General features: G+C 35.0%; 10 protein-coding genes, 5 long non-coding RNA genes and 3 pseudogenes across 28 annotated transcripts; 7 read left to right on the top strand and 11 right to left on the bottom strand.

Moving 5' to 3' along the window:
* Nucleotides 1-4,018: 4,018 nt before the first annotated feature.
* On the top strand, nucleotides 4,019-5,583 carry LOC104890065 (F-box protein At1g30200). Its single transcript, XM_010675424.4, has one exon. The coding sequence runs from the start codon at nucleotides 4,182-4,184 to the stop codon at nucleotides 5,340-5,342; it is 1,161 nt and encodes a 386-aa protein (XP_010673726.2). The 5' UTR covers nucleotides 4,019-4,181; the 3' UTR covers nucleotides 5,343-5,583.
* A 4,629-nt stretch (nucleotides 5,584-10,212) lies between these two features.
* Nucleotides 10,213-17,006, bottom strand: LOC125497071 (uncharacterized). The gene is made up of 9 exons (XM_057394166.1): nucleotides 16,953-17,006; nucleotides 15,027-15,113; nucleotides 14,349-14,466; nucleotides 12,647-12,778; nucleotides 12,476-12,520; nucleotides 11,523-11,566; nucleotides 11,180-11,296; nucleotides 10,393-10,473; nucleotides 10,213-10,326 (listed from the first exon to the last, which is right to left on the bottom strand). The coding sequence occupies exons 1-9, from the start codon at nucleotides 16,980-16,982 to the stop codon at nucleotides 10,213-10,215; spliced, it is 768 nt and encodes a 255-aa protein (XP_057250149.1). The 5' UTR covers nucleotides 16,983-17,006.
* Nucleotides 17,007-24,137: 7,131 nt separating this feature from the next.
* On the top strand, nucleotides 24,138-28,159 carry LOC125497072 (probable magnesium transporter NIPA6; annotated as a pseudogene).
* A 570-nt stretch (nucleotides 28,160-28,729) lies between these two features.
* On the bottom strand, nucleotides 28,730-32,612 carry LOC125497074 (annexin D8). The gene is given in 7 exon segments (XM_057393795.1): nucleotides 28,730-28,936; nucleotides 29,052-29,141; nucleotides 29,268-29,480; nucleotides 30,738-30,883; nucleotides 30,886-30,955; nucleotides 31,324-31,469; nucleotides 32,140-32,612. Coding segments are annotated over 7 exon segments (945 nt in total). The 5' UTR covers nucleotides 32,213-32,612.
* A 1,378-nt stretch (nucleotides 32,613-33,990) lies between these two features.
* LOC125497073 (citrate synthase, mitochondrial-like) lies at nucleotides 33,991-41,138 on the bottom strand. The gene is made up of 20 exons (XM_057394527.1): nucleotides 40,956-41,138; nucleotides 40,698-40,755; nucleotides 40,463-40,525; nucleotides 39,988-40,029; nucleotides 39,605-39,670; nucleotides 39,164-39,229; nucleotides 38,951-39,064; nucleotides 38,092-38,155; nucleotides 37,632-37,714; nucleotides 37,221-37,270; nucleotides 37,053-37,133; nucleotides 36,766-36,894; nucleotides 36,645-36,687; nucleotides 36,451-36,537; nucleotides 35,697-35,798; nucleotides 35,283-35,390; nucleotides 35,152-35,202; nucleotides 34,990-35,063; nucleotides 34,859-34,910; nucleotides 33,991-34,502 (listed from the first exon to the last, which is right to left on the bottom strand). The coding sequence occupies exons 2-20, from the start codon at nucleotides 40,746-40,748 to the stop codon at nucleotides 34,410-34,412; spliced, it is 1,419 nt and encodes a 472-aa protein (XP_057250510.1). The 5' UTR covers nucleotides 40,749-40,755; nucleotides 40,956-41,138; the 3' UTR covers nucleotides 33,991-34,409.
* Nucleotides 41,139-52,852: 11,714 nt separating this feature from the next.
* Nucleotides 52,853-60,151, top strand: LOC125497075 (PH, RCC1 and FYVE domains-containing protein 1-like; annotated as a pseudogene).
* A 2,013-nt stretch (nucleotides 60,152-62,164) lies between these two features.
* LOC125491596 (beta carbonic anhydrase 5, chloroplastic-like) lies at nucleotides 62,165-74,566 on the top strand. Of its 7 annotated transcripts, none has more exons than XM_057394524.1 (6): nucleotides 62,165-62,393; nucleotides 66,487-66,579; nucleotides 66,675-66,780; nucleotides 68,106-68,210; nucleotides 70,932-71,162; nucleotides 73,992-74,566. In XM_057394524.1, exons 2-5 carry the CDS (start codon nucleotides 66,533-66,535, stop codon nucleotides 71,082-71,084), a joined length of 411 nt encoding a protein of 136 aa, XP_057250507.1. In that variant the 5' UTR covers nucleotides 62,165-62,393; nucleotides 66,487-66,532; the 3' UTR covers nucleotides 71,085-71,162; nucleotides 73,992-74,566. The 7 variants fall into 7 exon arrangements, with proteins under 7 accessions (XP_057250507.1, XP_057250505.1, XP_057250509.1 ...); XM_057394522.1 differs by having other exon boundaries at nucleotides 62,166-62,393; nucleotides 66,487-66,572; XM_057394520.1 differs by lacking the exon at nucleotides 62,165-62,393 and adding an exon at nucleotides 63,724-65,497 and having other exon boundaries at nucleotides 66,487-66,572.
* On the top strand, nucleotides 62,407-63,645 carry LOC130591313 (uncharacterized). The gene is given in 2 exon segments (XM_057394519.1): nucleotides 62,407-62,576; nucleotides 62,579-63,645. Coding segments are annotated over 2 exon segments (996 nt in total). The 5' UTR covers nucleotides 62,407-62,500; the 3' UTR covers nucleotides 63,499-63,645.
* Nucleotides 74,567-81,602: 7,036 nt separating the features above from the next.
* On the top strand, nucleotides 81,603-82,980 carry LOC125497076 (uncharacterized). Its single transcript, XM_048643690.2, has 2 exons — nucleotides 81,603-82,584; nucleotides 82,694-82,980. The coding sequence occupies exons 1-2, from the start codon at nucleotides 81,714-81,716 to the stop codon at nucleotides 82,699-82,701; spliced, it is 879 nt and encodes a 292-aa protein (XP_048499647.2). The 5' UTR covers nucleotides 81,603-81,713; the 3' UTR covers nucleotides 82,702-82,980.
* A 7,494-nt stretch (nucleotides 82,981-90,474) lies between these two features.
* Nucleotides 90,475-92,929, bottom strand: LOC125497078 (uncharacterized). Its single transcript, XR_008968892.1, has 3 exons — nucleotides 92,894-92,929; nucleotides 92,722-92,809; nucleotides 90,475-90,627 (listed from the first exon to the last, which is right to left on the bottom strand). It is a non-coding gene; the product is annotated as an uncharacterized LOC125497078 (long non-coding RNA).
* Nucleotides 92,930-99,195: 6,266 nt separating this feature from the next.
* Nucleotides 99,196-100,037, bottom strand: LOC125496796 (xanthine dehydrogenase-like). Of its 2 annotated transcripts, XM_057393794.1 has the most exons (3): nucleotides 99,968-100,037; nucleotides 99,836-99,879; nucleotides 99,196-99,706 (listed from the first exon to the last, which is right to left on the bottom strand). In XM_057393794.1, the coding sequence occupies exons 1-3, from the start codon at nucleotides 100,034-100,036 to the stop codon at nucleotides 99,583-99,585; spliced, it is 237 nt and encodes a 78-aa protein (XP_057249777.1). In that variant the 5' UTR covers nucleotide 100,037; the 3' UTR covers nucleotides 99,196-99,582. The 2 variants fall into 2 exon arrangements, with proteins under 2 accessions (XP_057249777.1, XP_057249776.1); XM_057393793.1 differs by lacking the exon at nucleotides 99,836-99,879 and having other exon boundaries at nucleotides 99,201-99,786.
* Nucleotides 100,038-100,476: 439 nt separating this feature from the next.
* Nucleotides 100,477-102,983, bottom strand: LOC125497079 (uncharacterized). The gene is made up of 2 exons (XR_008969198.1): nucleotides 100,990-102,983; nucleotides 100,477-100,877 (listed from the first exon to the last, which is right to left on the bottom strand). It is a non-coding gene; the product is annotated as an uncharacterized LOC125497079 (long non-coding RNA).
* Nucleotides 102,984-110,824: 7,841 nt separating this feature from the next.
* Nucleotides 110,825-114,598, top strand: LOC125491543 (uncharacterized). 3 transcript variants are annotated; one of them, XM_048643714.2, is made up of 7 exons: nucleotides 110,825-110,979; nucleotides 111,587-111,673; nucleotides 112,215-112,332; nucleotides 113,115-113,219; nucleotides 113,298-113,351; nucleotides 113,790-113,833; nucleotides 114,062-114,598. In XM_048643714.2, exons 2-7 carry the CDS (start codon nucleotides 111,587-111,589, stop codon nucleotides 114,311-114,313), a joined length of 660 nt encoding a protein of 219 aa, XP_048499671.1. In that variant the 5' UTR covers nucleotides 110,825-110,979; the 3' UTR covers nucleotides 114,314-114,598. The 3 variants fall into 3 exon arrangements, with proteins under 3 accessions (XP_048499671.1, XP_057250501.1, XP_048499670.1); XM_057394518.1 differs by having other exon boundaries at nucleotides 110,826-110,990; nucleotides 113,118-113,219; XM_048643713.2 differs by having other exon boundaries at nucleotides 110,827-110,990.
* On the bottom strand, nucleotides 114,359-116,470 carry LOC125497083 (uncharacterized). 2 transcript variants are annotated; one of them, XR_007273736.2, is made up of 3 exons: nucleotides 115,558-116,459; nucleotides 115,347-115,417; nucleotides 114,359-114,778 (listed from the first exon to the last, which is right to left on the bottom strand). It is a non-coding gene; the product is annotated as an uncharacterized LOC125497083 (long non-coding RNA). The 2 variants fall into 2 exon arrangements; XR_008969197.1 differs by having other exon boundaries at nucleotides 115,347-116,470.
* A 3,123-nt stretch (nucleotides 116,471-119,593) lies between these two features.
* On the bottom strand, nucleotides 119,594-122,300 carry LOC125497082 (uncharacterized). Of its 4 annotated transcripts, XR_008969190.1 has the most exons (4): nucleotides 121,513-122,300; nucleotides 120,731-121,347; nucleotides 120,085-120,132; nucleotides 119,951-119,965 (listed from the first exon to the last, which is right to left on the bottom strand). It is a non-coding gene; the product is annotated as an uncharacterized LOC125497082 (long non-coding RNA). The 4 variants fall into 4 exon arrangements; XR_008969192.1 differs by lacking the exons at nucleotides 119,951-119,965; nucleotides 120,085-120,132 and adding an exon at nucleotides 119,594-119,616; XR_008969189.1 differs by having other exon boundaries at nucleotides 119,647-120,132.
* Nucleotides 122,301-123,322: 1,022 nt separating this feature from the next.
* On the bottom strand, nucleotides 123,323-124,157 carry LOC130591218 (xanthine dehydrogenase 1-like). Its single transcript, XM_057394165.1, has 3 exons — nucleotides 124,125-124,157; nucleotides 123,756-124,070; nucleotides 123,323-123,610 (listed from the first exon to the last, which is right to left on the bottom strand). Exons 1-3 carry the CDS (start codon nucleotides 124,155-124,157, stop codon nucleotides 123,323-123,325), a joined length of 636 nt encoding a protein of 211 aa, XP_057250148.1.
* The window catches only part of LOC109133863 (xanthine dehydrogenase 1-like), a 9,795-nt pseudogene continuing 4,344 nt past the window's right edge, over nucleotides 123,395-128,845 (bottom strand).
* On the bottom strand, nucleotides 126,955-128,196 carry LOC130591312 (uncharacterized). The gene is made up of 3 exons (XR_008969196.1): nucleotides 128,153-128,196; nucleotides 128,037-128,105; nucleotides 126,955-127,004 (listed from the first exon to the last, which is right to left on the bottom strand). It is a non-coding gene; the product is annotated as an uncharacterized LOC130591312 (long non-coding RNA).

The raw sequence follows: 128,845 nt of genomic DNA, 5'->3' as shown, positions 1-128,845 counted from the left end.
TATTCACCCATAACCTTTTAAAGTTACCATTTTACTTTTTGAAGATTAGTAAAAAAAATGAATATTTTTTTTATATATTTCTTTTGTTTACTTCAATTATTACAATTTTGAAAGTATGCTGAAAAAAATAATCATGATTAGAAATTTTAGAATTAAATAAAATAATACACATATTTTTTATCTAGAAATTAAACCAACTAGCTATAAAAAAGACGCACAATATATAATTTTAAAGTTACACTATATTCTTTTAATGTACGTAGAATAGAACTTTGAAATTTCTTTTTTAAAAAAAAGCAAGAAAAATCCTAACTTTAATATAAGTGTCCACTAAAAATTAATAATAATTAACTTTAATATAAGTGTCCGTCATTTAATATAAAAGGAAACAAAAATTATTTTTCAGCAATAATATCAAACCCACCTAAGAAAGTAAGAATAATCTATCAACTCAAAAAGAAAAAAAAAAAGAATAATCCATTCATATGACAGTATACCCATTATCTCTACGGGGAGAAGTTTTAAGCATTCTTTTATGTAGATTTCTTCTTCTATATCCACTTATACTTAAAAGAGTTGATATGATCTACATATATATTTGTTTATGTTACAATTGTATGACATTATTGAAAAAGAATAATAAGATATAGCTTAAAGAAACTTTCGAAAAGGTTGGACGACGCACTATCATTTTAAAAGTTATGAAAAGTGAAATCAATTAGTGTAGGATTGTGCATTGTCTTGTAAGAGCCGTCTATTTCTTAAATTAAAATTAGGAATGATAAACCAATACTAAAAGAGAATTGCCAATAGTAACTAGGTTCATTTATTTCGATGACTTGTTTAATCCATTTAGAAACTAGGTCTACTTTTATATTAAAATTAGACCGTCTCTTTTAATAAATTTCAAAGATTGGATTACCTATGTAGATTATTATTTTTTTGAAAAATACCTATTCTTGTCGTTCAAAATATAAGACATTCACGCTTTACGAAAAGTTGCTTTGACTATAAATATTTTTTATAATATGATAAATAATAATTATAAAAATCATACTATTGGATTCGTATTAAAAATACTATAATAACATTATATTTTAAAATTTTCTTTCAACATATATTGAGAGTAATTAACTGTCAAAATTCGAGCCTGAACATCGTACATACCTTGTATTTTAAAATGGAGGGGGTATAAGTATAACCTATGCATTGTGGTTTATTTAATTTCAAAAATCTTTCATAAAGTTGGAGAATAGAAACATTCCAATGTACATGTAACCTAGCCCGTCCAATATGGCACGAGTATCTTTTCATTTATCTACAAAAAATAATAATAAATATATGGTACAATCATCTTAAGCAATTAGCATCTCATAGTTTCTTTATCAACAAGAAAAGATAAGGACAAAAGTATATGATATCTTTTTGAGTTTTGATGTGATACCTAGCGGTAAGAATCAAGTATGAAATAAATACTAGGCAAAAAAAATTATAGTTTTGGATGGTTCACGATATATCTAGATGTTTGATAATATTTCACAATAATAATTTGTATATTTATTTTTCACTGTATGTGTATTAAGAATGGACTTAAGTTGGGCTAAAACATGATGAAGAAAGTTAGGAATTAAGGATATAAAATGCCTAGAAGAATTTGAGAAATCCAAGTCGAAAATGTCAAGATATGAATTCGAATATATCAAATATAATTCAACATATAATCAAGATGTTATCCATCTTGAAAATTAACGGTATTTTATATTTAAATAATTATATTCAATTTGAGCACACAAACTAAAAAAATCACAAACCCTATATGGAGAATAAATTTATAAGATAAACCATATGATGATCGTAAGGTGAGTAGTCTATTAGCCTTATAAAGTGAGTAACTTTATGGGCATGCATGTTAGGCGCAAGTTTTTGAGGTAGCTTTTAGTGTTTTGACTCAGTCAAAACACTAATCAAGAAAAATAGGAGTGGTTGGTTAAGTAGTGGTATGAGTAGCTTTTAGTGGTAGAAGTAGTGTTTTGATAGTGTTTGTCAAAAACTATAATTTGTAGCTTTTGGAGTAGTAGTGGTCTATGAATTTTATATTAAGGTTTATTTTGAGTTTTTGACTAAGTATTTGTAAAAGCTATTTTGACAACTTGTTTTATTTGAACATCAACATGTTATACCGCTAGCTACTTTGACATCTAACAACTAAAAGCTACACATCAACCACTAACAGCTACCATCAGAGCTAACAACTACTCTCACAGCTAAAACTACCACCATAGCTACCGTTGCCGAACACGTCCTATCATCTCTTATAAATTTGGGACACGCACTCACATATGTTGTTGGGAAAGGTTATGTTTCAACAACTTCATTTATTTCTAGTTTTAATAATTCCTATACCTAAATTCTTGTTTATTTGGATGTAAATAGGAACATGCACTCAAGTAAATAGTGATTAAGTACATGTAGAGGATGACGCACCTTATTAAGTTGAGGAGAAGATGGACTGAGTTTAATTTAGATTTTAGGGAGTATGCATAATGCATTATTAAAGTAGCCGTGAAATGTGAATATGGATGCCCTTATCCACTGTCTAAAGAATAAGATGCCTCATCTAAAAAGACAAGCCGCCACGTCTATCTTCCACCAAAACACGAGTAAAATACATGAATTATGCCTTCTTCATCACTTGATATGAAAACATGGGGCCTTGGGGAATGAATTTAGAAATTAGACAACACAACTTTATAAAAAAAAAAAATTATTATTTTCGTACAAAAAAGGGCAAGGTCCACAAAATTAATGATAATAATTAATAGTAAACATTTAATTTAAAAAGATGAAAAAAAGTCGTAAATAGGTGTAGTGAAAGTTTTACTCAAAAAGTGTTGGAAGTACGAAAGTGGTGTATGTATACAGTGTACCATTGGATTATACTCATTTCCTTTCACATTTTAAAGTCAAAGTAACAAATGTTACTTTACTTGTAGAAATTATATGTTGGATATGAGGGCTCAAAGCTATAAGATTAAACAAAAAATTAGGAAAGATTATCGCATGTTTAAAAATGATAAAATTGTTGTGTCATGATAATTTACTGTTTTGAATGTAATGTATGGAGGATTTGGAATGTTTAAACATATTTATTAGGTTGTTCTTCAAATTTAGTAGGAAGACCATCGCATAAAAATACTTGTGCATAGAGGTATATATAAATGATAAAGTCGGAGTGTTACACAAACCTGTATATGTGGCTATACCAAAGTTTTATTGGAGGGAACATGTACTCGATTTATGCTCACATACCAACACGAAATGAGTTAGATGAATGGACTAATGTACTTAAAACAAAAAATAAATTACATCATCCTTTTATTTTAATTTTACTATTTTGACTTTTGGCAATATTACAAATTCTACTTTGATCATATTATATATTTCTTTTGGATTGCCCGACCACCCGGTTCACCGGAGACTTGCTCCGACTACATTCGAGTCTGGCCCGGGTAGTACACCAGGCTTTGGTGATGAGTCTCCCAACAAGAGCTCTTGCATAAGGTGAAGCTCGGACTCGAGATCTCACTTAAGCGACATCAAGCTACTTACCACTTGAGCCAACTCTCTCCAAATATACTTGGTTGTATGTTCCTATTTACGTTATCCACTACTAAAAGGTAGTGGTGATCATGAGCCTGATCGGACTTTAGCAAAGAAAAGTGGCCAGTTCGGGTTAAAATTGTAGGTCGGGCCAAAAAAATCCACGCCAAAATCCGATATTTCGATCCACAGGCTGGAAAAACGTGCTCAAAACACGCAGGCCGGGCTAATCTTGATTAGCTCTAATAAAATGTGGGAGTGGGACCATCCAAAAATTCCAATCCCATCTATACATGTAAACCCGTTGGCCTAGTATTTCAACGTGTCTAATTTTGCGTCAAACCGCGTAGCTAATCAACACGACAAAAACCTCCCACAAAAAACCACGCTCACCTCACAATAAAACCACCATTTTATACATATCCACTTGACCACTTCTATATCATCTTCTACATAATCCACAATTCTTCTTCTATCTTTCTTCACTTGCAAAACCAGAAAAAAAAAAATACCCCTTTTTTTTTGTCTCCTTAAACCAGATCACAAAACAAATCTCAATTTCAATTTCAATTTCAATTTCCATGGCAGATTTATACTACAATCAATCAATGATTGAAAATGAAATTGAAGGAATTGATTACTTTGATCTTATTCCAGACCCAATTCTTCTATTAATCATCAACAAACTTTTTGATGCAAAATCTTTATGTCGTTGTCTCCTTGTTTCAAAGAGATTTTCTTCTTTAGTCTCTGAAGTTGATTCAATTTCAATCAAAATGAACAACAATCTTCCAAAATCAAAGAAACCCATTGAAGATTCTTCAAAATCATCAACTGGGTCGAAGAGTTTTCTCAAAAATCCAATCTTTAAGTTCATCTTCAAACCAATTCATCTTATTCAACAAGCGATTTTGAGTAAAAAGATGAATTCTTTATCCAAAAATGTTGGTGGATTGGATATTTTGAAATGGGTTGTAAATACTTTGAAGAATTTCCAAGATATTCAATCAATTAATCTCGAGCTCCCCTGCTATGGCGGTGAAATTGGGATTAATAAGAACATTCCATTGTTGAAATGGGAAGCTGAATTTGGTAAAGAATTGGAAAATTGTGCAATTTTGGGTGCAACTTCAATTGTTGAGAGAAAAGAGAAAAAAGGGTTAGAAATTGATGAAGGTATTGAAAATGATGTGCAAGTTTTTTCTGATGATGAGTTAAAATTAAGGATTATATGGATAATTTCTTGCTTAATTGCATCATCATCAAGGCATAATTTGGTGAAAAAAATGGTGGGTCAATGTCCAAAATTAAGCAAAGTTGTGATTTCAGATGCAGGAAAACAAGGGAAATTAAGTATGAATTCAAAGCAAATTAAAGATTTGAGAGATTCAATCAAAATTACTAGTACAATTACAAACAACAATGATAAAATTGAAAACCCATCATTGGAATTAACACAAGAATCAACTTCAGAAGTTTCAGCAGATTCAATTTCAATGGTTTATGCTGGAAATTTGGTGATGAAATTATGGTATGTGAAAGAATTGGAATTACCAAATTCTGGGAAAATTGTGAAAGGTGCAACACTTGTTATGATTAAGCCTGAAAAGAAAGTTGGTGGTAATGTTGAGGAGAGAGAAAATGAAGTTTTTAAAGGTGAAGAAATTTTTGAAGAAGCTGCAAAAGAATTGTTCAAGAGAAAAGAAAGAAGAATGTATAGATTGGAAATGAATTCATTTTGAGGGTTTTTTAATTTACTGGTAAATTTTCCATTTGTTGCTTATAGTTTATTCAACTTTTTTTTTATTTGATGATTTTTGTAGATTGTAAATATATATTAGAAAGTTCTGTTACATTTGGTTAATTACTAAATTCATACTACTATCTTGGATAGAACTATAGAAGTAGTATGTGATAAAATCATGAAATGTAAGGTTGAATTTTGGATTTACACAATACATTAAAATTTTACATGTTGATGAATTTCGATTCTCTATGTGTACCTTGTAGTTGGAGAATGTGCGTGTATAAAAGATGTACATGATGTAGACCAAATGCAATCAATATAATTCAAAAATATAAGTCATTTGCATTTTACGAAATTTTGCTTTGACCACAAATATCTCTCAAATACGTTAAATAAAAATTATAAAAATTTTATCGTTGGATTCGTTTTGAAAAATACTATAATGATATTATTTTTTTAATTTTTTTATCAACATAAATTGAGAGTAATTAACGGTCAAAGTTCGACCTCAAATATCATGCGTACCTTATATTGCGAAACGGAGGGAGTACTAGATTTATGGTAGGAGATCATTCTCATACATCGGGTATTTATGTGAATTAGACCAAATGCAATCAATATGCTATTGTAGATTACTAGATTTATGGTAGGAGATCATTCATCATAAATCGAATACTATGTGAATTATACATCCAAGACTAGCTATTACTCATTTGTGCTAGCTTGTACTTATTTGTGTATTTGAAATTCTTATTTTTTAGTTTATTTTGTTCATTTGGATGATTTTAACGATGAATAAAGAAATAGTCTTAGAATCTTGTTCTCTTGTAGATACGTTTTAAATTAGTTGTTATATTTTGAGGGTAGGTACTATTTCTTTTGTTTATTCAACCAAAATATTATAATGAATACGCTTTCACCAATTTTTCTCCATTTTCTCTCCTAACATCATCTTTATTTATACAATATTTATTTAAATAAATAAATTTTTTTTACAATCCTTTTTAGATTCTACTCATATAAATTATTGTGAAAAAATAGAAATATGAACTATATTTTGGGACGGAGAGGGTAGTAAAGTTAAAGTTTGTACAGGTGATACATTCAAGACCTATTACTATTCATTATGCACTTGCACATCACATTAAATAGATACATGTTGAGTTATGTGGATTTTCCATTTGTATTAGTAGATGGGAAATGTGTTCACATTTGAATGGATGTGCATACTCCATAAGTCCATATGACGTGGAGAAACTGTGATGAATCTTTAAAGATTGAGATAATTACGTACCGACGTAAATAAGAATACACATAGAACTCTGTAGGTACTCAATCCGCAAGTTGTAATTGTCCGGGTAATTTTTCTTATTTTATATCGTTAGCGTTAAGTTCACAAAATATAATTCAAAGTTAAAACTATACACAGTTAGTCTTGTAAGAGACCGTCTACTTTTAATTTAAAAGTAGGCGCGGCCCAAGCCCAATATTAAGAAGAGAATAAATCATCTTTTTCAATATAGTGACTAGTTTAATCTATTTAGTGACCATTTTAATCTATTTAGTGACCAGTTTAATCTACATTAATAACATTCTTTAATTCATTTAGTGACTGATTTAATCCATTTAGTGACTAGTTTAATCCATTCTGTAAGACTGTCGGAATATTTTTAAAAAGTGTTTGTTCTAATTCGAAATTCAAAGGGAAATAAAGGAAAGAGAAGAAATTGACGACTATGATGGTGCAAGATACCTAAAAATAGTGTTAGGTTAGAGAGAAATTGAATGGGCTTATTAGGAGAATGTAGGCTTGGATTGTCTAATTTTATAATAAAATTAGACCGTCTATTATAATAATTTGTGAACTATACATGTTAATTTTTCTTATTTTATATTGTTATTGATATACTTCCTCCGTCCCAAAATATAGTTCCTATTTTCATATTTAATTCCACAATTTTCATTCAGAGGACGAAGCTTATAAAGATCGTATTGATTCTTATCAAATAAATACGGGTTTAACTGAAGCTGTTCAAACAGGTATAGGTCAACTAAACGGTATTCCTGTAGCAATTGGGGTTATGGATTTTCAGTTTATGGGAGGTAGTATGGGATCTGTAGTAGGGGAAAAAATCACCCGGGTGATTGAGTATGCTGCCAATAAATTACTACCCCTTATTATAGTATGCGCTTCCGGAGGGGCCCGCATGCAAGAAGGAAGCTTGAGCTTAATGCAAATGGCTAAAATCTCGTCTGTTTTATATGATTATCAATCAAATAAAAAGTTATTCTATGTATCAATCCTTACATCTCCTACTACTGTGGGGTGACAGCCAGCTTCGGTATAGCAATTTGTCTAGAAAAACCGTGTCCCATCATTTATTTGCTTCTTGAACTTTGTTTTTTCCTTTATTTATTCAACCAAAATGTTACAATTAATGATCTTTCACCAATTATTCTCCACTCTCTCTCCTAAAATCATCTTTTCCCATACAACATTTATTTAAATAAATAAAAAAAATTTATTATCCCTTTTATATTCGACTTGCATAAATTACCGTGAAAAAAGGGAAATGGGAACTATATTTTGGGGCGGAGGGAGTAGTATTTTGTGAACTTAATGCTAACGATAAGAGACCAAATACAAATACGATTATTTTCCTGAAATTGTAAGTAAATCAATTCTAGTTATAGCCTATAGGTCATTCTGATTGCATAATAAGTTAATTCGAAATTATATCACATATGTTAATTATGACTTGAAATCTTGTGAATGGCATAAGGCTAACTTTGAATGCACATCTCTCAATCTATAAATGATTTTGATGTGATTCAAATTGGAGGTGATAGCTTGTTCAAAGAGCTTTCCAACGATAGGTCATATGCCCAATTTCGATGGGAAACGAGAAAGTTATGACTGTTTTACGAAGAACTGACGAAGCTGTTTCGTTCCGGGCCCGACCGGGCGGATTTCGCCCTACCCGGTCGGGCGGTGCGCGGTTTTGAGCACTGAACGCGTTTTTTGATATTTTTTTCGTTTTTAAAGTTATCTTTTAGGGTTTGTACGAGGTTCCTTTGTTATAAAAGGGCTTCCTAGTGTTCATTATTATTAACACAACTTATGAAACACTTTTAGCCTCTAGATTTAGGACTCCTTGTATTATTCTCTCTGATTTTCTCCATTATAGTGAAGAAGCTCTATTCCCCCACCTGTGGATGTAGGTCAAATTTGACTGAACCACGTAAATCCTTGTGTTATTTGTTTGTTCATCTTTATTGTTTTCTCACCTTTATTATTTCTTTGATTTTCTGTTCCGCATTAATCAAACTACAACACCCTATTTCCTAACAACATAATATAATATTTGCCTGTTGAGGGCTTGACTTGAGAAATCTAGCAACATTCTTAATTGTCTTCTCTCAAGAACACCAATAGGTTGATCATGCCAATGGCCGAAGAAGGCGAGGGTGTTTGGGTGGTGTCATGAAGGTGATAGCAACTTAGGTGGTGTCGTTTGCTCTTGAGTTGGCTGGTGGCGGCGGAATCATCCAGGACAATAGAATTGTGGTCCAGAAAGTCTTTTCCACTAACCTTGGCACTTGCATACGTTAACAGTCCGTTTGGTAGTCGTTAATAAATTGCGGTAATGGGAATGAATTTTAAGTGTAATTTTATTAGGGAAGCACCCTTAAAATTTTTACGGGGAGATATATTTTCTCTATGGGCAACCAGTCTCACCCCTAAACTTGTGTTTTTGTCTCCAAAGGGAAGCAATTTTCATTACCGCATTACGATGGGAATGAACAATGATATTTTTCACAAATTTACACAAATTCATTCCCATTACCACCATTTATGACCAACTACTAAACTGGTCGTAAGTATAGATGATTATTATAGTATGCTATGGTCTAAAAGAAGCAAAAGAGATAGTTTAGAGCTTAATAGTGCAATGTACAACCTGACATGTATTCAAGTACGAGCTTGGATTGGCGCTTCATAGTGAGATGCGATTATAAAATTTTTGGTACCAAAATGAAGTCATTGTGATACAAATACCAAAGCAACTCTTACTTGTACCAAACGACTCTATTTTGATATCACTTTGACTTAGCTTTAATACCAAAATTTTAATGAAACGTCATCTTGACAGCTTACTATGAGTTACCAACACTTTCTCTTCAAGTACTAATAAACGAGGTTAATGATATAATGTGACGCTCAAAAGTTGCTGAAAAGCATACATCAGAAAGTGGGATAATAACATTATCATAGAAAAGCAAACATTATCTAGTTTATTTTGGAGCTTGCCCCTTTTTTGCAACAAAAAGAATATGATGTAAACCCTAACATACGGCTTTATATACATCTTTATTCTCTGGTGCAAGCGATGTCCAAGAAGCTGCCAGGTGAAGACTAAATAGGCCAAGTCAGTTATCTACAGTTTAAGATAAGGAAGCTGCAAGGCCTGGAGCCATATTGTAGTAGTTGCAAACTTGTCGAAAGTAATGTTACTTTTCATAATAGTGACATCTGACCAGAAACCCATTGAAAAAGAATATAACATGAAGAATTCAGCAAGTTTATGGCATAACAAGTGAGATTAGAGTGAGGAACAAAACCTCATTCACTTTCCTGACGGTATATCCACAAGTGAAAAACATGCTGTAAGCCGAGACTGGCTTCGCTGGTTTAGTGTAACTATCTTAAACTAGAGATATTAAACTAATCTAATATTACCGCATTGGCTCATTGTATTCATCTTCAGTGTGATGAATTCCTAAGACTTATTTTATCAAAACTAATCTAATAACCTAGTAAGTGTCAATTTGAACCTATACAGTGATTCCAGGTGGAAACTCCGTTAACAGTAAGCTGTGAGAAAGAGGAGAGATTCTTGACCATGCAAAAATGGAGTCGGCAGTCCTTGATACCCAGAACAAACCATATGCTGAGCCGATACTACATGGCCGCTTATCTGCATACAAACCACAATTAATAAGGCTAGAAAGTTTTAATAGAGTTTGAATTTTTGTTACATTACAGTTACAGATACATGAATTTTCTTACCATCACCGTCACTGGCGACGTTGTAGTCATCATCATCGTCATCAAAGTTTTCACCCTGCAAAGTACATCACAGCCACAAATCAAATTAATAATATGAATTCTCAGGATTTTACTCAGGCTCTTTTAACATGCTTTTGCACAAAGATAATTGAAAGTAAATACATAAATGTAAAGCAAGTTCTACAATACATTAAGCCAGCAACGCCTATTTCGACTCATATTTATTGCCTTCAGCCACAGCTGAAATACATCTCATTATCTTTTCTACTCATCTTTAACCGATCTCCTGGATCTCCTGTTTCTCCTTTGTTTACTTGAGTGGTTGCCAACCACCCTCCTTTTTCTCTCCCCCTCTTTCACTCTTGAAGAGGATATTTGACATGACTTATATGCAATAATATTCAAAACTAACGCAATTAGACAACTCAAATTTATAGCTCACAAGCAGACACCCTGGCTGTCCTATCGAGTTGCAAGTATTAGATAAGAGAGCATATTCACAAATATAAAAAAATTGAACATAAGGATCGACAAACTGAGTACCACAATGTCAACCCTTCTTTACTTTTGAATGCATGCGATGATATTTTTACTCTTAAGTCTTTATAGGTGCATCTGTCTCCATCCAAGTAAAGGCCATGACAGGGAAAAAAGAAACAGACATCTTAGATTTTTCTGGACACCAACCCATGCACAGAGTTTGCTAAGTGAATGATTAAACAAGGTATACTTAGATAGATAGAATGGACAGAGAAGTGAACCTTTCCATAGTCATCATCACTATCGACCTCATCTTCCTCTTCCTCCTCTACATCCTCATCTTCTTGTTCGTCATCTTCACCTTCTTTCTCTTTCTTGCCTTTTTTGTCTTCATTATTCTACGCATTTGAAATAATCAAGATGTACTTATCAATTAGTACAACAGAAGGGGATTTAACAGCAGTAAATTATCAGTGTGCACTTGACTTTTGAACTTCTAAAGCTCAGATATCTAAAACTACGAATACCTATAAACTATAAGCAGAACAAAATTGATTTTTCTGAGCTGTCTGCAGCTTTTCCAAAGGATGATATAGACAAAGTAGCAGTCTTTAGAAAACTTACTTGAAGCTTCTCCAGATCCTCCAAGAAATCCAGCTTTTGAAGGTCTGCCACAGAAAAATCACAATTACCAACATATATAGATCTGATAAAATGGGACTGGTAACTGGAAACCAACACAGGTCTATATCAGCTGGAACACTATGCCTTAGCAAATGACAACCAAATAATTCGTGCAGTGGATACAGCTAGGCATGGGCTGATGCAAGTAAGCAAAGCTCACCTGGCAACGTGCAATACATGTTACCCCCTGTACCTCCATCTTGAATTTTTCATCCTGTCTTGTTCAGAAGAGGGAGGAAATCAACTGATTAACAGTCTTAACTCAGCAGATAACAATGTGAAACAAAGTATCAAAGAGGCCCCAACTATTGAGAAACGAACAGCACAAGAGCCTTTCCATAGTGGCATATTGCAAAACCAGGAGGTTAGCACCTTTTAAAACATCCTTGGTGATAGTGAAAGAGAAGAATTGGCACTTTCTTGGCAATAATGAACAAAAGGGTTTAAAAAAGGGTTAAATTACTAAAACATACTAATCAGTGCCTCTCAAGTCTCAAGAGACTCCCACCAATAGCACCTGAATGAGGGTATGCCAACAATACCCTTCAACTGCATTAACAGAGTGATTTCAACTTAAACTTGATTAGAACAGTATAGACAGGCTGGTGTACGTAAAGGACTTATAGGTGTATAATCACGGGCAAGAAAGCCAGAAAAAATGATTGGGCTTTTGTGAATTGCTACTTCTTGCTACATAATAATCCAACATATAGCACAAATGGTTGAAGCAACATAGGGCTGTCAGCTCAGAGCTTGCCAAGAAACTAGTGAGCAATTGAGCAGTCAATTGCCCTAAAAGTGACCAGAAAATTAAAAACCTGACTAATGAGTATTGAGCAGTGACATCTTGACAAGAAAACAATAAGTTAGCAAAACTATCTTGAATAAAGTACCTCTTTTTGGATTCCATTGCACCTTCCTCTTCCTGCATTTTGTGCCTGTAAAGTAAATTGTCAAACAACCTTGAGAGTAATAAATAAAGAGATCGGTTATATTCGAATCTGAAGAAGCATGGACATCATAAACTAGGTTATTTTCCTTTTCAACAAAAGGTGTTCACTGACCTTGAACAAGCTCTAGAGGAAAATATCCAGGTTCAAGTTTTAGATAACCAGAATTTGTAAGCGACTCCCGTCCGAATCTACTATTACCCTTGACCTTATCAGAGTACCTCTCAATGTCCACGGTTTCTTCTTCTGAGATGACAACTCACAAAAAATAAGGATACTTAAAGTATAGCAAGTAAATCTAAACAATTCTGTTTTGGAGCTGAGGAGCTCCGGAAAAAGCAGCAGAAACAATTAGAATGTACATATATATACTGATATACATAGAGGACATATATTATGCAAACTCCAGATGATATTTCAGTATAACACCCTCCCCTGCCCAAATAAAAGGAGAATGTCTGCTTTTTCACCCATATTTGCTTGCAAAATATCGAATGACTACATATAGGCTGTGCTCAAAGTAACTATATTCTTCATCCAACAAATAGGCATAAGTGCACAATCAAATTTAATTCAAGCTTTTGTAATTGTGATCCCTTTTATTTCAAATTTTGTAATTGTGATCCCTTTTATTTCAAAATATGAAAGGTTTTCTCATTAACCAAATGAAAAAACCTCACATTGAAACCCCACTAACTAGTTGCCTCAAAAGTGATCACAATGTTTCACAAGCTTTACATCACATGAGGATCAACCATGTACTATACTGTAGAATAGCAAGGATTAATGATATATTGTTAGAATGGAACACCTGATAGATGGATGAGATTAAATACTACTGCTTAGATTAAGGATTCTTGAGGGCTAATTTTGATGACAAAGGATCTCAACAAACACTGAAGCTTCAACAACTGATTGCGTGCATGAATGAGTAACGACTACCAATATCAAGACAATTGGATGACAAAAGGAAGATATACAAACACAGAAAACCAAGTAAATTTATCTACAACTTGGCCTTGAAAGACACAGCAACCACAAACATGGTCAAACAAGGCGGAACTTCCTAAAATTCTTGGATTAATCCACTCATCCAAAGCTAGCAATTCACTCGTTCAATAATAGCAACAAGCTAAGTTAGAATTAATTATCTGAATTCATTTACATCATTCATATGTACAAACAAGCTTAAAAACTCCTTAAAGATGACGCTGAAGCCTAGAAGGTGTCCTAATGTAAAATAAATTGAACACCATTAATACTTCCATCAATTATAATCACTCTTAATATATCTGCACTAGATGACTGAACAGACCAAAACTAGTCCATTTTAGCAATCATCATGGATTCTTCAAAGTGTATATGGACTATAAAGGGGGAAAACAATGTTCTTAAAATTCTTGTATTTAACACTGATGTCTTATCATGTATGCAAGCTAGAAGTAACTATCATATTAAGTGATATTTGAAATTGTGACCATCTTTTGGAATGAAAGGAGTAAAAGATACAAAGTTTCAGTCAATGATTTTAACTTGTTATCTACCATAAAGCCCCAATAGCTCTCAAGAGACAGAATACACAAATGAAAAGAGAGCAAAGAGGGAGGATAGGAATTATGCCTGTTAACAGCAGAAGTGAAATTATCTAAATCCCCATCACAGTGTTTTGTGGTCTTATATATGTTTTCAGGTTATAGTACTCAAGTCAAAATGTGCAGATACATACTCTCATAAGCTTCGATCTCATTGAAGTTGTACATTTTAAAATTAGAAACACAAGCACCAAAGAAAAAAAATGCAGCAAACTAATTACTACCTGAGAATGTTTCGTCAAGGTTGTAGGGTGAGTTGTGAAAGTAATTCCGAAACCTATAATTAAGTACTGCTAATCTCTTCTCTTCAGGAACGTTGTTTCTATCAGGTAGCTCAATATCCTGTAGCCCAAAAGACCAAGAACATCATCTATCAAAAGGCTCCGGTGAGTAATCATATGTTGAGAGATATCAAACATTCTAACAGAACATATTAACGTTAGAAACAAGGGGGGGAGAGAAAAAGATATGAACACAGGTACATGAATCAAACAACTGACTAGAAAAAAGAAAATGCTTCTCTCGGCAGCACCCCCCTCCCAACACACACGTACAGAAAACTTAGGGGTATGTAGAATGTAGTCACGCGTATAATGAGCTTAACCAAAACCAGCAAGTTCTTTCAACCATTTAAAGCTATATGACTATACGTACACGAGCTAAATCTTATGTGAGCCATTTCTGTCGAGCAAATTCACATTACTAATTACACAAAGAGAGGGCAGTTTCAAGAAGGTTACAGCGGGCTTAAGTGATTAAATTTTTAAAGAAAAAGATTCTGCCTTTATGCAAAGAAAGCACCCGGCAGAAGTAATATCCATGAAAATCAAGATTCTGTTGTGTCAATTGTGGCATCCAAGATAAAAGAGACGGAAGATAATAAATCAGGTCAATTGACTCACAGGAAAAAGTACGAAAGGCTCTTGCTTTGCAAACTTGTAGTCACTTCCACCGAAACCTCTTCCACGACCTCGACCTCTAAATGCCATCTATCAAAGAAAAAAGCCAGGAACTATTAGGTTTTTTAACAAATAAATACAATCTCTACAAAGAGATGAAACCAATTAATTAACGAGATAGCAAAAAGGCTAAACAGATCGATAAAATACACACTAGAATCGGAGAAAAATTGAGAACGAGAGAAAAGTTGCAAATTGCAATAAGGGGGGAGGGGGTTATACACTTATAGTATGTCAAGAAAGCATATAAACCATTTTGATGGCCGCATTAAAGCTGTGAGATTGGAAAAACAGGCCACTATAATACAACTACAAGCAAAAAATTTCAAAAAGCCAAAATCAAACACTTCTAATAATAACAGTTCATGAAGCAGAGAATTTGGGCTCTAAACTATAGAAGCGAAGAATTGAAAAGGCACAGATGAATAAAAATCCTAATTTGAGTCCTTAGTTCCAGAAACGAATTAATAACCGCTAGTCAATTTGAATAATAATAAGAAAAAACAGCAAACAATTCATGAAGCAGATTAATTGGGTTCCTATAGCAATTAGAACAAGTGAAAAACAATAGATAATTATACAAGCAAAAAATCCAAAAACAAATGTTGGCAAATTCACACCAACAATTAACATTCAGGCTCCATGCTTTCCAGAACCTGAGCTTCTAATGGTGGATAAAGAGAGAAAATATAGTTTGAGTGGCTGTAGAATGAACAATTTCTGTAGACGTAAAAGGGCACAAAATAGAGTGGTGGCCACTAGTGAGGAGGAAAGAGGGGAAGAAGCGTAAACCAAAGGCCGTCACTCATTTACTGTACAAGAAAATAAAAACTTGGAAAACACTGTTCATGGAGTTAGAGGCTTTAAAAGTGTTAAAACTTAACGATCATCATGATAACCGCCACCATCAATTCTGAATAGCTTAGATGTCCTTGATCAAGAAACATAGAGTTGAATTCTTTTCAACTAGATCATGACAAAAGTTCTTACTTTTACAACCTCATAATCAAAATCTTCAAAAAAAAAAAAAAAATAGGACCTTTTCATAAGTTAGAAATTCATTAGAAGTCATGATATTCAAACCAAAACCATTATTTTCTCATTTCCTCATAAGCTAGCACCACAAACATTACATGGATGTAAAACTTATGAGATCCTACGGACAATATCTAATATGATTCAAAATACTTTAAGCTAACAAAATCAATTTAAAGTACAATCCACATTATAGGAAAATTACTTCCAATCATATTTTCACAAGTTAGGAAGGCATTAGGCATCATGATTTTCAAATTAAAATTATCACTCTCTTGTTTTCTCATCACATAGCATCACAAACATTTTTGTTCACAAAACACAAATACGCATAACGAAAGCATACGAATTAATCGAGCCTTGATAAAAATCAACAAACTTTACCATAAACAAAACCCCGTATATAATCCCTTTTCACTCTATTCTTGTCCATAAACACAAATTGGTAAAAAATTTGATAGGGGCTATAATAGTTTATAATCACCTACGATGACAGGTCATTCATCCCTGATTTCCAGCCACAACACTTGAAAAATTGATATGATGAAATTAAACAAGAACAAGTGAACACAAATATGAGTATCTACAAATTGTAATATAAATTTTCTTATCATTTAGTTCCATGAAACAAAGATGAATTAACAAGATATACCAGAAATTCATTCGAATCATAAGTTTATAACATGTAAATTATCCATCCCTAAAAACATGAAATAACATATATGAGTTAAAGAACAAAATAAGTTGAATTCATGAAACCAACAATAACAACCGCATAAAACCAATCGCATGAATAATCACATGAAGTAGATATTAAAAATCGCAATTCCACACCAAAATCCGCAACAAAACAAGTAGATTCATCTAAGGAACGAAACAACAACCTGCAATTCGAGCTTTGGAATTAGCGTATGAGTGACGAATTTGCGTATGAGAGGTTCTAGAGGAATTGAATTTGCGGCTTCAAAAATTATTAAAAAAGACGATTTATTATAATATAAAAGTAGACCTAGTCACTAAATAGATTAAACTCGTCACCGAAAGAAATTAACCTAGTCACTATTGGGCTTATTTTCTTTTTAATATTGGGCTTATCATTGCCCTAATTTTAATTTAAAAAGTAGACGGTCTCTTACCAGACAAACTCTTGCGGCTTTTGGAGTGTTATATATTTTTTTTAGGGGATTTTGGAGTGTTATTATAATGTAGTTTAAGATTTTTCTTTTCATGCAAAACACCCGGAAATATTTTATGGAAGGTGGGTGTGGCTCACTATTTCTCTCCAATTAATCAATTAGCAACATGAATATAAAACATTGTTTGATACTCCCTCCGCTTTTATTTATTTATTACATTTTGGTTTACACAAGAATTTAGGAGATGTCATTTTCATTCTTTTTTAGTGTACTTTTTGACCCCTTTAGCATTAAATAGGGTGGGAAAAGCGAAAAAAGTAGTACTTTTTGGTGGAAAAAGAGGGGAAACAAATATAATATTATTACTTTTTGGTAGGCCAAGTCTCCTAATAAGGAAATGTAGCAAATAAAAAAAAACAACCTTTTTTAGAAAATGTAGCAAATAAATAAAAGCAGAAGGAGTACCTTTTAAAAATATTTTTGCCCTAAATATTTTTTTGAGCTTTTTTGGCTCAAAAATACCTTATAAGTTATAAAATATTTCGAGATTTGAGTAACACATTGATACATTATATGCCATTTTTAACCAGAAAAGTTCAAATCTTAAATATTGACTTCTTTAAACCCCTTATTTCCCATTATCAAATTAGTTTCTATTAACTCAACTACATAGCCTTCACTGCCGACTACAATGCCTTTTGTTGGCAAGAAATCGGGGAGATAAAAGGTAGAAAGGGGGGAGTAGTGATAAGACGCTCATCATGAGCGGTCTATCCCTATCACTTATAGGGATAAAATGCGTAATTTAACAATTTAAAAAGTGGTAAAGTGGTGATTTAACAATTAAATGAAGTCAATATAGTATTAGGGAATTGACCAGGGAATGGAAATGGAAAAGAGATACACAAATAAGGATTGAGTTAACAAAAAACATGGGCTTCAAACCCACGATAGAGGTTGATTTATCAATAATCAGGATTTCAAATACACAAATTGGGATTTGTATCGATAATCAATTATACTTTGGAGGGGAAAAGCTGAATGGGACACACAAATCAATGCAACCTTTTATCGCAGAGATCACATGTTTACTATTTTACAAACATGGGTTGAGTTAACAAAAACATGAATTTTAGAAACACACAAACAAGAGTTGATTTAACAATAACCAGGGTTCCAAATACACAAACATGGGTTCTTAATTGTACTTTTTGTGGGAAAATTTGTCAGTGTCACTTTTTGGCTTAATATTAATTTAATGCTTTCACAATATTTTATTAATATAAATCTGTTTTTTTTTCCCTGACAGAGGTGCCACACCAACCTTTTTTAATAATATATGGCTGTGAATAGTTATAGATTCCACTCATGATGAGCGTTTTATCGCTCCTCGAAAGGGAGGAACATAACTCCTAACACTTGGAGCCTAGTAGGCATTAGGTCATTAAAATCATTTGGAGAAGGAATTAAAAAAAATTATTTTTGAGTTATAACTATAATTTTCAATGCTAAAGTTACATGTTATTTCGGAATATTTCCTAAAGAACCTTGAAAAATAGTAATAAATAAAGGAAAATGATTTGTAAAACATTCCATTAAAAAAAAAATTGAAACTTTAGTTGAATCTCATAATCTCTATTATATAAGCCAAGGGAGGAGGTAGAGCTGGCAAAATACTACCCAACCCGAAACCAACCCATTAATAATAGGGTGAGTCAAAAATTTGAACCCGTTTAATTAAATGGGTCGACTTGATCCAACTCGTTTAATTAATTGGGTTGGGTCAGGTTGAAAATTCCAACCTGATTATGACCCATCTAACCCATTTATGAAAAAATAAGCTAAAAAAATCCCTAAAAAAGATTTGGAGTCCTCTACTGCTTTTGCTTATTATGACTTAGTCATTACATTTAAGGTTGAACAATTGCTTATGAAGTTTTAATGATGTTAATTTTGAACATTTGTGTTAATTTTGAACAAAAGTTATGTTGATTTTTAACAATATTATCATATGGTTATGTAATGACTTAATTTTAATTTGCTGCCTACTGTTATTTGCAAATAAATTATGTTGTTTTTATTTTTTATTTCTAGTAAAAAACACGAAAAAAAATTAAACGGGTCGACTTGAAGGTTGACCCGTTTATCATAAGGTTGGGTTGGATTGTAAATTTAATTTCAACCCGTTTAAGTTAACAGGTTAGGTTGGGTCAAGGGGTTCTCAGCCCGCCAATCCGTCAACCCAACCTGATCTTGACCCAACCCGACCCATTGCCAGCCCTAGGAGGAGGTGTGGTGTCCTATTTTGAAGTGACTAAAATACCTTTTAATAATTTTAAATAATACATTTTTCATATAAAAAATTGAAAAATGAGAATCAATAAAACTTGCCATATGAATGGAATATGCAATACCATTAATAACTTGACAAACTAGATTGACACAATTAATTCACGAAATCAATTAGAATCTTCAACCAAAAATAGTTAGCAACATATCGTGATAACATAATATTTCATATTTACAAAGTTCAAACAATATGGTTTATTAACATCTATAATTTTTAAAGAACTATACTAAGTCGCTGAAAAGAAAATTATTAAATTATCGACTAAATTTTACAATGACGATATTGAATAGTTAAAAAATCATTCACCTTTAATTTAAAAAGATAATAACATCTACAAAAGAACCTCAATAATTTACATCTCTATCAAAATAATTTTAGATAAAAAACATGTCAATTTGTTTATAACTACATAAAATTGTCGATGCATGAATCGCGTGCATATGCAACTAGTTAGAATCATATATAATATTAAAGCAAGAAAAAAATGTCCTACGTGTCAAGCCACCATTATTCAAAGCCTCACATTGCTCCTCGATTTCTCCTTTGCTTTTCATCAATCTGCCACGTGTCATTAGCCTTGAGATCTATTTTCAGCTCATAATTTTAGGCGTAATTGAATTCCTTTTATCCATCATTCTACAGCATTTTAGGCAACAAATCAATTAGATGAACCAGTTATGTTAGGATTTTAAAATTAAATCAATTACTTGCCACATAAGTGTAACCTTTAAGGAAATAAAAATCATTTACAAAACCTGTTTGATAGCAGAAAACTTGACCAAGCAGCATATGGAGTATTATATTCCTTGATTTTCGGCTATCAAAGATTGTTTCTTCACTTTATTTTCATAAAAAAAAATCCTTACTATATAATAACTTATTGTATATTTGTGGTACTAAAGAATTTGTATAAATGAAATTGTCAATCAATGTTTTTTAGTTTTCTAATCAAAAGAAAATTCTTCGTGCATTTTATCATGACATTAGTTACATCAGTCACTGAACACACGGGTCATAAGCCAGTTTTAAAAATATTTTTTAATTACACGATATGATTATAAAAAATTAAATCATGAGCTAATATTCAACCATGATTTTAGGAGAAACATCCTAAAATCTTAAATTTATAAAATATTCCCCCGATTTTAATGTGTTTTTTGTTTCATTTACGTACCTATTTATAGATGTATATATCACGATTAAAAAGATTGTTTAAAATGTTGTAAAAAATGATTTTTATATATCATGAAATATAATTTTATATTTTATATTATTTCAACCTTAAATGCATGAAATCTGATTATTATGGATTTAATAAATTTGGAACAAAAACAACTACTTAAAAAAAACAATTCCCGTGCATTATGCACAAGTCCAAATCATATCTTAAACGTATAACTTCTTGCCATAATGTAGATGGACAGGCGGAAAAATAGAAAATACTAAAAATTTATTTTGTTGGGAAAATTTATAGTACGAAGTGACATGTGTTTCTTGTGTAACTTTTAGTAATATAATATAGATCGTAATCTACATAATATATATGACTTTACACAAGATACCATGAAGTAAAAAAACAACTATTAGATGTAATTAAGTATACCTAAAATAGTATTGAACTTCAAACATATTGAAAAAAATATATGAAAAATTATGCATATAATCTACAAGGGTCTAAAGCAATATGTTCAAAATGTAATTTTTCGACAAGTTAAAAATAATTTTTCCAACTATTATATCTAGATGAATAATAAAATTTATTGGTAAAAGCGGTAACTTTTAATCTTAAATGGATCACTTCTAGATTAAGAAAACTGATGTATTTATGACAAAAAGTTACCTCCATGTAATAATAACTTATTGTATATTTGTGGTACTAAAGAATTTGTATAAATAAAAAATTCAATCGATATATTATTAGTTTTCTAATAAAAAAAAATTCCGTGCATTTTATCATGACATTAGTTACATCAGTCACTGAACACACGGGTCATAAGTCGATTTTAAAATATATTTTTAATTACACGATATTATTATAATAATTCATGAGCTAATATTCAACCATGATTTTGTTCAAAAAAAAAATATGTCACACCATGACTATGATCAGAGGTTACATATAACAAAAACAATAACAACTCAATCTTTAGTCCCGAAGTGGTCTAGGTGGGCTAATATGAATCATCATAACAAATCATATCCACGACCAATACATACTAATTTTTTTTTTAAAAAAAAGAGTTAAGGTCTGTTCTCTTTAGCATAAAACAACTGAACTGAATTGAACTGAATTGAATTAAATCATAACTAATAATAATTTAGGAATTGAACTGAACTGAAAATAAGGTTGGGAGAACAGTACCTTAAAGTGAGAGAAGTAAGACAAGAGACAATATATAAAACAAGAAATTAAATAAGGTAAAAAAAAGTGAAAACCAACATATAAGGGTCGGTTCACTTCAGCTTATTTTGACAAAACTATGACGATATAAGTTCGAAAAAATTTAGATGATTAGGTGATCCAACGGGTTGCCAACCCTCTAATTATTGAAATTTCCTCGGCCAATAGTACATTCAGACATTAATTTTATGATTGTTCTCTCTCCAATTTATTGTATATATATTAATATTATTACTTTATTGTGTCTAAGAGGGTTTAACCTTAGGATCACTCAAAATTTTCCCACGCTCTTACATTCAAATGAAACAAAAATTATGAATACATCCACTTATGAACTTACCTTGATATTAATATCATTTTTAAAGAAAATGCACACTTTGAATTGGCCCATTCTAATAATAAATTCTAAAATAAAGGATTAGCAGAGAGAGTGAAACATGGCCCATGTGCTCAAATTATAAAATATAGCTTTCTTTAATGAGTTTCGAGACACTAATTGAGAAGGTGAATCAACAAAATGAGTTAATTATATATCAAAAGAGGGATTTATAAGTATTCAATTTTAGTTGGTCTATAAGAGAGTAAAAGTGTTGTTGAAAGATCAGAAGTTATCGAATTAGAAAAGTTGTTAATTTGCCTATGCACTTTGTTTTGACAACTTCTTTTTTCTTTGATGTAAAAGATAATATTGAAATGTAAATCATATGGAGAACTTATAAAACACACATACATTATACAAGTACTGTGTATTTATATTTGTTTACTATACAAAATTATCATTTTCTAAACTATTCTTAATATTAAAATTGTGGTGGCTTAATATATTCTAAAATTGTTTTCAGGAAGAAACTAATGAGTAAGGATTATTTAAGTAGCAACAGGGAATAAGGTATTTAGGCAAAAAAGTAAAGTGGGAAACCCCGTATGATACTCATTACGTCAGATGGAACGGGGAATAAGGTATGATACAATATATTATCGAAATTGTGGTAATTTCAGGTAGCAACGGGCAATAAGGTATTTATACCCGATATGGTATTTATTCCGTCAGTTGGAACAAAATTTCTTATGATGTTTCAAAAAACAGTTTTTTCGGCCATGTGTTAAAAGTCAATGACAATCCCTATCACATGGTAGGTTTGTATCCCCGAGACCAGTTCTTAGTCATGGCTAATTTTATGTAGCCATTTATTAGTCACGAGTAAAAATTGCCTAATAGTACTAATTTATGAGAAAGAACATGGGAAGTCTAAGACTTTAAGGCCATTTCGAGTAAAAAATGAAGAATATAATGTGGAGAGGGTTTCTAAGACAATTGACCCCTAAGTGCTTACTGGGATAAGACCAAGTTCGTGCAACTTTTCTCCCTTTTCGAAGCAGTTGAGATCATTAATTTACCTTTGTCATCTCAACCCTTAGATGATGGCTTTGTGGGGCTACACCAAAATTGGTATATTATATTAAATCATGTCATCACTTTATTAATTTTTCAAAGAATTCCCATACATAAGTTATTAGCGGTTAAATTGTATCGAAAGTATGGAGAAAATATGGAATTCCAAAGTTTCTCTTAAGGTGTTGTTGGCTTTGCTTATGGCTATGTTATACAACCTCCGTTCTTTTTCTACTGCAACAATTGAGTACTGTTCACGTTTGCCAATGCACTATTTAAACTATTAATATTTTAAATTACTTTTTAGTAAAATTATACAAAAATGATATTCTGAAAGTATATATCGAGACGAATATAATCTAACAAGACCCCACATGATAATATTTTTCCTTACATAAAAATCATAATATACAGTGAAAGGTTATGATGGTGAATGGATAGTGTAAAAATCTCATTTTGCAATATTATAGAAATAGAACGGAGGGAGTAACTTCTTAATAAATTTCGTTTTGCACTAAAAAGAAGTCTTCCAAAGCATATGAGTATCATGTATATGTTAAACAACTTTATAAATAATATAAAAGTGTATATCTCTTAAACACATTTTTATCAAGTTAACGTAAGAATCATTTACATGTTTTCATTGTAGCTGATATATAAAAACTAAATAGTTCCCGTGCATTATGCACGGGCCTAACACCTAGTTAGGTGAAGAAACAAGATGAATAGTTGAGTTGGAGTACTTTGCTAGACCCATCATTATCATTGACTCAACTCAATGCATATACAAATAATTGGCCACACCCCGCGTATTTTGTTCAATCAAACGACGAAGCAAAAACACCCAACAAATTAAAAATACACAAAAGAAGGTGGGTGCCTTCAAAAACATGCTTAAATGACTTGGCAAAACAAGAATTTGGAGAGAGAGAAAAAAAAAAAGAAGAAAATTTGAATAATTTTCTTCGAAAATGGCTTTTTCCAAAGATAATGTAATTGGGTTTGGATTAGCTCTTTCATCAAGCGGTTTCATTGGAGCTAGTTTCATCATTAAAAAGAAAGGATTATGGAAAGCTGGAGCTTCTGGAATCAGAGCTGGTATAAAAATTCTATCTTTTTTCATCATTCTTGATTTTGGGTTTTTTTTTTTTTTGAATTCTGAGGAATTTTATTTTTTATTTTTAAATAAAATTTCCAGGTCATGGTGGATATTCATATCTATTTGAGCCTTTATGGTGGTTTGGATTATTCATGAGTAAGTGTTTTGTCCTCTCTATCTATTTGTAATTGTATTTCAGAGCTAAGATTATTGTGGGTTGTTTAGTATTTTGATGATCATTTAATATTTTGGGAATTTAGAGATTTTTAATATGTGGGTTGTTCTTCAATCTGGGTTATGGGCAACCATTTATGAAAAAAAAATAAAATACTTCACCCGTTATGAAATAAATAAAACGCTTTTTAGGCTTTCACATAAAAGAGAGAAGCGTTTCATTTTTTTTTTTCAGGCGGAGGAAGTACTTTTTGGGATTAAAATAACTTTGTTGTGTGATTTGGGTATAGTGATTGTTGGTGAGATTGCAAATTTTGTGGCATATGCATTTGCTCCAGCAATTCTTGTTACACCATTAGGAGCCTTGAGCATTATTGTGAGGTATTTGTATTTCTTATGACTTTTTTTCTCCCTTAATTAAATTTGTTCTTAAATCATATGATGATTGGATTGATTGGTGTGATAAGTGTTTAATTGATGTGGTGCAGTGCTGTGTTAGCTCATTTTATGTTAAAAGAGAGATTAAACAAGTTGGGAGTCTTAGGGTGTGTAATGTGCATTGTTGGCTCTGTCATTATAGTGATTCATGCACCACAAGAGCATGCTATTACATCTGTACAAGAAATATGGAACATGGCCACTGAGATGGGTAAGTGTTTTTTGGTGTACTTGTTAGCTTTGCGCGATTTATTTGATGAAAGCATCTAACCTTATTATAGTATCTGTGGTTTTTGTTTCCAGCATTTCTTGTTTATGTTGGCTCGGTCCTCGTGTTGGTGTTCATTCTGGTATTTTACTTTGCACCAATGTGTGGACACTCAAACGTGCTGGTTTTCACCGGAATTTGTTCCTTGATGGGTTCTCTCTCGGTAAGGACCTCTATTCTACTTCTTTTTTCAGAGACATTAGCTGATCTTAGAATAAAGTATGCAAAAACACCAATAATGCTCTTAAATGTGTTTTTTGACTTTAAGTTACTGGAACAACAATTATTCCAAGGATTAATCAAGTTAAATTGTTTTTCCCTTGGAGTCCGAATGAGGTTCAACTTCAATTGGCCAAATAATTACTAGTCTCATACTGTAGGCTGGAACTCCTACTACTTTTGCTTTAAGCAAGCTATTGACTAAAATGAAGACTTTCTGACATTAAAATTTTAATGTTTCTTTAAGGTTATAAAGATTACTCGTGCTTATAATTCTGTTTATGGTATCTCTTGGAGTGCATCATCTATTTCAGAGATCTTATAACTTTCTCATAGTTAATTTTGTGTGAAAATGCTTCAATATGTATGCAGGTTATGAGCGTCAAAGCCCTTGGCATTTCGTTGAAATTGACATTTGAAGGAAACAATCAGTTATTCTACCCAGAAACTGGTTCTTCACAGTGGTTCTCATGACATGCATCATCACTCAAATGAATTATTTGAATAAGGTTTGTAATTGAAAGCTGGTTCTCCTGGTATGATGAGCTAGTCTTGTATACTTATATGTCTCTAATAATATGTGGATTTCATATCTTTTTTATGGCTTTGTTGAGACTTTGAAGATGAAATCCCAACATCCCTGCTTCATTTCACATGATTGAAGCATATTTTGTTTGATAGCCAGAGCAAATCCTGTATCTGTGCTTCTAATTTAATCTTTATGTTTCAAATGGGAGAGCAAATCCTGTATCTGTGCTTCTACTTTCGAGTGATAGATGAAAGATTATGGGTAATCCTTGAGTGGAGAGTCTCACATTGATCATTAATATGTAGGCTAGTGTTAAAAGGTAGGTCCTAACATAATTAGTAGGAAGCCTACGTATACAAGGAAAGATAATATTGCATAAGATTATTCTATACTAATCAGAAGAATATTTACATATTGACTATCAATAGACACACCATGGCTGTCGCGCTGTTGATGTTTCTTATCTACGTCATTTGTGACCTTGCATTCTGATGTCCTAATCTAGATGCATATTTAACGCATCAAAGTTCATCATCTTTTGAACTTTGTATAACATCCAATTTCTAATACTTTTCAGGCTCTGGATTCTTTTAACACTGTGGTTGTATCCCCTATATATTATGTTATGTTCACAACACTAACGATTCTTGCGAGTGTGATAATGTTCAAGGTAAGTTCAGCTCATCTATTTTTCTAATTGAATATTCAGTTCCATACTCCAATCTGTCCTTCTTGAAGTAGAGTGTAACAGATGTTATGGAAAATGTAACAGAAATGCAGTCTCTAAACTGCCAATGATGCAATATAATCTTTCATTGTAGCCTGTCGGAGATAAACAAAGTAGACTTATCAATTATGACAAATTGGCTGTGAAAATGTAGACAAAAATTGGATCTAAGAAACGCATAGTAGACTTTTATAGTGGTATTTGATAAAGAATCAACAATAATTTCCCAGTTTGTGAAAGCATTAAGCAAGAATAAGAATAGTATAACAGAAAAGCAAGTGAAGTTGCTATGTTGTGTGATATCTGGCTGGCTGTTAACTTGAATCTTCTTGAGTTAATGGATTTATACATGATATCACCGAACTAAATAAGATATGTTGTTGATGTAGTCGTTTCGTTGCTGAAACTGAAGATACAATAGTCATAAAACATCTTAAATGTTGACAGGATTGGGATGGTCAAGATGGAGGAGCCATTGCATCAGAAATATGCGGCTTTATTGTTGTCATCTCTGGAACAATCTTGTTGCAGATGACCAGGGATATTATGGAGAAATTGCCATCCTTTAAAGGTATTCAATCATCAATCTTTCCTAGTACATGTTGGTTACAATGAAAGTTTTATAATTTATGGCTTTTCAATATATCATTACAATCTTTTTTATAGAAAAACACTCAACACCCTTATATTTTGTGCTTTAGTTTTCCACATAGCAGTTAGGTGAATATCCCAACTCAGAATAGTAACTAATGCACTAGTATCTCGTCACAGGTGGTTCTTATGCACCCCCAATGTCCCCCACCCTCACAGCCGGTCTCTGTGCTGGAAATGCGGAGCTCTTTAAGTGTGATTGGGGTGATGAGGAAAGTCCCGATGAAGTTCTGTTGAGTAGACAATTATCGTACAACTAAATTGCTCGCCTCCAATAAATCATCTGATCCGACAGTACTTACTTGTGAGCTCTGGACCTGCAAAAGTTGGTGCTCCCGAGAATGGTTGAGCGAGTGAGTTATTCATTGTTGTTAAGAAGAACATGGCACCAACGAAAGTGCAGTCTGCAGCCGCTTAGAAGGATTAATAGTGAAGCCTGTTGGAAAAAAATGGAATAGCTTTACTTATACTTGGAGGAATATCATCGGCTGAAGTCTTGGGTTGTCTTCTTCATATACCATTGTATCTTTCTAAAATTTTGTTGCTAGTGAATCCCACATTTTGTATCTTCTCCGTGTTTGTGATCAAACATTGTATATTTGTATGTAAGTTACTGATTATTTGAAAGAATTGTTCAAATTTTGCAATCAAAGTCATATGTGGGCGTATTCCCAAATCCACAAATTCGGTTTTGCCGTGAACTTGAGGAGTTTGAGGGGTTATTCTTCTTTCTTTCGGAAAGAATAACCTAAAAGGAGCATTATCTTACGTCTTCACTTGAACTTATATGAATGAAACTCATTGAGTGAATCTTGTTAGCATCGGTTTCACCTTATGTTTGCACTTGATTGAATCTGATCCGTCCTAATTACATGCAATAAGTCCTAGAACTTGCGTTTTAAGATTTCAATACCTTGATTCTTTTTGAGGTTGAATTTCAAGTGTATTGCATATCTTTTGATTTTAAAGTGTAAAAGAGACATAGGGGAAAAGCTTCATTAATCAAGAACATCATTTCTACAAAAGAAAAACTGCTAAAGTGCATTCAATTCTGCTATTTGGTTGGGAAACCAACTATGTTTCCATCCACTAAACATGATTTAATGCCTTAAAACTGGAACAAAACCAACCAAAACTAATGATCTAAAACTTAAGTTAATGTTGAAATTATTATTGCAACTAAAGAGATTAATACCTTTAATTAAGACTAATACATTCAATGTTAGTCAATACCCTTCACTTCCTAACAAAGTTAAAAGAAATGCTTTGTAATCTCCAGAAGTATCTCCAGCTATTGCTTGATCAAGTGAAGTATTGTTCCTTTCTAGGTATAATTCCTTTATATCTTTCAAGTCGATTTCTGCTCGTGTAACGATCACACGAGTAAGTACATCTTCATCTGTTCCAAGTCCAACAATCGCCTTGCGCAAGATCTTTTGAAACCGGAAGAAAAACTAGCTCTGATTAGCATACTAGCACTTGAAAATCTGTTTGTGTGTGTGGGGTGTGTGTCAAGATATTGTGATTAATGACATCTCAAATTCATACCTTAGCATAGTACTTTTGAGGGTAGCTAATGCATTTGATGGCCACTCTTATTGTCTCAAAAAAATCATGTTCTGGTGTGCCTCTTAGAGCCTAATTAAACCAATTTATATTAGTGATTAGCGCGAAAAATCAGAGTTTTTATCCATGCTTATATTGAATATCAAAGCTTGTTAGTAGTTAATATGTAAATGGAAGATGGTTAAGAGTGTATAATACCCTTGTAATAGAGGTCCCATGAATGTCCTTGAAATGGTTGAAAGTAGCCAAAAGTTGTTGCTTGCTCCTTGTAGTGATAATTCTTATGATCTCTTCATGTATAGATTTTTTATCTTGAATTTCATCATGTAGAGTGGTTGCATCTGAATATGCTAGTATCTCATCAATTTCATCACCATAGTACTTGTAAGTGCTTACAATTCCCACCAAAAACTACAAAGAAAAAAGAGTGAATTAAGTCCCTTAATTAATGATACAAACATTATACCAAAAATTAATACCCTAATTTGAATAAATTTTCATTGTATCTCAACCTCGATATATCTTTATAGAAATTTGACGATTTTTTATATCCAGAAATCACGATAAGACTCAAATAAGCATCAATGAAAGCTAACTTAGGGCTTATTCTCTTCGGCATAAAACAGCTGAACTGAACTGAATTGAATTAAGTTGAATGTAACAAATATATAGATAATATTTAAACAATAATAATATGAATATTAAATAATAATTATAATAATAAGTAATAATAATGAATAATAATAATAATAATAATAATAATATTTTGGATATTTTTAAATGATACTCCGTAGTTATGAATAAATAATATTAAATAATAATAAATTAATAATAATAATAATTAATGATAATTAATAATAATTATTTTATTATTTGTATTAATATATTAATACTTGATGATGATTATATAATAACAATAATATATAAGAAGTAAATTAATATTACTATTTTAATAATTAGATTTAATAATATAATAATATTTAGTAATAAAAATAATGATTGAGTCGGACCATGCAAAATTACATCATAAACCGTTTTGACGCGATTTGATGGGTTTATGGGCTAAAAAACGTGGATTTATTTGTGCTTTTAACCTAAACCATGTTCCTTCTAATAGTAATAATAATGAGTAAAACTGTAATAAACAAAATAATATATAGAAATAATAATAATAATAATAAATAATTATGATATAAAAATAAATAATAATAATAATAATAATAATAATAATAAGAGTAATTAGTAAAATAAATTAAACCAACATAATAATAATATATAACAAAATGGTTATAAAAGAATGGAGCTGAGTTGAGCTGAACTGAACCAAATCGAATTGATGTCCATCAAACAACTAAGTTATTTGCAATTGATTATGGTGGATCTTCTAATTTTCATAGGCCTTTCCTAAGATTATTTAATAAGTTATAAATGTTTCTTCGACTAACAAGTAAAATCTAACAATCTTTCAAAAAAAAAAAAAAAAAAAAAAAAAAAAAAGTAAAATCTAACAAGAATATCAATGTTATACGATCAATATGAAAATTCATCTATATAATATACTTATCATCATTTCTTTATCCGATCTATCTAACCTACATGACTATTAAGTTATCACGTAAATAAATATGGTAACGTAAATTAAGTTATCAAACAATAGTAAAAACATACATTTCTAACTTTTCCTCTTGTGTGAGATGCAACATCTTCTTCAAGAGCATGCTTGTAGATCTTATGATAAGCACGCTTAAGTGTAAGAAGTTCTTCTGGAGATTTGGTACAAACGATCTCTGCCACTAAATTATAATCTGGTTTTCTTTCTTTAATGCTTCGAAAATTAGAATTGCTTCACGTTCAACAGGATCTATAACCCATTGACATATAGCTTTCTTAATTGCAAAAAATAAGATTGTAAGAAATAAAAATCGTGCACGTAATTATGGGTAAGTACTAAAATAATACTCCTTCCGTCCTAAAATATAGTTCTCATTTTATGATTTCAGGGGAGAGAATGAAGAATAATTGGTGAAGAGCATTAACTGTAACATTTTGGTAGGAAAATACAAAATTTAAGAAGCAAATAAATGATGGGATACGGTTTTTTTTAAGACAAATTACGAAAAAATGTGAAACTAAAAATGGAAATAGGAACTATATTTTGGGACACCCAAAATGAAAATGGGAACTATATTTTGGGGCAGAGGGATTAATACAATAAAATTTAGGAAAAAATCAAGGAGATTTTATTATAACAAACCTCAAAATCTCCTGAAATCTCACACTTAAGCTGATTAATGAAATCCTCTTGATATACTTCTTGATAAGCTAGTTTGATTAGCTTAATTTGACAAGACATTCGATGACCCAATAATGAAATTATTGCATTTTCATCTGTACCTAATCCTAAAGCACGAGGAAAAAAATAAAAAAGATGGTTTAATTAAGCAAAATTTGATACAATGAATCAAATAATGAAAATAAAACCCACATTTCAATAACTTTCAAGTTTTGCGAAATTATATCATACGTGAATGTAACTAAATTTAAGAAAAGGTAAACGACGCATGTATCACAAGCGCATTATACGCCATTATATATGGGTCTTGATGACTCAAGATATGTATGATATAAATTTCGAGTTCAAATCTTCCGGAGTTTTAGTAAGACTCTACAAGGTAGAGTTGTATCTGAACGTAAATTGCATCCCTCAAAAATTATAAAAGAACATTTTTACGGTGTAATCTCGTTGCGAACATGAAAATTAAATTTTTAACATAATAAGAATTGCAAATAAGGACACAAAATGGTTATTCACAATTTGATTAATATTTTTCTACCATATTTAAAACTCTATGGAAAAAAATTCCCATGTTCTTGGGATCAAAGAACATGCTAAAAGTCCCCTCAAAAAAAAAAAAAAAAAAAAGAACATGCTAAAAGAAGCTAATATTGCATGGTAATTAATGAATGTTTATAATATAAAAACCAGAAAAATAATTCTAGAAATAAAGCATTAAATTAAAAAGATTACAACAAAAAAGAAAGGCAAATGAGAAAAAATATATAAAAAAACCTCTGCATGCTTTTTTGATAACATGAGCATCATCAATAGGAGACGTTCTCTCTGGAGCAACAATGGTAGACATTTTTCTTTATTTTTTTTCTCTGTTTTGAATGTGATTCCTAATATAAATGAATATGAATATAATCCCAAGTTATGCAGAGAAGATGTTCTTTATTTTATAGTAGTTGGTTGAATGTCCATTAATTATCACAATTATTCACAATACAAAACGTATCCTATATTTCTATTTTTGGTCAGTGAATAAATGTTTCAGTTATATATTTTTGAACCTTTTTTTTGTAAGTTATGCGTTATGTTGTAATAACGTATTAGTGATGTAGTAAGATTATACGTCAGACTTTCATGAGGTAACGTACGTACTATACATCAAAATGTTATGACGATTTTACCAAGTAAGTGTTGGTCCATTGATGATGGGACTGGTTTTGGTAGAACGGATTCGTGTTCGAATCCTCGCAACATCCTTGAGAGAGGAATGGAACCTAACCATCCCGAACTTGGCCTCGATCCGGATGTAGCCCGAAGGGTAAACCGGGTGCAAACACCCAAAAAAATGTTATGACGATTTTAGTTTGGGAATATTCCTATTTAATTATAGGCATATGGTTCTAATGACATAAAATAATTGAAAATTTACTAACTGATGCTTGATATGGCCTTAAATAGTTAATTCAAAAAACTATCTTGAGGTTATGGGACAAATAACCCTAAGCCTAGTTTTTCTCTCTAGCCGCCTCCTTTTTTTTCCCCTTTCCCTTTATCAGTAAGGGGCTGTCATGGATGATCTCATTCATGGCAAGTCTCTTTATGAGAGTTTCTTGTGCTCTGATATGAGAAGACTAGTCTTCTCTGTTATGGAGGTCTCCTTCTCTCCTATGGGAGTTGATCTGATAAGATAAGACAAAATAAGTTGAACAAAACATATCCTTAATATCCTTTTTAACAGGTTCTATATTAATGAAAATTTTCTTTATCTGGGACGTAGTTCGAACCTAATAACTAATTTTATTTATAACAAATAGTTGAAATTTCATATAATACCATCTCACCATAAATTTAACTTTAAGTTTAATATTACTATTTTAAGATGGTGACATAGATTACAAGTTTTTAACATTTAGATAACATTAGGCTCGTGTAATACAGGGGTTAAGTTGATTCATTCATTTCGTCGGAAAGTACACTCCACAATTTTTTACTTTCTATGAATTTTCTTTTCCCATGTGTTTTATGTCAATCATACAAGCATTTAGAAGATTTGTACGACAACGCATTATAAGCACCACTTAGCAAAATAAATCCTATATTAAAAGGTCCGCCAAACATCATATGTACAATTCTCACCCACATCGCACGAACAAATGTTTGCAAAAAAAAAAAAATTAAAACCTTTTCAAATATTCAAAGCATATATACCTTCTAGAAAAAAATAAAGAACAAATATAAGACCAAATTAAAACTTATAAGATCAATAATCTAACAAGCTAGTGGCGAATTCAATCCAGAACTAGAATTTAACACTTCGAGTTCAGATTAAGGGCATATTTTCCCCAGTTTAGTTCAGATCAATTCAGTTCAGCTCTGGACAATACTTTTACTCTCACGTATCACTATTCATTTCAGTTTAGTTCAATTAAGTTGTTTTATGCCGAAGAGAACGGCCCTAAAACATATGACAACACAACACTATAATCTGCAAATGGTGATTTCCTCAATAAAATCCTCACATATTTTAACATTTAAATCTCATGTTTTGACGATCCTTACAAATCGTGTATTTGTAAGAAGAAAAAAAATACAAAACGCAACACTTGTTGCAAGAGATAAAGAATACTAAGGTGTTGTTTGGTTGGAAGCTATTTCCCTTGGAAATACAAATTCCTAGGAAATACATTATGGGTGTTGTGTTTGGTTGGAGGGAAATGAGAGAAACATAGGAAATACAAATTCCAAGGGAAATAGAATTTCCCATGAAACATGGGAAATCACTCACCAAGCCCCCCCTGGTGAGTAATTTCCTAGGAAATGCAATTTCCTATGGTGGCAACCAAACAATTTTGTCTAATTCCTAGGAAATTAACATGGGAAAGAATTTCCCATGAAATGTAAATTCCCATGGGAAATTACTTCCCATGTGAACCAAACGAGGCCTAAATTCCTCACTATCCTTTCATTTCCAAAAGGATACTTGTATCACGAATCTAGGTTATTGTATACTATTCGCCAAGAACAGTAAAAAGTTGATATGCCATCAGTTTTTATGCTCCTTTCTTGCAAAACTTTTCGAGCCATTCCATCGTTACACTCTTTGGCCTCTCCAGTGGCAAGCCAAGAGCTCGATCCCATATGAGCTGCATGAGAATGAAAATGCAACAAGTTATTTTATTTTCAAAGAAATTTACTCCATATACAACCTGTTCCAATTTAAGTACAACAGTTTGACTTTCACAATTACAAATGCACAAATTTCGTTATTGATATGTTGAATTATCTCATAGTTGAAATTATAAAGAGTGGATAATAATATAATATACATTAAAACAAATCCGAATCACCTTATATACTAGGATTTGTTTTATTTCAATAGTGACAAATTTATGAACAAAATGGGGTATGTGAATAGTGCAAAAATCAAATAATTGCGATGAAATTAGGAGTTCAGGATGGAGGGAGTAAATACTCGACAAAAAAGATTTAATGAACAAACCTGTGAGCAAATCCCAAGACTCCTGGATACCCCAAACAGAACTGTATAGAACCTGTTAAAGAGGATATTAAGTTGCATTACAAGGAAAATGAAAGGTAAATTAGGAATATAAATGAGGAAACAAAGGGTACCTTGCTTCTGTTAAACCATAGTAGTTCAGCAGAACTCCACTATGAGCGTCAACATTCGGCCAGGGATTCTTTACCTTCATGATTCAAAATATTCAATAAATTAAAATATACTCATATAAATCTAAGAAAAGCATCGCAAAAGATAATGATAATTTAGTTTACCTTTCCAAGCTCTGTAAGAATAGGAGGCACCACTTCGTACAGCTTTGACACCTGCAAAAATGTTCAATCGAAATTATTTCAAAAGCTTTGAGTTCAGGAAAGCGCGCCAAAATAATCTTAAAATAAAATACCATTTGGAAAAGTGGGTCATTGGGTAAGTGCTTCAACGCGAATTCTCTCTGGCAGCTGTATCTAGGATCCGTCTTTCGTAGAACTCCATGACCAAATCCAGGTACAACCTATAACAAAAAGAAAGAAATTTTAGCATAAGACGTTGCTTTATTGAAGTATGTTTTAGCATAGATAAATGATTAAAAGTTTCGAACCATAACCTGGCACAATATTGCCATCGGGAATCATGGTTTAAGAAGTGAAAGAAGTTTTCATATAATGAAACAATGGAAGAAGCTATACAACTACTTACAAAGGACAACGTGAAAATGAGAAGCAATTGGCAGGGGAAAGAAAAGGGGGTTACAATTCTGTTTAATAGCTATTTTCGTTAAAAATAACAAAGTGTACCTATTGCTAGTTTATCAACTTACCTTGCCACTGTTTAACGTCTTCCAAACATAATCTTTCAACTGTTCAGTTGAGATATTCTCTCCACATTCATCAACAACAGATTTAATCCACAGCAGCACTTCCTGTCATAAGAACAAATCAAACATGAAAACTAGACCACCACCACGTTCAGGTCACTTGCGCAACGGGATCAAGCATATGATATAAGGGAGGGAATAGATAGGCATAGAGAACTTAAAGAGCAGCTCCCGTTGTACTTGTTTAAACTTTACAGGCAATCGGGAACGGGCTCTTAAATGATAAGACAGCCACTTATATGAGCAAATACCATAAATGAAAATTTTCCGGGATTGAACAAACTATTACAAGTCATGTTTAAAGAATGGGATAAAAAGATGTAACGAGTCTGGGTGTAGAAGCAAAGTTCATGCCCTCAAGTGCGGGAATGAGCATACACAAGCATCAGATTTTAAGTAGGAAGAAAACTTGTAAATTGCAAAATAAATAAAAAAGATCCGACCCAAAGGGGATAAAAAGGGCTAAAACAAATGTTTGTCCACTGAAGCAATTTCCCCGACACAATTTTGCACAACATCTTCAGTGGAGATTTGTGAAGGTTTACCTACACAATAGAGTACGATAAGATCTACAATAATCTACTCATAAAAAGTGTCCAATAAGAAGTGTATATAACCACCAGAATATATGAATTTTACTATTTTATCTTGTAGGATTTGCCAAAGAAATGAAAGGAGATGCAGTAAAATATTATACCTGGTTGGCTAATCCATGGAGCGGGCCAGCCAATCCATTTAATGCAGCTGCAAATGAAAGATAAGGATCTGAAAGTGCACTACCCACCTACATTGTTGTAAGAACTGGTCAGTGTTACTATGCTCAAGTATGAGTCATGAGCTCAAAAGAATACCACAAATGCATAGCTGAAAGTAAAAAATTAGAAACTTTACCAGATGGCCAGTGTGTGCGCTAACATTTCCACCCTCATGATCACTGCAAAAGAAAACAATTTATCAATACCCAAATTGAAGTAAAAGTATGTGGTATCTGAAAGATCTGAACAGTACTTACGTGTGAATTGTGACATAAAGCCGCATCAGCTCAAGCATCTCAGGGCTATCAAATCCCAACATCTGTGCGAAATTTCCACCATAATCAAGGGAGTCATCTAGTGGTATGATTTGTCCATTCTTAAACATCCTTCAACGGAAAACAATAATCAGCAAACTGACAACCCACGGCCAGACACCACAAACTATGTCCAGTTGGCCCATTATTAATCAATTGACAAAAATAGCCAGTAAGCGTGCAGGAACTTGAGCAATCCCCATATTTAATTAATTAACATATAAGGTAACAGACCTCGATAAACATAAGCTGCCACAACAGGAACTTGAGCAATCAAACTAAGGCAGTCTTCGTATGTTGCCTCCCAATACCTAGAATCAGAATCACCCTTAGCAATTGGATAGATGAAGAAATATAAGGCAGGTAAAATGCGATCATCACAAAAACAACCTACTCACTTTGATTTATGGATCCCTTTCTCATAAGCCTTCTGGAATTCGCTTTGAACCTGAAAAAGAAAGAGGCAATTAGATATAAGCGACACTCTAGCAGTAACTCTTCAAGGTAGAAGGTCTGGGTTCAACATTAAAACTCATAAAGAATATAAACCACAGATCATTAGTTAGAGGCTTTCATCAATACAATGCAGTACATCAGGTTCAAGAGGACTATAACAGACTAGCAGTCACTGCCAAGAAAAGCTTAGAAGAGAAGAACAAGGAGAACAAAAAGGAGAAACATTAGGAACTATCATCATGGAAGTAAAATTACACAGTAACAACAATGAACAACAGCATAGGCCCAAGAACTTGCAAGGGTAATCAATCAGGGACATACACTAATTTCTTTAGTAAAAAAGAAATCAATACCTGAAGGGCCATAACACCAGTGCAAAACTGAGTCATTGGATGGGCAGTAACTGGTAGCGCATCAATTGTCTTGTACACGTGTTCTGCAATTACAGTAAATTATATAATAAACACTCATCGTAAAGAAGCATTTCTAATCAATAAGAGGTGAAGCATATGCCAGTAAAACAAGAAAACTATTCTGAACAAAAAGCCAAAGAAAGAAATTCCAAATAACTGATCACTAATGGTACTTCTGGAATAGTACTAAAGTCTCGCCTATATCATTTCATGAATAGAAAAAGAAAATCCAGAATACACACACACAAATGCTGTTAAAAAAATAAGGCGAAAAAAATTGGTGAGCAAGCATACAAATATAACATGATATGCCTATAAAATACACAACAGTAGGAACCAAAACTAGCATTAGCAATGCAAAGATGGATCAGCAAAATTTTATTCTATATAAAAGGAAAACCTGGGATTGAAGCACGTTGTCGCAGTTCCGCTGATAAAGCATCTACTTGTTCTTTGCTCGGAACCTGAATAAATGAAAAAGCAAAATAGAGAATATGAGTTTTCAGAGAGAGGCTACAACTTAAGCATATGACAAAAGAAAAGAAGAATTTGACAGATATCATGTTATAGCAACATCAAAGAATAGCAGCATACATCTCAACCCCTAATATTTGCTAGCTGTGTTGATTAGACTATCCGGAAAGATAACAATAAGTAGTTATGGTTTTATGAAGCATGTGACATGCATTTCTCATACATTTTAACATAAAGTACCTAAGAGTTCACCCATAGAATTCCGTCTCTCAAAAGTAATTTTGCACCTCAAGTCTTCAACTGTTAAGAGAAAGTTAGCGAGAGTATTTCATCTCTTTCTACATATGTGACGACACCGATTGAAAACAAACATTTGGAATTATTCAGCACGTGAATTTTAAAGTTTCATATGTCAAAAATGGTATCCAAAATACATTTGACAATTTCAAACTTAGACATAACACAAAATTGAGTTTCCCTCATACAATATCAAAGAGTTTAAGATTATAGATTGAATTCTTGGAACTTCAATCTAATATATTCAGGAACTGGAAAAAAAGAGTAATCTTTGACCACATGGAGAAAATAACTTTATGTCAAATCAGAAGATCAAATCATATATTCAGAATTTTTAAGGTTATATTATACATCACTGTGAGAGAAAAGAAAAAACTAAGACCCAGTTACAAGAGCAAATTTTTCAAAAAAAAAACAGATTACCAAGTGAAACAATGGTTAAGGATACAAGAAGCCTGCAGCCTGTATAAGTAAGCTAAATGATTTACCTTTCCGGTTAAAAGAAGCCAAAGAAGACCTTCAGGCAATGGCTCTCCACCAGGAATTGCAGCTGGTAAAACTTTCTGACACTCAGGTATAGACAAGCCCCTAAACCGAATACCCTACAAAGAAACCATCAATAATGAAGCAAATATACAGGAAATCACTCTCAGTCAACCAGAGAGAACTTAAATTTGGATAGCAAGACAGGAGTACGATACCTCGTCTGGGTCAAGTAAGGATGTTTCCCAAAGTAAACCAGTCATTCCTCTCATTCCGCCCAATACCTATTACATCAACTCTATATGAGAAATAGACAACTTTAAAGTGGTAAATTGACATAGGCTTAAGAAAATGTCATTGAAATACTGCAGTTATGACTGGTGATGATATAACATGATTATGTTTGTTAATCCAATACAACAAGCATAGCCTACCACACCCATGTCAGACAAGTATTCTGACACCTCAAATGGACATGAATTAATTTGGGCATGATCCTTGAAACTTACAGGAGAATTAGCAAAGGCCGGAAATCTCTGTTTTTCTTACAAGTTCTATAAAAAATTTAGTTCTAATGAGGCAAACATTTCTAAAAGTCTAAGTAACGCACTAAATGATGAAGACAAAAATAAGAATATAATTTCAAGATAAGCTAATACCATGTCAACAGTGATGTTTCCCAGCTGAACCTTTCCATATTCTTTCTTTATTTTCTTCAGTCGTTCCTATAGAGTGAGAAAATATGGATCATGAATATTTCGACATCAAATAAGAATTTTATAAAAATTAACTACACAATTGTACAATTTGATAATCTTCAAAATTTGGAGTCAAATTAAATACTAGTAGATCATGTTACATTTACTAAAAACCTAGCTCCAATCTTCAAGGCAACAATGTGAAATCTTTAGACATTGGTGACATAATTTGTACTTTGAAATAATGTTTGTTGTAAAACTAAAAGAAACTTACGGAAAGATACACATTTAGACAAGAACAGCCACCATAGGAAATGCAAAGGTATAAAATAAAGCAAGCAAACCTGTTGTTCAGGAATCAGTTCTTGTAGCTCCGAACGAAGATCCTGCTCAACAGAAAAAATTCATTAAGATAAGTCACAATAAGCTCAACACAACGAACAGTTAGCAGTCACAAAAAATGTAACATATCAGCTTGACGAAGCATTCATGTCAACCTTAAACTCAAAACTAAACAACTCAAACTTCTCTAACCTAAAACACAATGTAGTCAATTCACAGTTCTTGTCCTAGCAACTAAAAATTCGTATCACTTCGATGTTGAATCATAAAACATCCTACCTTTCCTACTCGTTAAAAGAATGATACTCACTCATCTTTCATATTGAGCTCATACAAGACACACTAAAGCTAAAAATAATACTACTATACAAATTACAATGTTCTTCAACTGTGTTTAACTAACGCCATTTTTCCGGCGATTTCGCATAGTTATAGATTAACTTGAAGGAATTGAAGAAAAAAGAAGAGAAAATTTACAAGGTTAGAAGAACTTTGCATCTGAATCCATCTTACAGAACCGCTTAAACATGATTGCTGACCCTGCAAGTACAGATTCAAATCAAATAAACATCATCAAAATCATATACCAGAAAATCTAAATCAAAAAAATCATTTTCTGTTTGTCAAAAATAAAAGCAAATTCCAGCAATTTTTCTAAACATTGATATACTACTAAAAATTTTAAAAAATAATTAATTAAAGAAAAACTTACAGCTCGAGAACGAAGCTTTGAGAGAGTTGAAAGACCTCTGAAAAACGACATGATCAACCTAAAAAACAACAAAATTGATTGAATACATTAACAAAATTGATTGAATTAAATTCAGACAAATGAAAAATGCGAAATTAGGAAAAGAAAATGCAAAAATGAATGTAATTACAGGAAACTAAAATCTGTATGAACTAAAGAAATTGAAAATCTAGCATCAATGGAAGACGAAAGAGAAGAAAAGAGGAGAGAGAAAATGACCTTTCGTAGAACGAAGCAGAGAACAAAGAGGCAACTTTATAATTGGCGAGTGAATCGTTCGGAGAGAAAAGTGTTAGTTTTTTTTTGGTGGCTAAATAAAATTCTTCATTCTTCAGTCATCAATTCATTTCTTGAATAGTATAAACTAAGTACTTATAAAGTATTCATGTTAATAACGGGTTAACACCCCCAATATAGTCAGAAAAGTCGAATCAATTACATTTGCCATGCCTTTTCTAGATTAACAAAGACATGTTTTTTATACTAGTGATTGTGACTTGTGTAGTTGTGTGAGGGGTTGGTATGATGTTCTGAGTTGTTGCGTGTTTAATGTTTTTTTTTTTATTAGGAAATTAAGTTTTTTTTTTTTTTTTGAGAGGAAAAGCAAGCTAGATTAACTTAAGGACAAATTGTCCAATAGTACATAGGGCGCCACCTCCGGAGGGGAGTGGTTTTCCCAAATCTGTTCAACACCAAACGGAACTAGCCTTGCTAAGTGGTGGGCAACAAAATTCCCATCACGTTTAACATGTGACCAAGTAATAGATTTAAAGGAAATACAAGAAGTTAATATCTCATGAAGGATAATATCAAGATCCGAAAGAAAGAGGGCATTCTTCGAGAGGCGATTAATAACCACTTGGCAATCCGACTCTAGAATAATATCATCATAACCAAAGGCCTTGCCCAGCCGAATAGCCATGGCTATGCTCTTAGCCTCCGCAATTTCGGGACTCCAAAACGCTCTCATCCGTCGTACAGCAGAAAACAACACATCACCACTAGAGTCACGCCCCCACCACTCCCAAACCAGTCCATCCTACATCAGCACAGGAGGCGTCGACGTTAAGCTTAATCACGCCTGGTGGAGGGGGTTGCCACGTCTTCACACTAGGTCTAGAAGCTGCAGCAACGTGGCTGTAAATACGAGCAGTGTAGGATCCATATTCATCAGCTAATCTCGACACTCGTTCAACCAACATTTTATTGGGCGTACATTGTTGTTGAAAAATCTAGTGATTTCTTTCACCCCACAAGCACCACGCAAGAAAAATCCCTCTGATTACTTTCTTCCTATCCAGCTTTCTCCAACTCTCCACTAGATCACACATTGACAAACTCGAAGCATCAATGCACATCTCAGCACACCCACACTCTACCCAAACGTCATAAACCCGAGGGCACTCAAAAATTGCATGGGACGTGGATTCAGCAGCACCACAGCCCCATGGACACCCATCATCATCAATAAGGTGGCGAAATTTAAGAAGAGAGCGAGTAGGGAGAGAATTAGTGCATAACGCCAAAGAAAATGCCTAACCTTGGGACTAGCTTCCATGCTCCAAATATCAACCCATGCTTGATGAAAAGAGTCAAGATTACCTCCCTTCCCAAGCATGTATGCCGTTTTAACAGAATAATGCCCATTCTTAGTGAGAGCCCATGTTACTTCATCGTCAAGATTCAAAAAAACTCAAAGGGATAGCTAGAATGCCTTAACATCTTTCTCCTGGAAGCTCTCTTCTATCAAATTCACTTTCTCATGGGTGCAAGAGTCAATAAGATCACTCACTTTTTCCACTCCTACAATCGGATCACTCGAAATGAAACGCCCCTCATCACTAGCAACCCAAGGATCGGTCCACACATTAATTCTTTCACCACTTCCCACTCTCCAAATACATCCATCTTTCAGAAGCGCCTTTAAACTCCAAATACTTTTCCAAGAGTAACTGCACGAGTAACCCATAGATGCCTCAAGAAAATCACATTTAGGGAAATACTTGGTCTTCATAACACGCCCAAATAAGGAGTGTGGAGCATGAACAAGACGCCAAGCCTGACGCCCAAGGAGAGCATCATTAAAAACACTTAGATCTTTGAATCCCATTCCACCCAAGCATTTCAAAGTACACATAGAATCCCAATTTTTCCAGTGAATCTTCCTTTGAGAATCCGAGCTTCCCCACCAAAATCGGGCCATTAACGAATGAATTCGTTGAATAATCACACTCGGGATTTTATACACACCCATAAGATATGTCGGAATGGCTTGGATTACTGATTTGAGTAAAATTTCCTTCCCAGCTCGAGATAGTAACTTCTCTTTCCATCCTTGGAGTTTCTTCCAAATTCTATCAAGAAGTGAATCAAAAATGGCTTTTTCCGATCGACCACTAATAGAAGGGATACCAAGATACTTCTCATGTTTCTCTACTTGCCGCATCTGCAAAATCCCCACCAAAATATCTTTTTGTTCAGTACTGACTCCTCTGCTAAAAGAAACTTCTGACTTGTCATAATTAATTTTCTGCCCGGAAGCCAACTCATACTGGTTGAGAATATCAACAATCAGAGTGCATTCCTGTCTAGTAGCTCTTGTGAAGAGAAGACTATCATCAGCAAATAGAAGGTGAGAAATTTCAGGGCCACTGCGACTAGCTTTTGCCCCATGAATCTGTTTACCCTGAACCTTAGTCTGCAACATTTTTGAGAAAGCATCAGCAACTAGAATGAACAAATAAGGGGATAGAGGGTCACCTTGACGAAGCCCTCTAGTAGGAGTAACAGAACCACAAACTCCGCCATTTACAATGAAAGAGTAAGAAACAGTAGAAACGCAACTCATGACTAGGTTCACCCAGCCCCCATCAAAACCCATAGTCAAAAAAAGCTTTCTCAAAAAGCCCCACTCCACCCTATCGTAGGCTTTACTCATGTCCAACTTCATAGCAATAGTGCCTCGACGGCTCCGAATCCTATTTTTCATGGAATGAAAAATCTCAAGAGCAATGAGAGCGTTATCAGTAATGAGCCGACCTGGAACAAAGACACTTTGATTTTCTGTTACAATATCAGGGAGAAAATCCTTCAATCTGATAACCAGAGCTTTCGAAACCAGCTTATACAGGACATTACAGAGGGCTATAGGACGGAAATCAGCAGCCACAGTAGAATGCTTCACTTTTGGAATCAAAGCAATATTTGTTTTGTTAACACGGCTGGGGGAAATGGAACCATGTAGAATATTGCAAACAAAATTGGTAATATCATCACCAAGAATATGCCAGAAATGCTGATAAAAAATAGCATGCATACCATCTGGCCCCGGGGCCTTGCAGGGATGCATTTGTAGCAGAGCAGCATTGATTTCTTCTTTTGAAAACGGTCTCAGGAGACTCTGGTTACAAGCATCCGAAATAATAGGACTAATATACTGCAAGACGTCCTGTAAACTCCCCTCTGACGGACTGGAAGTAGTGAAAATGTCATTAAAATAGCCCTCGAAAATCCCTTCCATATCATCATCTTTATCGTGCCAAACACCAACATTATCATACAAGCCCGCAACAAGATTCCGTTTCCTTCTCTGAGATGCTTTGTGATGGAAATATTTGGTATTTCTGTCACCATCTCTCACTTCCGCTACCCGAGAGCGGATATAACAATAAGCTTCCTGTTTATTATGCAAATCATCAAGAGACTTTTCAAGACCAGCACACTCTAAACAACTCTCGTCTGAAATCGAGCGGTTTTGGGCTGCTTTTAGTTGCAATTCGGCCTGCTCAATTTGTTTATCAAGCTTCTTAAATTTTTGTGCACTCCATCCCGAGAGATCACGAGCCATCAAAGTCAGGCGAGTTGTGAGAGCCTCCCCAGTTGAACCAGCCCAAGCATCACGCACAACCACTTCACATCCTTCATCCAACAGCCACGCAGACTCATCAACACATTTGCTGGTAAGGCATTTGCGTGTTTTATGTTTGGCTAGTGATGAATAATTATTGTTATTAGTGTATAAATATTGTCGATTTGACGTGAGAATGTAATATAGTAGTGAACTAATGACGGTGAGTGATTTGTCGAACGTGTGGAATTGTGTCATGCGTGTCGTGTCTAATATATGGCTAGTGATGAGCTATTATTTGTGATTAATTTTATGAATGTTGATGATATGATGTGGAATATTAGTAGAAAGAATGGAACAATTTGTTTTATTTAAATCATGCATTCAAATTAGCATCATTGTAATTTGCTTCCTCTTTTTTTTTATTAATTGCATCGTTTTTCATTTTCGGCAATTTTCTATCACTTACATTGTTTCTATTTTTGGCAATATATTATCTCTTTCTGTCTCCTAGCACATGGGGTTAATAAAAAACAGAGGAAATATATATTTCTTAACTACCATTAAAAGCCATAAGAATGTTCTTAGATGGGTGAATGTTTCTATTTGGAGTCTCGTGTTTGATAGGCAATATTGTCCATGTTTACCAATAGTATAATAGATTACATTTATTTAAAAAAAAAAACTTAACTAGCAAATAAATTCATTGATTATTTGAGTTAAGTACGTACATTTATCTAGAATTATCAAAAACTATTAGAATTACTAAGCTTATCTTAAATACTTGGTTCCATGACAAATTAGATGCTTTTTTTTATTATTATGCGAGAGTTGTTTGAGATAGACGTTTCATTATTCTCAAAATGAAGGAAGTATTAGAATTAGGGGGTTTTTTTTCAATATTTTGACCCTTGAAGTAAAATGCATACATGTATCAAAAATCTAAAACTAAAATTGGATAAACCAGTAGTACTTTAGCCTATACCGGAATATTACATTGACAATACTTTGTTCTTGTTGAACTTATCAAAGATTATTATATGCTTGCTAGAATATATATATATATATATATATATATATATATATATATAATCCAATACAAACAAATGTCATGCTGCCACATGTACCCCTCTCCCTTCCAAACAAATGATACAAAGTAATCGACATAAACGTATATATGAAGACTTGAACATGCAACCTCTCATTTGAACTACGAACACACTAATATAACTATTCTACCATGACTTTTTGGTTATTATGGGGGAAAATATATATAACCTACATCTAATTACTTACATCCCACAATATTCCCACAATTATTGAAGAGATCCATCATTTACATCCAATTATCTCAAAATGTATGGCCTACATATTTGGTAACTCATGTAGCCCACCAACATTGCTCGAGCAAAAGTGTAATATTGCTATTGCTAATAGTCCTTCCTTCATTTGGTTGCTTCGTAACCATCAAAGATCCAGACCATGCAACCATCTAATATACAATCAGGTGACTCATAAAATCCAACATTCTCATAGAAGTAAGAAGTACAACTACTACTCTTACCTTCATTTTACATTTTTTTTTTTCTTAAAATCGCCTTTATAGACAACTTAAATTTCTTTTAACTTGCCGCCTACATGGACTTTGTAGGAAACAAAATTATCCGAAGAAAACACAATACTTCTCCTTTTAAAACAATTAAGTACACATGTATATATTAATACTCATTAATCTAATGGTAATAGTAATCAGTTCTACTTTTCAGTATATTATAAAAAAACTCTTAAAATTTTTATAACCTCCCTAATTAACACCAATACACTATTTAATTGTATCCAGTTATATTCTTACACATTAACCTAAATTTTAAAAATAAGGTTCTATTACAATATTTGTAATTAATAATATATATTTATATTTATGTACTCTCTTGAAGGTCGAGGGTTATACCACTCCATAATTCATATTATAATATACTATGTAGAAATTTAAAGGGAATTGGAAGATTATTTCAAGAACACAATCCAATACATATAACTTTTTTTTTTACTTCTCTCAAATATTTGATTTAACAAATTCACATTAGTAAATAAGCTGGAATATCGCCCGAATCAACAACTAGTTTTATCTTTTAGATACGAAACTTAAATGTTATAGGTGAAGAGAATGCATGATTATTCTCATAATTCACATGGCTTCAGCAGTTGTCCCAGAGCTTGGCTAGGCGTCCAACCGTTTGAGTCTCTTGGTGGACTCAAACGGGGGCAATTTGGTTATTTTATGTGTTGGAAATTTCACGCGCGTGTGACAAGGGTTTGCTTGGTACCAATGCTAGGTTATAATGGTACCATTGTTCGAAAATATTGATACCAAAGTAAGGTTTGCTTGGTACCAGTCCTGATAACAATTTGATACCAATGCCGGGTTATAATGGTACCATTGTGTTTTTCTTGGGTGTTTGATTCTCTTTTGAACTCAAACAGTTGGTTACCAAGGCTTTCTCGTTGTCCTATGCTTCTAGACCAGCCCAAGTAATTCCAAAGTCATTACACATATGACTGACGTGCCAGCAAGCCCACAACGATAAAGCTTATTGCATTCTCGGACACCTTTTTCGGCCCAACCTATACAGCCCCCTTAAAATTATAACAACAGTCAACAACGAGAAATAAAGTACCAATACACGAAAAGGCTCAATAAATAATTTAGGCGCTGTTCTTTTTTACTTAGTTTCAGTTCAATTAAATTACCTTTTATAATTTAGTTTTTCTCTATTTAGTTCAGTTCAGTTTAATTCAGTTAATTTTCTATGTTCAAAAAAATGTGGCCTTAATAGTTTCCTATGCGAGTATTTTTTTAAAATTTAATTTTTTAGACTTAAATTGACAATTATAGTGAACTTATATGGGTTTTCTGTATGAGAATATGAATTTTTTCTTAATTTGGATAATCTCGTTGAAGATTTTTAGTGATTTCTATATAGGTTTTGTATGTTCGAAGAATGTGGCTTCTTCTTAATTTTGTCGAGTTTGAGATTTTATTTATATGTTTTTAGTGATTTAAATCTGAGCTTTGTCTAATTTCTAATTTTTTTTTGAAGAAATTGTGCCTTTAAATTTTTTTGAAACAATTTAAAAACGCGTAAGATAGATTTTATAGGGGCGTATCTTTCGACATCAAAACAAGGCCTCAATATTGTTTGGGCCGGAGCTGCTACTAGAAAAGAGTTGATAGAGACGAAGTACACTATCCATTACAAGATGAAAATTAGACCGCATAAATAGATTTATGGGCTTTTTGCACTGGGATATGATTAACGCTAGTTTTTTTTTTATGCATAAGAGGGAGAAAACCCGACACTTACAAGTTACAACTATAGAGACCGAGGGACAAGGCGGGAGGTAGCTATGCCGACAATGTCATCACGAAGGAGAGTCGATGGAGACGGAGTACATTATCCATTACAAGATGAAAATTAGACTGCATAAATAGATTTATGGGCTTTTTGTACTTGGATATGATTAACATTAGTTTTTTTTTTTTTTGATGCATAAGAGGGAGAAAACCCGACACTTACAAGTTACAACTATAGAGACTGGGGGAGAAGGCGGGGGTAGCTATGCCGACAATGTCATCACGAAGGAGAGTAGTGATGGGCACAGGGGGTGTTTCGAAGGGGACCCCACTAACCCCTAACTCCACTCCCATGTTGGCTAGTCTATCCATAACCTTGTTACCTTCACGAAAACAACAAATTTTGCATGATGTGTAGATTTAAACCATGCACTTTATATTTGTATCATACAAGGGCATATTCGATACAACGTACTGAATTGTGCTAGATACTAGGTGGAACAAAATTTACTCCATTTTTTATAGGTCAAATTCTAAAATCTTTGACCAAATATTCCCGGCCCATTATTATATATAAAGAAACCTATTCATGTGTGATCTTGTTAGATTCGTCTTAACATGTACATTCATAATATCAACTTTTTATATGTTTTTATTAATACACGAATGAAGATATTCAAAATCAAAGTTACGTCTTAGAGAACGTGTAAAAACGAAACAAACCCTATATTATGGAATGGAGGGAGTATCATTATTATTTACTTGCAAAGAAATATCATGAGAATATTTATAGTACACCTGGGTGTACCATGCTCATGGTACACCCAAGACTATTTTCTCCAAATGAACAAAATGAGCGAATGAACAAATGAGCAAAATGAACAAATGAGCAAACATTTCTATTCATTTAAGAAAATGAGCAAACACTTTTATTACAAAATGAGCAAAATGAGCAAATGAGTAAATGAGCAAAATGCCCAAATGAGCAAATTTGGTGTCAAATGAGCACATGAAGTTCTAATTTATTACAAAAATACCCTTGGGTGTACCATGCTCATGGTACACCCGGGTGTACCATGAGTGAACTCAAATATCATTCATCATAGTACGTGGTTGAAGTACTTCCAACACTGAGAAACCAGATGTATATGCAGAAAATCTAACACTCATGTACTGTAAAGTAAATGAACTTATAACAGAATTGTACGTGTAACTGAATGATTATAATTAGGTCTACTTAGTATTCAGGTAAGACTTTGCTAGCTGATAAGTTCCACCTGCCACCCACGTTTGGTATCTTTGTGAATGTGGATTGGATGCATGAAAAAGTTAGTCCAACTATTGACTAAATTATTAGATTACATTATGTAAAGCAATGTGTTAGGGAAGAAAAAGGGCTACTCCACTTTTTCCATAAAAAAAAGAGGATAGATTGATATGCTGCAAGTGTTGCTGAAAGTAGGGAAGAGACTAGGACCATTTCAAGAAATTCGTTTTAAAGATGTTTTGGTTAGAGTATGTACAATGGGGCTCTCCAACTAGCTCTCCAACTAGCTCTCCAAGGAGAGAGAAAATGGAGAGCCACCTCTTACCCAACAATAGGGCTCTTGGGTGTGTCTTGGGTGTCTCTCCATGGAGACACTTTGCCAAAGGGCTCTTGGGGAGATACCATTTAGTTGATGGAGAGATGACTCTCCAATGTGTGGACACCACTTTTTATTGTAATTACTTCAATTCTTTTTTCTTCGTGCAACCATTTAATGATCTTTTCTATAAAAATTAAAAAAAAAGATGATAATAATTATTATGCCAACAAGTATAATTTTCCTTTATCTATAAAATGAGCCTAATATTGGATATTTAAAAATTAGTTTTTCATGTTGTAGGTTAATTCTTCATTCCATGCCAAATTTATGAAAATTAAATATTAGCACTCATAATTATATTGTTTTTGTAATTATATTTACTTTACATGAATAACTTAATTTATATAACTTTGATCATAATATGAAATGAGGTTCATTTATTGACATGGGGACCACAAAATAATGAAAAGTTGAATGGAGAACTCTTTAAAGGTTTTATGTTGTTGGGTGTTTTTAGACATGGCTCTTGAGAGTAGCTTGAAGAGAGAGAATAGGAGAGAGAGTGTGGAGAGCTAGTTGGAGAGACACCAACCATTGTACATGCTCTTAGAAGTCTTTTGACTGAACCACGAAAGCAATATAAAGTACAAAAAATGGAAAGGAGGATTCGAGCCTATGATCTATATATTGTTTAGGGCATTTCAATATTGACCATTAGGTCAAGACATCTTTGGTTCTTCAATATCATATGTGATGTCGAGATGAATTGTCACCATTTGAAAGTTTTGATTTGCTTTAACTCTTTCATAGAGGTGAATGAAACGATTTAATTATTTCATTGCATGCATATTTAGGTAACTCAATTATTACCATCTCTATTAATTTGAAACTCTTATTAATAATGGAAAGGATATGGCCACTTTTCTTTTTTTTGGATCGATCATGTTCTGGAAAAGTCCATTGTTTACTACTCCCCTCGTCCATAATATAGTGCTTATTTCGTTTTTACACGTTCTTCAAGACGTAACTTTGATCGTTAATATCTTCAATCGCGTATTAATAGAAAAGAGTGGAACATTATTGTATTAACTTGAGGTCACGTGGTCGAGTTTTATACGGAACATGTTTCTAATTTTTTTAATGTATGAAGATGACATGAAACAACTAAAGGAATAGTGTCACGTGGCGTATAAACTCTTATTTAATGTATGTTTGTATAGATGGTGTTGTATATTTTCATATTAGGCTCTTTTTTGCTTATGAAAATCATGATAATATTCAAACTAATTAATACAATACTCTATTACACTTGACATCTGAATTGTCTCTCTCTCTCTAGAAGAATTAAAAGAGAGACAGGAGGGAATTTAAGCTTGATTAAAATCTAATATCCTATCCTACTTTAAATTAGGCAAGTATTTTCTCTATTTTTATTTTTAATTTTCTCACTTGAAAACTTGACACTATTCATGTTTAGATAAAATCTTCTCAAATTTTTTCAAGAAAAAACATATATTGTCATGCTGGAACTTGTTTGATTCGTCTCAATTAATACTTTATTAATATTTAATCGTTATAATTTTTACTAATATATAATAAAAAATATTTAAGTTTAAAAATATACATTAAAAGGCGAACACAAAAAAAAAATTGACAAAAAAAAAAAGAGAGAGTACACCATAGCAAGTAATAGCCACTACTTCATACAACCAACCCAATGATCAAATTCATGCAACAAAAGAGTAGGGCCATTATATTATTGATGTACCAAAAAGTTTATGAGAATTTTCTGCCTTGTCCCATATATATCTCTTTGTAAAAATTTCACTTAAAATTGAAAGTGGTAATAAGAGAATTGTAATTTGTAAGTGTGTAAAATTAATATATTGGAGTTGTCGAGGGCATTTGGAAGGCCTTAAAGTCCATCTATTATTTGCACATGGCCAGTATTCTTGTTGATAAAGGAACATTAAGATGACATTGAAGAATCAGATATGTGGTCAATCTAATAACTTATTGCACATGACAATCTCACTGTTCTTGATGGATTTTGGATATCTTTATTTTTTAAAAATTCTCCTTTTAACTTGTAGATTTATTTTGGACAAATTCCAATTATTTTGTCATAGAGTTGGAGTTAATTTGCTAGATTAATTGAATAATGTGTCATAAACAAATGATATGGCTAATATATATGAAAATGACATAGAGATTTACTTAGATCAAATGAAGCAATTTTTATCCTTTTTAAAAAATTCGTTTTTGATTTGCAATAAGTTTTTGACCAATATAATGAATGACAAAATGCCATACTCATAAAGACATTTTAGTAAACTATGAAATTAAAAACTTAATTTATTTTACATTGTATTTTATCAAATACCTTGAAAATTTAATTTTCTTTTAAAGATCATCTATCATCCTTATTAAGAGGAAAATAACATGTATTTTAGAAATTCAACAAAAAAGATAGAAAAATATTTCAAAATTCCATACACAATTACATACTTTTTCAGTTTTACATTTACTTGTAATGTTTTCCAATTTTAAAAGTTACATACTATTTGCAAATTGCGACATTATTAAGAGTCCCTTTTTTTATCTCTCTATTCTCCTATTTTATTATTATTATTATTAAAGGTAAGAAGAAAGTAAACGGTTAGGAGACCCTCCGTTCGAGGGAGCTCCTACGCATCTGTTACAAGGATGTTATGTAGAGCAGAAGGTGACAATCTATTATAGAGAATTGTCGATCGACTAGATGACCCACATTAGCCACCCAATCAGCAGCTCTGTTTGCTTCGCGAAGATGTGGCGGATATCCTATGAGCGAAAGTTGTGCAGTAGGCATGTGATGTCTTGGACAAGGTTAGCAATTTGCCAGGGTGGCGACAAATCCCTTTGATTGCTTGGGCGACGAGAAGGTTTCACCTTCAATAAGGATGTTGCTGTAGAGCAAGAAAGGATACCGTGGTGCTGAGTTGTGGCTTGGCAATGTAAACTGAAGAGGTGCCGAGATTGATGGTGGAAGCGTGATGAGGGTGCCCTGTGAGTCCCGAATAATAACCCCGCAGCTGCTGAGGTGCCACGAACATATGTCATATTTATATTGCAAATAATACTATATACATATCGCAATCATCTTGTGTTGAGTAGATTAGTGACTAAGCACAGTAATATAGACGAGATTCAATCTCGGATCTGTTTACCAATGACATACATAGCATATCGCAATCATAAAATAGGACTTTCCGACACATAATTTCAGTTCGATGACCATGAATTAAATGACAAGTATTTCTCTGCTTTAATTTTTCTCTTCCTTTTCCTTTTCCTTTTTTGTGAGGAGAAAGTAAGTAATGTCTCAACTGGTCCTCCTCTTTCTCTCTCTCTCTCTCTCTCTCTCTCTCCAGAAATCAGAAACTAGCTCTAGCACTTTCTCTCTCCTCTGAACTCTGCAACTAATTTCAGATCATTTACTCTCTCAGATTCCTCTCTTCTCTCTCCAAACTTTTAGCTGATTTCTCGACTTCTACGCATTTTGCTCACTTCAAAAACCAGAAAAAAGCTGCTGTCTCTTTTTTTTTCCTCGCATTTCTCTCTCCTCTTTTTTTTCCGGCGCAAGTCAATCAGCGTTTGACTTTCTTGTGACTGATAACGAAATCACTACTCACTCGCATTTTCGATTTCAGCATTGATTGAAGTGTAATTCAGTTGAATAAAGCTGCTAAATGATGGGGAAATCCGAAGTTTTATCGGATTAACATAATGATGGATGAAGTTTTCTTTTGCGTGTTAGTTTGATTTTGATTTGGAGAAATTGTGGAATTCGTTGTTGAACAGTAGTAATTTTAGTAAATTTGATGTATGGAAGGGTTTCATTACTTTGAGAATGGATGAGTTGAGATTGAGTTGATTTTCCTTAGTTTATGATTGTGATTTTTGCGGTCAAAATCTGGATTTTGCTGATTACTTGGAAGGATGGATAGAATGGCGACGGATCTTACTCGCAACGGTTCTGTGGAGCGGGATATTGAGCAGGTGAATTGTTGATATTTTTACTGTATTTCACACTAATTTCTGTTTTATGCTTTGTATTTTAGCAATTCAGATTGTTTATGAATTTGGTGTATTTGAAGCATTGATAATTTGATCATACATGATTATTGTTAAGTGGTAATGACACTCTCTGGATCATGTTGTTTGAGGTACACGCCGTATACTGTCTTTCTCTTCTGTTGGATGAATGATGATCAACAGAATCTAATGAGTTTATCACAGGAGCATGAGTTTGAGCTAGGGATGTCTTTGTCTGAAACATATAGAAAGTATCTGAGGCGAAATTCGTGTTATTATGTTGTGTTATTTGTCTAGGTAGGAGAATCGGAGTGTTGTTTCGTATGCAAGTGTCTCAATTAGGGATATGTGGTAACGTAGGTGTTGCAAGTAAAAATGAGAACTATATAGCTATGCATTTGGCAACTTGTTTTGAGAATCGATTTCTTTCTGTGGTTCTGGTAATATCTCTGAAGAGTTAGCAATCTCAATTACTATATACATTTAGATATAATGCGACTTGATTGATATCTTAGCTTCTGATAGTGGTTGGTTATAAGAGCATACTAGTGTAATGCAACATCCAGCATTATGGAAAAGCCAAAAATTAATTACTGAGTAGTCTCAGACACCATTTGGATCAGTATTACATTTATCAAACTGCTGATCTTCATGTCTTCCTGAATTGCTCTTTAACACGTGAAGCACCAGTTTTTATGCGGATTGAGGTCTTCCTATGTTTGACTTAGTCAGTTAGTCCCACACACAAGTGGAACAGCTCAGTCTTAGTGCTTGTTTGTTGCTATCAGTATGTAGTTCTTGTTTGCTACTCACTGCGTGAACAGTAGCCATTGGCCGTCATAATTATTAGAATAGTTGTTAAAAGTTTGGAGTGAATTTGTGATCATGTATAATCTATCCTATCACATGGAAAATATATGTGACCAAAGTTAAAACACAAACGTCACTCCACAAATCATCTCCGTTGAGTTGAGCTAAATTCTTATCCTCTTCCCAGCTTGTATATTGAATTCATTTAGGGCTTATATGGTGGATTCACTGCAGGCGATTACTGCTTTGAAAAAAGGTGCATATCTGCTGAAGTATGGAGAAGAGGAAAGCCAAAGTTCTGTCCATTCCGGCTATCCAATGTAACTTTTTCTCTTCATGAACTTGTTGTATGCTGTTTTTTCCTGCTTTATGAGAATGTATGACCAAGTTATAGTACTTGGACTGCTTTTATTAGTACCTTATATGACTAAAATATTGGTTTCAGGATGAAACTGTTTTGATATGGTTCTCGGGGAAAGAGGAGAAGCACCTAAAGCTGAGCCATATTTCCAGAATTATATCTGGCCAGCGTACAGTAAGTCACTTTTATTATTTATATATATGTTATTGAGGAATATCATAATTTCTATCTATCAAGACTGAAAAGGAAAAGTACTTGTAAGCATCTTTTAAAACTACTAAGCTTCCAGTAATCTTAGAAAATAAATTCTCTGTATATATTGTGAAAACCAAATGTAGTGTGTGATATAAGCAATTCATATGGTACATTATACAATTTCCTCTTATTTAATCTTTTTTCCTTGTGGTGTGTGTGTTGGGGGGGGGGGGGTAAGCTGATGTTGGATGATATTTTGGTATTTTGCCTATGGTGTTGTGATCTGATTGAAACTCCTTTTTGACAATATCCACTGTAGTCGCTCTCTGCTAATCAGTTCTTTCTTCATTACAGCCAATTTTTCAAAGAATCCTCGACCTGAGAAGGAATATCAGTCATTTTCTCATATAAACGATAGATCATTGGACTTGGTAAGAATTTTTCTGCATCATCTTATATGGAGCTCTCCATCTTACTGGCTCTTGTCTACCCACATTTCTCTTCAAGCATTTGTCATATAGTTTTCATTATCAGATTTGCAAGGATAAGGATGAAGCTGAAGTATGGTTTAGTGGTCTTAAAGCCCTGATTTCGAGAGTCATCAAAGAAGTGGAGAACGGAATCAAGGAGTGATAGCATACCATCAGAAGCAAACAGTCCAAGGACCTATACACGAAGGAGCTCTCCTTTACACTCTCCCTTTGCAAGTGGAGATAGTTTGCAGAAGGTAGTATAAAATAGAAAAAAAAAATTAAAGTTAATTTATACTGTTTGCTTCCTGTCGTTCCATCTGCTGTGCCTGATATAGTCTTATTTAAATGGTTTCAGGACAGCAGTGATCACATTCGCCTCCATAGTCCGTATGACAGCCCCCTAAAAGTGCTTTGGACAAGGCATTTTCAGATGTGATGTCCCTGTGCCTCAAAGGGTTTTTTCCTTTCAGATTCTACTGCTGCTTCTGTCCATTCAATCTCATCAGGTTCAGATAGTGTATATAGTCACATGAAAAGGAATGGCTGCAGATACTTTTAGAGTCAGTCTATCAAGTGCTGTTAGCTATTCAAAGTCAAGGTTCTGGTCTTGATGACGGGGTCCCTTGGTGATGTTTTCATATGGAGAAGGCACAGGGGATGGTGTGATGGGTGGTGGTGTGCGTAGAGTAGGTATTGTATTGGTATCAAGGATTCGTTGTTGCCTAAGGCATTAGAGTCTGCTGTAGTCCTTGATGTCCAGAACATAGCTTGTGGCGGACGGCATGCAGCTCTAGTGACCAAGCAAGGGGAGATTTTTTCATGGGGTGAGGAATCTGGAGGCAGATTGGGGCATGGGGTGGATGCTGATGTGTCACATCCAAAGCTTATAGATTCCCTAAGTAATACCAACATTGAACTTGTAGCTGTGGGGAGCACCATACTTGTGCTGTTACCCTTTCTGGAGAATTGTACACCTGGGGTGATGGTGCTTTCAACTTTGGCCTTCTTGGGCATGGGAATAATGTTAGCCACTGGGTCCCCAAAAGAGTGAATGGTCCGTTGGAGGGAATACACGTCTCTTATATCTCTTGTGGACCTTGGCACACAGCTGTTGTGACCTCTTCTGGGCAATTATATACTTTTGGTGATGGCACATTCGGCGTTTTGGGCCATGGAGACCGTAAAAGTGTTTCCATACCCAGAGAAGTGGAGTCTCTAAGGGGTCTTCGCACTGTTCGAGCTGCTTGTGGTGTCTGGCATACTGCTGCAGTTGTGGAAGTTATGGTCGGCAACTCAGGGGCTAGCAACTGTTCCTCAGGTAAGCTATTCACTTGGGGTGATGGAGATAAAGGTCGACTTGGGCATGGTGATAAGGAGGCAAAACTTGTGCCCACATGTGTTGCTGCTCTTGTTGAGCCTAATTTCTGCCAGGTTGCCTGTGGGCATAGCATAACAGCTGCACTTGCAACCTCTGGTCATGTTTATACGATGGGAAGCCCTGTCTATGGCCAGCTAGGTAATCCTCATTGTGATGGGAAGCTCCCAGCACGTGTAGAAGGAAAGCTCTTGAAGTGTTTTGTAGAGGAGATAGCTTGTGGGGCTTATCATGTTGCTGCCTTGACCTCTAGAACTGAAGTTTACACTTGGGGAAGGGTGCAAATGGACGATTAGGTCACGGGGACACAGACGACCGAAATACGCCAACATTGGTAGAAGCTCTGAAGGACAAACAAGTGAGAAGTGTTGCTTGTGGTACGAACTTCACTGCTGCGATCTGCCTGCATAAGTGGGTATCAGGTGTTGATCAGTCAATGTGTTCTGGCTGTCGCCTGCCATTTAATTTCAAAAGAAAACGTCATAACTGTTATAATTGTGGGCTCCTATTTTGTCATTCATGCAGTAGTAAAAAATCTTTCAAGGCTTCTATGGCTCCTAATCCAAACAAACCTTATCGAGTCTGTGATAGTTGCCTTTCTAAACTTCGGAAAGCAGTTGAGACTGGTATTTCAACCCACTCCTCTGTTAGCAGAGAGGAAATGTGAATCAGGGGACTGAGCCAAATGAGAGAACGAAAAGCTTGATTCTGGATCCCGAGGTCAGTTGCAAGATACTCTTCGATGGACTCCTCAGAAGGTCGATCTAAGAAAAATAAGAAATATGAATACGATAGCAGTCGTGTATCACCTATACCAAATGGCGGTTCACAATGGGGAGCTAATATATCTAGATCTTTTAATCCCGTGTTTGGATCATCAAGAAGTATTTCTCCGCTTCAGTTCCGGGATCCAGAATTGTTTCTCGAGCAACATCGCCAATTTCAAGACGACCAAGTCCACCTCGTTCAACTACACCTACTCCAACCCTCTCAGGACTTATGTCTCCGAGAGTGACTGTTGATGATGCCAAGAGGACCAATGATAGCCTTAGCCAGGAGGTTATCCGATTGAGAGCACAGGTATGGAGCTTATCTGCTTGGCTACTTGTACATCTGCTACCTGTGTGACTATTAATTTATCTCCTCAAATTAAACATTTGGCTTCATAGAATATACCATCAGTGGTGTTGCTAACACAAGTGGTTGGCAACTACAAACAGATGTTTCACTGGTAGTCTGGTACCCCCCTGCAAAGCAGGCTTTCTCAAAGTGAATGTTGCGCATGTATCTTCTTTTGGTGTTTGTTATTTTTTGGCCTACAATCAGTTCTAAAAGATGATGTCAAATATGTCTTATTTAATTTTGTCTGTGAAAATATCTCAAATATTTCCTGGAATTTTCCCGTTATACCAGGCATGGGACGGAAAACTTCTTGCACGAATCCTTTAAAAATCCGCTGCATAAATGGATAAGGATTACATCAATCTCTGAAAGTTATCCTGTTTATTTGTTGTGGATTTGAAATTGATTTATTGGCAAAAGTTGAAAATAATCAAGTCAGTTGTTTATCTAAGAATTGATTGTGAGTGAGAGCTTCAGTTTACTTGTGAAGCATGCTGATGTCAATGTGCTCAATATTCTTTTATATAGGTGGAGAGTCTCACTCGCAGAGCCCAACTTCAAGAAGTTGAACTGGAAAAAGCAAATAAACAATTGAAGGAGGCGATAGCAATAGCAGGTGAAGAGACTGCAAAATGCAAGGCAGCCAAGGAAGTGATCAATCACTAACTGCCCAGGTATCTTTTGAATTTTTCTTCAATTTCTGTCGTTTTTTAAAATTGCGCATCCATGATGGACTCTTGACATCATATTTATGATTCTGTTATAACATGTGCACAATATGCTATGGGATTGATTTTTGATTCACAAAAACTTGTGATATTTATTTGTTGTAACCACCTACTGTTATGTGTGATTTCTTGTGCTGATGACATTCTGTATCAATCTTGCTCTCCAAACAGCTCAAAGAGATGGCTGAAAGGCTGCCGGTTGGAGCTACAAGAAACAGCAAGTCTCCTTCATTTCCATCTTTGTCATTTACCCCCACTTTTGCTGACATCCTCAAATTCTCATTTGACCAGTGTAATGATCAGATACCTAGCCATGTGGCAGACTCAAATGGTTTACATGGTCTGGTGCTTTCAAATGGGTCAGCCACCCCTAGTAGCCGTAGTTCTGTTCAGAGTAGAGTAGTTAGTTCAGAGGCAACAAGAAATGGGAATAAAACTCGAGAAGGTGAATCTCGTTCAAGAATGAATGGGTCGAGCAGGATGAGCCTGGTGTATATATTACATTTGTCTCCTTACCTGGTGGGACCAAGGATCTAAAGCGAGTTCGTTTTAGGTCAGTGCTTTTCTTCTCTACTCCTATTTTGTTTTCTGCTCAAATTATGTCAGTTGCATTCTAAATTGAGGAGACCATTATGTCTAAGAAGAAAAAAAAATTAAAGTTTTGTTTTACAGATGTGTATAAATCCATGCCCATCTTGGCCATGTATATGATCAGGTTTTGTTCTTATAAAAATTTAAAAAAGCTATCGAAGTTCAATTCACTACTAGATAAAGTTCTGAAAGACAATTTAGATAAGGTTTAATAAGTTCAAATAAGGGTTTTCGTGGTGAAAAAAATGGAGCCTTATCATGCTCTAATAATTAGTCTGTAATTTACATCCTTTTGCTGGCTGGATATGTGGGCATTTTAACAGTTACAGTCTTACAGATTGTATCGTTTTTCTCTGTTTACTGCAGCCGCAAAAGGTTTAGTGAAAAGCAAGCAGAACAGTGGTGGGCAGAAAACCGAGCAAGAGTATACGAGCGTTACAATGTTCGTTCAGCTGATAAATCGAGCGTTGGTGTTGAAAGTGAGCTCGGCTCATTGATCACTGATAAGTAAAATTGATATTACCTAAATAGTCATTCCTCAAGTGTTATCTGTTACAGCTTATGCATTCTGTTATTCCACGCGATTTTGTGCTGATCTATGAAGCTATGAATCTTGGACCAATATTAAAGGGTCCAGATGCAGAGATTCAATTGTTTTCTTCAATTCTTTTTTTTAGTCCTCTCTCTCAAATCCAATTCATGTAATTTGATTGTAGCTTCTTCCTTTCTTCCTTGTTAATTGTAAGATGCGTGAGGGTTGAGGGTGAGAAATGTATATTCATTCTAGGTTGCTGGCTTTTGTTGAAAGCAGCTGCTTGTAAATTCTGATTCAAGGAAAGTAATTTTCAGGTTTTCTAACATCGTTTTTCTTGTATAATAATAAACTTTGGTTGAACATTGTCCCGCTATATTGGATAAAGAAAAGTTGCAATTTTGGAAATGCCGGGATGTTTGATCTTTTCATGTGGAGTTGGGTTCCTAGCTCCCTTGATGTATTATTGGAACTGGGAAGTTTCACATGTAAACATTTTGATTGAGTTGAATTGTTTCGAGTTAGTTTGCTGGAATGCTAAATATCGTCCCAAAACTTCTTAAAATCGCCCCAAAAAAAGTTGAAATTATATTTATAACCTTTTCTTTTCTCCTAAACCACCATCCACACCACCGCCACGTCCAGGCCAAATGTTTGAGCCATGGCTAGACGTTCCAACCATCATTTTTAAAAAATTCAGAGGTGGGTGGTGGCATGTGGTGGGGTTGGCGGGGGAGGTAGGTGGCGGCGGGTGGTGGAGTTGGTGGGGGAGGTAGGGCTTGGTAAAAAAAAGGGTAAAATAGGAAAGTAATGTTGGGCTCGAGGCGATTTAAAGAAATTTTGGAGCGGTGTTCAGCAATCTCATTTGTTTGTTTTGCGATGAGTTACTCGATAAAAGCCAGGTCAACTTTGAGTCAATTGACAAAGAAGCAATTATATGTAATTTTCCTCCAACCTCGACTTGTCTTGTATACTATTTTGGTTCGTTCATAAATAATTGTTTCGTTATTCGAAAATTCACTCCACTCAATCCATTAATGCAAATCCTCCACTAATGTTATCACTCTAACGTCTAAAGCTATATCTTCATATAATATGGTGTGGGGGCGGAGGCCTCTATTAAGCTCTCCATCTCGAGAAATATAAAGAACCTAACTTTAGTACCCTTATGTCTAATCGAAGAGAATCTTCTATAACGCATTTAACGGGCGGCGTATAACTATGCTAGAAACGAAAAAAAAACAAAACAAAACTATAGAGTCAAACCTCTAAACGCTAAGCTACTCACACAAATCCTAAAAAACGAACATAAATCTTTAGGAGCCTAACTTATATAATACGTTTGAAATGCTCATCCTTGAGACAAATTGAGTTTTTGCACATAAAAATACGAGAATTTGCATTGTTTATGAGAAAATAAAAATGAAACTTTTTTTGCAGCATTAATTTATTAGTAATTGAAAAATGTTAAGCATCGTACTTCTTAGATATTCATTTTAGTCGTTCTCTTACAACTTACAGGTATATCATTTGCAAATCAAGTGGCAAAGATGTAATCAAATGTGCGCATTTGACATGAGAATGACTTTAAGGAAAAAAAGAAAATAAAAGTGAAAGTTGATTCATCTGCAAAAAAGTCGTTCACAATATATTTGAGAACTATTATCATGTGCTTGTTCCACACTTCTAATCGATTATATATGATTATATGTGTTCATATTGTAAGATTCGAGATTGGCCTACTTGATTAAAGCCGGAGGTTATCATTCCACTCTTATTAAAGATGATTGTTAAATATCGCTCTAAAATTAAAGAGGTTTGTTTTTATGTAATTTTCCTATTACTCTCTCCGTCTCAAAATATAGTTTCCATTTCTATTTTGGGTGTCCCAAAATATAGTTCCATTTCTATATTTAGTTTTATATTTTTCCGTAATTTGTCTTGAAAAATCGTGTCCCATCATTTATTTGCTTATTGAATTTTGTTTTTTCCTTTGTTTATCCAACTAAAATGTTACAATTAATTCTCCTTTCGTCCCAAAATATAGTTCCCATTTCCCTTTTTTCACAGTAATTTATGTAAGTTGGGATAGTAAAGATTTTTTGTTTATTTAAATAAATGTTGTATGGGAAAAGATGATTTTAGGAGAGAGAATGAAGCTAATTGATAAAAGAACATTAATGGTAACATTTTGGTTGAATAAACAAAGAAAAAAACAAAATTCAAGAAGCAAATAATGATGGGACACGATTTTTCTAGGCAAATTATGGAAAAATATGGAACTAAATATGGAAATGAGAACTATATTTTGGGACACCCAAAATGGAAATGGGAACTATATTTTGGGACGGAGGGAATACTGTAACAAAAATATCAAACCAACACCACCGAGAAGCCCATCCATCCCACCACTTCCCAACCACCCCAGCCGCCTCTTCCGCCACCCCAGGCGCGTCTCCCCTTTCCCCAATCAAAAAAACCGCCATATTGTGATATTTACATAGTTGCCCTTTTTCGAAACAAATAGTAACTCTCTGTCTCTCTCTCTTCGAAGCCGTCACTGCACCAGCACCACAGTGAAGCGCCATATGATAAATTTCTACAGGTGTTTCTGTTATTACTCTCTTCTTTTTTCAACATTTCTTAAGATTTTTAAGAATCCTTTTATTTAATTTTCCTCTTAAGTGTGTTCTTGCTTCAAAAATTATAACTATGGTTTCAAAGTTGATAACTTTGGCCTCACATGAAGCCCCAAATAAGTTAGAACTTTCTCTAAGAGAAGCTATACCCTTCTTCAACCTAAATTAACACCCCCATTAAAGTTAATTATCCCTTCCCCTGAAGAGTACTTAAACCTTAATAAGGCAATTATTTATGGGGTTCTATGTGAACCCACTTTGTCCAAAATTCATATAAAGTATTTACATGCAATTGTCACAGATGGGTATTGCTTATTTATCAATTTACTTTCAGAAATTGTTGATGGGTTGTTTTCAAAGATGTTGGAATCTCCAAAAGTTCAGTTGATTTGGGTTGCTTCTGTTATGATTGATGTTTGTGGCATAGGTTTTGACAGTCTTTTGGTGTCTATTTTGAGGCAAATTGTTGGTGGGGATTTTAGTGATGGGAATTTGTGGCTCAGCTATGAGATGGTCAGTTTGTTTTTGTGTAAATGGGATTTGATTTTGGATGAGGACCCAATTGTTATGTCTAGTGCTTTGTATACATATCTTAGGTTGTTGGCTGATCACTATCGGATTGCGTGTAATCCGAGGTCGGTAGAGTTGAAGAGAAAGGAGATAGGGTTTTGTGTTAGAATGTTGAGAGAGCAGTTTCATTTGTGTTTAAGAATTGGGAGGGATTTGGTCCGTCTTTTACAGGATTTGGCTCATGTTCCTGAGGTTCGAGCTATATGGAAAGATCTATTGCTGAATCCAGGTTCATTTGGGAGTTCTAGGTTTTCGGATATTTCTGATATTTATGGCATTAGAACATCGAGTAGGTATTTCTTGCTTAGAATAACTCCTGAAATGGAGACTCAGTTGAGGTTTCTGCTTACCCATGTAAAGCTGGGATATCAGAGAAGGCACCAGACATGGTTCACTAGGAAATTCCTTTTTGCACGGAGAGAGAGACTCTTGTCTGTGACATTGTTCGCTTCATTTGCTGTGCCCACCATCCCTCAAATGAAGTACTTCAATCAGATGTGATCCCGAGGTGGGCTGTTATTGGCTGGTTGTTGAAATTATGTTCAAAGAAGTACTTTGAAGCTAATGTGAAACTGACCTTGTTTTATGATTGGCTTTTTTTTGATGAAAAGGTGGACAACTTTATGAACATTGAGCCTGCGATGTTGTTATTGGTGAACTCGATACCTAAATATGTTGGTATGACCAATTCTCTATTAGAATTCTTGTTATTAGTTGTAGAAAATATGATGTGGATAGGAAAAATATCATCTGCAGAGGTGTGTCATCAGCTATAAGTATACTAGTCAGTAAAGGGGTAATTGGCTCCCTTGACGTATTAACTTCTTGCAACTTGCTGTCTCCTTTTGTCAAAGAGATGCTTCAAAACTTTATGTTCAAGGTCCAATCAGGGATATGTAAAGAGCCCCAGTTAACCAACCATCCTTCTTCAGATAAGCCATCCCAGATTTTGCCTAATCCACCTGATCTGGAAAGTGCACATCAGTCTTCTGGACTTCTTGCTTGTCTTGAAAATGCTGAAATGAGCACTCATTGTGTCTCTCTACCAGAATCGATTGATTCAGCTGCTTCACATGGTGAGTGCCAAGTTGATGATTTGGCAAATTTAATAGGAAAAATAGGAGAGGTAATGCAAAGCTCGAACAGGATGGGAGAGAAACTAGTGGAGAACATCTTGCATTTGTACATAAAATCTGAAAACGAAGAAAAGTTTGGTGTTATTAGCTCTGAATCTTTAGCATGTGAATTGAAAAAGGAACTTGAGCTGGCTGGTTACAACCTTTTTTCACCTCTTGGAAGTTTACCAAAGAATGCTGATGCTGATGATGAAGTTGAATCCGTAACAGCAGCAGTCATTCGCACCTTCGTTATTTCTCAACATCAATGGATCAGGAATATGCTATTCTGGTGGTCAAAGAATGGCTGTGTAGTCGGAGCTCGATTATTATCATATGCATTGAGACTTGCACATGAAGCACGTGAAGCAGGCTATGGAGCAAACTCTACCAGCGAGATCAATTACAGAAAATGGCCCTTGCTGAAGTGTCTCATTGAAGGATATTATGAACTTACATCTCGAAATGTGGATCGTGTAAATGAAACAAATACTTCTATTCCTGAGGTTGATAACAAATTGGTTAGTAAGATGATTGATGATGCTTTCACCTCTTATAGGAATATGCTTACACATGCTAGGGATGCTTTAAGCAAAGAAGTGGTTATGGATCCTGGTAAGATCTTAGCAATGGATGTGTTGTTTTCTTCATTATGGAAGAGCAAAAGGTTAAATGCTCTTTTCCACAGCATCTTTTCTTATCTTCCTGATCTATCCCTTGGCGATGAAGATGTAATCCTGTTACTTGTCAGTCAAGTGGACGACGCTGATCTTGTATCCATGCAGATCGACTTGGGATTGAGAAGGTTTTCTATATTTGGTGAAGATGTCAGAAAAGTTGTCCAATTGATCAGAAAGTCCGTATACTGGAAGCAAGTAGATCAGCACAAATTTTGGGGCTTGATTAGTCAGAGCTCACTGTCTCCGAGTTTCCTGTGGAGAAGTTGCTTTTGGAGTGCTTTTTCTCAACTGATTTTGATCCAAACCTAGTGGTGTCATTGTTGGAGGTCTTCAAGCAATATGTAGTTCTTGTGCTCCCACACCAGAAATTGTTGGTGCTGTCATGTTATTGCCGAACAATAAGTTCCCTGATTTTGCTGCTTCCATTCTCTCTCATTGGACCATAACTAATGCATCAATGTTCTCCAATAGTGTAGCTGATTTTTTGATTAAACTCGAGAACAAGAATGGGAATGCTCCTCTTGACTATAGCAGTGTTTCCATCAACCAGTCTGCTCTCTTATATTTGTTAGAATATTTTGAAGCACAAGGTGTGCAAGGTGTTAACATGCTAGAGAAACTGGCGTTGAATTTAGCAGACATAGAAACAAGACTCGGGAATCCTACAGTTCCAATGGATACTGGGTAATTCTGTCTTGTGTCATGGTGAGCTAACCCTACTGGTATATATCATTACTTTCAATTCGTGAGGTCAGATGATGTTGTTTGCTAATTTTTCTTTTTGAATTAGGTTTAATTTACTCGATAGTTTGGGATTTCTGCTCTATGTTTAATTTGCGTTTAATTTACTCGATTTTCTGTTGTTGATGTTGAAGTTCTATCTTTAATCTAGGGTTCTTGATTTTATATTTTAACCTTTTGAAGTCTTTATCGATTTTTTTTCCGATTTCATGGTTGGGGTTCGTGGGTTCAGGTCTTGCTTTTTTTTTTTTTAGGGTGTGTTTGATTTGCGAGAAAACTGAATTTTACAGAATTCTTGATCAAATTTAGGGGGTGGGGGTGGGGGTGGGGGTGGGAGAGGGATTGATGATCAATTATTTCCAAATGGTGGGTTAATCATAATAAGCTCTTTGAAGTTGAAAAGATAAGGCTTAAAGAGTACTAGGGTAATGTTGTGGTACGGCTTTCTGTTAAGGAAGAGGGAAGGTTAATCAATGTTTACAAGGCTTTTGGATAGAGTGGTTGTCTGGTTGATAACTTGATGTGGATCTTAACCATGCAGAAATAGAAATCTGTGACTCTTTGGCAAAATGTCTTGTCGCACCATGTGCTATTGCTTGAGATCTTGGAGAAAAAGCCGACTGGCTTAACATTGTTGATATTACAAAAGTAAATGTCGAATATTTACTTTGGTAATATATATTATGTAAAGATATACACCTATTCATGTTTGGTATATATATTATGTTAAACTAGCTTGACATCCTAATCCTAAGCCATACAAAAACAGAGGATCGAAAGAACGGTTGCTCACTTAATTCATTCATTAGTTCTTGGAACAGTTCCAACACGTTCTCTTTTAACAGTTCAGGGGATTACAAATGCAGAATTTGGAATAGAAACTTTAATGTACTGTTTTTTCCACGTCCTCAGGGTCTTCTGCGTGGATGATAACTGAGTTTTCATCTTGACAGGTTGAGAATATTCTAATTATGGGCCATAGTTGCTGTGGGGGAATCCATGCCCTCATGGGTATGCAGGATGAAGAAGAAGATTCAAGGTTCTAGGTCTACTCAGTTATTGTTAGACATGCCCACACTGTGGCTTACTAAATTTTATAGTGGTATTAAGTTTTCTGATTTGGTTCTTTACTGCTTACTAGGAGGTGCATTAGGAGTTGGGTAATTGTTGGCAAAAATGCAAGGATTAGCACCAAATCTGTGGCTTCTAATCTCAGTTTTGACCAACAATGTCGACATTGTGAAAAGGTGCACATCATTGGCAAACTCTTAACTTTGGATAGAAATAAACAATGGTTTCAGTTTCATTCTCTTGGTTATGCATAAATTTCTTCTACTTCCTTCGTTCTAAAATAGTTTTCTTGCATCTTCGTTTCAAGTGTTATGTTGATTTGTTAAACCGCTCTCTCTCTCCTTGTATGTTTTCTTGCATCTCTGCTTTTTATGCATAAATTTTTTCTACTTCCTTCGTTCTAAAATAGTTTTCTTGCATCTTCGTTTCAAGTGTTATGTTGAATTGTTAAACCGCTCTCTCTCTCCTTGTATGTTTTCTTGCATCTCCGCTTTTTCTTTCTTCTAAATTTTTAATCTTATGATGTTTGCTTCTTTTTTTTTTTGAATTAGGTTTAATTTACTCGACTTTCTCGAATTTTGCGCTTCTTTTTTTTTTCTCTAAAGCGTTAGCTCGAAATTGATGGATTTTAAGGAAGATTGTTCATCTTGATACCAAAGAATTTAGCAGCTGAAACTTTTCTTCTCCGTGTCTCGATTTAAGTTTTTATTATTGTGTTTTCTGGGGGAAATGCAGGGAAATGGCGTTGTAAGGTTATGTCCTAGAGGTGTTCAGTGGCTCTTTTCTCTCTCTATTCAGTTTGCCCAATACCCAACCCCTCCTGTTTAAATCTTTTTAAAGGTGTCTTCATTGCTTCCTTAAGATTGTTTCTGTTAACAGGAAAAATTCTCGGCTAACAATTGATTTTAAATGTTATTTATCAATTTCTTTCAGTGTGCTACACGAGATCCATCCTCCATTGACATTGCACCGGCACCCTATGTGTGCTGAAGTAATTTGTTACTTTGTTTTTGAACTTCATTTCTGATCTTATGTCGTGCATGCTACAGCTTAGCATCTTGATTTTATGTATGTTCTGGAAACTAACGCTGGTTATTGGGTATTCTATATCCCTTCAACTAAAAGGTGCAGTGCTGTATATTTAAACGAACTTGCAATGTGGTATTTTTCTGGCTGTTAATAATCATTTTCTTTCCTATCTGCAATGTATCAACGTAATTTTTTTGTTCCTGTGGTCTATATGGATGGTAATCTGTACCTATATATTCTCATGCTACTTAATCTAAATCCTTCTTTCCTTTTGCCCGCGCTATCATATAATCTCTTTTTTCCCCCTAATTTGTGTCATTTTGAACTAATCAAGTATTTTTCTCTTGAAAGAGGTGGCAGTAAAACAGCTTGTTTGACCCAAATTTGGTTATTGTTACCCTAGCCCTTCTTCACTCCCACATTTAAAAGATCAGAGGAGGTATTGACTTTAGACTCTCATTGTATCGTGCAGATCATTGAGGCATTCCAGAAATGTCATGCAGATCACCCTTTTGGCAAAATTTTCGGCAAGTGCACTGAGCTCAAAATTAAACTTGATGGCTGCTTCAGGAAGGAGGTAATTACTCTCCATATTTTATATATAAAAGTCTTGAACATCTTTTTCTTGGGTGGAATGTATTGGATTTTATGGTTTGTAGTGATTTTGTGCTGATTTGGACTTCATAGATAGTTTAGGTGACTTTAATGTGGTTACAAAAATTTTGAAATTGAAGAAAGAAATTAGTGAACCATTTACCACAGGACAATAATTTCAATGTGATTAGTTACGCCATTGTTGGTGCTTGTCTTCTAAGCACTCGGGTTCCTATTTTTATTCGGTATTTGGTATATGGTTTAAGAGATACATTGTAGCTAATGAAGTATGTATATAGTTTGAAGGTTTTTCACCCTAGGATTAGTTTTCTCCAACCCCTTCCTCTCTCCCTACTCTATGGTCTCAGGCTCTCCCTCAAGGTCTGTTCCCAAGGTAAGAAGAGAATGTTCCAATATGATATAAGAGCAACCGATTACAATTGAATTGCACCATATTGCTGGAAAAATTTGGCCCCTTCATGATTTTAAGCTTTTAGGGGAATCTTTTCCTTTTGTCAACCTCTTATTTCTGTGATTTAGTGATGCAGCTTCTGGGTAGCAACTATATTGTAACAACTTGTGCTCACTTGTGATAAAGAAAAAGAAGTTTTGTTCACTTTACTGAACCAGAAAACATATTTCTCTTCTAATATTCATTCTTTCAAGTGGTTGTTTTGCTGTAATTTGATAGTTTGGGTTAGAGATTAATACAAGAGTTTCCCCGTTAAAGCATGGGTTGAGGCTGTTCAATGGATTCGTATGATAGGTGTTTCAAGGGAGTGATGGAGAGTTTAGACAACAACTTTTGTTAATATAATTAAAGGTGTTGGGGATTAATAAGCTGGGCCGTCCTGACTGTCTTCTCTGTTTCACCAAATATGATTATAATAACATTGTATCTTCCATATTCTGTCCCTTGCTTAGTATAATTTTTAGCCAACCAAAGTTTCGTCACTTGAGTTGAGTGTGTGTGGGCATTTACGTAACTAATTGATGTGGGGCCCACCTTAACTTTTCTAGGAGTAGTTATATGGTAGGTTATCTAAATTAAAAACAGTTTTTTTGGAGAAGTGCTCAAAAATTGGATCCAAAATCTTATTTTGAGCTATCCTTTTCTCTCTGTTCTGGTCCTATATGTTTCCTTAATGATTTTCAATTGACCCCCATGATGCATGATTAGAATGTCCTGTTGACAGGATTACGCCGGGTGGCGGAGAATTGAAACCTTCTCTTCTCTTCTAGCCACTTGTATATCCTGATGCAACTGTTGAGTTCTCTCTTTTCTTTTTGTTAGTAAAGAGAATATTCCAAATACAATAACGACTCATATTTAGTCAGAAATAAAGGGGATAATGGTGATACATTTATGTGTCATTTTGTGAAAATGTTCGATTGCAATACCTATCAAGCAGGCCACAGAAGTTTGTAATTTTGCCCCACTTTGCTGCCATTATACCATGTTTTATCCTTAGACGGGGACATGGAAACATTAACAAATAAGTATACTGCTGTGGGTCAGTCTGGTTAGTGAGTTTGATAGTATCTGATATTTTATGTTATCCTATTTAGCCAAGTTTGACAAAATCTGAAATTTGAATGCAGTGTGTTGAAGTGAGCTTGGCGCTGTCAGTTGTGCATCACTATTATATGTTAACCAACTGTTTTGAAAGATGGTTTTTCACCCTAGGGAGAACTATTTTCCACCATTTACAAACCAAACACTCTCTAAAGCTGAGTGCGAATTGTTCATGAAAATGCAAGTCTTTCTTTATGTAATCTTATAGTACTTAAACCTGCAATTTCCCTTTTCTTTAAAGGTGTTTTATGTTAACCAGTAACTGTAGACTGAATTATTTTTTGTATGTTGTTGACCATTTTAGCTTTTGTTAACTTCTATTAGTAGATTGAACTAATTTCTTTTATGTTAACCATTTTGCTTAAATCAAACTTTTCCCCCCTTCTTTTTCCAAAGATTTATTCAAAAAATGGGTTATTCAAGGAGCTATGATTGTTTCTTCAAGTATACAAATCATATTAGGTTATAGCCAACTCTAGGACCTCTTTTCACGATATGCCTCGGGTCTCCTTGCAATTTGTAGTGTTTGGCGGGTCCTGTTCTATTGTTGCTTGGTATTTTTATGCAGACCACATACATTTGCACATTCTTACAGATTCTTTAGTCCTCTTGGGATAGCACCAGTTGGCGGTCCTATTCTCTTGTCCTTTTCAAGCTTGCATTGTTTGAAAGTCATGTTGTAATACTGTTTGTCTATGCTTTTAAAAAGAAGGTGTACATTCTAAACATTCAGCAAAAAATTGTTTATTACATTATCTTTCTGCTTTGTAAAGGATTTGTGATTAGCTAAACAAGTAGAAGTCTAACTGCTACTTGTAAGCATGCAAGTATTTCGATATGTTTGCTTCTTATTGGACAATGATTTCGTTCTTAATTTTTTTCATTCTAGATGATATAATGTACTTTGGTTAAGCATAGTTTATTATACTTCATCTTTAGATGTCTGAATATGTAACTTATTAAGACTAATATATATTCGAAATTCGAGAAGCAAGCTTTTCGTTTTCTATCCTATGTTTTGTTCCATAGTATAGACCCTTATGATAGTAAAATAGTGCTCTGGTGCTTACATTGAAAAACCTGATCACTACCATAATCTCTTATACTTGTTATTCACTTTCAATCCAGGTAGATGCTAGAGCAAGTTATAGCCTGTCATTAGGAGTATCCTATCCTGAGTTACTTGTACTTGATGATAAGAAATACTCCATTATCTACAGAACACTTGCTTTAGAAAATTCCGTCAAGACAAAGAAGCAATGGAGGTTGTGTTTGCCTTAAGCATATCACCCTCTTTTACTTCAGCGACATCGACATAATCTGCAGGAAGCCAAGAAGGATGTCGCTAATGCTATTGATGTATGACTACTCGCACTTGCTCTTTCTATTGTTTTACTTTTCATGAAAAAGATATGAATTTTGCTATACCAAGATTTCATTGGTCATCGCCCTTCACCTTTATTGGACTGAAGTCTAACTAGGTTAAATAACATATGCTCCTGCGATTTCAGAGTTCTTGTCCATATGGTCTTACAAATTCATTGCGTGTAAATAATGAACTCAAATCAACCAATAGTATGGTAGTCTTTTGGGAATGAATATAAGTTAATTAAGTAGCATTTATTAATTATAGAAGACAATAGAAAACGAGAATTACAAACTATAAAGGTGGTCGTTATCTTGTGTATGTTGATTTTTGAGTTGGGCCATATTTGTTTTGGTTGTTTGGCTCTTAAATCTTAGTGGATTGCACATTTGCAGTAAATAAATTATAAGAGGGTGACCTTTGGTTTGCTAACCCAGAGTGGGATGTCAATTAGGAGAATTAAGTCAAAAAATAAGTTAGCATTTTCTTTATGTTGGGTTAATACATCATTTCTTTTTAGAAAAAAACAGTTATGTTTTGAATTAGACTTTCTTTTATGATATTTCATGTTTTAGGCTCTTGTGATTATGTTATTCTAAGATCCCTAATTTGTGCTTTATTGATTTTTGGTTTCAATTGGATTGATCTGGGTGTTTTTATTTTATTTTTATTGAAAATCATCTCTATACAAGGCCTGATTTGTGATTTGTATATCACTTCTATTTTGTATTTGTGTTTAGTTAGATTCAGAAAGATTTCACCCTTGACTCTTGAGAAACGTTATGAATATTTTTCTCATAAAAGAAATGTGGCTGATAACTCTTGATTCATTTTATTCTAAACCAGGGCTTCTTTCCTCAGTTTTGCACATAAATTTAATTGTTTTTACTTATTGACTCGTGTCTTTCGTTATTTATGTATGCTTAAATGAAGTCTTTCACACCAACTTCCAAAATTGAATCATGGATCTAAATCTATTCGCGCAAGTATGAATTTTTCTATATTGGCACTCTCCGGTGCTCTTGCTGATATACTCTTGAATAGCAGCGACTTGGTAACTGTTGCTCGTGGAATGTGGGCTCTGGTAATTAACTTCTCATCCTGGCCTAATCTATACCCATTAAAAAGTGAGGAATGCTTCTACTATAGCTTAATAACAGTAAGATTACTATTTTGCAATTAGGAACAGTAATTTGACGTTTTTTCCCTTCACTTTTCACATAACTACTTCTCTGCCCTCCCTTTGCTACGTGTGTCCTCTGGATGCTGCTTTACCTCGTGGCTCCTCCATCTTCTCTTCCCCTTTCTTTCCTCCTCTCCTGAATCGTTCCTTTCTTTTCAAATTCCTAAGGTTATCGATTGAAGCTTGAATTCGTCTAATCAAAAATGGCGATGCAAGCATGAAGTCAAGGGATGGACCCAGCAGTGTTGGACGACATTATTGGACGACTTTTGGAGGTTTAGTTTCTAGGATTTCCGCCATTGTTATTGATAGATCCGGCGACTTTTGCATCGCTTCTCGTGAAACTTTGATGCGCCAAACCTAATCTATCTCTTTCTCTTCTCTTTTCCCGTCGAGTTCTTCCACCAACCTGATCGCAAAGGTAAATTTCTTCGATTTTTCTCGCAATCTTCCGTTTTTAGATTTCACGATTTTACGATTTTACTATGGATAGTAATATTAGCTGTAATGTCTGTATAAGTCACAAAGTATGTACAGATTCAGGAGAATTTCAATTATCATCCACTTCACTAGAGATTCAAGAGATGCTAACAAAATGTCCGTTAATGTCTCACCTTCATTCTTACTTAGTTTATGATGCCATTCTGCTAATGTACAGATACAAATACCATCTCTCTATAATGTAGAACTTTTTTCCTGCTAGATTTGATCATGTAAACTTCTTTCCCATAATATTGTTGCTTTTATGTATTCCTGAATTATATGTTTTCTGGTTCGTCAGACATTTCATTGGTTTGTAAAAAGTTACCGGGCATGCATAATAGTGTAAATTTGTTAGAGGAGGAGAGTTTTGCTTCAGTTACACATATTTTAGTGCCAGAACACTCTTCAGGGCGCAAGGTGTGTCATGTATGCATCTTAATGGTCTAAACCTTTTGGATAGGCAGAATCAGTCAATTATCAAATGCATGAAATTGGTGGACATCCTTTTGGATAGGCAGAATCAGTTAATTATCATTAAGATTTGTCATCTCAGATTCGGGAGACTATTGATTCTTGTTCGTAACCAAAAACAATAAACTGCTGATGTGAATGAATAATACTAGCCATGTTAAGTCTTCCTGGAACCAATGTTTTGTATTCGTTAACTCACCCTTTGAGTTGTTAGAAATTGAAATATGTGATGTACTTTGGACACTGGACTTTAATTAGCCTTCAGAATCTTGATGAGGACAACTTTGGTCAATCACCTTTCGTTAAGATATAGAAAAGCATCATGAACTCTGAAGTACTCTTTTGTCACATCTTTTCTGCTTGATCATAGTTGTTCACACCTCAGCTGCAACGAGGTTTTGCAAATATCTGCCTACTACTTCATTCCTTAGAGTGAATGAATTAGAGTATTAGATCTATCCATGCCCATTTATGAAGTGAGAACAACTCTGATCCAGGATTATTATTGAGGGTGTGTTCCTAAAATTGAATCACTTACCTGTTCTTCATATTGCATTAGAAAAATGCATCTTTTAAAAATACATTTACATTATTACTTGTGCAAGATATACTTGCTATTACTGTCTGATTTAGATGAGTTTACGTCTGTTCATTCTACCTACTGATATTTTTGTTGCATTGCCAGGTTAAATTGGATTCTTTTGGAGTCTCTGGCTGGTAGTCAAGAAAAGTGCATGCTTTGCCGAGCACTCGGTGACTGTCACTGGGTCAGCACTTTTGTTGACGGACATTCACAGGTTAACGGAGGGTTTTAATTGGTGTTGTCTCCTGAAGGTAAACCGATCTCAAGTTCGTCAGGCTCATGATCTAGCTACATACTGCCGACGTAGTAGGGGTAGTCTCCCTTAGGTTGTTTTACTTTGTTTATTATGTACGTTTCCTTGATGTCAAAAAAAAAAATAAAAAATAAAAAAATAAAAAAATACAACTTATACCTTGAGTATTAACAATGAGCCAAGGGTAGTTTAAACATTCAAACATCATGTAAAATGAATCCTTTTATCTTCGTTTCTTTCCTCTAATCCCTCTATTAATATGCATTTTCTTTTTATGTATATAATAAAGTCATAGAGACAATGTTTTTTTTGATGTAAATGACCGGTTAAACCCAATGAGGTAGTCAAGAAAAGTGCATGTTTTTATGTGTGCTATTCTTTTTTTGGGTGAGGTTTATTTAAAGAAAGCCTTGTTCTATTATAATTATATGGATATAGTTCACGGTCTTCCAATGATTTGTGCGCCATATTCATAAGTTCCAATATTATAGAATGAAGGTGATATATTTCATGACGTATTTTTAGTTTGTGGATTCTTCGAATTTCGTCGGCCAAGGACGATTGTTGTTCAGGAATCATTCAAAGATCTTGGCCAAATTCCCTTTAGTTGGTACTATTGTGGGTAAGATTAATTTCTTTTTCTTCACTTTATTCTATTTACATTTCCAATCTTTTTTGAGTAAGAGAGAAAGGGAAAGAGAAAATAATACTTTTTTCTTTTTATCGTAGATTTATTAATATTAACTTAAATCTTAAATTGCTCAACAGTCGGCGTTCAGATTTCCAACTACAAATAGTTGTGGATAAGGAAGATACATACAATTATGAAAAAGGTAGAACTACGTTACAAAAAAGGCGATAATATTTAGAGCGAGCTTTGGCTTGTATTACTCAAAATTTATGTTTTCGTATTTAACCATTTGGGAGAGCTATGTTTTTTTTGTGTTTGAGTTTGGGAAAACAATTAAACACTTGCCATTACGATATTTTGGGGTAGCGTGCGGGTAGCGCACGGTACAACAGCTAGTACATTAAAAATTGTTTAATGCTTAAGGTGTTGCTCCTTATTTATGATTCGGAAGTTTTTGTAAAAGGTGATAGTTAATTAATAACGAAGTAGGTCTTTCTTTTAAATCTCTAAGGTGCTATACTGATTTCAAGAAACTGGTTATGGGAATAAGATGAACTTTTATTGATAGTTTCCGGAAAACAGTAAAATAAAATGATAACTACAAGCTTTCGAGAGGCTTGCACTCTCCCAAGTCCCATTTACCAAACTGATCACTCAATTGTTAACAATATTCAGCATACCTCTCCCTTTCACTAATCTCTTGTATTTATAGAGCTAATGCACTTTCTTTCACTCCAAGCTAGCCTAATTATCATGTACTCCCTCCGTTTCCTAAAGATCTTCCCACTTACTGTTCCTACAGATACCAAGGGAAATGAAGTTACGTGGGGCATGGTGTGAGTAAAGTAGGAGAGAGAAAGGGGTTAAGATAAATTAACAAATAAAAAGGGGTTAAAGTAGGAGAGAGAAAGGGAGTAAAATTGAATTAATAAGTAATGGTGGACCATATGATAGTGACATGAGAGAGTAAATAGGGAAATTTGTTTTGTCAAATTAGGAATAAAGCAAAAGAGGGAAGATCTTTTGGAAACACCCTTAAACGGAAAGAGGGAAGATCTTTAGGAAACGGAGGGAGTACTTCCTATATTACCCCTTGCCTATACCCAATGCATAACATGCTCCTCAAAAATAACCTTCGATTGTGTATTAAGAAGTATAAAATATTTGATGATGTACAAGTACCCGGGAATTAATTGTGTGAGCTGTTTAGTCTGTTTCCATCTCTCAGACATTGACATTATCTGATGCTCTTTGCTATGAATTTTATCTTGCTCGTCTTATTCTAGATCATTCTGGTGTGGTCTTGATATTCTTCTACGGTCAATAGGAATTCAGCAAATTGTATTGTTGGCTTGGAGCTGCGAGTTGGAGGTGCCTAGCTTCATGCTGGAACATCTGATACACCATTGTAATGTCTGATTTACTTAACCAAGTGGTCTTGGCATAGTGGTTGCTCACTTTGTCCCTTAACCAATTGGTCGGGGGTTCGATCCTCAACCTTTGGGAATGGAAATAGATTCTTGGCCAGCCCTTTATCCTTAAGTGGAGCACCCGGGGCGAGGGGATTAGTCACTGCTATCGGCGGTGGATACCTTGGTTGTTTACCAAAAAAAAAAAAAAAGTCTGATTTACTTGGTGTTTGCGCAAAAAATGATCTATCTATACAAAGTTCACCTGGAGAAACTGATGTAAGCAACTTTCAATTAAGATCCTGGAGTGCAAGTCGACACTTTTCATTCTGATAGTTAGTGATACAATTACATCAGGGGTATGCCTGATCGCAGGTAAGCACATAAAGGGAGCTCATTTTTGTACAATGTGAAAAGATTATGCATGGAGTAACTTACATCCTTTAGAATGAGCGAATAGTTTTGGAGGTGGTCAGGTGGATTGTAAGATGAGCACAGGAAAGCAATTTTATGAATCATCTTTTTGAATTGTGATGATTATGTTTTACAGTTATAAGTTGAATTTGGTTTGATTTTTTGTTGCCTTTTCTATTAATCTGACTACGGGAGTAGTTTTACTTACAGACTACAGTCTATGTGAATGTATAATTTTTTGATTATTGATGCTTGAATTTTGTTGCCTATAAACAAGCATCATTATTCCTTGAGGAGAGGATTCTGCACCAATACCTACATACATAGTTTCATAAAACTTTGTCAGGAATAAGGTAGTTTTCTGATCGATTGTAACTGTAGATCTGACATATTCTCTACTGCTTAGTGCTTACTCTAAAATTTTGAAAGTTTTTAATGGGCATTGCATTGACATGTTGTAAGTTGATTGATATGTGTTGCCTAATAAAGTGTGTATTTGGCTTCGAAAAAGTAAATGAACGTTGCTGAATCTATCTCCTTGTATTTGCAGCCTTAGGGCTAAGGCTGCATAGTAGTAAATACGTGATACTTCTCAAATAAGTGGTAGCCCTGGTAGGCTATATTACTGAGCTTCAATTCAGGTAATCGTCCAACGATCTGAAGTCTCCCAATCTTTATTTCGGCTTATGTTCATTTATCATGTTTCATTAGTTCCTATTGACTCCGTAATCTTCACATTTATTGAAGCAAGAAATCTAGTCACTTGACATTTTTGTTGTGGCTAATGCGAGTTCCCTCACAGGAGGAGCTTTGGTTCTGTGCTCGAATTTATTTCACTTGCTGACTTGACTACTCGATCAGGATACAGGAGAAGGCCTAGTCTCGGAACAAATGCACGAATGATGCACCCTATTGCTGATAATATGGTCCATGTTCTTATTGCTAAGTTATCGTTGGTGCAATAACCATCAACATAGTGACAACATATTGAATTGAGATGCTCAAATCTCAATCAAGGACATTTTCTTGACATATGATTTATCTTCACTCAATTTTGAATAATATTGTCTTGCACTGTATGATATTTCAGGAGTGTTGCAAGTACTCCGAAACAAAAGAAATTTAGGTTTCATATTTGACCTTTCATGTGGTCTATGTCCAACTTCATTACTTTTAAATTTTTGATGTATGTATGCATTTTACTTCAAGGGTAACGTAGAGGATAAATAAAATTTTGAAAAACACTAACTCTAATACTTCATACGTTATGAAATAAACGAAATATTTCTTTCTAAAAGCTCTCAAATAAAAGAGGGGAAAACCATTTAATCTATTTTTGAATGAAGTATTTACAATAAATTTAATAATCCTAATAGTTTTAGATAAATCTAGACAAATGTTTGTAGTTAACTCAAATAATCAATAAATTGATTTGTCATCTCAGTAATTAGTGTTATTAATTAATATTATCTATTCTACTGTTTTTTTTTTTTTTGACAGGATGATCTATTCTACTGTTGGAAAATATGGGGAATATCGCTATCAAACACGAGACTCCAAATAGACACATTCATGATTCATCCATCTAAGTACATTCTTATGGCTTTTAATGGTAATCAAGAAATAGATGGTTTCTCCATTTTTTATTACTTGCATCATTTCCTCTTGTACAAGGACTATGGTGGGGACTGGGGAAAGAGATAAAAAAGGTACTCCGTGTGATAGGAGAGAGAAAGACAAAATGTATCGTCAAAAATAGATATGATGCTGATAGAGTATAAATTTATTCCTGGGGCTTCAACCATCAGCTTAAGCTTTTGGTTGAGTTGGTCCTTTGACATGGTACCAGAGCCAGCGTGACAAAAAGGTCACGGGTTCGAATCTCATCCACCCCTCCTTTCTCAGTGGAATATTTAGCGCCAGGTATGAGGGAGAACTGTGCTGCATCCACACTTCAAGCCCAAAGGGCTCTTGCGTGAGGGGGCGTGATAGACTATAAATCTAGTGAAAGTATTGGGTCAGATTGTCTGACTCGATGTGTTTGGTCGGACGGGCTGAGCCCAAATACTAAAATTCATTCCTCCTCCTCCTCTCTCCACAATTCTCCAACTACACGAAGACGAGCCGTTTATCTGTAAAGCAATGAAAAAATTTATTGTTTCTAAGATACAACTACAAGTAATGCAGAAAGTGCCGAGATCAGTTACTCATGCTTTAAAGCAAAAAGTTGGTTCTTGTTTCTAAGCTACAACTACACGAAGACCAGTTACTCATGCTTTAATGCAGAAAGTGCCGAGATCAACTACAAGTAGCCCTAGTTTCTAAGCTTCAAGTTATTGTTTTCATCCCCTTCCTTTCTTTGATGGTTGTGCTTCTATCTGTTCTTTCATTTAGACAACTATGATTGGTGTGCCGAGATCAACTACGATTGGTGTGGTTTCAAATATTGCGTCGCATGAATAATCAATACCACAGCACAACAATAGACACAGAGACACATGAAAGCATAATTACAGGAATGGTGAACCTTAAAAGATGAGGGGCAGAAAATATCTAATACCTTCAGGACCTCGAGCCATCAAAGCAAAGAATATATTATTAAGCCTTTTTCAGAAATATTTAGAGGTAAGCTACTTTCATTTAGAGGTAACTTACCTTCATTTAGAGGTAAATTACTTTCATTTATAGGTAACTTAATTACTTTCAGTTAGACCTAAGTTACTTTCCGTTAGACCTAAATTACTTTCAGTTAGACCTAAATTACTTTCATTTAGACCTAAGTTACTTTCATTTAGAGGTAACTTACTTTCATTTAGACCTAAGTTACTTTCAGTTAGACCTAAGTTACTTTCAGTTAGACCTAAGTTACTTTCATTTAGACCTAAGTTACTTTCATTTAGACTAACTGAAAAAAAAGTAAGACTAACTGAAAAAAACTTAAGACTAACTGGAAAAAACTTAAGACTAACTGAAAAAAAGTAAGACTAACTGACAAAAAAGAAGACTAACTGAAAAAAAATGAAAACTACCTGAAAAAAAAAATGAAGACCACATGAAGAAAAATAAAGACCAACTGAAACCCAAGTAAGTCTAACTAAAGCACAAGAACCAACTGAAAAAGAATGAAGACTACCTGAAAAAAAATGAAGACTACCTGGAAAACAATGAAGATTACCTGAAAAAAATAAAGACCAACTGAAACGCAAGTAAGTCTACCTGAAACGCAAGTAAGTCTACCTGAAATGCAAGTAAGTCTAACTGAAGTCGTCCGACGAGAATATTGTGTCGGACGAGTCCGACACAATACGAACTCCTAAATCTATTCCTGGGGCCTCAACCATCAGCTTAAGCTTTTGGTTGAGTTGGTCATTTGATATGGTATCAAGAGCCCGCGTGATAAAAAAGTCACGGGTTCGAATCTCATCAAGTAATAGAGAATTGCCGAAAATGGGAAACGATGCAAATAATAAAAAAATGGAGGAAGTAAAGTACGATGATACTAATTTGACTACACGATTCAAATAAAATAACTTGTTTCGTTCTTTCTACTAAACATCAAATCATCAACATTCATAAAATCAATCACAATAATAGCTCATCACTAGGCAAATATTAGACACGCATGACACAACAATTCCACACTTGGGTGAAAAGGGGGAAATATAAGAAATATTTAAAGAAAAAATACGAACAATTTCAAATCTCTATTTTATATGGGAAGAGGGGTAGGACACCAAAATATTAAAAACCTCATTTTACCCTCATTACATCTCTATTCTAACTACCCACTTTAATTAAAAAAAATAAAAGGAAACTACCTAATTAATTTAAAAAATAAAGAAAGACATTACCAAAAAAAACCATCAACAATTCAAATATCCGTAATTTATTAGATATAATAAAAAATTAATTTAATTTTTTACATTTTCTAAAAAAATTATTTTTTTACGTATTTTCGCACGCATTGCGTGCATATAAAAACCAGTAAATACTAACAGTAAATAGTTATATAAATCTTAAACTACGTTATCCCTGCCCAAACCCTAAACTTTAGAAACCTATAAGTCATAGCCAACATCAAGTCTTCGGCTTCCCCTCAATCCGTAGAATTTTCACGTTTACAAGGAAATTGCCATCTCTCTCTGCAAATTAGAGATCACATATTACAATTTATTACAGATTACAATTTACAGATTATAGATTATAGATTATAGATTACGGGTTCATATTCATCCACTCAAAGTTACCTTTCGAAGAAAGAAATTGAAGAATTTCCTGGACAATTCCATAAAATCCAAGGTTTATTTAAGCTAATTACATAGTTATGCTCTAAGATTTTAATATTTTCTGTAACTATTTGAATACGAATTCAACAAAATCCATACTTTAGGGGGTTCATGGGATACGCATTACGCCATTGATTGTTGAGCTGTTTATATGGTGCTGAGGTTTTAGATTGATTTCTTAGGGTAAAATTGAATAAAGTTTGCAACTTTTAATCTGTTTAGCAAATTGCGTGTTTCTTTGCTTGTAGATATTTATTACTTGAGTAATTATCTACATTAATTTGGCGAATTGTGGAAGCTTGTTTAGTTCTGTTTTGCCAATCATAAGTTTTCACATATGGATTGTCTGAATAAAGAAGAAAGATGGATGTCCAAATGTAAGGCTATTAGTCGTAGTAAATTGCCTGAGCTACCAGATGAAATTTGGATTCAGATTATGTTGAAACTGCCTATTAAGTCTCTTCATATATGCAAATGTGTATCCAAGACATGGCACTCGCATGTCTTGCACATTTTCGAGACCCAGAAGGGATTAGAGCTTCCTCCTTGTGGCATTTTATTCCACATTTTGCGTACTCCTGGTGGTTTTGGTTATGATAATGAGAATGATGTAAAGCGAGAGTTCGATTTGGGTTATTTATCCCTTGGTGACTACAAGATTACAAAGTGGTCCAAGGATGATCAAACCGAAAGTGCTACCTAGAATATGACTGACCATCAAATACCCATGGAGATTATCATAACGGTAATACTAGTGGATTGTTGCTGGGTAACTTAACTATAAAATTTGGCGGCTGGATCTCAAATGCCAAAAAATACAGGTTATGGAACATGCACCGTGGCTTGATGCTTAGCATCGTCGATCCTCATACTTATCATGTATACAACCCTGCCACCAATGAGGTTTTTGTCCTACCTAAGTCTCCTTCTCAACTTTCCAGATATCAACCCACTGAGCAAGTAGCCATCATTAATTTTTCAGATTGTCTTTTTTCTACTGAATGTAATTTCAGGGTCATTAGTTTTTCCAAGGACACAAGAACAGAGAAAAGCATGGTATTGGTTGAGATTTATTCTTCTAACAAGCATCAATGGTCTGCGTCAGAGTTCCCCCTTGAAAAGGAAGTCTATTTAGAAAGATGGAATGTGTCTGGTGCTGTGTTTCTGGATAGCACCTTATATTTCATGACGAACAAGAGACATGTTGTGGCAGTTCAATTCCATTCGAGGGACGAAGTAAGCCTTTACTCTATACGCCTGCCTTCTTGTATCAAAAGGGGCTTTGTTAAATCACAATTGGATGTCTCTCAAGGATGTCTTTATCTTTCCAACCGTAAGTTTCCGAACCTATGGATTTGGAAACACGATGGAAGATCAACAGATTCTGATCCTTGGATCCCGCAGCTTATATTCAAGAAATCGGGTACTTCTGTATGCCAACCAGTTGTTGAGAAATTTTTTCGTCAAGTTGCGAGAGAACATATTTCTCCATATATCATAATCATCCATCCTGAGGAACCGGTTGTTTTCATTGACGTGGAATCATCCATCTTTGCATTCCATCTTGTTAATGGTACTGTTGAGAAGATTGCTGAGCGTTCTAAGGAAGATATTCTTTTGGTGGGTACTGCCTTCATATATTCTCCATGCTTTGCCTCATTGAAGCGTCTAAAGCCAACAAATCCAGATCGTTGTGATCAATGTACGAGATATGTATTCTCTTATGGTTTGCACATTGCTAACTCTGGTAGATTATATCTTGTGTTAGTGATGACTTTATATTTTCTTAGCGGGATCCTTGCCTTGTGCAGCTAGTTGACCGAGGATCTTGTCTGATACTTCTGAAGAGGACAACAAAGGCAACTGAAGAAGACTGATGCATGTAACTAGTATTCCTGATATAGCATTCTAGACTTGCTGGTCCAAACTATTTTGAAGGCGCACCTTCATTTTTTATGAAGACATTGAATTATCATCTAATTATACTATATTTGTTCGAACTTTTTTGATACTATGCATTTTTATATATCCAAGACCCATTGAGATTGGTCTTTGTTAATGTAATATAGTGGATATGTGATGATTTTTTCCTTCACAATTGATTGGCCTGAAGATGCTTTCCTTGGACCAACAGTCTTAGTTCTTAATGTCTAATCGTAGGCATTCCCATGAAGAGTTTGAAACTTGAAAGAGATGCTCATCCTTGTTCTTGATTGAATGTTGCCTAGATCTGTTTCTTCTTTGGTTGCTGATATGCTCTTTTGCGCTGTTACAACCATCTTTCCTTCTCTTGTTTCTTGGATTAGTTTTTACCCATTTAGTTCTCATGATAGGTTCATGGTTTACATCAATTTTATTGTTTGGTTAGTATTCTTTATGGACTACCTAATTATCGTGCAACCTAATTTTTTTGACGTATCCTGTCTAACAAAGACATTCTACTAGATATTTGGACTGTTTCACAAACTACATTGGTATGAATTAAGATGCCAAACCTACGCACAAATTAAAGATGCTTGGGATTTTAGGAAGGCAGAGCTGACTGGCTTGCCCTTTGAGATAATGCTGATAAAATAATTGAGTTATTTTTGGGAATTGTGCAAAAAAAAAACTGTCAGTCAGGTTATATAACTTTTGCGACCATGCTACAAGAAAAAAACGCCAAGGGGATGGCTGAAGCTGCAGAAAAAATCGAGGCAAAGATGTTGTCCATGCAAAACTGCTGAGGTCTGTCCTTACTTTTATGTTTTAGTCATTTTGGGTCATGTTATACATCGTATGATATATCCTTCTGACATAAGTTTTATGAACTCATCAGATTCTCTGTGATTTAAACTCAACCTCAGCTGCTCGGGTGCTATTGTACGTTTCTCCTGGTAACTACCTTGGGGTAATGCTCACCTGTTTTTCCTTTTTTCTTTGGCATAGCTGATAGTAACATTTCATGAACACTTTGTTAATACTTGAGAACCATTTTTGAGCCAAGGATTTCCAGTTCAAACTACAACTGTTGGAAAAGGCTTAGGCATCTGTGTATGTTGTTCCCACTTAATCACTGATCTAGCTTTCTTGACTTTCCCTGAAATTTCAGTACCAATTGGTGGCTTATTAATAATCCTTTTCTGCCTACATATTTCAGAGGATAAAGTTTTACTACTTGTACTTATTACATGTGTTAGATTAAGAAGAGCGAGCTACAGAAAATTCCTTATGAGATTGACTTGAAACCCTAATTGGGAATGAACAAAGTCTGTGCTCTTTGCCTCGCAGTATAGGTTTAGGGTTGTTCAGCTGTTTAGCTTGTGCTCTTTAATATAAGAGTTTCTTGTGGAGAAGTTGCTTTTGGAGTGCTTCTTCTCAACTGATTTTGATCTACACTAGTGGTGTCATTGTTGGAGGTCTTGAAGCACTATGTAGTTCTTGTGCTCCCACACCTGAAATTGTTGGTGCTGTCATGTTATTGCGGAACAATAGATCCCTGATCAGGGTAAGAAAAGTTGTTGTGTTTGCTTCTATACTCTACTCTGTAGTGAGGTATCTAGGCTTTGTGTTTCGCACATTATTAGTTTGTTGTCAACTTTTCATCCAGCATATTTATTCATGAATATTCTAGTGATCAAGGTTTACACAATATGCTCAAATTTTGTGCTGTTGTAGGAAATAAACTTCCAAAGTGAAGGATCAATATTGCACTATGCCAAATACTTGAGCGTTGTACATTACCCGAGTTGTGGAATCCATTGAAATTATCATGCGACTTCCAAAGAGCACATGCTGAGGTTGATGACTTTAATGTTCATAATAGATGGAAAAAGCGTGGACTTGCTATGGTTCCCACAAAATTTGGCATCTCATTTACAACTAAGTTTATGAACCAGATAATGTCTTCTGTTATAGACATCATCTCAGTGCTATAATTTTTTTGTTGTTGTAGGCTTGTAGCCTTAGTATGATCCAGGCATGGCAATGCAGGCTTTCTTGGTTTTACATATGAGACGGTATCAATGCACACAAGATCATCTTTGTTGTCCCTGTTTACATCTTCAATTTCGCTTCAATGTTTGTTTAGCATAGTGTTGAACTTATGTTTGTATTTTAAACAAAAAGATTGCGCTGTTAGGACTTCAGAATTGATATCAGCATTCACTGATGTTGAAATTGGTAGATAGAAAAAGTTTTAACCACCAAGATGAAATGGTTAAATTTGATGGATAATATGTGCATTCAGCAAATAAAATCAAGGTCCTAACCTAAATTTTCCGGAACTTTTTTGACCGAATATAAGGTGCAATGTGCAAACACTTCTTGACCAAATCTAGGTGCTCTCCCATTCTAAAATATAAGAATCAGATCCCTGGATCATTACTTAGATCCCTCTTTGCAGGTATGAGCAACATACCAACTGGCAACTTGTAGCTCTCTTATAACGCCAATTGATCTTTGAGATCAGTACCACATCCTTACATCCTGACTGTGTTCCGTATTGACAATGGGGGTCTTTCTTAATACTTCTTGACCAAGTCAAGGTGTTCTGCCATTCTAAAATACAAGAATCAGATCCCTGGGTCAGTACTTGGATCCCTGACTGCAAGTATGAGCGATATACCAACTGAGAAACCAGTAGCTCTCTTTCAACACATGCAATGCTGGTTTAATAGTTTATCTTCATCGTGTGGATTTCAACACTTCTGATTTTTCTCTAATTCTTTGGTAGATAGGAAATGCATGCTGGTTTGATACTTAATCTCGGCATGTAACAGTTCCTATTTTCATTCGGTTTATGTAAATAATGTGCTATATCTAACACATGCAATTAGGGTATTACTAGTTGTTGCTTTACAAAGATAACCTCTATTAACTCGAGGTCAAGTATTTTGAACTTTGACCAGTAATTAATCTACATATCAAATTCATTTCAAATCGAAATTCAAAAAAAATTTCATTATGACAATCCTTGTAAAGATATTTATATAGTGAGTTAAAATTTGAAATTAATACAGATGGAATCTATCTAAAGAGTGACGTATATGTAATAGACCGGAAATGAGGAAGAAGATGATTTGGGGGAAATCCATAATATTAGCAATGCTAGAAAATCATCACTAAGGAGATTACAACCCCAGGCCTTTGAGTGGCTGGACACTTCGACTAAAAACTAAACAAATAAAAATAAATGAAATGTATTTCCACTTATTTTCGTTTTAGCTGACAACCTCTATATATAGCCTTTTGACTTCCTTCTAACAAGCTCATTTCCCCCTCCCCCAATCTTACTCTAACCAGCTTATTTGCAGTGCCCAAAGTGTCCCCCTGTCCCTAAACTTGATGGATTGCAGTATGTCTTTAGAGTGAGAAGGGAGAGGAGATAGTTCTCTTGTTTATTAGTTGATTGAATTGAATGCAGGTGCTCTTGTTCAAGTTTATACTGATGGCACGGGTACTAGTTACCCATGAAGGTGTCGAGATGGGACAAGGCTTGCATACAAAAATTGCCTAGATTGCTGCTTCTGCTTTTGATGTTCCTCTTAGCTCTATATTCATATTAGAGACTAGTACAGACAAGGTAACAATGCAGCAGAAATTGTCTCATTTTCATTCATACTACCCGACAATTCATTAACAGTGTGGAAAAGAATATTCTAGAGCCTTAGAATCCACTGAACTGCATTCATGTTTAAGCATTATTTATGTACAAACATTGCTCCGTATTACTGATTCCTCAACATGGAATCCTCAGCCTGAGGGAGAACTAACGAACGAAGAATTGGACCCCTCCGCAGCAGGAGCCGATTCTCCACTCTCATCTGATGTGACATACACCACAGCGTCCCCATCAGCTTCAACCTCTCGATTCAGCATGAGAGAGTAGTTTTCTTTCGTCAGCTTCTTCTCGGCCAGTCGCCTGTCCTTCTTCTCCTTGTACCTCAGCTTCTTCTCCTCTTTCCTCTCCTTTACCTCCTGATATCTCTTCCCCTTCTTTCTAGCTGCGGCTTCTCTCTTCTCCTGAGCAATCTGTTCAGTTGTTTTACCGTCCATCTATCAAAAGTTGTTTAGTTTAGAAATGAACAGCCTAATAACTAAATCTTTAATCATTCATTACACCTGTAAATACTAAAGCTTACCTATCTAATACTTGGAGGCCCAATTCTTAGCCCCGTTTCTGAGATTTTTGAGGCCCAATGGCGAGCCTATATATTAGGGCCCTGGTTATGTCCAAGTTTTTTTAATGTTTTATTTTTCGGTCCAAATTTTTTTTGAAAGAGACGTTAAAATAAGGAGGTAAGTATTTGATCATTTAATATGTCAATTAGAAATCCAAAAAAAGATATTGAAAAGATGCACAATTAAATGATTAATAAAGAAATTACAAATAAAGTTACAACTATTCATTTCTAGAAGGACCAAAGGCAGAAAAATTTAACCTGGACCAAAATAAAGTGATAAAAAATAATTTATATTAGATAATATCAAAATTTTATTGAAAAAAATTATGGAGGAAAGGTCTTCTTTTTAATTAATTTGCTTTGCACTATTTGTAGTAGTTTCTCCTAATCAATGTATCAAATTCGTAGCAGTTATGACGACGCCGAGAAGAATCTTAGGAAGAAAAACCATTATGACATGCTGAATCGAGAGGCTAAATCTGACGGGGACGTTGTGGTTCATGGTGAATACTTCTCTGAGAATGTCCCATCAGATGAGAGTGGAGAAGAACCACCATCGGCTCCTGCTGCGGAGTGTTCGGATTCTTCGGTCGTTAGCGAGAGTAGTTCTACGCTGGAGTTTGCATAATATATGTCTTCTATGTATATCAGTTTGCATAATATATAATGGAGTTAATATACAAACTATACAGCTAACATTATAGCTAACAAAGAGGCAACGTATGATACTATCCTATTATACATTAATCAACGTAGATTGTCAAGATAACACAAATCACTAAATAATACAAGAATATATATTTACAGAATATTCCAGTATTCTAATATATATATATATATATAATTTATATATATATATAATATATATATAATATAAATATATATAATATATATATATATATATATATATATATATATATATATATATATATATATATATATATATATATTCTAATCGTTTCTGCTGCTTTTTCCGGAGCTCCACTCTACTCCAAAACAGAATTGTTTAGATTTACTTGCTATACTCTAAATATCCTTATTTTTGTGGGTTGTCATCTCAGAAGAAGATACCATGGACATTGAGAGGTACTCTGATAAGGCCAATGGTACTAGTAGATTTGGACGGGAGTCACTTACTGATTATCTAAAACTTGAACCTGGAAATTTTCCTCAAGAACTTGTTGAAGGTTAGTGAACAAAAAGTAAAATAACCTAGTTTATGATGTCCATGCTTCTTCGGATTCAAATATAACCGATCTCTTTATTTATTCTCAAGGTTGGTTGACAAGTTACGAAGAAGAAGGTGCAATGGAATTCAAAAAGAGGTACTTTATTCAAGATAGTTTTGCTAATTTACTGTTTTCTTGTCAACATGTCACTACTCAAAATACTCATTAGTCAGGTTTTTAGTTTTTTGGTCACTTTTAGGCCAACTGACTGCTAAATTGCTCACTAGTTTCTTGGCAAACTCTGAGCTGACAGCCCTATGTTGCTTCAAACATTTGTAATATATGTTGGATTATTATGGAACACGAAGTAGCAATTGACAAAACCCCAATCATTTTTTGTGGCTTTCTTGCCCGTGATTATACACCTATAAGTCCTTTACATACACCAGTCTGTCTACACTGTTCTAATCAAGTTTAAGTTGAAATCACTCTGTTAATGCGGTTGGATCTCAAATGCCAAAAAATACCGTTTATGGAATATGCACCGTGGCTTGATGCTTAGCATCGTCGATTTTCATACTTATCATGTATTCAACCCTGCCACCAATGAGGTCTTAAATTTAGGTACATTCACGTAAAATATAATTTGCAAAGCATTAAACCATCTTTTTTTTTTTCCTCGTGCTTTAATTAAGATTAGGTACTGATGAAAATGCAATAATTTCATTGTTGGGTCATCAAATGCTTGTCAAATAAAGCTAATCAAACTAGCTTATAAAGAAGTATATCAAGAGGATCTCTTAATCAGCTTAAGTGTGAAATTATATTATTGAGCTTGAAATATACATCAAAATAAGACCTATTTATCTAAATATATACTACACTTTCAACATAAGCATTTACTAAATTATGGTGAATCTATTTCTTATCAAAAGATTATTGCATTGAAAACTAAAAAAAGCTTAAGAATATAGAAGTATTTTTGTAAAGGTTAGGATATATTTTGAAAAAGATAAAAAAAATTAAAGAGCATAAAGAAAAGGATAAAGAAAAATGATAACTATTTTGTGTGATAGAATTTTACCATTGGCCAAAAAACGTTTATAATCTAAGCCACAGGCAGAAGATGAAGCCATGTGTGAGAAGATGAAGCCATGTGTGATACCCTAGTCAGATGGATGCAAATGTGGTTCAAAAGGGTTGTTATATGCTATGGAACGTTTGGGTTGAAAGAAACAAGAGAGTCTTTGAGCATACAAGTCACCCTGCCACTGTTGTGGGCCAGAGAATTATGAGACAAGTTGATGATTTTAATAACTATGCTGTGAGGATTTATGGAGGAGTGCGCCCCCCTGTGGCTCCGAGCCCAAGCCGATGGTATGCTCCCCCGATTGGCGCTATTAAATTGAACACGGATGCAAGTTTGGCCGAGGAAGGATGGGTGGGACTTGGAGTGATAGCCCGCGACTCGGAAGGTAAGGTTTTGCTGCAACTAGACGTGTGCGTGCCTACTGGCCTCCCGAGGTAGCTGAATGCAAGGCCATTTACATGGCAACCCGCTTGGCCAAAGCCCATGGGTGTGGTGATGTGATTTTTGAATCCGACTCTCTGGTAGTAACGAATAGGTTAACGAAAACAGCAATTTTCTTCTCATATTTGGATGCAATACTTGGGGACATTCTTTCTATGTGTAATGCATTTTCTTCTGTTTCTTTTTCTCATCTTAAAAGGGATGGGAATACTGTTGCCCATAACCTTGCTAGAGTTGTGCCTTTTGGTGTCGAACAATGTTGGGAGCATCAGTGTCCTAGTACTGTCACATCTTATGTACTTATGGACACTTTGTCCCTTTGATTAATGCACTTCTCTTTCCCCTCAAAAAAAAAAAAATCTAAGCCACAGGCAAAACAGCATGCCTAACATTCGTCGCCAAACGCATCTACCAAAAAACAGAACAAATTCATCCACACAGACAACAAAACGGCATGTACAAGATTTAAACTTGTAGGTGCATTGGTGCATAGCCACATTAGTTTCTAAACAAGCACATTTCAATGATTTATACAACTATAGACAAGGCCAGGGGTGATTGAGTGAACGATCCCCAACGACAAAACTGATCAATCAAACTTGCCGATAAAAGAACTAATCTGCTCTAAAAGCCGCTACAGGGTGAGAGAGAGATGACTGCAATGAACTTTGACGCAGACGCAAAAACTGATATCGACTTTCCATAATAGCCAAATGTACAACCATCAATGTACTTCCTGCGGTTGCGACCTCTTTCATCCGGATCTGAAATACGAGGCCTTTGCCAGAATTCTACCATGTTTGACATTAAAGATCTTCAGTCCATGGAGAGCTTGTTTCTGCAGTTTCGTCCTCACTAAACTCGATGGCAATTCTGTTGATCTGCAAGGAACAAAACCCAGTTATTGGAGAAGCAGGAAGAATTAGTTGAACAAGAAAAGAAAGATTTTCCAAGTAGGTTGCTGATTTGCTGCAAAGAGTATATATAAGCTCAATTAAGTACATACATCCTGTGCTCCAAAATTATTGCAACACAATTTTTTAGTAGTTCTTTAATTAATACGACACTTTCGTACACAGTCAAAAAAAATATATAACCACACATGGGATCACTTACACACACTAACATATATTCATACAACACCCCACTTCCACCTCCCTCCTACATATTTGTGCCAAGGGTAAGTGGTGCAATAATTTTGGAGCGGAAGAAGTATAATATTATATGAACAACAAAATAAAGCAATGTTTTTTTTTTGACGGGAAAACAACCAGGAACCATAATATTAAGGAATTAAAACCTTGTCCGCCCAGACAAGAGAAAGAAGTTCAGGAGGATGATCCTCTAGCCACACTCTCATCTCTTCGAAAGAAAGAGAGAGTTTCGCCATAGAGTGAGCCACCCTATTACACAATCTATTAGCAAAAGAAAATGCACAAAACGAAAACAAGTTCGAGATAGCTAAAATATCGTTAACAACTACTTGAGTTACAGTCCGAGCCTGCTGTCCATGCAGCATCCTAATCACATTCAAGCAATCCGATTCCACTTCAAGGTTCCTGAGTCCCGCATCAAAGGCAGTTTGCAATCCGAATAGAATAGCTCGCGCTTCGGCCTCTTCGGGAGATGAGACACCATGTAATATGACCCCTGCAGCTAATAATACATCGCCAACCCCATCGCGGATAATAACCCCCGCCCCACAATTACCTTCCTTCACTGCAGCGTCCGAGTTAAGTTTACCATAGCCATGACTCGGCTTTCGCCAGTGATGCAGCACCTCTTCTTCATTAGGAATGTTAGACTGATCACGCAAGGCAGCAGCAGCATAATCCTCCATTATTTTAAGAGCTCGATCACACGCTTCATAATGGTTGGTCTTTTGATGATCGAACACCCACCTATTTCTAGTATTCCATAGTTGCCACATTACCATCATTAAGATCTCCCATGCTTTCACCTCCGCACATTTTTCTACCCACTCGCAACACCACTCAGCCAAAGATGACTGTTGCATCCCCACACATTCGAGTCTAAGCGGAGATACACGCCAAACCAGCTGGCTTTCACAACATTGCAGGACCAAATGTTCAACACTTTTAGATTCTTCCCCACATCGCGGACAGTAAGGATCAATTCTCAGCCCTCTTTCCATCAGTTTCCTCCTCGTAGGGAGGCTATTAGTGACCGCTCTCCAAACAAAATGTTTAACTTTTTGAGGGACTTGTGCACCCCATATTTTCTTCCAAAGCTTCTTAGATGCGTCCCCCCTCGAGCCTCCAACATTGCCACTCCTTCTCTCCATCTCCAAATGGTACGCACTACGCACACTAAACTCCCCATTTTTTGTATAGTGCCAACTCAGAACATCCGGACTCCCGCTATCTCCACAACGAACTCTCTCAATAGCGCTCAGCTCTTCCGCAGACACCACCTGAGCCAGTTCTGCCCTCCGCCATCCCCCACCTACATCAGTAAGCCACATTGCTACAGAATCATCTTCATGACCCTCAGGAGGACATGAAAAGATGCGTCCCCCCGGAAGAGTAGGGACCCATTGGTCCTTCCAGAATCGAACATTATCACCTTTTCCAATAATCCATCGTGTGCCGTGAGCGAGCAACCTTCGTGCCCCCAAAATAGATCTCCACGTACAGCTAGAGTTGGGTGAAAGTTTGGCGTCCCAAAAAGTCGTTCGAGGGAAATATTTTCCTTTCAACACTCGAGCGGCCAGTGAGTCCGGGTTAGTCACAATACGCCACTTTCGTACACAGTCAAAAAAATATATAACCACACATGGGATCACTTACACACACTAACATATATTCATACAACACCCCACTTCCACCTCCCTCCTACATATTTGTGCCAAGGGTAAGTGGTGCAATAATTTTGGAGCGGAAGAAGTATAATATTATATGAACAACAAAATAAAGCAATGTTATGATTAGATAAAGAAGCTATTTTTGCCTCACCCTTTTATCTGTCTTGACCACTGTGGCGGCTCTTGAGATCTGATGCTAAAATCTTCCTGCCAAAAATCCTCTTTGCCATCTTGCCAGCCTTCAGATGCATATGGAGAACTTAATAATCACATGCAAGATATAAACAAATTAACAAAAATATATATTGGTGACAAAAACTCACTCTAAGCTCATTTGTCGGACGCATCTTCAATTTGATGAATCATGGGTTCACCTATCGACTTTCTGTCCGCATAAAGTTCTTCATCCTGCCAATTGTCATTCCTTAAAATATTCAATCTTAAATATCCACGCTCACAAATTACATATGCTAACAATAGTTTAATGAGAAAGATGTGTGGTTATGATCACACCTTCTTCATCCTGCTAGGTGGTACTCTATCCTCTTTAACCATGGGGTCCTTGTGCCTAACTGGTACAGCAGAGATCTGGAATCGATTCGTTCTCTTCTGCGAACAGCCACGGAATTCCCTTATCAGAATTATGCCACCAAGGCTCTTCCGGTTCATTGGTAAATTTTCTGCCATAGGAATCGATCCCGTGCCTGGGGTTTCATGCTTGTGCTGGATATTGTGGTTCACACTACCATCATAATCTGGATTTTCTCTAGCAGGGTAAGAATCCGCACAAAAAGAAGACTTCTGGACTGGGAAAGCACGACCGTTATTAGGGAAAGGTGATTTTTGTTTAGGTTGGCGGTAAGCAAAACTGTCGGGGTCAGACTTATGCAAGGATCTGTAGTCTGTAGGAGCAACATACTTGTCCTGATTTCGTATCTACAAACAATATACCTATCAGTTTGCAAATTCAGGAAGTAATATATTTCAATATGCATACATATTCCACAGTGCCTGCCCACAGACACGCATGGGGCGAGGAGATTAAGCATTTTAAGGTATTGTTACAGGTATCTTGTGGAAACTCAATGTCATTAGATAAAAAAATCACTAGTACCTTTTTCTTGAAACATAGTAATTCGGTATATAACTTGTAAAAGATACTCAACTAGAAAGAAGCAATAAATATAGTTCTATTCCCCTTTCCTATTATTAATCTAGGAAAAGCTTCACTTTCAGCTATTTAGCTGCATACCAGTATCATTGACCCAGAAGAAAGAAAAGAGAACAGATAAAAATGCATTATACCCCCTCAAAAGAGAATTGTAATATGTAAGTAATATTATGTTGAGAGCATCTGAGCATGTAACCAAAGATACTTCATTCCAGTTCTAATATTTTACCCTAATATCCTCACAAAACTACAGAGTTTTTCCCTCATCAGAAATTTCAGATGACCTGCTGTTGATATAGAATAATTTATGAACTGGAACCTCCCAACCAGTTCTATCTAAGAAGCTAAGATTACAAACAGCAACCACCAGTTGAATAAGAACCCAAGAAACTGGTTTCTTAAAAAGGAATCATAACCAAGTATATCGTAACCAAGTATATCATAACCAAGTATATCATAACCAAGTATATCACTCTTATTCTTATAACTGGTTTGCAGTGAACATACTTGCCCCTCCAGAAAAAAGGGATTTCATGTAAAAAAAAGTTAATTTTTACTATCGAACTCCCATAGTCCCATTCGAAAGCTTTATAATCATGTGTACCCCCAGATGGTGGAAAGGGAGAAAATGAAAATTCTGGGGCAAGGTCTAGGAACTTAGACTACATGAGCCAGAAACTAATCATAAATATGACATGAAAAAAAAAAATATACAACATATAAGAAGAGGAGAAAACAATAGGCAATTCAAAGATACACTTACTGCGTTAAGGCCAGGTCGCTTATTAATGACACCAATGTCAAGAGAGCAAGAGCCAATGGGTTCTGCAACTCCATAAGCATCTGTCCAACCAAGCAAAGGAGACAAGCGCTCTACAAATGAAATGACTTGTAAGGTGATTACTCAGCAGGATATATGCAAAAACCATAAATGAGAAAGAAGCACATCTTTAACAACTAAAACAAAGCAATGTACAACACTCGAGAAAATTTATCCAACGAATATGAATCAGATTCTTCCATAGAAAAAGGAGTAAAAGTTTGGACCAAGAGCCAATGAATTCCATTAAACGTACAACACATTAAATATGAAAAAGCTCTCTCTTTTAATCACTTCCCAAGAATTAAGTACATAATCATCAGGAAGAAATCCCTTCAAGTTCAACAGGAGCTCAAATTGAAATATTACACGCTTATGCTGTGACTTGTGAATGCCAAACAAGTCCAATATTCTACATCACCTTGCATTGCAAGTTTGCTAAAAGCCACAGTAGAGTACTGTATAAAGAGAAGACTGCACATACCAGTATTACAATCTTGCTTGGTGATTCAAAAGCACCTGGAGGAAGTGGATCAAACTCAATCCCAAGTGATGGACCATCCTCCCGATAATGCCTTCCTAATTGTCTCTTGACTGCAGTTACAGTAGCATTTTCTGTTTGACCCTTAATTTTCAAGTATCCTGAGGGCCCCAACGCCTCTTGTTTGGAGCAATTAATCCATTTGGTGCCCGATATTCAGTTGTTTCGACATTCAAAGGACTCCTATTATGAGGGTAAAAGCTCCCTGGCAAAGCTGAATTACTTTCTGAAGATGTATCATCCATCTCAGTTCCATCATCAAGCATCCTTCGCTCATATTTTATCTCAGCAGTAGGAAGATCGTTATGACCAAATCTCCGACTCTCAACCTCCCTCACATCAGCAAGCCTATAATCACCTTGTTTGGTGCTACTGCACGAATCCTGCCTTAGTCCACTACCACGATTTTGTATAACACCACTTGAAAGATCCTGTCTACCAGGTGGGTTTAACTCACCATTTACGATTCTCTTATCCTTCAATCTGCGGTGGCAAAACCATCCAGAAATCTGCTTCTCAGTCAGACCTAAATGATCAGCGAGCTCCGCCTTCATGGATTCAGTTGGGTACTTGTGTTCTGCATAATTATAGAAGACAAAAAGAACACGAAAAGAGATCAACTCACAACAAGATGACGTACAAATATTTAATTTACGGAAGGTCAAAAGACAAAAAGAACTTCTACATTATAAAAGTCCTCCAAAGCCTGCAGTTGGGATGGTGTCTTGAACCGCCTTCTTTGTTCTTCTCTGGGATGCTTTATTTTCTTCACCTTGTAATTCATTAGTTTTGACGAATTCAACAACACAATTAATAACAAACAAAAATATACTCTTTTTCAGTGAGTCGGGAGCCAGGGGGGGTCATTGAAGACCATCAGAACTCACAAGCATGTTTTAAAAATGCTTAATACACCTTCATATAAACTCAAACTACTTCAAGTATCAAGATTCAAGACATATAAGCAATTTTTCCAAATCATAAATTTTATAAAGATTCTGATGGCATAGATAGCCAGATTTAAGATTTAAGTTTTAAGTTGACATCAGAGTAAATATGATATTTGATCAAGACAACCCTAACATTCAAGGGGAGATACCTCCCGTAAATCCCTGTGATTTATACTGCTTTCTTCAACCTAATTTCAATTCCAACCTCAGTGTTACCAATCACCAACCTTGCATCTGGATATTTGGATTTTAACTCAAGAACAAGTTGAAGTGACAAAGGTCTGTGTTATAACGGATGTGAGAGAGAAACAAATTATGAATGCAAAAAGCGATAAAATCAGACACCAGATTTACGTGGTTCACCAATTTGGCTACATCCAGGCAGAGAGAGGGAGAATATTTTATTATGTGAGGAAAACCAGATTACAGAGAGAAATAGGCTAATTCGTAGTCTAAAACCCTAGGATATAAATAACCTATTTATACCCACAACGAAAACGCGTTTACGCGTTATTTGTGAGTCGCCGACCTGCGCCCGCAGGGTGTACCCCGCGCCCGCAGCTAGCCACCTTCATTCACACGACAATTCTGCCCGCCCGCGGGGTCGACCCTGCGCCCGCGGGATTTCGAGCCTGCGCCCTCACAACTTTTCTCTTGTGCATTTCGACGAACATCTTCTAAGCACAACAATTCAAGGCATCTTTTACAAATCTCCACCTTGACTTGAATTCTCTCACAAAACCAGAAAAACAGATTCATTGCTCACAACGCCCAGAATCTCCCAAACACCAGATTTGTCCCAAAAGACAACCAAAACAGATTAGTCCCTAAGGACCCCAGAATTGCACCCATATGAGTCTCACCCAATCTTGCCAAGATCGCTGACCACTCATCATGAACAACCCGATCTCACAGCCTATGAGACCCATGTTGCGCATTCACCCAAAGCCCAATTTATTACCCGTCAGAAATCAAATCGTCTTCACTGAACCGCAAACATACTAGCTCCACCTTAATCAAGACGAGCCGGTACCCTGCCAGTTGCTCCAACTATAGCCATTTGCACTTACGTCTAAGTACCCAAAACAAATCACCCTTGGGGCAGGGGAACTTCCGTCGAAGTTCTTCTATGCTCGCGCCGGAGCACTCCATCTCGTTCTCACTGGAACGCAGGCAACTCCTCCTGGAGTTCCAATCTAGCTACCTCTTGATGACTTCTTGCAGAATCACCTCTCAACCCAACACTCCCTGGCAAAGACATGTCGCTCGAGACCCCATAGCTATAAGCTGGCACACAAGTATCGATAAAACCGAACCTTATCATACCAATCTGCTGCTGAGAGACCCTTGGTTGTTCTTCTTGATGACCCTTAGTTTCAATCAGTTGCGTAGAAGTTCCCACAAACTCTACCTCATTGTTGACACTCTCATCCTCAACCCAAGTAGAACTCTCAAACCCAGTTGTTGAACTCATTCCCGTTGACTCTGACCTCTCAACCTGTGAAGAAGCCCCATAAGCTCCACCTTACACTCAAGACCATCACTTGTCAACTCAGAATGCAGCTTCAACTCAGATAACGTAGACCCTTGCAACACATACAATGTCTCCCGTTTAACCCCTTTCAGAATCATCTTTGAACCCCTGTAGACATACAACCTCCACCCTCACCTTTGAAACTGATCCCTTTCTTGTCTAACAGACTAAGTGAAATCAGATTCTTTGTGACCTGTGGAACATGCCTAACATCATTCAAAGTACAGACTTTGCCATCATATGTCCTAATTCTGATGGACCCTATACCAACTGTCTTACAGACCTCATGTTGGCCATAGTAACACTTCCATCAACCTGTTTATGTTCATAAACCACTCCCTGCGCGAAACATATGACAAGACGCTCCAGAATCTAAAACCCACACATCACTGCAATGTGTTTTTATTAGCAACTAAAGCAATATCATCATCAGAACTGAAATTTTCTGCTGCAAAGCAGCAGACCCAGACCCAGATTCATCTTTCCTTTTAGGACACTCCCTTTTCCAATGCCCTTTTTCCTTACAGTAATTACAGACATCATTAGGTTTAGGACCCCTAGAAGACGGTTTCCTGGATTTCTTCCCCGAATTCTCCTGTCCATTACTACTGGCTACTAATCCAGCAGCCTGATCACCTGTACCTGTACCAGATGCCTTATGGCGCAATTCCCTAGTATGCAAAGATATCTAACTTCTTCTAGGGACACAGAATCTTTACCAACAATGAAAGATTGCACAAAATTTTCATACGATATAGGTAAAGAAACAAGTAGAATTAAAGCGGCATCCTCATCCACCACCTTCACATCAATATTACGTAATTCTAGTAAAATTGTATTTAATTGATCTAGATGGTATCTAAGAGGCATACCTTCCTGCATTCGCAGACTGAACAGACGTTGCTTCAAAAGCAACTTGTTGGTTAGAGATTTTTATATACAAACTCTCTAATTTCAACCACAGACCAGATGCGGTTTCCTCCTCCGCGACTTCAGTGATTATGTCATCTGCTAGACACAACATAATCGTTGAATGAGCCTTCTCCTCCAGAGTGGTCATCGCAGCGGTGACTGGATCTGTTGACTTCCTTGCCAACATTGCCCACAACCCTTGTTGCTTCAGTAACGCCCGCATCTTGATCTGCCACAGACTAAAACTATTCCTCCCAGTAAATTTATCGATTTTGACACTCATCCCATACATCTTTCTCACACAGATCGAACACCAAAGCTCTTGATACCAGTTTGTTATAACGGATGTGAGAGAGAAACAAATTATGAATGCAAAAAGCGATAAAATCAGACACCAGATTTACGTGGTTCACCAATTTGGCTACATCCACGGCAGAGAGAGGGAGAATATTTTATTATGTGAGGAAAACCAGATTACAGAGAGAAAATAGGCTAATTCGTAGTCTAAAACCCTAGGATATAAATAACCTATTTATACCCACAACAGAAAACGCGTTTACGCGTTATTTGTGAGTCGCCCGACCGCGCCGCAGGGTGTACCCCGCGCCCGCAGCCAGCCACCTTCATTCACACGACAATTCTGCCGCGCCCGGGGGTCGACCCTGCGCCCGCGGGATTTCGGGCTGCTGCATACCGACGAATTCTTTCGCCCGCGGGATCGAGCCCGCGCCCGCGGGTTTTCGAGCCTGCGCCCTCACAACTTTTCTCTTGTGCATTTCGACGAACATCATCTAAGCACAACAATTCAAGGCATCTTTTACAGTCTGTACCACTTAAGTCCATTAAATCCACTCAAACTCAAAAAAGATCTCCTTAGCAATAGTTCAGGAGGAAAAATAAGCTCTCGGTCATTGTATTTGCTACCATCAACATCACTGTAAGAAAGATGTTTGTACCTTTCACTACAAGCCCCGCTTTCCTTCATATCGCCAGTGTTCCCATCAGACTTTTGTCCACATGAGCAGGGTTTACCAGTTGAAGGACAAATAAACTCGTTGGCTTGCCGAGTTACCAAATGTGTATATCATGTCATCAGTTTCAGCAAAAACTCTAAAGGCATCGATAATTGCCTATAACCTGTGCAGCGACACAAGTTCCCTGCCAGACTTTCTTCAATTTGCTGCTCAGTTGGAGGAGTTTGACTAGACCTTAGTAAAGCATACATGGACATGACAAATCCAGGAGTACAAAATCCACACTGTGAGCCATGTGAGCTTGCTAACAATTCCTTCAAAGATAACATAAGTTAATTAATAGCAGAAAGAAGAGAAACGTACAATAGCACCCGAGCAGCTGAGGTTGAGTTTAAATCACAGGGAATCTGAGTTCATAAAACTTATGTCAGAAGGATATATCATACAATGTATGACATGACCCAAAATAACTAAAACATAAAAGTAAGGACAGACCTCAGCAGTTTTGCATGGACAGCATCTTTGCCTCGATTTTTTCTGCAGCTTCAGCCATCCCCTTGGCATTTTTTTTTGTAGCATGGTAGCAAAGTTTATAAACCTGACTGACAGTTTTTTTTTTGCACACTTCCCAAAAATAACTCACTCATTTTATCAGCATTATCTCAAAGGGCAAGCCAGTCAGCTCTGCCTTCCTAAAATCCCAAGCATCTTTAATTTGTGCGTAGGTTTGGCATCTTAAATTCATACCAATGTGTTTGTGAAGCAGTCCAAATATCTAGTAGAATGTCTTTGTTAGACAGGATATGTCAAAAAAAATTAGGTAGCATGATAATTAGGTAGTCCATAAAGAATAGTAACCAAACAATAAAATTGATGTAAACCATGAACCAATCACGAGAACTAAATGGGTAAAAACTAATCCAAGAAACAAGAGAAGGAAAGATGGTTGTAACAGCGCAAAAGAGCATATCAGCAACCAAAGAAGAAACAGATACTAGGCAACATTCAAGAACAAGGATGAGCATCTCTTTCAAGTTTCAAACTCTTCATGGGAATGCCTATGATTAGACATTAAGAACTAAGACTGTTGGTCCAAGAAAAGCATCTCCAGGCCAATCAATTGTGAAGGAAAAAAAATCACATATTCACCATATTACATTAACAGAGTCCAATCTCAACGGGTCTTGGATATATAAAAATGCATAATATCAAAAAAGTTCAAACAAATATAGTATAATTAGATCATAATTCAATGTCTTCATAACAATGAAGGTGCGCCTTCAAAATAGTTTGGAGCAGCAAGTCTAGAATGCTATATCAGGAATACTAGTTACATGCATCAGTCTTCTTCAGTTGCCTTTGTTGTCCTCTTCAGAAGTATCAGACAAGATCCTCGGTCAACTAGCTGCACAAGGCAAAGATCCCACGTAAGAAAATATAAAGTCATCACTAACACAAGATATAATTCAACCGGAGTTAGCAATGTGCAAAACCATAAGAGAATACATATCTCGTACATTGATCACAACGATCTGGATTTGTTGGCTTTAGACGCTTCAATGAGGCAAAGCATGGAGAATATATGAAGGCAGTACCCACCAAAAGAATATCTTCCTTAGAAGGCTCAGCAATCTTTTCAACAGTACCATTAAAAAGATGGAATGCAAAGATGGATGATTCCACGTCAATGAAAACAACCGGTTCCTCAGGATGGATGATTATGATATATGGAGAAATATGTTCTCTCGCAACTTGACGAAAAAATTTCTCAACAACTGGTTGGCATACAGAAGTACCCGATTTCTTGAATATAAGCTGCGGATCCAAGGATCAGAATCTGTTGATCTTCCATCGTGTTTCCAAATCCATAGGTTCGGAAACTTACGGTTGGAAAGATAAAGACATCCTTGAGAGACATCCAATTGTGATTCAACGAAGCCCCTTTTGATACAAGAAGGCAGGCGCATAGAGTAAAGGCTTACTTCGTCCCTCGAATGGAATTGAACTGCCACAACATGTCTCTTGTTCGTCATGAAATATAAGGTGCTATCCAGAAACACAGCACCAGACACATTCCATCTTTCTAAATAGACTTCCTTTTCAAGGGGGAACTCTGACGCAGACCATTGATGCTTGTTAGAAGAATAAATCTCAACCAATACCATGCTTTTCTCTGTTCTTGTGTCCTTGGAAAAAATAATGACACTGAAATTACATTCAGTAGAAAAAGACAATCTGAAAAATTAATGATGGTTGCTAGCTCAGTGGGTTGATATCTGGAAAGTTGAGAAGGAGACTTAGGTAGGACAAAAACTTCATTGGTGGCAGGATTGTATACATGATAAGTATGAGAATCGACGATGCTAAGCATCAAGCCACGGTGCATGTTCCATAACCTGTATTTTTTGGCATTTGAGATCCAGCCGCCAAATTTTATAGTTAAGTTACCCAGCAACAATCCACTAGTATTACCATTATGATAATCTCCATGGGTATTTTGATGGTCAGTCATCTCTAGGGTAGCACTTCCAGTTTGATCATCCTTGGACCACTTTGTAATCTTGTAGTCACCAAGGGATAAATAACCCAGTTGAACTCTCGCTTTACATCATTCTCATTATCATAACCAAAACCACCAGGAACACGCATAATGTGGAATAAAATGCCACAAGGAGGAAGCTCTAATCCCTTCTGGGTGTCGAAAATGTGCAAGACATGAGAGTGCCATGTCTTGGATACACATTTGCATATATGAAGAGGCTTAATAGGCAGTTTCAACATAATCTGAATCCAAATTTCATCTGGTAGCTCAGGCAATTTACTACGACTAATAGCCTTACATTTGGACATCCATCTTTCTTGTTTATTCAGACAATCCATATGTGAAAACTTATGATTGGCAAAACAGAACTAAACAAGCTTCCACAATTCGGCAAATTAATGTAGATAATTACTCAAGTAATAAATATCTACAAGCAAAGAAACACACAATTTGCTAAATAGATTAAAAGTTGCAAACTTTATTGAATTTTACCCTAAGAAATCAATCTAAAACCTCAGCTTTATTACTTCAACCATATAAACAGCCTAAAGTATGGATTTTGTTGAATTCGTATCCAAATAGTTACAGAAAATATTAAAATATTAAAGCATAATGTGTAATTAGCTTAAATAAACCTTGGATTTAATGGAATTGTCCAGGAAATTCTTCAATTTCTTTCTTCGAAAGGTAAATTTGAGTGGATGAATATGAATGAACCCGTAATCTATAATCTCTAATCTGTAATAATTTGTAATCTGTGATCTGTAATTTGCAGAGAGAGAGATGGCAATTTCCTTGTAAACTCGAAAATTCTAGGGATTGAGGGGAAGCCGAAGACTATGACTTATGAGTGAGGGAAGCTGATAGGTTTATAAAGTTTAGGTTATGGGCAACAATGGCTCCAAGCTTATTGTAGAAGAAAGGAGAGAAGAAGATGATGGGCGGTGGTTAGGGCTGAAAGTTCGGTGTGCGGTTTGGATTAGGCCTAATTCAATCCGATCCGAATAAAATTTGGATTTCAATTTTTCGATCCGAATCCAAACCAATTAGGGTTTGAATCCGATCCAATCCAATCCGAAATTTCATACCCTAGATTGGATCCGATCCGAAAATCCGATTTTTTTAAAACTCTAGTTTTTCGATGAAATAAATTAAGCACAACAACAGCCTAGTAGATCTAGGAAATGAGGAATTAAGTGCAGTTAGTGTTTTAGGGGAAGGATTGAAGTGCTATGTGTATTGGGCTACGGAGTATTTTTTTTATAATAAAAAATCAGTTAAGCACTTAAGCCCAATCCAGATACATAATACAAGGCGTATTACTATTCGGTTATATTGGATTTTTGGATCCAATTACCCTCAATCCAATCCGATCCGAAAATTCATTTTTTCAAAAAATCTCAATTCGAATCCAATCCGAACATAGTTCGAATCCGATCCGAATTACTAATTCGGATTGGATTTTGGATTTTATCCGAATAACTTTCACCCCTAGCGGTGGTGGTGTTGGGTTTGCCGTGGAAACTTAAGGAAATTTGCCTTCTTTTCTTTCTTTCTTTTTTTTGTTATTTCTTTGTAATTGTTAAATAATTCATAATAATCATAGTAATTCACTATGTTTTAGTTTAGTTTCTTGTCAAAAAAAGTAAGTTCGTAATATTTAGATATATATATTCCGTTTTTTGGATTGAGAGAAATTGAAACTGAACTAAATTAAACTAAAGTAAACTAAACTGCTTTAAAAAAAAAAGTAAACTAAACTGCTTTCAAAAAAAAAAATAAACTAAACTGAAATTAACAGAACTGAGCTGAACTTGATATTGATATGATACATTTAGTAAACTTGTAGTTCACTAAATATTTTTTAAAAAAATAGAATCCCTCAATTTGTAATATGATTCACTAAATATAAGATATGATCACTCAATTTGTACAAAATTCAACAATTTTTGATTGATTCCATCAACTTGTGATATGATAATATTGTGATTTAAGGTAACTAATAAGTAACACCTTAAGTATTTTAACTCATATCACTCATATTAAACTCATGATGAAAATAAGAATTAACAATTAATTACTAATAAGTAACAATTTGTAGCTAATAAGTAAGAATTAGTAGCTAACAAGTAACAATTAGTTGCTAATAAGTAACAATTAGTAGCTAACATGCCTAACAAGTAAAGGTTAGTTGCTAATACATAACAATTAGTAGCTAACAAGTAATAATTAGCTGCTAATACGTAACAATTAGTAGTTAATAAGTAACAATTAGTAGCTAACACGTAACAATTAGTAGCTAATAAGTAACAATTTTATTTTTTGATCCATATGAGCCACGAAGGCGGTACAAATTACAAAGAATGGGAGGAGGGATTCGAACCTGTGACCTATCGTTCACAGTACCTCAATCTTAACCACTAGGCCAAGACATCCTTGGTAATAAGTAACAATTAGTTGCTAACAAGTAACAATTAGTTTCTAATACGTAACAATGTTGATAGGAAGTGTTTCATGTCGTTGTAAAGGAACTAATGCATATCCGTAACAACCATACAATTTCCTATCATAACTCATATCAGAATGGGGTGAAATTGTATCCATCATTAATTGAATCATATTAGAACATCATTCAATATATATATATTATATATATATAATATATATATATATATAATATATATATTATGTTCTTACTTATTTTGAACATTTATAATAAGATAGATAAATAAAAAATATAAAAAATAATCGCATAAATATTACTACATTACTTTATTCACTTTATTCCAATAATAAGCCGTAAACGAAATAAGGTATGTTAAGTCGTGAAATACATGACTATGATATTCACTTTATAATGTTATATATGTATGGATTATTTAGCTAGACTAATACAAAAATATTCAACCAACATTCAATGTATTATATTTTATCTAATGCTTATAAATAACCTTTTGTATGTTTTTTTTTTTCATTTATCACAATTCTTCTATATCAATTTAAAAGTGACTACTACCGAATGAACGGGTTTGGATGTCACTATTATCGAATTAACGAGTTTAAATGTGACTATTACGAATGAACGAGTTTAAGATGTGACTATTATCGACTGAAGGAGTTTAAATTTCACTATTATCGATTGAATTAATGAGTTTAAATGTGACTATTATCATATGAGCATAGACACACTATAGTTGTAAATTAAAATACCAACATATGATTATTCTTTAGTGCATCTTAAGTTTTTTTTATCGAATACGAGTTTACGATAACTTTTATAACTTAAAAAATGTACTACCTATATTACCTATTCCCTATACTCAATGCATAACATGCTCCTCAAAAATAACCTTCTATTGTGTATTGAGAAGTATAAATATTTGATGATGTACAAGTACTCGGAAATTAATTGTGTGAGATGTTTAGTCTGTTTTAATCTCTTTGTGATGTCCACCATTCTTTGTCTTATTCTAGAGCATTATGGTGTAGTCTTCATATTCTTCTCCGGTCTATAAGAATTTACCAAATTGTATTGTTGGCTTGGTATTAGATAACATTGTATGTAAAAGGATAGAATAGTCTTTTACTAGTCATAGGCATGTATTGTAAACCTTATCTATATTGAATGTCAGGTTAACCATATTAGGTTAACACATTTATTCTCCACATTTGTACATGGTATTACACCCATGCTTCCGCTTCAAACACTGCATCCACGCAGCTGCCTCGACGTCGACCTCCGCCTCGTCGTTGCCTCCGCCGGCGCAGATCACGACTGCGACGCAACCCCCCTGCTCGTTGTTCTCACAGCCCAGCCCCCCTGCATTCACGCAGCCCCCCTGCTCGCTGATCTACATAACTTGAGTTGAGAGTTTGAGACACACATATGACGTGTGGTGCGCTTGTAATATATGTATCGTCATACCTTTCTTAAATTTAGGTACGTTCACGTAAGATATAATTTGCAAAGCATTAAACCATCTTTTTATTTTTCCTCGTGCTTTAATTAGGATTAGGTACTAATGAAAATGCAATAATTTCATTGTTGGGTCATCAAATGCTTGTCAAATAAAGCTAATCAAACTAGCTTATAAAGAAGTATATCAAGAGGATCTCATTAATCAGATTAAGTGTGAAATTATAATTATTGAGCTTGAAATATATATACATCAAAATAAGACCTATTTATCTAAATATATACTAAATTATGGTGAATCTATTTCTTATCAAAAGATTATTGCATTGAAAACTAAAAAAACCTTAAGAAATAGAAGTATTATTGTAAAGGTTTGGATATATTTTAAAAAAGATAACAAATTAAAGAGCATAAAGAAAAATGATAACTATTTTGTGTGATAGAATTTTATCATTGGCCAAAAAGCGTTTATAATCTAAGTCACAGGCAAAACAGCATGCCTAACATTTGTCGCCAAACGCATATACCAAAAAACAGAACAAATTCATCTACACAGACAACAAAACGGCATGTACAAGATTTAAACTTGTAGGTGCATTGGTGCATAGCCACATTAGTTTCTAAACAAGCACATTAAACAAGCACATTTCAATGATTTATACAACTATAGACAAGGCCAGGGGTGATTGAGTGAACGATCCCATGTACAAGTGTGGGAAATAATTGTGTTAACTTGATGTAGGTTAAAATGGTATTTTTTTTTTCCGAAAATCTCTGGCTCTGATACCATGTACAAGTGTGGGAAATAATTGTGTTAACCTGATGTAGGTTAACCCTGACATTCAATATATATAGTGTTTACAATACAGACCTATGACTTAGTAAAATACCATTCTACCCATTCTACTATACTTTACATATAATATTATCTAATAAAAAGATTCAAGCTAATCAAGTGTTGCTCCCCGGCAACGACGCCAATTTGATGAAGGAATTTTGAGGCTCCTCAACCATATAAAACCCCGGTTGTAGCGCGGTAGGGGGTTATCGAGCATGGGAACAAGGTTGGCCAATATTTGAGCTATTTAATTAGTTAAGGGTGTATTTTTTTGGGTTTTGGAAAATGATTCAAATTGACTACATTACAATCTAATTAAAAGCTAACAATTGACAAACTAAAACATCGAAAATCAATAAACTAAAATCTAGGTATGCGGTTTCGGATTCACTTGATTCCGAGAGAATTCAATCAACTAATCTACGGTCAAACTAAATGATGGGTTTTAAAATATATATATTGCAAGTGCACAGTGTCTGTTTAGCATAAACTGGCAAATACGGATCAATTCACATGGAGAGGAGTTCTACAGGCCCGGTCCGAACACTATAGAGGCCCTGTGTCGACGTTAAAAAAGGATCTCTATATCTTAGTTTTGCTATATATTTTGGGTACAATAATTTGTTAGGGCCCCGTTTCTCAAGTAAAATACCTAACGAATTTAAAAGAATAAGATTATTTAAAACGGGTCAGTTCCACTATTAATATTGTAACAATTAACAACAATCGAATGACTTTTAAAAAAAAGAGATAACCGGCTATCCTAAAACACATGATCAATGCTAAAATGTTAAAGCAATATTTAAATCTCTATTATATAAGGGAAGGGGAGAGGAAGATGGTGTCCTCATTTGGAAGGAGTACTAAATTACCCTTAATGAACTAATGGAATGAAAAAATTACAAAAAAATAATAATTTAAGAATCATTTCTCATTTGGACTTGCCATTCAAAACAAGTTAAAAATGGTAATGTCAAATATTTTAATCAGAAAATTATATGGACAAAATATCTTCAACTTCTTTTTATAAGAGAATATGGTATACATGACGTCCACCTGAAAAGTTTGAAACACTCACTACTTTTAGATACTCTTTAATTCAGTCATAAAAAATAAATATTAAAAATTATTCACAACCTTTATTAGTTTTTTATATTGGCAAATTAATATATCTAAATTCATCGAACTACTAATTTTTGACGTTTTAAGTGTAATAATAGTTATAGTACGAATAGAGTATATAATAATTTTACCAAATGCATCTCTTTAAAGTGATCACTTTGTTAATTGCAGCCCTTTCATTTCAATATCTTCAATTGCAACCTCAAATAAAACAAACACTTTTAAGTTGCAGCACAAAAGTCAGAAAAATAAGTTGGATTTAGGCTGCAATTTAGAAGTATTTGGTTTATTTGAGGCTGTAATTTGAAGAGATTGCAATCAAAGGGATGCAATTAACAAATTGGTCACTTTAAAGAGCCGCATTTGGCAAAAAAATCTATAATAAAATAACAAGTTTTGAAATCAACGCATGCATCGCATATAAGACTAGTATCATCAATTAGAGCCTGGAAGGACACATGCAAGAGTAGTGGTCTTGCAAAATGCGAATCGCAATTTGTTGTCTTCTTTTAGCAATTAGAGCCTGGAAGTATATAGATAACTAGTTATTAGGCCCAGGCTATGCCCCGAGTAAGAAAAAATTTCATTTATTAATATAATACTTTATGATAATAACACTAAATACAACTTAGTCTAGTAGTTAAGACTTTAGTATATGTACTTGAGGTTTTGGAATCAAACCTTATATTAAGCAATTTCAAAACTTTTTTCTGCTGAACTTAACTTACTTTTTTGTTGAACTTAACTTATTTTTTCAGAACTTATTTTTACTGAATTTATTTTTGTTGATGCTTAGAGTAGATTTTTGCGAAACTTAATATTTTCGCTCAAATTTTATTTTAATAAGAACATAAACCTTAGGGTCTCCTCTCCCCCAACTTATTTTCAGTTTAGTTTAGTTCAGTCCAGTTCAGTTGCAATCAATTTAGTTCAGTTCAATTCAGTTAAGCTCCAATTATCACTTCTGTAAGTTACAATTTAATTCATTTCAGTTCAATTCAATTCAATTCAATTGCAATTAGGGTATGTTCTTTTCGGCATAAAACAGCTGAATTGAACTGAACTGAAGTGAATAGTGATATGTGAGAGTAAAAGTATTGTCAACAGTTGAACCCAACCGAACCGAACTGAACTAAATTGAATTGAACTGAACTGAATTGAAAATAAGCTGGGGAGAACAAGTCCTTAGTCCGATTCGTTCAATTCAGTTCAGTTATAATCAGTTCAATTTAGTTGTTTTATATCGAAGAGATTGATTGCCACTTTACGAGGGAAAAAGTCCTTGAAGGACTGATTCAGCTCACTTATCTCCCTACCCAACAACAATTAGCTGATGTTTTTCCAAAATACTTCCTTCTCCACAGTTCACTATGCTTTTCACAAGTTGGGAAATTGTAAATATTAGATTGCCACATCAGCATATAGTTAGTTAGAGGTTGTTATGATGCTTAACAACCTATTGTATAAAACCCTCTCTCTCTTTCCTGTAAATAATTCATTCAATTCCTAAAAACCTTTCTCTCTCTAGATTCTCTTTCTCTGACGCAGCAGTGAAATTCAGCTTCACAACATAAAGAGGTATAATTGATAGATTAGTTGATTTATGAGATCGTATTAACTTTTGTTTTGATTACTCGAACTACTTGTTTGTGATTTACCGCAATTAATTTAGGTTTATGAACGACGCTTTATTATTATTTATTAAATTTCCTCGATTGCAAAAGTTGACGAAAATTTTCTAAGTTGAGGTCTAGTTTTTATATGATTGTCACAAATTTCATGTCAGCATTGTTTTCAATTTGAGTAAGTTCAAATTTGAGTAGCATGATCATTCGTACAAGGATTTCAGTGATCATCAATTAAAGGAGTTATATAATGAAGAGAAGTTCTGCAATTTTGGTGCAGAAATTTTCATTTTCGCTGCTTGTCAATGTGATCTTGAATGCTAGTTTTGCTTTCATATCAGCAATTTACGTTCCAGTTCAGTGCTTATTGAAGGATAAGTGTGTTTATTGTCTATAATCAATTCGGAAGCTCGAATTGAACAAAATTAGTTACAGTTGTGCTTTATAATAGTTAGAACTTTGATTCTGAACTATCATATGCGAAAACGAATTTTCATTGCTAGTCGTATGTGAGGACAAAGTTATTTTACGCAAAGTATTAGTTTGATAGGATCCGAACTTTTAATTCGTAATATGCATCCTCCCTTTCCTGGCTCAAACGTACTCACTTACTGTTGTGGCTGGAAATCAGGGATGAATGACCTGTCATCTTAGTTGATTATAAACTATTATAGCCCCTATCAAATTTTTTACCAATTTGTGTTTATGGACTATGAATAGAGTGAAAAGGGAGAAAAAGGATTGTTTACGATATAGTTTGTTGATTTTTATCAAGGCTCGATTAATTCGTATGCTTTCGTTATGCGTATTTGTGTTTTGTGAACGAAAATCTTTGTGATGCTATGTGATGAGAAAACAAGAGAGTGATAATTTTAATTTGAAAATCATGATGCCTAATGCATTCCTAACTTGTGAAAATATGATTGGAAGTAATTTTCCTATAATGTGGATTGTACTTTAAATTGATTTTGTTGGCTTAAAGTATTTTGAATTATATTAGATATTGTCAGTAGGATCTCATAAGTGTTACATCCATGTAATGTTTGTGGTGCTAGCTTATGAGGAAATGAGAAGTAATGGTTTTGGTTTGAATATCATGACATCTAATGCAATTCTGTTTCTTGATCAAGGATATCTAACCTATTCAGAATTGATGGTGGCGGTTATCATTTTATCAGAAATTCATTTTTGTGTTCCATTGGTCGATGATCATTAAGTTTTTACACTTATAAAGCCTCTACTTCATGAACAGTGTTTTCCAAGTTTTTATTTTCTTGTACAGTAAATGAGTAACGGCCTTTGGTTTACGCTTCTTCCCCTCTTTCCTCCTCACTAGTGGTCACCACTCAATTTTGTGCCCTTTTACGTCTACAGAAATTGTTCATTCTACAGACACTCAAACTATATTTTCTCTCTTTATCCACCATTAGAAGCTCAGGTTCTTGAAAGCATGGAAGCCTGAATGTTAGTTGCTGGTGTGAATTTGCCAACATTGTTTTTGAATTTTTTGCTTGTATAATTATCTATTGTTTTTCACTTGTTCTAATCGCTATAGGAACCCAATTAATCTGCTTCATGAATTGTTTGCTGTTTTTTTTTTATTATTCAAATTGACTAGCGGTTTGAATTCGTTTCTGAAACTAAGGACTCAAATTAGGATTTTTATTCATCTGTGCCTTTTCAATTCTTCGCTTCTATAGTTTAGAGCCCAAATTCTCTGCTTCATGAATTGTTATTATTAGAAGTGTTTGATTTTTTGCTTTTTGAATTTTTTTGCTTGTAGTTGTATTATAGTGGCCTGTTTTTCCAATCTCACAGCTTTAATGCGGCCATCAAAATGGTTTATATGATTTCTTGACATAGTATAAGTGTATAACCCCCTCCCCCTTATTGCAATTTGCAACTTTTCTCTCGTTCTCAATTTTTCTCTGATTCTAGTGTGTATTTTATCGATCTGTTTAGCCTTTTTGCTTCCATTTTGCTATCTCGTTAATTAATTGGTTTCATCTCTTTGTAGAGATTGTATTTATTTTTAAAAAACCTAATAGTTCCCGGCTTTTTTCTTTGATAGATGGCATTTAGAGGTCGAGGTCGTGGAAGAGGTTTCGGTGGAAGTGACTACAAGTTTGCAAAGCAAGAGCCTTTCGTACTTTATCCTGTGAGTCAATTGACCTGATTTATTATCTTTCTGTCTCTTTTGACACAACAGAATCTTGATTTTCATGGATATCACTTCTGCCGGGTGCTTTCTTTGCAGAAAGGCAGAATCTTTTTCTTTAAAATTTAATCACTTAAGCCCGCTGTAACCTTCTTGAAACTGCCCTCTCTTTGTGTAATTAGTAATGTGAATTTGCTCGACAAAAATGGCTCACATAAGATTTTAACTCGTGTGCGTATAGTCATATAGCTTTAAATGGTTGAAAGAACTTGCTGGTTTTGGTTAAGCTCATTATGCGCGTGACTACATTCTACGTACCCCTAAGTTTTCTGTACGTGTGTGTTGGGAGGGGGGTGCTGCCGAGAGAAGCATTTTTTTTGTGCTAGTCAGTTGTTTGACTTATTTACCTGTGTTGATATCTTTTTCTCTATCCCCCTTGTTTCTAACATTAATATGTTCTGTTAGAATGTTTGATATCTCTCAACATATATTACTCACCGAGCCTTTTGATAGATGATGTGCTTGGTCTTTTGGGTTACAGGATATTGAGCTACCTGATAGAAACAACGTTCCTGAAGAGAAGGAATTAGCAGTACATAATCATAGGTTGCGGAATTTCTATCGCACCTCACCCTACAACCTTGGAGAAACAGCCTCAGGTAGTAATTAGTTTGCTGCATTTTTTTTCTTTGGTGCTTGTGTTTCTAATTTTAAAATGTACAACTTCAATGAGATCGAAGCTTATGAGAGTATGTATCTGCACATTTTGACTTGAGTACTATAACCTGAAAACATATATAAGACCACAAAACACTGTGATGGGGATTTAGATAATTTCACTTCTGCTGTTAACAGGCATAATTCCTATCCTCCCTCTTTGCTCTCTTTTCATTTGTGTATTCTGTCTCTTGAGAGCTATTGGGGCTTTATGGTAGATAACAAGTTAAAATCATTGACTGAAACTTTGTATCTTTTACTCCTTTCATTCCAAAAGATGGTCACAATTTCAAATATCACTTAATATGATAGTTACTTCTAGCTTGCATACATGATAAGACATCAGTGTTAAATACAAGAATTTTAGAGAACATTTTTTCCCCTTTATAGTCCATATACACTTTGAAGAATCCATGATGATTGCTAAAATGGACTAGTTTTGGTCTGTTCAGTCATCTAGTGCAGATATATTAAGAGTGATTATAATTGATGGAAGTATTAATGGTGTTCAATTTATTTTACATTAGGACACCTTCTAGGCTTCAGCGTCATCTTTAAGAAGTTTTTAAGCTTGTTTGTACATATGAAATTATGAATGATGTAAATGAATTCAGATAATTAATTCCAACTTAGCTTGTTGCTATAATTGAACGAGTAAATTGTTAGCTATAATTGAACGAGTAAATTATGAATGTCGTAATTACTTTGTGGGTTGTCATCTCAGAAGAAGATGCGGTGGAGATTGAGAGGTACTCTGATAAGGCCAAGGCTACACTTACTGATTATATAAAAGTTGAACATGGATATCTTCCTGAAGAACTTCTTGAAGGTTAGTGAACACCTTTTGTTGAAAAGGAAAATAACCTAGTTTATTACTCTCAAGGTTGGTTGACAAGTTACTTTACAGGCACAAGCCGCACAACATGCAGGGAGAAGAAAGTGCAATGGAATCCAGAAAGAGGTACTTTATTCTCTTTCACTATCACCAAGGATGTTTTAAAAGGTGCTAACCTCCTGGTTTTGCAATATGCCACTATGGAAAGGGTCTTGTGCTGTTCGTTTCTCAATAGTTGGGGCCTCTTCGATACTTTGTTTCACATTTTTTGCTGCGTTAAGAGACTTAAGACTGTTAATCGGTTGATCTCCTCCCTCTTCTGAACAAGACGGATGAAAAATTCAAGATGGAGGTACAGGGGGTAACATGTATTGCGTGTTGCCAAGGTGTAGCTGTTGCTTACTTGCATCAGCCCATGCCTAGCCGTATCCACTGCACGAATTATTTGGTCGTCATTTGCTAAGGCGTATTGTTCCAGCTGATATAGACCTGTGTGGGTTTCCAGTTATCAGTCCCATTTTATCAGATCTATATATGTTGGTAATTGTGATTTTTCTGTGGCAGACCTTGAAAAGCTGGATTTCCTGGAGGATCTGGAGAAGCTTCAAGTAAGTTTCTAAAGACTGTTACTTTGTCTATATCATCCTTTGGAAAAGCTGCAGACAGCTCAGAAAAATCAATTTTGTTCTGCTTATAGTTTATAGGTATTCTTAGTTTAAGATATCTGAGCTTTAGAAGTTCAAAAGTCAAGTGCGCACTGATAATTTACTGCTGTTAAATCCCCTTCTTGTGTTGTACTAATTGATAAGTACATCTTGATTCTTTCAAATGCGTAGAGTAATGAAGACAAAAAAGGCAAGAAAGAGAAAGAAGGTGAAGATGACGAACAAGAAGATGAGGATGTAGAGGAGGAAGATGAACAGATTGCTCAGGAGAAAAAGGAGAAGAAGCTGAGGCGACTGGCCAAGGAGAAGCTGAGGAAGAAAGGATACTTTAAAATGCTCAATCGAGAAGCTGGAGCGAATGGGGACGCTGTCTATGCCACATCAGACGAGGCTGAAGATTCTTCGTCCGTTAGTTCGGGCTGAGGATTCCATTTCATTATCATCACTGTGTGTCCTTCTATTTCAGTCTTACTTGAATAATGATCTATAAGGTAACATGAAAAAGGAAGGTAACACAAGTTGTAGACCTTATATCACTTTCAGAATTCTAGATAGTAGAAGTAAACGTTGTTACTGTTGTAGTTGCTGTTACTATTTTGAGCTGTATAAACGCAACAAAACTTTCTTCATCACTGATAAAACACACAGAAGTAAAAGTTGTTACTGTTGTAGATGGATTTGTAGTTCCACCAGCAGTTGTTCAGGAAAGTCAGAGGTAGCCCTCTCTAGTGGAGGTCTACCTGTTGCCTGTTGGTCTCTTTGAATTGAATTCTTCGTTGGCAGTCTTCCCTCCTTACAACTTTGGGTTCTGGTTCATTATCATCACTGTGTAGTGTGTGTCCGTAGGTTCTCGAAATTTTTCATAGCCAATTGGTGTATCGTATGTGCCTGGTAAGAAAACCAAGATTCAATAAATGGCATCCAAGAATGGTTTGGATGTTATGAATGTGTTCTTGTTAATTTAGGATAGATGCACCATAGATTGGACTAACTAAAAGACATAAAATAAATGGCATACAAGAATTATAATCAATTTTCATTTTTTAGGATGTCTGACATATGCCTTTATTTCCTGCATACAAGAATTAAAAATTACGATCAAGAGCCTATATTATTATATTTATATAAACATGATCTCGAGAACTTTGACAACCTCTTTACCTCCTCGATCTCCAGTTTTCAACATGTTATATGTTACTGATCTTATAGCAATGCAGGAAATTTTCAATAACTCATCACACTCTCTAGTTCTCACGTCTGTTATAAAAAAGTGTATAAAAAGTAATACATTAAGCACAATTATCATTTCTGTCATTTGGAAAGCAATTAGCAAAGGTAACAAGTTTAAAGTAAGCAAGTGTCACTACTTTAAACTGTCCTCCAAACTTGGTATTAGAGGCCTTTGTTAGTCTTTGTGATAAAAATAGAGAAGGGAAACTTAATGAAGAAAACATACCACTTAAATCTACCAATTGCGAGTGCATTTTCTTGTTAGGATGAGAATATGTCAGATTCTGTGATAATTCACTGCAACATGAAGTATATAGGTAAAAGAAGGAAAATTACAGTTGTTCATCATCTATATTTTGATTCAGCCTATATGCGAGAAGGGGGGATCACATAGCTAATCATTACTGATGGAAAGCACAAAAGAACCATAAGCTTACTCTGTAGTAGAATTTCGTATACGTAGGTGGTGGTGGTTTAGGGAAAAGGAAGGAAAAGACTAGAGATGTAATTTCAACTTTTTTTTTGGACGATTTTAAGTATTTTTGGGACGATGAATAGAAGCTCATCTCAAGTTTAACGAAGCTATTATTGGGATATATATTGACATATAATACATCATAGAAGTATTATCTCCAACCTAGTGGCATGTGATATCTTAGCATATGCAGTTGAATACGACAGTACTATAAGCCAACGGAAACTCTGACAACAAATGTATATATACGCTGCTTGAGGATAAGGACGATTTGATGAACAATATTCAATGTTTCGTGCACAACAAATACAAACAAAATACATCCAATCAAATCCACGGTTAAAAATACATGATGCCTGGTGATAATTATTAGGTGTTTTGAATAGCTTAATTCTGGCCATAATTTGAAGATAAATGTAGAAAAAAGTTGTGGAAATTTTCATGTCTAGGTAATTCATATATTGTAATCTAGACGTACATAAGATATGATATATGTTTTATATTTTCTTGCATCATGAACATAGATAGAATATATAGTTATATGAGATGGTGTAAATTTGCACAAAGCATATAGTTTAATTCTTAAATTTGTTTTCTTTTGTAATCATTGAAGGTCGCTTGTATCATGTATACCTTGCAATTTTTTGTTCAACTACAACTAGTTTTTTCCATGTATACCTTACAATTTTTTGTTCATCTTTCACAACAAGAAACCAAAATTTGTTGACTACTAGATTTTCTGATGAACATGTTAGAAAAGTATGTATATGAATATTCTTGTTATAACTAAGCTTCTCGTAATAATTCTAATCAATAAGTGTCTTCGATAATCTCAAAATGACTTGGTGACATGAAAATCGATTTAGACATCAGAAGGTAAATGACAGTATATCAATATTATAGTTAATTATTAAGTGAAAAATCGAAATTGACAAAATTAATAGTTGATTGTTCTCATAGTATTTAGGTGTTATAGGTATATTGAGATCAATTTTATCTTAATGTATTGTAATTAGAGATTTTGATTGAAGGTTCGTGAAGTAGGTTTGAATGTATGGAATCTTATCTCTATGATCATAAATCATAATACACAGCAAGTTATAGTCGATTCTTAATTTTGTAAGCAATGGCTATATACTAACATAGAAAAAGAAGAAGAATTGTATATTAGTAGTTCATTATTTAAATTTAAGTTTTATGTCCTTTTGTTTGTTGAAATTCTAATTAAAAACCTTCACTTTAAATTTGTTATATAGAGTTGGTCTCAATGATGGCCTTATCATTATTTCTCATTAATAAACTTCTAAGTGAAACATTTTTTGATATCTTCAATCATTTCTTTTATTTGTTTGGATTTTAAAATTGACTTAATTAGCTAATTTATGGACTTTTTTGTTAGACCCATGATATCCCACTTCAAAATTTTAAGGGGAATTTCAAATGATAGATAACCCTGGACAATGGCTTTTTCTCTTTGGTATGTAGCCAAACTTAATTTTAATTCTCAACGTTAACATCGTGTTTATTGTTATATTTGAGAAAGTGGTATTAATAGACATTTGTTGTTATAAAGAGTTAATGAAAGGGTTGTTTATAAATTAATCAAGGTTCTTTAGACTAGAATGACATAAGTTCCCTTAGAAAAAACTAATTTTCCTTTTTCTCTTATTGAAAACCTATTTTATTCCCGTATTTAGAGAGAGATGAATTAGAATGTGTTTTTTAAAGGAAGATTTGTGTCTATCTACATCACTCTAAAATCTCTATTACATAAGGGAAGGGGAGACCTATGGTGTCCTCTTTTGAACTGACTATTTTGCCCTCCTTTCCCTTACTAAATTACAAAATAATATCAATACCAAAATGGGGATTCAAACAAAGCTACCGGAAATTAAATTTCAACATCACTCCCAAATCACTTATGTTAGGAAACTTTACAAATCCCTTTCTAAATCACGTTCAAGAAGTTCGCAAATCACTAAACTTTACAAAAAACTAAAAATTAACTTACAAACCAAAACTAATATAGTAGGGCGTAAATACATAAAAAAAAACATTCACAAAATTCACTTACAAATCATTATTCTCAAGAACTCACAAATTTCACTTACAAATTATTCTTTACCTATACACGCTATGCATAAAAATCTGTAAAAAAACATAAAATTTCGACGAGTATATCACACATTTGTCCATCGGCGATTTGCAAACTTCCAAAAAAGTACATAATTATTTTTAATCTTCCAAGTTATTTCACATTAGTTGAAAAAACAATAGCAATTGGTATGTAGCGACTAATAGAAAAAAGGGAGATAATAACAATTAGTTAAAAAGGACTTAAATTTAACCCTTCACATGAAATGAGAGAACAAGAAAAAAGTAACAAATTTAGTTTTTTTTTAAAAAAAAATCCAATATTAAAAATTCTGCTCATAACTTTTGCAAAAAAACCATTTTCACAAATAAATTTTGAAAAAAAATAAAATCAAAGTTTTCGCGAACGGTTTTTGCAAAAATCAATTTTCAAAAAAAAAAATTAATTTGCTAAAATCATTTTTAGAAAAAAAAATTACATTATTTTGCGAAAACAAATAGTGAAATTTAGCACCAAGACAACTGTAAAATTTTGAAATGGAAAAAAAGGGATTTAATACAATTTAAATTTAATTCATTTTCATGTTAAATCAGAAAACAAGATAAAAGAAATGATTTTAGTTTTTTAAAAAAAATTCCAATATCAAATTGTGTATGAAAATTTACAATATATTTTATCTCAAATATAATTTTAAATATGAGACTGATGAAAATTTTAAATATAAGTTTGTGAAATCATAATTTATATGTTAGGCAAGAGAGGTGACTATTTGATTGTATTTCAAAGAATCTTATTCACAAAATGGAGGTGACCATAAAATATTAACTTGCATTTTCTTTTTGTTTACTACTTAGTAATAATTAGGCCTAAAAATGTCATCGCACGCATCGCGTGCATAAAAAGCTAGTACTTACATATGAAAACAACCCTTTTAGCAATTGTATATAATGAAAAATTGTTAATAATACCACTTTTCAAGTATAACTATAGACACGGACCGGGATTACCATTGAGAATATAAATTATGTTTGACTACCAAAGATAAGAAGCCAGAATTCAAGATTATAAGTGAGAATTTCCCAAATTTTAAACTAATGAAATTGATTACAAGCTTAACAAAACAAGATTTGAATTCAAAAGCATCTATCTAACATAAGTACTTATTAGGAAAGACATAACGATATGGATATCAAAGGGACACTTCCACACCACCCACCACCACCTGCCACCCCTGCAACCACCCACCACCACCTACCTCCCCACTGCCACCCGCCACCTCCTCCACCATCCACCTGGAAGCAGGCAAAATCTTTTTAGGAAGATGGGCGAACGTCTGGCCTGGACGTTTCACTCCATGGGGAGAACGTCTGGCCTGGAAGTTCGCTCCATGGGGCGAACGTCTGGCCTGGAAGTTTATCCCATGAAGTGAACATCCAGGCCAGGCGTTCGAACCATGGAGCAAACTTCGAGGCCAAACGTTTGTCGTCATCGTCCTAAAAAAATTTCGTCTCCTCATACAAAGATGTAAGTGCTTCCATGTGAGTTATACAAGCTTCTTTCAAATGGGGATGAATTCTGTCAAATCTTTCGTGGTTGCCAGTAACCGATAAACTGTGACAGGATGTTTCTCGAAATGTTGGGAGGCCTACAAGGTAAGCACAATTAGTTGAGAAATGTATATTAGAAGTTTAGAACTTAGAATGAATATGGCCAGTTTTCAGACCCAGAATATATCACATTTCCTTAACAAAACTTTATTGTAACAAGAGGGATCATAAATTATGTAAATTAGCATTTAGCAGCATACCTCTTTCGCAAATTTGGTGGGAAGGATGTCAACAGCTGAGCAAATCACACCACTACCCTCCATGTCGTAATGGTATGATTATACAACGGAATCAATCTGAAAACAGAGAGTTCGATAAACTAGCCCGTGTCATAATGGTATCTACGTTCATTCACAGTTTCACACACTAAACATGTAGTCTACAGTACAGCTTAATTACACCAGGGATTTGAGATCTAAACCTCGATACATTTCGTGTTTTTTCAGGTTTATGCTGGTGTGTTAGACAGGGATATAAACAGTTTGGTAGTTGGTACATATAATCTCTTGGTAGTAGTAATTATCAACTTGTTAGCAGTGTGCAGTTGACAACCAGGGTGAAGAAATGAAGAATCATATCAAGAGCCAAACAAGTTACAGATTTGTGTTCTCCAAGTTAAGAAAGAAACTTACAGCACATTACCTAAAGCGTCCACCATGCTTCAACATCTAGAAATCAAACACAAAATCAAACGAAAATAAAGAAAAGTTCAAGGTTTGCTGATTTTTTACAACAAATTGAGTATTTTATCTTGACGTGATAAAATAAAAAAATCACAGCAGGTTACTTGATATGTCTTCCATTTTTAGTAGGCAGCAGGAAATCATGGAAGTACCTAAACAGAAAACTTGATTATCATCTTAACCAAAACAAAATCATCTTATTAATTTCCTAGAAAAAAATCTTCTCAAAGTTACCCAAGAAGCTAATCTTGCCCAGATCTGCGATTAGATTTGTGAATATATACATGTACGGATGTACCGTGAGATTTCCTCAAACCCCAACATTTTCCAGTCGGAAATGCTTCATTGTCCTACAAATTAAAATTGAAGATCTAGAAACAAACCCAATTTCATCTTTATGTGTTAGTAACAAACAGTAAGTCTCACCAAATCAGTGTGAACAGTGGGTTGCTTCCCAATTCTAAGAAATCAGGATGTTCAATATTAACGCAACTAAGCATTCAACTAATATACTAATTTTGCAATTAGAAGCCATCAAGCCATCAAGAGAAGGAATCAAGAGAAGCCATCAAGAGAAGGAGAACAAACAGTTACAACTAACCAATGGCAACTGAACAATATTTGATTTTGCAATTTGTAAAAGTTGAATGTTCAATATTAAGGGAACTAAATATTCAAGTGGTACCAAATTTCCAATTAGAACCCATCAACAAAAAGAAATAATTTTGCAATTTGAGTTGAAGAAGATACCTTTTTTCGATTGTATTCACATCCAGAACTGGCTTCAAAATATCTAACTTTGCAATTATTTATCCGAGAACAGCTGAGCATGGCAGAATCCATGGTTGTGTTTAATTTTCGCTGTTCTTTTGTTTTGTTTGACACGAGAAATATGTGCGAATCGCTGCCCTTTTTTTGGTTTGACAGAGGAAATATGTGAGAATGATGGTAGGGGTGATTGGCCGGCGATTTTTGGCAGGTGACGATGGCGAATCGCAGGCACCAGGAAGTTAGAGAAGGGAAATGAAGATGGCGAAGGCAGAAGCAAACAGAGGAATGGAAATGGAGATGGTGAAGGTGACGTGGAACTTCCAGGTGATGAAGCAGCCACGTGTGGGTTAACGGCCAGACAGTAGTTAGAGGAAGTTGGGAGGGCAGAATTGTCAATACACTGTTACTAAGCTACAGTAACCGAACTCCCCACTTTTTAATAGGTATGGATTATGAACATTAAAGTCATCAACCTCAGCACGTGCTCTATGGAAGTCGCATGATAATTTCAGTTGATTCCACAACTCGGGTAATGTACAATGCTCAAGTATTTGGCCATAGTGCAATATTGATCCTTCACTTTGGAAGTTTATTTCCTACAACAGCACAAATTTTGAGCATATTGTGTAAACCTTGATCACTAGAATATTCATGAATAAATATGCTGGATGAAAAGTTGACAACAAACTAATAATGTGCGAAACACAAAGCCTAGATACCTCACTACAGAGTATAGAAGCAAACACAGCAACTTTCCTTACCCTGATCTCCTCCGGGTTCTTCTCGAGCTCCATGGCTATCCTCTGAATCCAATTTTCAGCAATCAGCATCCCTTGTGGGCCACCGAATCCACGGAAAGCAGTATTGTTTGGAAGATTGGTGAAGCAAACTTTGCCATTTATGCGGCCATTTGGTATCTCATAAACATTGTCTGAATGAAACATTGCGCGTTCAAGGATAGCAAGAGAGAGATCAAGTGAATTTCCAGCATTGTTATATATCTCAAGGTCCAGAGCTAGTACCTTTCCCTCATTTGTGAATCCAACCTGTACCGGGTAATATATGACATTAATTAAATCAATATATCCGATATTTCAAATCTGTCAAACCAAATCATAAAAGCTCTACATACACAAAGAAAGATTCAATAAAGCAACAAGCACAAAATGAGGAAGACAAGGATGCTAGAGCTTCAACATCATCCACAATGCTAGTGCTCCAATATAATAATCCAGTATTTGACTCAGAAAAAGATACAAGGTTAAACTCAAGCATCTTTTCATCAAAAATCTATGGGACAACAGCCATAAAAGGTGGATGATTGTTTCACTGTGCAGGTGCAAAAATATCATAATAGGTTTTCACGATATTTTGCCTTAAACTCGTGAAGAGCACATTGCACATGGAATTTTCGAGTGCTTATCTTGTTTATTCTACTACATTCCATTGTGGGAGTGAGAAGTAAGCCCAACATAGTGAGATGGGCATGGAGATACCGAGGCAAGAAGCTGGAAAATTTGCTGCCCGGGCACACAGCCTAATATAGCCTGGGGCGAGAGCACGGCAAGGTGAATTCCTCCTTCAGTTCAGCACTTCTCCTTTGGTTATCAGGTCAAGATGCTGAGCGGCCAATCAGGCAGCTCCATGCAAGGTAGCAAGGTTATTTTAGTGTCTTAGTATCAGGTAAGGGTATTCAGGAATATTACTTTATCTTAGTTCCTATTATAAATATATAGTAATTAATCAGCAGAAGTATGTAATTAGGAAAGCATGATTCCTAAGTATCACGTTTCTCGTATGAGTCCTTGTAAAATTTTGTTTCCTAGTTTTGATAATTGTGATGATAGTTTCCCCTATGAATGAGATGCTAGGGTGCGCATATTTGTCTCCTAAAATGTGAGAAAGAGCCTTGTAGAGAATTCATGAGATTTTTACTAATTCTGTGGGAGAGTTTGAAAATTCTCAAACATAAGCCTATTATTGTTACATTTTGATAATAATGCAAATAGGGTGAAAGACTTCTTTCACCAAAATACATGTTTTAGTGTCAGAGTTGCTATAGTAGTTCCCGCCTATTATTCATAAAGATGCATCACACTTCCCTTATCTAAATACTGCATAACACACACTCCTACTATTGCTAGCATAAGAAGTTAAAACACACAAATTGTTGTCATGAAGCAACAGTCAGCAACTAAAAATATGATGTACACTTTTCATAATTTGTGGATCTAATGCAATCTATAGAAAAGAGCATGGAGGTAATATAACTAATAATCTTGATCTGCGGATATTCTGTTATTTACACTTTTCTTGGTTCTGGGGGGGCACTATATTGGTCTTGTTCTTCAGAACACGCTTATGCCTTCATTTCATCCTCTTCTCCTTACAGTTCACATCCTGAATCAATTTAGAGTCACCTCTTATATTTGACAAGCAGAGTGAACCTTTCTTGGAGCTTTGATTGGACCAAAGATGCATTTTAGTGGGGGAAACAAGTGCAGAACACAACAAATGGATGAGGTTTTGTCAGCTTGATTTAGCTCAAATATGCTCCTACATGCATGTCAATCACAGCATAAAATCAATGTCAAAATAGCCAACTGGTAAATTAAAGTATACCTTATACTTCCAAGAAAGCTGTGACGCTGCCCAGTTATCATCATGTCTACATCTCGGTCTAAGGTGAGTTTTACATGCCGGTTTAACAGATAAGACAACAGAAGCTGCAGCAGCAATAAAAGCTGATCTTGTCTCCTTGCCGCCAAAACCGCCACCAATTCTCTTGATTTTGCAAACTACTTTTGACATAGGAAGACCAAGTACGTGACTGACATACTTCTGATGCTTCTGAGGAGCCTGCAGAGTTATTTCAGTGAAAAGAATTCACTAGAAGACCAAAAATAAAAATAACGGGACGATCCACATTCAGATAGACAACTCAAATTACACTAACATTGTAATGGTGCACAAAAGAAACTAGCAACTTTAGAGTGATACGTACTTGAGTAGATGAAATCATATGGACCTCATTACCACTATCCATGGTCCATACTAAACTGCTCTGTGTTTCCAAGTAGAAATGTTCTTGACCACCTACTTGTACCTCTCCTTCAATGATCCTGTCACATGCACCTAACAGAAAGCAGAGATCAACATCGCCTTTCAGGAATTGCTTCTCTGAGCCAGGATGAAAACTTTTAAATTTGAGTGCATCCTCTATAGATAAAACAGGATGCAACTCTTCATACTCTACATGCACTTTTCCCGCTGTTAGTATTGCATTTTCATGGGTATCAGCAACAACTATGCCAATTACCTGTACAAATCCTTCAATTATGAATACTTAAAAATCTTAGTACCTGGCCCACACAAGTAACCAACTCTGAAGCAAAGAGCTCCTCATCAGCGACAACGGGTCCAATATGATTATCCCCAGGGACATCTTTGGCCTGCAAACCCAGGCAAAGTCTTTGCCCCAGAATCATCAATTGAGACGATGCGGGCATGAGGCTTTTTACTCAGAATTAAAGCAGCATGCAAACCATTAGGCGGCATCCCCATATCATCAACGTATTCTGCCTCACCTGTGACCTGAAAAGAGTGACAAACCAATAAGGCGCATAAGATGACTAGTGAAGCTGGCAAGTCAGCTGTTCTATTTGTTATTACTTTCTTAATTTCTTGCACTGTTTTAATTGGTAGTGATAAGTTAAAACTGGTTTCAGCCTGAAAGGGACTAACTGAAAACCGAGATGACAGTTTCCAGCTTGACCAAGTCAAAGGGTTCTTTTTCTTTTTATTAAGGAATCCAAACATTCTTGGGTCAGGCTTCCACACAATTTTTTTTTATTTGAGGGGGGGGGGGTGCCAGGGTGCAGGACGGAGGGTTTCAAGACCCTTCTTATTATAATTTTGCTCAATGATAGCTATTAGACAGATAAAAAGGTAAGAGGGCTAAAATGAATTATATGCAATCTGCTACAGTTCAGTATGCAAATCAATATAGAACTTAGGGCTAAGGGTGTTGGATATATTGAAGTATCGACCTCCAGAGTAGAGGACCAAATACCACCCACAATGCTTCCGAGAGGATTTTGGAGCTCTCCCAATGAGTGACTCTCTTTCTACTATATTCTTTGGATGCCCACAAAAATATTAAAACCTTCCTATTTATAGCCCTATACTGGACCCAACACTAACAACCTCCTGCTCTATTCTCCACTACTAACAGACTAGCTGAGTCATCATTACAAATTTTACTTTGTTTAGTTACAGCCTATGAAATCCCCCTTCTGCCCTGATTAGTTTTTTCCAGCCCTCCTAGAATACGTGAACCTGATGGGAGGACGTGTAGGAGATTGCATAATCTTCATAAACGAGATAGAAAAAAAAGGAGTGAGGGAATAACCATTCAAATATACTTCACGTGTGAAATTATGTTACATAGCTGATTCCATCTTCACCTTTGACTTTACGAATCGAAAAAGGAGACTGAAAAAAGTGGAGCAGTAATCCGTGATTCATAGTACATGAAACACAGCCCTGCTCCACGGAGCCCCACACCCCAACCAAAAAAAACCCCAAAATAGAAAATATCAAACGATATAAAAATTCAGAGAAAGAAGACAGGATATTTAGTGATAATTAATAACACACCTGAAGTGTTGCACATAATTGAACCTCTGGAGATCCCACAGCTGTCCCATGTTTGACCGTATCATAGTCCTGACTCCCCATAACAGATGGCCTATGGGATGGCTGTATTGCTGACAGATAAGATGGTGGTACTGTTTCTGTCAAACATGTCTTTACATCCATTTCACGAGTGACCCACCAAAAGAATTTGAAGAAGAAACTCAATGTCAGAGATTTTCTGAAATCCACCATTCCACCAGGTGCATCTTCCCTCAGAAAAATGTCCTCCTCTAAGACTTTTAATGCCTCGCCTAACAAATCCTTATTCCAACTCTTTCCTATGAGAAACTCTTTTTTTTGAAGCAAGAAAAGAAACAGCAGCAACCCTCCGTAAACAATTGATGCATCTGAGACAAGCCATTCTTCATCTTTCTTCTCGAGATGAACACGCATTCCAGCATTTACTAATGCAATATCATCATCTCTACGATGAGCCTGCTTGAACTCTTTCACAAACTCGAAAGGCCTAGTCCATGGTAAATGTATCGATAGTAAAATCTCATCACTTGACAAATCAACCTTGCGATAACCAAGGAAAAAATCTTCTCCAACACTGGTCTAATGTTTCCCTTGCTATCAATGATTTGAAACTTTGCTCCAGCTGCCATCCAAAGAGGATTCAAATCTGATATAGGACTAGCAGTGCATATATTCCCACCTACAGATGCAACTTTCTAATCTGAGTTCCAGCAAACCACTTTATTTGCTCAACGAAAGCATTACAGATTATATTTCATGAGTAGCACGCTCTACAGAAACTCTCCTCAAACACTTAGAAGCTCCTCAAAACTCTGGTACCTGTGCAACTGAAACAAGAGCTTTATACTGCATTCTCTTCAACCTCATTTCAATTCCAACCTCAGTGTTACCAATCACAACCTTGCATCTGGATATTTGGATTTTAACTCAAGAACAAGTTGAAGTGACAAAGGTCTGTACCACTTAAGTCCATTAAATCCACTCAAACTAAAAAAGATCTCCTTAGCAATATTCAGGAGGAAAAATAAGCTCTCGGTCATTGTATTTGCTACCATCAACATCACTGTAAGAAAGATGTTTGTACCTTTCACTGCAAGCCCCGCTTTCCTTCATATCGCCAGTGTTCCCATCAGACTTTTGTCCACATGAGCAGGGTTTACCAGTTGAGGACAAATAAACTCGTTGCCTTGTTGGCTTGCCGAGTTACCAAATGTGTATATCATGTCATCAGTTTCAGCAAAAACTCTAAAGGCATCGATAATTGGCCTATAACCTGTGCAGCGACACAAGTTCCCTGCCAGACTTTCTTCAATTTGCTGCTCAATTGGAGGAGTTTGACTAGACCTTAGTAAAGCATACATGGACATGACAAATCTAGGAGTACAAAATCCACACTGTGAGCCATGTGAGCTTGCTAACAATTCCTTCAAAGATAACATAAGTTAATTAATAGCAGAAAGAAGAAAACTACAATAGCACCGAGCAGCTGAGGTTGAGTTTTAAATCACAGAATCTTAAGTATTGGCTCTCTTTCCCTCGGAAACATCAAATCGCAATGCCAATGCCACAAAGATGCCTAAAGAAGTCGCAAAACCAAGTCACGAAATAGAATTGTCAGAAAATGTCTTTGCTCACTTTTCACAGTAGACTTTAAAGCTACAGCACTTATTTATCTTAATATGCACATTAATTTACATAAAACCACCACTCCCTCCAAAGACAAAGAATGTAAAGTCACAATAAGAATGCCTCTCCACACATCCAAGAGTTTTAAAAGGAGCTTCAGACTCCCAATTCAGAAATACCATTTACCGGCAAACACGGAGCATCAAAGTGGTCCACTCCAAAATCAGAGCAGTATTGTCATACACATAAAACCAGTGAGCACTGAGAAACTAAGATGTAAGGTTGGCTAGTCAGAAATTAGGAGAGAGGAGTTGGCTCGAGAAACTGGAAAAAAATGTAGAAAGAAAGGGCGAGAAAATTAACAGCTGTGCATCACCAGTTTGCTGAAGAGCCGTAGGGAACTATTATGGGTAGATGACTCATGGCCTAATACTTGTGAGCTGCTTTCTGAATTCTGAGGACCTAAATTTCTCCTAATTATTCCAATTTTGGCGACTTAATTAATCACAGACCTTTACTCAAAGGCGACAATTACATGATTTCCCTCACCAATTGCCTGTTCTTCATAATATTAGGCACCCTCAATTAGAAACTTTTACTCCAGTAATGTTATTATATTAGCTAGAGTTCAAAATTCTAATCCCATCCATTTGATACAGCATTTTCATTATTCAGCCATAGGTGACATAGCGCATGGTACTATGTTAATGCCTCCCTTTTAAAAGGCCAAGGTAACATCTCCAAATGCAAGCCCCAAGCAAATCTATCAACCTCATCCCACAATTGATGTCTAAAGGACAAAATAAGAACATTCACACTACACATTCCATACAAATTCAAGATGCCACTAGATATGTTAAAAATAAAATAAAAGGCTATATATTTTGCACATAGAACAAGCTTCACAACTCAACAAGTGGAAAAACAAAAAAGTGATCATGGATGAATGAAAGAAACTAATCGACTAATTTCCTTGTCTCACCAGGGATAACAATATCTCCTAATCCAACATAGAAAATGGTCTTGCAGCATCTCCTGTGGGGAACAAAAGCTGCAGAGTAGATGGGTAGATGAACCATTAACAATCATGGAACTTACCTTTATAGGTGCATCAAAGGACTTGGCTACACTAACCATAACTGAGTAAAGAAGACCAAAAGAATCTATACAGAAAAAGTCACCCTGTAGTTTGGCATTAGTAAAAAAAATTGTGAGATAGGCAGACTGATGAAATTCTACAACAGGCTAACAGATGTGTATTTGCTAAGTGCTCACAACACAAATCAACTAAGCTCGCCACGCCTATAATATAATTCACAAAATACTAGGAGTATTCTTTCAACCTTTGAAATGGTGGGTTAAAAAAAATGATCTAAAGAGAAGGAAACCTTGAAAAGAATTCAAAAGCATTGAGAACCATAATTTCCATAAATCCACAAACTAAGCAGCACATTACCATAGTGATATCCCTATTAGTACTAAGGTCATCATTTGGAGCTTCGGGCATATGTAAAATTAAAACAGAACAACAAAGTGACTGCTTCAAATTCTACAGTTTATTTATGTTCTTCTTGCTTCACTTAATCTTCTCTTATTATTTTCTTTCAGTCCATTTCTACCAGACTAAAATAACCGCAAAAACGCTACAATTTCCAAGTTCCCATATGGTTGCTTGGCACAGAGCTATAAGAGATACACTCTATCATTATAAAGTGAAGATAGTAAGTTATTGAACATCAAAGGGTACTATTTGAATCCATTGAATTCAATTCATCATGCGATCTAGTGAAC

Source organism: Beta vulgaris, chromosome 4 (assembly GCF_026745355.1).
Source record: "Beta vulgaris subsp. vulgaris cultivar EL10 chromosome 4, EL10.2, whole genome shotgun sequence".
NCBI lineage: Eukaryota > Viridiplantae > Streptophyta > Magnoliopsida > Caryophyllales > Amaranthaceae > Beta > Beta vulgaris.
This window is presented reverse-complemented; position numbering and strand designations above follow the sequence as displayed.

Bases quoted from the DNA above. Each gene is read 5' to 3' on its own strand.
- LOC130591218 (XM_057394165.1), bottom strand. From the start codon at position 124,157: ATGAGGAGCTCTTTGCTTCAGAGTTGGTTACTT. The intron at 124,071-124,124 runs GTGTGGGCCAGG...GGATTTGTACAG, and splicing joins TGCTTCAGAGTTGGTTACTT to GTAATTGGCATAGTTGTTGC. The intron at 123,611-123,755 runs GTACGTATCACT...ATAACTCTGCAG, and splicing joins ATATGATTTCATCTACTCAA to GCTCCTCAGAAGCATCAGAA.
- LOC125497071 (XM_057394166.1), bottom strand. From the start codon at position 16,982: ATGAATCTACTTGTTTTGTTGCGGATTTTG. The intron at 12,779-14,348 runs GTAGTAATTAGT...TTGTCATCTCAG, and splicing joins CCTTGACGAAACATTCTCAG to AAGAAGAAACCGTGGACATT. The intron at 10,327-10,392 runs GTAATGTAACAA...GTTTGTATGCAG, and splicing joins AAATTCATGTATCTGTAACT to ATAAGCGGCCATGTAGTATC.
- LOC125497073 (XM_057394527.1), bottom strand. From the start codon at position 40,748: ATGTCGTTTTTCAGAGGTCTTTCAACTCTCTCAAAGCTTCGTTCTCGA. The intron at 35,391-35,696 runs GTAAGTTGATAA...TTTTTGTTATAG, and splicing joins AGACGTTAAACAGTGGCAAG to GTTGTACCTGGATTTGGTCA. The intron at 34,503-34,858 runs GTTTGTTCATTA...ATTCTCATGCAG, and splicing joins GTCTTGGGATTTGCTCACAG to CTCATATGGGATCGAGCTCT.
- LOC104890065 (XM_010675424.4), top strand. From the start codon at position 4,182: ATGGCAGATTTATACTACAATCAATCAATGATTGAAAATGAAATTGAA.
- LOC125491596 (XM_057394520.1), top strand. The intron at 66,781-68,105 runs GTGCACATCATT...TGTATCGTGCAG, and splicing joins AATGTCGACATTGTGAAAAG to ATCATTGAGGCATTCCAGAA. The intron at 68,211-70,931 runs GTAATTACTCTC...CTTTCAATCCAG, and splicing joins ATGGCTGCTTCAGGAAGGAG to GTAGATGCTAGAGCAAGTTA.
- LOC125496796 (XM_057393793.1), bottom strand. From the start codon at position 100,036: ATGCCAAGGGGATGGCTGAAGCTGCAGAAAAAATCGAGGCAAAGATGC. The intron at 99,787-99,967 runs GTCTGTCCTTAC...TTATCTTTGAAG, and splicing joins GTCCATGCAAAACTGCTGAG to GAATTGTTAGCAAGCTCACA.
- LOC125497076 (XM_048643690.2), top strand. From the start codon at position 81,714: ATGCACCGTGGCTTGATGCTTAGCATCGTCGATCCTCATACTTATCAT.
- LOC125491543 (XM_048643714.2), top strand. From the start codon at position 111,587: ATGGCATTTAGAGGTCGAGGTCGTGGAAGAGGTTTCGGTGGAAGTGAC. The intron at 111,674-112,214 runs GTGAGTCAATTG...TTTGGGTTACAG, and splicing joins AGCCTTTCGTACTTTATCCT to GATATTGAGCTACCTGATAG. The intron at 112,333-113,114 runs GTAGTAATTAGT...TTGTCATCTCAG, and splicing joins CCTTGGAGAAACAGCCTCAG to AAGAAGATGCGGTGGAGATT.